The following is a 138,302-nucleotide window of genomic DNA, read 5'->3' as shown; positions in this document are numbered from 1 at the left end:
TTTTTTTTTTTTTTTTTGTCTTTGGGTGCATTTTTTTTTTAATTTCTTCGAGTACATACTTTTGCCTCTTTGTGTGCATAATTTCCTCCCTTTGAGTGCAAAATGTTTGCCTTCTAGTGCACATTTTTATGTCTTTGAGTGCACAATTTTGACTTTCGAGTACACATCTTTATGTCTTTGAGTGCACAATTTTGACCATCGAGTACACATTTTTGTATCTTCAAGTGCACAATTTTGGACCAATGAACAACTTTGGCCTTGGAGTGCACAATTTTGATCTTCGAGTTCACATTTTTAAGCCTTCAAGCGCACATTTTGTAGATTAGAAGTGTAGAATATTTTTTTAGGGTAGTTGATATGTACAAATTAACGGCTCAGATTTATCCACATATTTTACATGAGCGCCTCTTCGCACTTGATCCTAAGCCCGTGTGTGTGTGGATAACATCCATATTTACCCCGCGTTTGGTTCACGTAGTAATAGGCTTAGAATGGAATGACACTCCTTAAAATAGCCATATTCCTTTAGCAAACCAAACACTTTTTTTTTGGTAACAAATGGTTTCCATGGTCAAACACAGTAATAACATTCTTAAACTCTATTTTTTTAAAGAACCAAATAATATAATTCAGTTCATATTATATTCTATGTATATTCCATTTCCAATAAACTAACATTCCTATTTACTTAAAATTCATTCCGTGAGCCATCTTGATAATTATTTAATAATCAGTAAACTTTATACATGAAAAACATACAAACTCAATTATTGAACTTAATTAACATATCAAGCTCACTAGATTAAGCCTTAAAATCTTTTATCACATCTTCATCATCTCAATTATTATGTTGTCGTTTTTATTTACATCGTCTTCTTCTCAGTCCTGCTTGATGCGTCATAATACAAATTAAATGAAATTGAAAATGATATATCATAACTTTTCTCATCATCAATATCATGCAAGAAATCTGTTTCTCTCTCTATCAACTGGCCTAAATTAATTACGAAATATCTTTTAAAATGGCCATCCCGTTGCTTTCAGTATTCAACTAATTCGTTAGTTATTATAGATTAATAAAAGCAGAACTGATCAATTCCCCTACCCTATTGGAACTTAGCCATTTATGTACCAATAATGCAACATTTTAAAGGATTGCAACAATAATAATATTATACACTTTCTACCCTAAATACAATCATATACTAATATATTCACCAGTTTGGGCATTTTGTGGTGGTCATTCGCTTTAATTTATTAATTAGTATATAAGTGTTTCCCATATGTTTTGAATATGATATCACAGTCTTGGGTTTCACCACAGGGCGTTGTCGTCTTCCGTCGGCGGATATATGGTCCATGCATGGCGTACGGTTATTCATAAAAAGATAACAGGTAAAAGCGCTCATTGGCTGATCATCTTCTTCAATTCTTCTCCTATTTGCCCACCTATATATTCTTTAATTTCTTATTTCATTTTACTACACTCTTTCCTAGTTCAACCATGACTGACTAAAATCCCCCAAACATTTAATTTAATTTGGGGTTAGTATATGTTCAATGTTGCGTATGACACCACAAAATCACGCCGACCAACAAAAAAAACTAATATTATATTTACTATCCTTCACTGATGACTATAACAAGGCGTTTCACGTTTGGTTGAGAGTAGAAAATTAGGAAAAAAAAATTAATTGTAATTCATGTGGAAAAAGAATAAGGTGGAGTAAAGTGAATTCAAATAACATTATTTGCTATAGGTAGGAATAGAATTATTGGGAATGGATAAATACTCACTAGTTTCTCTCTCAAATTGCTTTTAGCACTATATCACAATATATCAATATTTCAGCATCTTGTTTTAAGAAAGGGTAGTCCTCCTTTATAGAAGAGGATTGGTGAATGCCAACTTGAAATTTGAATCTGACTGTGATCACTCAGCAAAAGGGTAGCCGTCCAAAAGCTACCACAATCTCTAAAACCCGTTAGGAAATCTCTTTCTTGAACAACTTAAGAACTATAGGATAAAGACTGTTTATCTATCAATGGATAAGTATGTACACTATTGATTCAAAAGGACTTTTATACTTATCACCAATTTTGTAGGCTTGTAAATTTAGACAAGTTGCATTGTGTCTAACAACTCTTTTTTCATTCCTCATAAAATGAAATTAACTTCTTTCAAAGTTTACACAAATGTCTTTGAAAGATTTTTTTTTTTTTCCGGCTACCACAAGTGCAATTGTTCTGGTTATGTTCTTAGAAAGGTACTACCGTGAATGAAGATAGAAATGACTGTTCGTAGCTACTTTCTCAACCTATTAGGCTCGAACCCACTCTCTTTCATGTAGGAGTGTAAATCGGGTGCCACTAGACCATAAAGTATTTGGCACTAAGACTTAGGTTTATGATCATATAGAACAAATATTATGAACATAGTATGTTGGTGGTGAATAAATCAATACACAAAATAGAATTTAATTTAGAAAATTAATTCCAACCAAAATTTTGGTACGAAACCAAAATAATTATTAATTTATCGAAAATTAATCCCACCAAACTTGGTACGAAATCAAGAATTTATTTATATAAAATAAATAAAAAGCGTTTTTAAATCTGATAATTTAACCCAACGAAATAAAGCAAGATCCAAGTCGTGTGTAATAACACACACTTTTCTTAAAATTGATTTACTACTTCCCGAGGGTGCTAGGAGAATTGTAGCGCTAGTCTTCCAAGATAAAATGGATCACGACTTTAAGTTTGAGCACTTAAACAAAAGGTCCGACGAACTAGAACAATAGCGAGCACTCCATATAGTTTATGGAAGTGTTTGGCAGAATTTTCTTTGAAGAAAACGATTTTGAGAGAGGAAGAGAGAAAACAAAGATTTTTAGAGTTTTTAAAAATAATTAATAGCGTTAATCATCTTAATTAAATCATATTTGTAACCCCTCATAACACTGGAATTCAACATGGCTGTTACGACTGCACTCGGACTCCGTGCTCGCAGGTGTCGGCAAGCTCTTTTTGGGACTTGATTTACACCCCCTGCGCGCGAGAGAACCTCTATACTATATAATTCAACATGCCTCTAAAAGGCTCTTGTATGCAAACCCACTTCTCAAATCAATGTGAGATAAGTTACAAAGCATTTCCACCTTCATTTCCAATTCAAATGAGTTTACTTTGAAAATCAATTTCACATTCACCCATTATCCATTTTGAGCATACAATATATCAATTTACTACGAATAACCCGAATCCACTTCAACCCGACCCAAATTGGAAGTATGACCTCACATACATATATTTGTACCACAAAATAGCCATTTCTATGTCATTTTATGCTAAAATTCCAACATAGTACAAGATGAATGTTATTAAACATGATGCACAAGTAATTCAACTTTATGTACATTAAGTTTTGTTTTTATCAACAAGACATATTATCAACCTACTACTACTATAGAGCAAATTGAAATAAATATGATGTACCTGTAGTTTAGCGTTGATATAATTAAGCGTTAGATTTATGATCATATAAAACAAATTAAACATTATGAACATAGTGTCTGATGAATGTTATTAAACACGATGCGTATGTAATGTTATTTTTATGAACATTAACCTTTACTTTTATAAACATATAAAATGAATATTATGAATTTACCATAGAGTGACTTGGAATTCATATACGATGTACATGCAATTTAGTGTTTAAATACATTAAGGTTTATGTTTATAAACATATAAAACAAATATTAAACATGATACAGCAATTGACACTTAATATAAAATAACATCGTTTCATATTAGAGTTTAGTATGCAAGATTGATTTTAATCCACAATATTATTTGCCCTAATCTTTTATAGCCATGGTCTATTCAACCGTAAATTTGTTGACAGATTTTTAGATAATTGAATACCGTAGTTATTAAACAATATAGTAATATATCTGGTGATAAATAAATTTAAAGCGATGTGCACGCTTAAGCCACTACAAACCAACATGGATCTAAATATATGTTTCATTGTCTGAATTCAACCTCGACACAGAAGGGATAGGACTAGGAAGTTTCCCTATGTCTGTGACGATGGTTAGTTGCCGTAGTATTTGTAAGTATGCGAATGTTTGAACGAAATTAAAGTCAACACTTTGAAGAAAGAAAGTGTGTGTTGCCAGGCCAGGTCTGAATTCATATATTTGATAGTTAAATGGCACATTTATGTTTATATATTATATGTTCAACACGTTCCTTTATCTGTGCGGACTAATTATATTTTTTATGGGCTCCAAGCAATACGTGGACTATAGCGACGTGACCAATTATATTTTGATGAGATTGATTTTAATACCAAATTAAAGCATGTGTTGCACCTCAACTAAAAATTTAAGCTGATAGTTGAATTATACATTTATATTTAAATGTTATATATGCTCAGGAAATTTCCACATGCTTTGATTTCTAATGATCCCAAAGAAAAATTTAAAAAAAATAAGGAGAAATTCATATCCGATTCATACATATATGGTGCACATATGTAACTAAATGTAGCGCATTTGCGTGGCACCTTTGTGGTTTTCCTTGAGAGAACGTCACAGCAGGGCCGGATTTTAGGGCGTGCGAGATGTGCGACCGCACAGGGCCCCAAAATTTTAGGGGCCCCTAGTCCAACCCTGACCTAATAGTTAGTATATGTATTTGTGATTACATTGGTCCAAAATTAGGTTTTTTGCATTTTTTTCATTGCAATTTTTCTTCAATTCGTAGTTTATTTATACTTTGATAGGGCCTCACTTAGTTACTAGCACAGGGCCCAGCAAATCATAAAGCCGGCTTGCGTCACAGGATCAGATTTCAGTGGTGGGGTATTGACTCTTTGAGCTGCAACAAATAGAGAAAGTATAGAACATATACTACCTTATAATAGAGTTTATAGTATTAAAAAAAAGAAGCCCATTTCTGATGGGCAGTGTTCACGCCACTTTCATCAAATATTCAAATGTGATATGATCGACCACCTAATTAAAAACAGAAAATGACACTACATGCAAGATAATGTCATTCTTAATTGTCTTTGGAACATTTCCAATAACGTTATAGGGGGGCATACAGCCATACATTAACTGTATAAATGAATTTATTTATCATTATATAATTAAATATAAGAACGTACAATCAAGGCCGGCGAGCCAGTCGTCTGACAAGAGGGAACTTAAATATATGAATGGTTTTGCATCATTGTTCTTGCTGCCTGCTGCGGGAGTTTTATGTTTGATCACTTGTGATATAATGGAGCTTAATTATGTTTTGCTACTTTGATATGGTAGTTTGAGGATAGCGTCTTTATAAAATTCTCTCTCTTTAATTTACAGGGAATGGGAGTATTTATCGTTATTCTAAGGTGTGTTTTGGTGAAGCAACTTTGTGATCCTAACTGGCGCACAATCACATTTAAAATTTCATATTTTACCTAGTATACCCAAAAATAAAATTCAAATATTATTTTCCAAAATCTAAATTTTCGTGACTATCTAAATAATAATAATAATAAATTCAAAACAAAAAACTCATTATTATCATGTTGTTTAAGCAGATACTATGTATAGGTTATATTGTTGTACTGAAAAAAAAAAAAAAACTCGTTATTATGAAACGAAAATGGCATATTCTGAAGAAAAATGTCATCCAAAATTTGCACTCAAATTTTTATTTTTTGAATTTCACTCTCACGCCGAATAGAATCCAATTGTTATACCGTGGATCAGGGTCCACAGTGCACTGTAAACCTAGGTCCTAAATGACGTAGTTTTGAATTTTATTTTGACAATAACAGTTTATCGTTAAATTCATGTTACAAGTTTTTCTTTTTTTTTTTTGTTTACTGTAAAGCATGTGTATGTGTCTTGTGTTATGCGTTTCGGTGTCTCATGTTATGCAATTCTTTACCTTAAGTGTATGGATTTTGTACCTGAAATTATAAAGTAAATATAACATGCGCCTTTTTTGTCTTGAGTTATGCATTTTTGTGTCTTGTGTTATGCGTTTTTTGTTTTATGTTATGTAATTTTATACCTTAAAATATTAATTCTGTACCTGAACTAAAGTAAATATACAACATGTATATGTGGCTTGTGTTATGCGTTTCTGTGTCTCATGTTATGCAATTTTGTACTTGAAATAGATTAGTGATGGGTAAATACCCCCAGGGACTACTGTAGAAATATAATGTATAGTCCGTGTATTGTTGTACCCTTAAAAGGTCGGGTGTCCCTTAGAAATTGTTAAAGGGCAAGTGACCTTTGGGGAATATTATATTCCTGAAGGGTCAGGTTCTATTTCTATATAAAGGACCTGACCCTCCACTGTAATGGCAGACCCTCTCATCCCTTGCCTCTCGGGATCCTGATTCCATTCATCACTCAACTCTCACTCTCTCTCTCTTATTCTTGGCTCATCTTCTCGAGAGGAAACCATAGCTTTCCTCCCCAAGCATACACATTTCATACACTACATCATACACAATCAAACAACACACGTGGTGTAAATCCGTACCTCCGTTTACATTTACACCATCAATTAGTAATTGTGAAACACTCAACATATTATGTGTCTTATTTTACGAATTTATGTCTTGTATTATGAAATTATGTGCCCATAGAACATATATTTACATGAATCATATTTGAGAATAAGTAAATATATAACATGTGTATATGTCTTGTGTTGTGAATTTTTGTGTCTCGTGTTAATTTTGTACCTTAAGAGTATTGATCTATACCTAGAATAAATTAAAATTTATATTGAAACATGAGAAACGACAAACTACAGCATCTGTTAAAGCTTAAATATCAAAATGATGTCATTTTGATCCATAGCTCACAATGCCAACGATATAAATTGCCAACAGACTCTTTCCCAATCTCTAAAAAGTGGTGTCAAATTCAACCCACTATATGCCAAAGACCTTGTGGTATAGTGGCATCCAGTTACACCCTCACCCCACATGAGAGGGGGTGAGACCGAGTTTCAGTGGAGGCGATATTAGCTCTTTGTGCTTTATTTGGTTGAGAAAGTAACTTTGAACAGGTATTACATTGTAACAGAGTCAATATTACTCAAAAAAAAAAAAAAAATCAACCCACCATATACTCTGTTAGTATTTAAATTGGACCAAGTTAGCCCAGATAAAATTCATGTTAGATTGAACCAAGTTAAATACTCTATTTAAATTTTTATATTTTAAAAAAAAAAAAAACAACAAAAAAATTTGTGTATCTGTGATTAATGAGGTCAAAGATCCGACCCATATCATTACAATGTAGTATCTGTAGACTAAAATCTATGACCTCTCATTTGGAATAGTCAATTCATACCACTTGCCCATTTAGTGTCACTTGTCTTCTTTGTTTACATAAAATTAAAAAAATTCCAAGTTCAGAGTTAAGCAATTAATTAAACAAGTCATCGGCTAAATTATTCTGGGAATTCGGGTCCACTTTATAAGATGGATCCAGATTCAAAAATACACAATTTATATACGGAATGTTCACAATTTTTATATACTTAATAATGTTTACAATTTTATAAACTAAATGTTCACAATTTACATACTGATTACAATTTAAATTGTGAACATTTAATATATAAATTGTGAACATTTAGTATATAAATGGTGTATTTTGACCCGAGTCCATGGCATAACTGTCGTAAATCCTCATACATATCATAATATTACTTATTACTTGCTGGATCCATTGCATATATATATTCTTTAATTATTTGTAATAGATTTTTATTCATATAAAAAATTAAACTATAAACAAAAAGAACTTTTTTTCAATTTTTATCAAACACCATGGGACAAAAATGGGTAGAAACAAAAAGGTGGACTAAAATATGTAAAGTACTAATCTCATTACCTTCTTCTCATTAGGGTTTTTGAGAAGAAGGTAATGAGATTACCTTCTTATCAAAAAAAAAAAAAAAAAAAGAGGAAAAGCAAAAAGCTGACACGCAGGAGAGAGAGATAAGAAGATACTCTTAGTACCTTTTTCTCTCCTCAAATATTATTAATGATACAAAGTTATTATTATTATTATTATTATTATTATTAGTAGTAGTAGTAGTAGAAGTATGCATTGTAGTGTAGTTATTATTATTATTATTTAGGTTAATAATAATAATTAGTGTTAAGGAGTTTATTCTATATTAATATTAATATTAAATTAATATTTCCGTCCGTTGGTGTGAATTGTCTAGATAATTTACGAAGTTTTCATTTCTGTCCCCCACATGCAATGTAGAATGTGTAGTTATTCATTTCATTTCAAATGACAATAAAATAAATAAATAAATAAATAAATACATAATAAAAATATTTAAAAATACGTTATTAATATCATGGAATCCATCGTACTGCAAATGACAATTTAAAATTTAAAAATCTTTCTTAATGTGATTTTTTTTTTCAAAATTTTATGATGTTAATTAATATTTAATAAAATAAAAATTTTGAAAAACAAATTCGAAGTAATAAAAATTGGAAGGATTGTATTCTAGTTAAATATAGAATTACGCAGGATGTTTATGAAAACATATCAATTCTTATAATTACAAATACTGAACGAATTAATGGAATTTACATCTCTAATTAATTAATATATAAAAGGGTATAGTAGTAAAATTTTACATTTCGTTAGAGTTGACGACCTTTTTAGCCGATCTGACTATTTAAAACTTTAAAATTTGTGTTTATATGATTATTTTTTTCTAAAAACTTTATGTTATTAATTAATATTTAATAAAATAAAAATTTTAAAACACAAATTTAAAGAAATAAAAATTTCCTATTAAAAATTGAGAGTGGAATGAAGGTAATAGTATTGCCTTCTTTTTAAAGTAGTGAAAAGAAGGCAATGCAATTACCTTCTTTGTGTGAAATTCTGGACAAACAAAAAAAAATAAAAGAAGGTAATACAATTACCTTCTTTTCAAATAGGATTTTGAAAAGAAGGTAATGGCATTGGTACTTTACATGTTTTTGTCTAGGGTTTTTAAATGACACATTTTTGTCCAAATGATGTCAAATCTACACAATTATTGCTATGTCTCTAATTTTTTACATCATCCCACGTGCTCTGCATGACCGAAGTGTGGAGATTCAACCTTTCGAGAGAATAATAATACTAACTAGAGCATTATTATTGAGTACAACATTATTCTTATCCTTAACAATACTTTCTACACTAATTAGCTAAAACATTATGATATTATATATATTATCATTTTCCTTTAATATAATATTCTAACAACAGCATGTGTACAAGTACCAAATTAAAGCAGCATCTGATCTCTGGTTGAACCCGGCCAGCAGAATAAATTAATTAAGCAGCGGCCATGGATGATGAAGTCAAGAGCTCCTCTAAAAGCTCAGCTCCCAAATCCTCAAAAACCAGAACCGAACCACTCTCATCATCAACGTTCATCACTTTCTTCTTCTTCTTCTTCTTCCTCTGAAGTTTTCTTCTCCTCATCGTCATTTTGTTCGTCGCCTTGAGTGTAGCCACCGGAGACGAACCCTCCTCGCACCAATACTTCATGTTGTCCAGCGATTCCTGCACTTTCTCCGTCGGAAAATTGAGCAACGCCGATTTCCCGCGCGTCGATAGCGCGGCTTGATCGTACGCCAACGCCGCCTCTTCCGCGGTGTCGAATGTCCCCAGCCAAACTCGGGTTCCGTTCCGGGTCGAATCCCTAATCTCCGCCGCGTATTTCCCCCACGGCCGCTTTCTCACCCCTCTGTAACGCTTTTCGGCTCTCAATTTATCGTCGGAGGATGTGAGACGTGGAGTGGATGATGAGAACTCCATTGCTGATCGAGCGAGGGGCTTCAATCGCATTTTGATCGAATAATTGATAATTGTTTGTTTGTTTGTTTATATCCCCTTGAGGCCGTGAATTAAGAATTTTGAAATTGTGGGACACTTGAAATGGAAGTAGCATGAGCTTTGAAATTTTCCATGTTTTGAGAGAGACAGATAGGGATTTGATTATGAAAGACGGGAAGATTGAAGGCTTGAACAAAGGAAGCTGTCAAGTCAAGTCTTGTACTCCGTATAAAGTAAGCTTTATAGTATGAGCTGTGAAAGCCTGAAAGGGACTACAAGATTATGAGAGGAAAAAGCTAGGAAGATCCTCAATAGTTTGAGGATTTTTGTGGGTTTTTGCAAGTGTATATTCCAATAAGAAAATAAACAACAAAGATGTTGATTAACATGCTTGGACTGCACTCGTTCGATTGGATGTTGAATGTGCCCCAAATGCCCGCAATAGCATCACCTTTCTCCTGCGAGACTTACAAAAACCTTGAGTCTTGCAGGAGAAAGATCTAGCCAAAAATCATGTTCTCCATTTGGGTAAAGACGCATATTATACCTTGATTTTTCTTTCTAAAAAATGAAGTACAAACCACTATTGTTGTTGCTCTAAGTGACTACAATAATTAAATAACAAATGCTAAGAAAATTTCATTCATCTAATAATAGTATGTATGTTTTCCTTCTAAATTTACTTTTTAGAATGATATTTGCCTTGTGTGGTAAATAAATCTTTAGAATATATCTTTCGGCTTCAAGTCAATAGCTTATATAGATATTCGGTAAAGATCTAGTTCTATTACATATACGCAAATTACACTGTGGACCATGATCATGACTGATAGTGCAGTTGTGAACTGACATATTTTTATGATCCCTTCCCCTCATTTTATGATTTTTTAAACTGCCATATTTTTATTTTACTTAAAATTTAATGTGTTTGTTTATGAAAATTAATAAATAATCTTTTTTATTAAATGTTATTTAATTTTAATTTTTATTGTTATAAAACATATAATTATAAAAAGATATTTTCATTTAAATGTAATAATTAATAAATTATTGTTATAAAATAAATTCATATCTTTAAAAAGTCATTTTACATGTTATTAGTAAAAGTTAACAACTAATTTTATCAAACACTTTTACTAGTTGGTCAAATTAGTTAACATAATAAAAAAAGGCTAAAGTGTCATCTAGCACCATGAACTATATCCAATTATTCATGACGCACCCTGAACTTTCATATCATATATATCGAGTCGCAAACCAAAATAAAAAATTCACCTATAACTTTTAACAGGTCTCCAGGTCTTCCTACTGACATGGGGCAGGTTTTCAAGTGATGTGGCATTTCTTTTAACCTTATGTTGTCCATGTAAGCATTTACATATTAAAAATAATTTTTTTTTTAAAAACACAAAAAATACAAACAAAAAAATTTAGCATTTCTATAAATTTGAAAAATTGAAAAAAATACTAAACAATAAATTAGCCAAAAAATATAAATTCTGAAAAAAAAATTGAAACATTGGAATTGTAAAATTGAAAAGTATACATTATGAAAATAAAGACAATAAAATTCTGGTTATTTTAATATAATAATTTTGTTTTTTTTTAATTTTAAATATATAAACGCTTACATGGACAACATAAGGTTAAGAGAAATGCCACATCACTTGAAAACCTGCGCCATGTCAGCAAGAAGACCTGGAAACCTGCTAAAAGTTTTAGGTGAATTTTTTATTTTGGTTTGCGGCTCGATATATACGATATGAAAGTTCAGGATGCGGCATGAATAATTGGATATAGTTCAAAAAAAATAGCTAACTGCTAAAACAATTGTTAATCACTAACCATTAATAGCTAATTGTCCCAATTACTTATTTTTATTTAATTATTAATTAGATTTAATCGTGATAAATTGATTAATTTATTAAGACGCTTACTTCCTCTTTATTCTATTTTTAAAATTTTTTTTTTTTCCTAACATGACAACCATTAACACTCACTACTTATACATGAAATGAAAAGGAGCGATCATAAGTTTTTTCTGATCTAATCCCTTTTTTTTCTAATAAAATTCGGGTGTGACAAAAGTACATCAACCATTTGATAAAACTCACGAAAGAGTTATGGTAGCTAGTAAAAAAATGTGAAATTCAAATAAAATGTTTTGCACCAACTAATTGACTTTCATGTTGCCAACATGTTTATAATGATTTAATTTTTGTTTAATAATGGTTTAGGCACACCTAAAATGCTAAAATACAATCATATGAATGAGATTGAGATAAGTTGATTTTGTGTGTCATTCGTGGTTGAAAATTTTGCTAGGAGCTCCTCGGATGCTTGGGAGCATCTAAGTGCCCATGTATTTTTATTTTTTTTTAAATTTGTTTAATTTTTTTAAGACTTGATAACTATAAACTATCTAATACTTTAATAGTTAATACTAAAATATTAAATATTAACCTAAATAACATCTAGGGTTTGAACGATTTAGGATTATTTCGCTCAAAACGACGTCGTTTAGAGTGAAATAACTCATTTAAAAAAAAACAACAACAACAAAACGAAACAATAGCTAATCAACCGACTAGTCGGCCTAAGCGGCCTAGTCAGCTGCCTAGTTGGCCGGCTGTCTAGACTGTCGATTATGGTGATGTGCTGACGGTCGGTCAACATCTAGTGCCTAGGTGTCGATTAGTGATTTTTGCAACACTGGTGTCATTTCACATCATATTAAATGTTCAATTAAAAAAGTATGAAATAATAAAGCCTCTTAGAAAATTTTGAAGTGAGAAAGTTTACATACAATCTCTCGACAGAAAACAAAAGACAAAAGACATTTTCGTGGCATAATTTTAGTTGGTGATAGAAATAGAATATTGGAAAATTTTTATCCTAAAAAAAAAAAAGAATATTGGAAAATTTTGAAGTGAGAAAGTTTACATACAATCTCACCTATAAGGCTATAAATTATGTGATAAAAAATAGTTGGGAACAAATTTAAGACGGCAAATCTGCTTCCCTATGAATTAACTTTAAAGAGACATTGAAAGGAAAAATAGCAAATTCATTATTGCATGATTATACCATTTATACTACAAATATTCCTATTTTACGCTTTATTATTATGTGATGATGTATTAATTAATTATTAATGTCAAGATCTTATGGTCTAAGTGGCAACAAGGTTGCACTCCTAAATGAAACGTTGTGAGTTCAATTCTCACGTAAACTCAAAAAGCCAACACTTGAACTCGAGCAAATACCAATTTTGATCCCACGACTATTAGCAAAATGACAATTTTGGTCTACATGTTTCATTTCTACCAATTTTGGTCCCACGACTATTGTTTAATACCAATTTTGGTCCCACGACTATTGTTATAGTGCCAAAATTCATCGCGCCGGTCACCCATGCTTTTAAAACGTGCCGAAATCAAAAATTTTTGAAGGTATTTTCGTCCTTTTCAACTCAATATCCCAATTTGAGCATGAATACAGAGATTTAAGCCCTAAGATCGATCACAATTCACAATTCTCCTTCTCAAATTAAGGTAAAATGAGGAGAAAACTGCGAATTTTGATCGATTTTAGGACTTAAATCCATTTATTCATACTCAAATTAAGATATTAAGTTGAAAATGATGAAAATACGCTTAACAATTTTAGATTTTTGAACGTTTTAAACGGATGAGTGACCGGCGCGATAAATTTTGGCACTACAACAATAGTCGTGGATGAAAATTGGTACTAAAACAATAGTCGTGGGACCAAAATTGGTAGAAATGAAACATGTGGACCAAAATTGTCATTTTGCTAATAGTCGTGGGACCAAAATTGGTATTTGCTCCTTGAACTCATTACAAATACATATGATTACTCATTTGAAATAATAACAGAAGTATTATCATATATTATATAGTAGTTAACAAATAAGCTTATATTTAAAAAAAAAAAAAAAAAAAAACCTCAATAATAAAACGTATCTCATATTTTATGTAGTGTAAGACTCAAATACGAAACTTTTGTTTATGATGAAAAAAGAAAATAGATATGAAAACAATTACATAAAGTTTGGATAAGAATAAGTTATTTTTGTTCAATCCTAAAACGTTAATTAATTCGATGAGGTGTCGCACGTGCTCAACATTCTGTCGATTAATTCATTCAATTGTCCGCATGCCTTGGACTTCTTTTCTTTTACGCTGATTTTGACCCATTTGCTACGGAGTGTGATTACTTCTTCTTTTTTTTTTTTTTTTTTTTTAATTACAATAATACAATCAGATAAAATTAAAGGAGAAATAGGTTAACTTGTTAAGGAAAATGCTTTTTTTCATTTCTAAATTTTCTCGATGACATATTTTATAATTATTGAGTGTCATGAATTAGCTGACCCTACTAACTTTTAATGAAAAGATAAATTAACTAATCAAATAATGTTATGTCATAAATGAAAATTATGAGGAATTTTTTTTTAGGAGTGAATAGCATTACTCAATTGTTAAAATTACCCATGTGATATGGATAAAATAGCGAGAGACTTTTTTAAAGACACATCTTGAAAAAGTAGAATTGAGCAGCGAATCACATGACTAAACTTTCATTATTCAAGTATAATTCGGACTTGAGAGTGTTTGATTGCCTTTCGAAAAGCATCTGGGATATTCTTGAAGAGGACAAGATGGGCATTTTGAGAACATGTGATGAGTGATGTCGCCCATATGGACTTAGTTCACTGTTCAATAAACAGTGACGGAGCTTCGGAGCCACCTTTACTTTCAAATTTTGATGTTTATTGCTAATACATTTATATATTTTAAGAAATTTTAAAATTGATCACTAGAATAAATATAATGGGGTCAACATTTATATAGAAAATTTTAATTTTTAAAATATATTAATAAAAAGAATTACTCCGCTTCTTTAAGTGGTGTGTTTCAATTCAACGAACTCATTTCAGGTTTTGATAATGAAAAGTTTATTCGTATGACTCAATTTTATCCCTTTGAATTTTTGCTCATGAATATTTTGACACTTGGTAATCAACTTTAGATTCATATATATCATTGATATATGCAATCTAACTCTACAATTTCTAATATCCAAGGAGTTTGGTTATCTTTTTGAAAAATTAGTTGAGACAAAGAAAAATAGTGTATATTCATTAGTCTTTTTTTACTTGTAAAATTAGCTTTAATGTTTTTTTGTAGCGACTGCAAGTGTTGAAAGAGTTTTTTCAACATTGATAATAGTGAAGAATATATAACGCAATTGAATGGGAGATAATTTAATGAATGGTTGTTTGATTATTTTTATTAAAGAGATGTGTTTGAAGGTGTTGATAAAGAGAAAATTATACAACATTTTCAAAATATGAAGACATGTTGTAAATGTAATTGTAAAAAGAAAATATTTATTTATAAATGTAACTTATACTTTATTCATATATCGTTGAGAGTAATATTAAATTTAATATATTTACATCACTTAATTGAATTCGGGTTCCGCGATTGTCAATAGACAGTGGGCTTGTTTAGTTATCAGCGATTAGCGATTAGCGGTAGCGAGTTGTGTTAGCGGTTATCAAATAGCGGATTGTATTAACGGGTTTGACCAGCAGAATATATAATAATGTTTTTAGTAGAAAAAATTTGCGTTTCTTTTATTTTAATGGCACAAATGTTATCACATCAATAAGTAATGAGTAGTTTGGATAACATCAAACAAGACTAAACTTACCGACACAAAAATTTAAAAGTCTTTTTCTTTTGGAAATAAAACCTTATAAGTCTAAGAATTCAAAACTTTTCAAATCACGAGTTTTACTTTTGACATTAATATCGTTATTGCTTAATGTTCTGCCAACCTAACTTAACAATAAAAAATTAAAAAAAAAAAAAAAAAGTACTTTCGCGACTTTCGATTTACCTTCGCAGTAATTTTAGAAGCGAGGTCTTGTAGGTAATTAGTCCGATAAAACTGTGATCACCTAAGTGTAAAAAAAAAAATTCGAAGATGTCGAATGGCTTAAAACTCTCTTCTTCAAGTAACTAAATCAAAACATCATATAAAAATAATAACCTAAGTGTCAACTACGCATCAGCGATGACAATTTCATCTTTACTTTGTCTTGTTTAGAAACTTTTTTTTTTTTTTTTTATAGTTTTCAACAAGTACAATTTTATTTGAAGGGTCTTCAGTTCAATCAGTTGCATACCAAAATATGAGACCGTTGTTATATCGTTGTCTAGTGCCCAGTGCCCACCTTGCAAGGTAAATCTTAATCCAACATTTTTTATGATATTTATATTAATATTTTTAAAATTTTTTTAAAATAAATATATAAGTATATAAAATCATTACTTTAGGTACATAAATTTAATTTATAAAAGTTAATAAGTCACAAATTTAATTTATAAAAGTTAATAAGTCACTCTATGAGTACAAAAATTCACAACTATAAATACATAAATTTAATATTATTGAATTGGTGCCATTTTATGTACATGCAATATTATTTTATGTACTTATGTAACATGACCACTGGTCCATGATATAATTTGCCAAGAAAAGAAAACTGGGCTTGAATTAAGTCCCCATGCCTTAATAGGCTTGAGAAAATGAAAGATTGAGTGGATAAGCCCACATCTATGGGGTAATTAAATAGCCTATTATAAGCATGGGCTATTATTATGATACGTCAAAAAAGAAAATGAAGGTAAACATTAACATTATCAGTCCCAATTTAAACAAAACTACCATTTCCCCGTTATCTACGATTGTTAATTTGTTATACTGAACTAGGATTCATATTGCATTGTGAATCTTGATACAAAAATTTCTGTACTTTTAATTAACACGTTATGTACTTACAATTAACAGTTTCTGTATATGTAACAAATAACTTGATAATTGCTGACACATAATATATGATATATATAGGTACAAAAATTATCAACTGCAAATACATAATGTGTCAACTACAGCTACAGAATCTAAAAGTTATTTTTGGATCAGGGTCTACAATGCAAGGTAGACCCTGGTCCATGGTATAATTTGCCTATTATCTAGGGGTGTTAGCGAACAGAGCTTTCGACAAACTACTCGGGTTCGTGTTCGGTAAGCATTCGTTTATTAAGGTAAACGAACATTAACAAACAAAATTTAGAGCTCGGTAATAAACGAAAAGAGTCTGAACAGTGGTAAGCTTGTTTGCTAAGAGATCATGAACAAGCTCAGCTCGTTTGTGTTCGTTTAGTAATGTTCGCGAACAAGCTCGTTAAGTGTTCGTTTAATAATGTTCACGAACATGTTCACAGACATATATAGTTGTGTTGTTTGTTTGGTTATTGTTCGTGAACGTAGATTACATCTTGTTCGCGAACGAATTGTGTTCATGAACATGCGCAGGTGTTTGGTAATTAAGTGTTCACGAACCTCTTCATGAACGTACACGAACATGTTCACGAACGTTAACAAACACTAATGAACGCTTAACAAACGAACACGAATAGGATTTTCAAAAACCTTAACAAACGAACATGAACACGAACACGAACAACACTCCAAAATCCTTAACAAACGAGCACGAACAACTTCCATTCGTTTATGTTCGGTTCGTTAAAAGCCCTACTATTATCCATACTTTATGTTATATGGCAAATTTTACTATTGACCATGGTCCATGTAGCAATGTGGACCATGAAGTATGTATCATTTTAATTACACTTCAATTTCACTCGACAATATTACTCTGTTTTTAATTTTATTTTCTACACACTAGTTTCATTATAGCAATAGCAAAGTATCAATTTAGTTCTACTACAGTTTCATTTGACAATATACATTATTGTATGAGCTCTATTTTTTAGTTTCATTTTTCCACACAGTACATATTAGTTTAATTAATTATAGTAATACTGAAGTATTATTTTAATTATACTTCTGGTTCATTTGACAATAGATGCTATTATATGGGTTCTAAATTTTAGTTTCATTTTCATCCACACTAGTTTCATTATAACAACATTAAAGTATCATTTTAATTATACTACTCCCTCCATCCCATTCTATGTGTCTGGTTCGGTTAACGAGGCTTGACTGAAGTTATTTTTAATTCAATTTTTTATAATATTAAATTTAGTATTAATATACAAAATTTATATACTTAGAAACTACACTAAAAGTACTATTAAACACCAAAAAATAAATTTAAAAATAAATAAAAATAATACAGAAAATAAACAAAGAAGAAATAGTTGGGTTGACCAATGAATAATAAATAGGACATATAAAATTGGACAGTGAGAGTACAATATAATTTCATTTGATAATATATATGTTAATTATTGAATGAGCTTTAGTTTTTAGTTTTATTTTTTCACATACATTAGTTTCATTATAATGACACTAACGTATCATTTTATTTCTACTACAATTTTATTTAACGATTATGGTCCATACAACATTGTGTGAACCATATGGTCCACTGTATAACAACTGTTAAAATATTCAATGGACTGAGCTCGACTAGGATTAGGATTGTTGGGTATATAAATTCGAGGTATTAGAGTTTAGTATGAGTAAATTAAGATAAAGAATTGTTTAAAGAAATAATAATATGATAAGGATAGATGAAAAAAGTATAATATTGGTAAAGACATTTTTATCAGTTATGTATTAACATCAATGAAAAGTTTGTATTTTATTCGAGTTATTGCTAAAAGTAAAACGATAAAGACATAAGTGTTAGTATGACTAGAAAATATTATTTGTACGTTCGTATTTTATGTGTTATAACCCTTTATTTATATGTATTATGACTCTATATGTGTTATAAAGATGTTAGTATAACAATAAGATATTTCATCTAAGTTAAGTTTATCCTTCGTATTTTTTCTTTTCTCTCCTAAGTTGTTAACATAGTTAAATAATTTTAAAATATAATAACATATATTGTGCTTACTTGTACATTTATAAAATGGTTCAATTTTATATTTTATTTGTTATTTACGCATAATGTATTAATTATTTAGGAAAATTATAAGGTACTGATCTGCATTGATCGATGCCTTTTGAATTAAATACAACGAAACTTAAAAAAAATTTTTGGGTCTATATGGAGTGTAATGGGGACCATGTTTCCCAAACCATTTATATTATCTTTTATATTTTTTTCTCATAAAATTTATAAGATTATATAGCGCTAGTTTTTTATACACATGATTTTATACCTTTATTTGCCCCACGATTCAGGAGTTTTGTTGCTTATTTCTTTTACCTTGATACATTTAAGGCTCGTTTGCGTGTTACATTTGATCAATCTTAATTTATTCACAAATGAGGAGCAAAGGAAGGATTTTCGATCATCTCGGACTAGTTTTCGAGACATAAGGAATCTACCCCGGGACAGAAAGGAGCAACGGAGCACGAAAGGAGTCAGAAGATGACCAGTGGGCCGCATCACGGCCAGCCTCACGTAGGGATGGCAATGGGTCGGGTGTGGGTCGGGGAGGGCTACATCCATCACCCGACCCACCTTACATTTTCTCCACCCACCCCCATCCCCAACCCGCATCGGGTGAACTTTTTCAAAACCCACACCCACCCCATCGGGTGCGGATGCCCACTGCGGGTACCCACCACTTATCAACTTATTATTATTTTTTCAAAACATAATATTTAAATTACTTACACATAATAAAATAATAAAATTCATTAGTTATACTAAAACATAAAATAATAGAAATATTTCAATATAATAACTAAATTGTTAATTTTTAAAAATAAACTAAGTAGTTTAGATGTAAAAATAGTAAAATGTTACCAAAAGTTATTGAAACTATTATAATTAACTGTATACTAGTATTACTAATTTTACTATAATATATATACACACACGTGGTGGGTCGGGTGGGATTCTAGGCGGGTTTTGTACGTAGAACCCGAATCCAACCCGACCCACCGCGGGTTTACGTTTTTAAGACCCACCCCCGACCCACCACCCACTACCACCCAAAAAAACTCGATCCATGCGGGATGGATTCGGGTGGATATCCACGGGGCGGATTGAAATTGCCATCCCTAGCCTCACGGCCGTGATCCCCACCGCGGACAGCAGTTTGCCACGCCACATCACGGCCCCGATCCTGGCCGTGACCCACCTGCTGTCCAGTATTTATTCCACTTTTTTTGATATTTGGGAGATTCCAAGCCCTAGTTTAGTTTAGTGCAATTTTTTCTCTCTTTAGAGTTTTCCATAGCATAGAATAGAGCATATTTACATCATTGAATTCGGTTTCGAGCTTGGAATCATTGTTTGGATTGGAATTGCTCTCAATAATTGTTAGTAAAGTTTTCCTTTTTTTATTCTTAATTTTGCAACTATGATTTCAGTCTTTAATTCTTGCCTTGATGTGTTTACTTCAATCATGCGTGAGTAATTTGCCTATGAGTTTGGATTAGGGGTCCATTGTTAATCTTGATGTTCAATTTGTGATTATTGCATAAAGGGATTGAATCTTTTACCTAGGGTTTATGTTGATTTGGGGATTGCTTTCTACTTGTTATTAATTGATGGCCACAATTAATTGCTAGTCTAGAAAATGGATTCATTACAACGAAAGTTGGATGGAGACCTCGAGCCTTACCAATTTCAACCTAATTTTCCTACTATGAGAATATGGGTAATTTTGGGGGCTTACAATGCTTAGGTGTTTAAGGTTATGATTGATGCATCACGACATTGGGGCAATTGTAACCGAATTCTGTTTATTGATTACGAAAGTAGCTGAATTGAATTCTTATGCGCATTGCCCATAAAGCCCTAGGTTAACTATTCTTTCCCAATTCTGAGATTGTTAGAACATCAAGATTACAATTCCCCTAATCTGACCCATTCTCTTATCATACAGTTAATTCCTTAGTCAATTTATTTCTTTTAATTTCCATCATTTAGTTATTAGTTGCTTGGGTTCTAGTTGATTCACATACTCTAGTGCCTAGTATTCTTAATTCATACAATTACGTGCCATAGCCCCAATACTCAGCGGAACGACAATTCACACCCATATTTTCACTCATCATTATACATCATCAGTCTTACATTTATTTTGATTATACGTTTATTTTTCTTTATTTTTGTTTATTAGACATTTTTATCACACATTAGGCAATATTTATGACTAATTATCTAAAAACATAATAAGTTTCACTCCAAGTTATATTCTTGATTTATGTCCAATTTTTTGTATGTTAATAAAGGTATACATTTTACTTTAGATGTTGTACACTTCAATTTTATTGAACAAAATTGTTCCTACTACATTATTGTTAGACAAAATTACCCTTACACCGTTATAACTCCATTACTATTTAATTCTAATATTATTACTCCATCATATCCCATAGAATGTTGATGCTTGTGAGTTTTGGCATAATATGTAGTTTAAAAAAAAAACTCTACGAAATAAACAATAATTCAATCAATGAATAATGTTAATGAGGTGTATAATTCTTTTGCATACTTGTGCTCAAATGGCATGTAGTGGCCTCCCTCAAATGAAAGGTCATGAGTTCGAGCCTCAGTGGAGGAGATATCGAAATTGACTCAATTGACTCTTTGTGCTTCAAAAAAAAAAATTCTTTTGCATACTTATCGTTTAGCATTTATTATTAGAGGCAATAATATAAAAGAGCTAAAGGGACAGCAGACAAAAACATAATTGTTTTGATTAAGCTTATTAGGTCATTACACTTGTAGACAAAGTAAGAACAACAATAATCTTAGAACAAGTACCCTACCCTGATCCAGACAGCAAAGGGTACTCATGTCAACACATGATGTTTTCCTTTCCAAACCTAATCCCTTTCTCCATAAGTTTTCTATTAATAACAAAATGGAAAGTCTTGCATAGGATTCCTTCACTAACAAACCCACATGCTAGTTCCATATAAGAAATTTTTTTTATAGATTATTGGAATCAATAAAGACATTGTCATTAGTTAGTATATTATTTGCTTAATTTACATAAATGGATCAAACTACATGATCAGAAAATTTTCACCCTTTGCCACTCAGGACTTAACGTAGTTGATTCGTCATCTGACTTAAAGATCATAATGGAGGTGTAAGAATCCGAATCTCATTGCGTGACTCGCTCCTGTGGGCTTAGGATTAGTGTGACGATGCTAAGATCACTTAAGTTTATATAAAAATAATGAGGTTGACCAATTCATGATAACTAATAATAAGAAGAGTTTTATTGTCATATTAATTGGTGATTTTTTTGTCCTTATAACTTTATTTATCCTTTCCAGAGTATTATGTAATGAAAATGATGTACATAATTAAGGTAATTTTTCATAAATGTTATGGATTAATATGGTGAAATTTTATTTAAATGCAATGAATATTAAAGATTCTTGGGATAAAGGGTCAAATAGACATTCCAACTATATACCAAAGTTCAATTAGACCCTCGAACTTAAAAAACCTTCAATTAGACCCTTAAACTAGTTAAATTTGTGCAATTAACCTATTTGACCTATAATAACAGGTTACTCCTAAGTCATATGCCACGTAGATACCACATAAGATGCCACTTAAATTAGCATTTTTTAAAAATTATATTTTTATAAATATTAAAATAATAATGTTTATTTATAAAAAAATAAAAAAAAAATACAAAAAAACATGGCAGCCAAGCTGCCATGGACGATTGCCAAGGCAGCTTGGCTGCAATGTGTTTTTTTTAATTAAAAAAAAAAAAAAATTTTTTTTTTTTTTTAATTAAAAAAAAAAAAAAATTTTTTTTTTTTTTTAATTAAAAAAAACACATTGCAGCCAAGCTGCCTTGGCAATCGTCCATGGCAGCTTGGCTGCCATAGCTTCATTGGTAGGTTAAAAATATATATAATTAGTTTTTTAACTAATTTTTTTAATTAGACCATATATAATTCGTAGGTTCATAACTATTTTTTTAATTAGTTTTATAAAAAATATATAATTTTTTAAATTTTTAAATAGAATTCCATTATTGCACCTAAGATGTCATGTATGCAAAGTTAATAGGTTACTTTTTGATAACCTCTTAAATATGTTAATTGCACAAGTTTAATAAGTTTAAGGGTTTAATTGAAAAATTTTTAAGTTCAAGGGTCTAATTGAACTTTGGTATATAATTGGAGGGTCTATTCCCTTATCCCAAGATTCTTTAAACTTGAAATTTATGATGTGATATAATACGCCCATTATATTGTCACTGCAATTAGTACCAACGGCCCTTTTTATTTGATATTTTTCCGTATAAAATTTGGAGTATTTTATAAATGTGGCTTATAATTTATTAAAACTTTTTATAATTTGCCAAGGACCTTGTAGTCCAGTGGCATCAAAGGTGGGTTCGAGCCTCAACGGATGCAATACTAACTCTTGTGCTTCAATAAGTTGAGAAAATAGTTATAAACAGATACTGCATTGTAATAGAGTTAGTAGTATTAAAAAAAAAACTTTTTATAATTTCAAAAATTTATAAAAATCTACAAAATCCTGATTGAAGAAAAGTAGACAAACAATTTTCAAAAAAGAAAAAAGAAAAAAAGAAAAGTAGACAAACACAGACAAGTTGGCATGGTGTGGCATGTTCCCAAGAATCATCCAGCCTTTTCGGTTACTCTCATCTCTCCCTCACGATACATACATGGATACATACAACTCCATTTTTCTTATTTCTTAAAGCTTTCCAGTTTTAAGTGGGTCCCTCTCCTCATGTGCTCTCTTTCTTCTCCCAAAGCTCTCTGCTCTTTTCTGTTCAATTCCCTTTCTTCTTCCTCCTTTGAGTTCTTTCCTTCAATGTACCTCTAAAATCTTGAATATCTGCTCTCTTTTCTGCCTAAAAAACCTCCCTTTTCCTAGATGAAGATGCGTTTTGGGGTAAAGATTTCAGCTTTACTGTTATTGTGGGTTTTTCCCAGTGTTTTTCTGTACGCAGAGTCTCAAGCGGNTTTTTTTTTTTTTTTTTTTTTTTTTTTTTTTTTTTTAATTAAAAAAAACACATTGCAGCCAAGCTGCCTTGGCAATCGTCCATGGCAGCTTGGCTGCCATAGCTTCATTGGTAGGTTAAAAATATATATAATTAGTTTTTTAACTAATTTTTTTAATTAGACCATATATAATTCGTAGGTTCATAACTATTTTTTTAATTAGTTTTATAAAAAATATATAATTTTTTAAATTTTTAAATAGAATTCCATTATTGCACCTAAGATGTCATGTATGCAAAGTTAATAGGTTACTTTTTGATAACCTCTTAAATATGTTAATTGCACAAGTTTAATAAGTTTAAGGGTTTAATTGAAAAATTTTTAAGTTCAAGGGTCTAATTGAACTTTGGTATATAATTGGAGGGTCTATTCCCTTATCCCAAGATTCTTTAAACTTGAAATTTATGATGTGATATAATACGCCCATTATATTGTCACTGCAATTAGTACCAACGGCCCTTTTTATTTGATATTTTTCCGTATAAAATTTGGAGTATTTTATAAATGTGGCTTATAATTTATTAAAACTTTTTATAATTTGCCAAGGACCTTGTAGTCCAGTGGCATCAAAGGTGGGTTCGAGCCTCAACGGATGCAATACTAACTCTTGTGCTTCAATAAGTTGAGAAAATAGTTATAAACAGATACTGCATTGTAATAGAGTTAGTAGTATTAAAAAAAAAACTTTTTATAATTTCAAAAATTTATAAAAATCTACAAAATCCTGATTGAAGAAAAGTAGACAAACAATTTTCAAAAAAGAAAAAAGAAAAAAAGAAAAGTAGACAAACACAGACAAGTTGGCATGGTGTGGCATGTTCCCAAGAATCATCCAGCCTTTTCGGTTACTCTCATCTCTCCCTCACGATACATACATGGATACATACAACTCCATTTTTCTTATTTCTTAAAGCTTTCCAGTTTTAAGTGGGTCCCTCTCCTCATGTGCTCTCTTTCTTCTCCCAAAGCTCTCTGCTCTTTTCTGTTCAATTCCCTTTCTTCTTCCTCCTTTGAGTTCTTTCCTTCAATGTACCTCTAAAATCTTGAATATCTGCTCTCTTTTCTGCCTAAAAAACCTCCCTTTTCCTAGATGAAGATGCGTTTTGGGGTAAAGATTTCAGCTTTACTGTTATTGTGGGTTTTTCCCAGTGTTTTTCTGTACGCAGAGTCTCAAGCGGATGATGATGATGCTTCTGTGATGCTGGCTCTCAAGAAGAGCTTGAACCCACCATCGGAGCTGGGGTGGTCCGACCCGGATCCATGCAAGTGGGACCATGTGGGTTGCCAGGACAAGCGGGTTATCCGGATCCAAATTGGGCACCAGGGCCTTCAAGGTACTCTTTCTTCAGAGCTCTCTAAACTCACTCAGCTTGAGCGATTAGAGCTCCAATGGAACAATATTTCTGGGCCATTGCCTAGCTTGAGTGGTTTGGGCTCATTGCAAGTGTTAATGCTTAGTAACAATCAGTTCACTTCAGTTCCTGCTGATTTCTTTGCTGGCATGTCTTCTTTACAATCTGTTGAGATTGATAATAACCCCTTTGCTGCCTGGGAAATCCCTGAGGATCTTAGAAATGCTTCAGCCCTGCAGAATTTCTCTGCAAATTCTGCAAATATAAAGGGGAAAATTCCAGGGTTTTTGGACTCTGATGGCTTTCCTGGGCTGATAAACTTACATTTAGCCCTCAATAGCTTGGAAGGTGAGTTGCCATTGGGGTTTTCTAGTTTGCCCATTGAGTCTTTGTGGTTGAATGGGCAGAAACTTAGTGGAACCATTGATGTTTTACAGAACATGACATTCTTGGAGGAGGTTTGGCTTCATTCCAATGGGTTTACTGGTCCATTGCCCAATCTTTCTGGGTTGAAGGCTTTGGAGGTATTGAGTCTTAGAGATAATTCTTTCGTAGGGCCGGTGCCATCGTCCTTGGTGAATCTCGAGTCCTTGAAAGTTGTTAATTTCAGCAATAATTTGCTTCAAGGACCAATGCCAAAGTTCAAAGACTCGGTTTCTGTTGATATGGTGAAGGATACAAACAGTTTTTGTTTGCCACAGCCCGGCGATTGTGACCCTAGAATAAATACATTGCTTTCGATTGCGGAATCAATGGATTATCCAGCAAAGTTTGCGGGGAATTGGAAGGGGAACAATCCCTGTGCAGATTGGTTTGGGATCACTTGCAACAATGGGAATATCACCATTATTAACTTTCAGAATATGATGCTTACCGGTTCAATTTCTCCAGAATTTGCTTCGCTTAAATCACTGCAAAGATTAGTCCTTGCTGATAATAATCTCACGGGGGTGATTCCGGAGGAGCTCACTACCATGACGAGTCTAACTGAATTGGATGTTTCCAACAACCAGCTTTATGGGAAAGTGCCCGTTTTTAAGAAGAATGTGATGTTAAAGACGAATGGGAACCCCGATATTGGGAAGGATAAGAGTGAGGTATCTTCCCCGGGGAAAACTTCTCCGGGCACTTCTGGTTCACCTAATTCTGATGAGGGTAAAAATTTACGAAATGGTAATAAGAAATCTAAGAGCTGGATTGGAATAGTGGTATTTTCTGTTATTGGTGGTGTCTTTGTGCTCTGTTTGATCGGATTAGTGGCTTTCTGTCTGTACAAGGGCAAACAAAAGCGTTTCAGCAGAGTGCAGAGTCCGAATGCGATGGTGATTCATCCTCGCCGTTCGGGGGGTTCTGATAACGACAGTGTGAAGATCACAGTTGCGGGGTCCAGTGTTAGTGTAGGTGCAGCGAGTGAAACCCACACTGTTTCCACCAGTGAAACGAGTGATATTCAAATGGTCGAGGCCGGGAATATGGTAATTTCGATTCAAGTCTTGAAGAGTGTCACAAACAACTTTAGTGAAGAGAACATATTAGGGCAAGGAGGATTCGGGACCGTCTACAAAGGAGAATTACACGATGGAACAAAGATTGCTGTGAAGAGAATGGAGTCTGGAGTTATCGCCGGGAAGGGGCTAGCCGAGTTCAAATCCGAGATTGCTGTTTTGACGAAAGTTAGGCATCGGCACCTTGTTGCTCTACTTGGTTACTGTCTCGACGGGAATGAGAAACTTCTCGTGTTCGAGTACATGCCCCAAGGGACATTAAGCAAACATGTTTTCAACTGGGCCGAGGAAGGCGTGAAGCCCCTCGGGTGGACCAGAAGATTGACAATTGCTTTAGATGTTGCACGAGGAGTAGAGTATCTCCATACTTTGGCACACCAAAGCTTCATTCATAGAGATCTAAAGCCCTCCAACATTCTTCTAGGAGATGATATGAGGGCTAAGGTAGCGGATTTTGGACTTGTTCGACTTGCCCCTGAAGGGAAAGGCTCAATCGAGACGAGGATTGCTGGAACATTTGGATATTTGGCACCCGAATATGCAGGTTTGCCTTAAGCCCTTAACTTCATTTATTCATGTCCTTTGTGTATATGCATGCCGTGCTCAATTAAATTTACTCTCAAACATGAATAAAATCTAACGGTAATGACTGACAAATAAAACTTTGGTAGCAAAGCAATTCTTTTACAACTAAACCAAGATAGCTAGTGGTGAAGTCTAACCCATTTTAGTAATTAATCATAGCAAGGTTGAATTGAAGCACGTGTTCCATCTCAACTAAAAGCCTAAGCTGGTAGTTGGATTGCACATTTATGTTTATATATTATATGCTCAACAGCTTAGACCTAAAAGCATTTGATAATCCTTGGCATGGCCTGGATTTAGTTACGTTTAGTCCTCAAACATGAACGAAATTCAATGGTAATGAAAACTTTTGGTAGCTAAGCAGTTATTTGACAAGTTAACCAAGATGACTAGTGGTGAAGTACACCACATTCCAGTAGTTTAACATTGGAAAGTTGAACCAGCCTTCGCACTGGTCTGCATTTAGGGGGCGCTTAGATTATCTAGGGAATGTTAGACTTTTGTGTTTGGTTAAAACTGGTAAACAAACTTGTTTGGTTGAGGGTTATCTTTTAGGTTATAATGGCCATTTTACTTTAATATTTTTAACATATCTTCATGTATTTCAGTAAACTTCAAAATTAAATTAAAAGAATAAGGCAATGGTAAAAAATATAACTAAATGATTTAAAATTAATTAACTAACACACATGAGCTAGCATTCCCTCCAAAAAGAGTTAATACCCAATTTTGTACTTGACTATAGTGGTTTTTTTCAATTTATTCCTAAACGTCTTTTTGTGCTTAATTGGATCCTCTACTTCGATGGTTTTTCCTAATTGAGTCCTTTGTAAATGTAGCTTGGTAATTTCTCCTTTATTAATACCCAATTTAGTCTTTGACTATAGTGATTTTTTCCAAATTAGTCCTTGACTATATTGGTTAGTATCCAATTTAGTCCTCGACTATAGTGGTTTTTTTCAATTTAATCCTTGATTCTAACTGCCGAGCACTCAATTAAGCAAAAAAAAAAAAACGTTTATGACTAAATCGAGAAAAACCACTATAGTCGAAGATTAAATTGGATATTAACCCCCTCCAAAAATATTAAATCAAGAATTCTAAGTGAAGGGTATCACATTCCCTCCAAAAATATTAAAAGATTATTTTCTTTCATGTGTGTATTTTTTCTTTTTTCTTTTTTTAGTTTGTGTAAATTGTATATTTTAGAATGAATTTGGCATTATATGCACACAGACATTTATGTAGTTTTGTAAATTTATACAATTAATGAAATATTTTTAATAGTTTAATTGTTTCTTTAAAAAACAAGTTTAATTGTATTTAATACGGAGTATTAGAATCTAACATTCCAATGCACATATTACCTTGGTTATTTTTCATACCTTGGCCCGAACACCTCCTTAGTTACAGTTGTTTTCCTTCTCCCAAAAGGTTAATTCCCAACCCCAAGGGCCCCACGCCCGGCTACAGTTGTTTTCCTCATCTAAACAATGATCTGTCATAGATAAATGCCTCATTTAAACAACAATCCTCTATGTAGAGAAACTGAACCGTAATTCCATAAATTGGAAAATGAGTGTATTCTGTAAAGTTTTATAAGCATTATACTGGCAAAAAAATTCATCTGGTACCTGACTGGTGCCACATAAAGTCTGCATTCTTGGAGATATATTTTTATGTTTCCTAAAAATCTTTAGTGAAATTTCATCCTGCCCTATAATTTTTTCTAGTTCTGTTGTTTTACTGGTTTAACGAGAGTAATTTTAAGTGTTTACTTATAGACTAAAGTTCCTTGTAGTGCTAGTCTCTAAATCCATTTTATTTCTATTCATTTTTTCCAGTAACTGGGAGAGTAACTACAAAGGTGGATGTATTTAGTTTCGGTGTCATCTTGATGGAACTGATCACGGGCAGAAAGGCTCTCGACGAGAGCCAACCCGAGGAGAGCATGCATCTCGTAACATGGTTCCGAAGAATGCACCTAAACAAGGACACCTTCCATAAGGCAATTGACCCGACCATTGACCTCAACGAGGAAACCCTAGCTAGCATCAGCACCGTAGCTGAGCTTGCTGGCCACTGCTGTGCGAGGGAGCCATATCAAAGGCCCGACATGGGACACGTGGTCAACGTCCTTTCTTCTTTGGTCGAGCTTTGGAGGCCCTCGGAGCAGAGCTCATCAGACGATATTTATGGCACTGACCTAGACATGTCTCTGCCACAGGCACTTAAGAAATGGCAGGCATATGAAGGTACAAGCCAGCTCGATTCCTCGTCTTCTTCTTCGTATCTTCCTAGCTTGGACAACACCCAAACGAGCATACCTACCCGACCATATGGATTCGCCGATTCATTCACATCTTCAGATGGCAGGTGAGGGAGAAATTAATAGTTACATTATGTGTTTCGCTGTTCATTCTATCGATCTCGCGTGATTATGTAATCTCATCTGTCTCTTGTATTTCCTTCCCTGTATACATTTTTGGTCACTTAACTTTAATGTTCCATTAGTGCAGCCTGGTATCTGGACATGATTAACTCATTCATGGAGTTTTGTTAATTAATGTTGTGCAAAAAATTTCTCTAGCTAGCATGAGTACTATATTGACTCCCAACACCCCTTCCCCCAAACTCTTCATTACTCTCATTTTTTAAGCAATATACCACCCAGTATTCCCCCTGTTTGGGGGAGGCCATTGGAGGGTTAAGTCCAGCACCAAGTGAATAGGGGGATTGTAAGGCCAAGTCTAAATGGTCAAGTGTAACATCCAATCTCTAGAAAATGTGGCGGTATATAAGGAAATAAAGTTGCGTCTTCGCTATTAGCTATAACTTTTGATTGACATAGTGCTAAACATTGTTAGATCTAAACATAATCTAACGTTACTGAATAATAATTTACGAGAAACCTAATCTTGTAGTAGCAGAGTAGTAGAATCGGAAGAAGTGTTGATCTCTTGTCATAGTTGACATCTTGCTATGTTGCCTCTTCGAACGGTAGACTGTTAGTCATTTTTGTCTCATACTTGATTCAAAACCACATGTGGTATATTGGTGTCTACTCAGCAACATGAGTACAGTAACTGAATGTGCTGTATAATGAATATTTGTACTCCATCCAGGTTTATATTAGGCACAACCACCATACAAAGTCTGTTTTAAATAACAACTTCTAGTTATTCAATCCAACTAAACTACTTAGTAAGTTTAGTCAACTTGCACAACTCAATTAAGGCCCTAATATATATTATTAGGGTAAATCTTACAAGCCTTTGATCTTAATTCATAACAAAAGGATAGCAACTCGTTTACCAACTATTTTAAATCTTTATGTATTATGATTCCACGCATTTTTAATGTGGCTGCACTATTATATTCTATGTGGAAAAAGATGAAGTAGGCAGTTGGGCATTATTTGCACAGGACCCACAAGTCCTCGATTAATTATGTGTTGTTATTTTCACAGTTTTGCACCTTTGCGCATGAAAACATCATGCGCCATTAACACTGCTCATATTATGGGCTGGGGAATATGTAATCTCACACGTTAATATACATTTGAGACAACATAAAGTAGTGGTACGATAATAGTGATTTCCAACTTTGCTTTCCATAAGGCCGGATTGGTATATTTTAGTCATAGATGTCGGGCTTCACGTGCGCAATTACATATCCGACAACGTTAACCATGGAACGAATTGAAGTCGATGGATGCCATTGTTGTGTTTCAGTCAGCAATTACGTAAGTGGTTATGGTTTCATCATCTCTTCCCGTTGTAACCTATGCATAAACTTAATTCACGTGTTGCTGACTGCTGACAGATATGGTTGATTTGATTTGGAGCCTTTAAATCAACCCGGAAAAAATACTCCATAGCTAAAAAAAATTATACCTGGTTGGGGCAACTCCCGACTTGACGGACTATTGAATTATAATTATAAGGTTACAAATTTAACTTCTAATAAGAACGTTTTTTAACTTTCTTGGTTTGAGTCGATCAGCTATGAGTAATTAGACTGGTTTACTTTCTTGCAATTCTTTAGTGATTAAGATCACAAAGCATGATTTATTTTTTATCGGGTGAGAACGAGTAAATAAGGATTAGGGTTTGAATCGATCATCTATGAGTTACCAGACTGGTGAGGGCCTCGTCATGCCTGGCTCTTGCATGCCATTGCCACATTCAAATCTATACCAAACCCTCAATTCTCTTTGGATACTTTTGGTCATTATTTACTAAAGGCAAGTAATCTTTGTGTGATATGTTAATAGGGGTATTGTGTCCTATTAGAGGATAATATCCCGACCTACGAAACTCATCAATAGGTTACCGGCCATCTCAGGTTCGGGTCAACCCGGCCTGCATATGGCGCAATGATTTCAAATTCATTTCTCACTCTAAGGCCTTCCTCAACAATGATCAATTTTGCTGTCATTTGAAAATAAAAATAGTGGGTTCAACCTACCGTGGCAATAAAAAAATATAAAAATAACTTTTTTTTGTTGCCACCTCACCTACCAAGTGATAAACTTGCTGGGTTGAGGGTAGGCCATCTGCATCCATAATTTTTTTCCAATTGCATAGCTGATGTGAACTTCTTTTATTTATTTTTTAGATAACGTGTAGTAATTTTGACCGACAGAATTGCATTTGTTGCGATTTGCAGGTAAGAATTGCATTACTTTTATATTTTTTTATTATTACTTTTATTTTTATTTTAATTATTATTAATATTTTATTGATAAAAATAATTTTTTTAATAAGCCGATCTGATAATGAATTATTTTTAAAAGAGGAGGGAGAGAATTACATGGATGCATGAATAGTGAATAGTGGATAATTACAAATTTTGTGGTGGGACCGGAGTTTGGATGGCCTTAGCCTTAGATTCTTCTTGACACTCTCAATCTCAAGGTAAATAGTCCAAAGCCAGGTGTAATCATCTTATTTGTTAATAGAATAACAATTTATGGCTAGCCAATATATAAATTATACATCCAAAAAAGGAGGTTCGGACTCAATTATCAAATTGACTAAAACTCTACTCTTTTTTTTTTTGAGGAAAATTAAAACTCTACTCTTATACCCTCAAGTTGCCAAGAACCTTTTTTATCTTAATCAATTCTCATGTAGCTCACTTATCACCAACAACTCCGCAAGGGCGAGGACGGCCTCTCTCTCTGATTCACCTCCGGGGGGACTGAAAAGATCCAATATAACCGCTAAAACCCCTATTCCCGGTTTGGAGCCACCGTCAAGTATAGCGTGCCAAGTGGGTCACCACTCCACAGAGGGAGCTAAGTCGGAACAGACGAACAGTAACTCAAAATTTACCCACCCCTAAAAAATTCTTCGAGCACGACTTAACAACCTATGGCGTCTTAAAATCTATTAATTATATATACTATATTTATACGTTTCTTGATATTGTAATTAAATTACTATATTCTATATTGTAGAATCATCGTTTTGGGGTATTTGGTCATACCATCCACCTTTAATCAAATACAATTAAAATTGAAGTTAGGTCATATTCTGATTACACGTGATATAGGGCTTTGAATTTTGATTTTTGAAGTAGCTAGACTAGTAGCTACGCTCCCTTGATCATGACTTGTATTTTTTTTTAATACTACTGACTCTATTACAATGCAGTATCTGTTCATAACTACGTTCTCAACCTATTGAAGCACAAGAGTCAATATTGCCTCCACTGAGGCTTGATCATGACTTGTATTTAATTAGTCTGAAAACTACTAAAAATTCAACTTGCAGGATTGATTTAATTATTACACCCATCCATTTACACTGTATCAAATTGATGGGTATACTCAAATAATTTAATTACCTTCCTCCATCTCATTTTATGTCTCTGATTAGATTAACGAAGTTTGATTGAATTTATTTTAAATTTAATTTTTCAAAATATTAAATTTAGTATTAATTTATAAAAGTTATATATTTAGAAACAACACTAAAAATACTATTAAACATAAAAATTAAATTTAAAAATAAGTAAAAGAAAAATACTAAAGAAAATAAACAAAGAAGAAAAAATGAATTGACCAATAAATAGTAGGGTCACACTTGTGTGAGACCGTCTCACGGATCCTTATTCGTGAGACGGGTCGGGTCGGGTCAAAGCACCATGCAAATTTCATACTTATATGCTCAAATATAACACTAATCAAAAATACAATTTTTGTTACTTATAAGAGAAAAAGTAATACATTTTTCATAATAAGTAATGTTGACAAGTGCCTCTCACTTATAAGGGCAAATATAATACTTTTGAGGAAAAATGTAATACTTTTAAATCGAAATATAAAAGTATTGTATTTTCTCTTAAAAATATTACATTTACCCTAATAAGTAACAAAAATGTTATTCCTGATTAGTATTACATTTGAGCATATAAGTATGACATTTGTGCATATAAGTGTTACATTTGCATCCCGACCCGACCCGTCTCATGGTGAGACGGTCTCACACAAGTTTTTGCCTAAATAGTAAGTATGAGAGATAAAATGAAACAGATGGAATAGAATATATTTTATGCATTAATAATAAACATTAATTATAAGACTTTTAAATTAAGCAGATCAAATATCATTAAGAAAAAAGAGATATATTCAACAACATAATTTTAGTGGGGCTTGATTCAAGATCCTCTTCCTATAATTATGGCAAATAATTATCGACACATTTAATAAGTCTATATATAAAGACGAGAGGAAGCTAAAGTTCAAATGAGAACTGCCGATCAGAGTTTATGAAGGTTTTAGTAAAAAATAGTATATCGATCAATTTTATAATTATTGCAAACTTTAAAATATGTATTACCTTTACAGTTGATCAAACTAATTAACATAATTAGTTAACAACTTTAACTTTCAAAAATCTTAATGTGGCCGCATGTCTTGTGAAAATAAGGCATATTTCATTTTTCAAACAATTCCTGTCCAGTGTTGACTCGTATAATTCATTAATTACAGTTCCTGTTGCTTAGGATTTACGTTAAATCAGAATATTTTAATCTACACAAGTCTTCAAAAGGACAGACTGTATTAACAATAGTCTCAATCAAAAGCAGTGTCTTTCATTCTCTTATTTTAATTTTTTTTTGTTAATTTTCATTAAGGGGTGTTGTAATAATAATAAATTGATAATAATAATAATAATAATAATAATAATAATAATAATAATAATAATAAATAAATAAATAAATAAATAAATAAATAAAAATTGGGAGGTGGTTAGAACATCGTACAAGACCATTTACTTGAGATCTTGAAATGTCCCTTTTAAGGATTTGTTGTAGGTGATGACTGAGCCAAAATTTATGTTAGGTGCAAGTTGGCGTTCTTGCTAGCATGATATCAGGTGACTTTAATTGACTTGAAGTACTTTCTTGAAGATGCAATATATACAAATATTTTGAAATTTTAGTTTAGACCAATTATCATATCCTAACATTGTAGTTCGGTTTCAGTTTGACAAAGTTCGGTTTCGATTCGATTTGGTTTGATTCATGAACCCAATTCCTAACATTTTATAATTTTTTTTAGTGCAAACATCCATTCAATCCTGACTGCAAAAGAACATGCCAAATAACTCTTAAGGGTTTTGTCAAAATATACAATATAAGCTGAAAACTGCACCATGTTCCATTCAAAACACAAATTTTTTTCATAATTGGCAGTCATTAATTTCATTGTCTAATTATATAGGTTCAAACCAAATCTCAGTATATGTTTCATCAAACCCAACAACAACAAAGCAACTGAACTTCTTATTCTAAAATTAATCAGAGAAGAAGAATATACATCATTCCCTGCCCAAAGCAAGATCTTATTGATCTTTATAGAAGCCAGCAAGGAGAAGTTCCCTATTGGCGTAATAAGTAAATAAATCAGAAAAATGTACATGATAATATAATAGTTTTCTGACAGAGAATCATTATATTACTGAATTGTGGAGTCATGAAAAGCAAACTAGCATAATGGCAAGACAAAATCACCAATCATAACTCTCATAAAGATACTAATAAAAATTAGAATTGAGTTATATTTAAATGCATACGAACAATATGTATGTATGTGTGTACACGCACACAAATTTATAAATAAATTTTTTATAAATGGCAGTGGGAACCACGTCTACATCCATTGCACATCCGCCTTTGTCTCTCTAAATTGGATGGTGAGCTTCAAATCCTTCCATTTGGAGAAAAGAAAGTGCATATTTACTAACAGAAAACTGTTTTCTGTTTTCTATTTTTTAATTTTTCAATTTTTTATTCTCTGTTTTCTGTTTAGAAAACTTGTTTACTAACATTTTTTTTCAAATTTATTTTTTAGATTAACGTTATAAAATTAACATAAATTTAATTTCAAGTGGTTTTTAGATCTTATATTTAAAATATTTTAAAATATATTTGGTTTAAATAGAATAAATATAATTTTTTATTTTTTAAGTCCAATATATATAAAAAAATTTACATTTTGATATCAAAACCAAATCTATACTATATATAAAAGTAATATCCTCCTCCCAAGTTTTCCCGCCCAAACTCAAGAGCATTTTAGTAAAATGAAATTAAGAATTATTTTATGGTTATTTTATTAATTAACTATATATATTTCCATAAAATTTATTGCCATAATCCCAAGAAAATTAACACATCTACTCCAGTAGCATTCTTCCTAATTTTATTCCATATATATATATATATATATATATATATATATATATATATATATATATATATATATGATTATTTTATTAATTAACCATTTATATATTTCTATAAAATTTATTGCCAATTACTCAAGAAAATTAAAACCTCTACTCCAGTATCTACTCCAGTATCATTCTTCCTAATTTTATTCCAACAGATTTAAGTTAACGTCAATTTCTCTCATATAAGTTCCGAGCATGAGAGTTTGTTCCCTCACAACATCTGAACTCGGCAAAGTCGGCATTCGTTTCGTACGTTTTCGATCACAACTCCGATTGACAAGCTCAAAACTCAAGAGTAAGTGAAAATCCTTTGATTTCTTTCTTTATTTTCATGGTTATGCTTTGTTATTCTTCCTTTATTTCATCATTTAGTTTCTGATTTCGTGTTAACAATTTATTTTGAAATTTTATGTAATTCAATTCGGTGATATATAGTTTCCTAGCGATAACGAAGCCCCATCTAACTCCTCTGAGAAAGCTACGGTGGTGCATGCACCAAGAATTGCACCGACCTACTTGAATCGGTTTAAAAAGATGGTTTCCAATGTGTCGTCGCCGGCACCGGTAAATCGCAAACATTCACCGGCGTCATCTAGGGTAAACGATAGGGGTTAGCCGAGGAAGAGGAGAAAGAGCATACCATATTCTCGCCCACAAGTGAAGCAGAAGAAAGATTTTGTTGAGTACAAGTGAGTGGATGGGAAAAAGGTAAACGTGGTTCAAGGTCGTGAATTACATATTGGGGTTTTCGACGCGGAAGAACTGATGAAGATTGTTGAGTGCTTTTACCAGTATCAAGCAATTGGGTCAGAAAGAGCAATGTATGAGGAGCAAATGGCGTGTAAGGGTTTAATTCAGTTGTTGTTACAATTATGTAGTGTGGTAAAATTACATATTTTTCTATTTCTAAAAGTTATTTTTTTGGAGAAGTTTCTGCGTATTTCTTTTTTAATTTGGTTTGGTTGTTGTTATAAACATGTTGTAGTAAAACTATTTGCTATTCCTATAATCCTATCCCTTAGCTGTGTTTCTTTTGAAAAGTTTATCTTATACTCTTGCATATTATTATGATTTTGTGATAGGATAAAAATAGTAATCTTCCTGGCATGGTATAATCAGAGATGAAGAAGTAGATCTATTGCATGAATAATAATAATATAAATTTTATACATTGATATAATCATGTGTTAAGATAATAATAATAATAATAATTCAGAATTCTTAATATAATTTTCTAATATAATTTCCTAATATTAATAATAATAATAATATAATACTAATTCAAAATGCTTAATATAAGTTCCTAATTAAATTTTTCTATTAAATCTGTTTATAACAGTAATTACAAATATAGTATTAAGAAAAATTAGTAGGATCGATAATCAATTTCCTAATATAATTTTTTATCTTACCTAAAAGGCTTCCTCCCAATTTGTTTTTTTAGTACTACCTATCATATTTTAATTAATTGATACTTTTCCTAATATATCTAACCTAAAAGGTTTCATCATTTTTTGATAATACTGATCCATATGTTAATCTGTTTATTATTTTGGTAATATATATAGGTAATAACCATACCATCTAAATAACCTCGCGGTAATTACCAACTGTATTTAACATCTAAATTTATTATGGTAATTAAACATTGAGAATTCCTTCTTATGACGATTATATTTTTTTTTACTGCAAATAATATCAATTACCTGTGCATTTCCTTTGATTACTTTTGAATAATATAAAATCTTAAAAATTATAGAAATAAATGAATTAATACTTTCCGTTATTTAAATTTTATATTTTTATATAATCAATTAAGCAAATTGATAATACACCTATTAAGTCTATCATAATTAAAGGATATTTAAAAAATTATGATAATTGTTCCAATTCACAGATTATTACGCTAATCCACAAATTATTACGTCCATATAATTATGCAAATTATTCAAATTCACAGATTATTACACATAAAATTATGCTAATAGTTACTTTTGAATAAAATCTTTAATTACAGTAATTAAGAAATTAATTCACACATTATACTTTTATTAAATTGTTTTTTATACTTTCCATAATATAGCTTGCCATACTACAGATTTTATCTAATCAATTAAGGAAATTAGTGGTACACATATTACGACATAATTAAAGGAGATTAAATGTACACATATTACATCAATAATTAAACAAAATTAAACTTACATGTATTATCTATACTATATATAAAAGTAAAATCCTCATATTTCATTTTTCGCCCAAACTTTTGTAGTCAATTAATTAAATATTTTATTGATCAAATAATTAATAAATCTTATTTGTTAAGAAAATGTAAAATGGAAATTAACTAATATCTATTAATTGGTAATGTTGTTGTTATATTCATGTATCAACACTATTAATTAAAGTAAAATCATTTATCGGAAAAGGAAAATGATATTACTAATTGACCGAAAATTATTTTAAAACTTTAATAAAAAAATAATTATACTTTCATTTTGAAAACTTTAAGTTATTTAAATGTTAACAAAAATTAATTAAACATGGGTTGTTAGATTTTTATAATAATCAAAATTAATTAATTCAAATATGGATTTGAATGAGGAAGATAAAAATAAATGTAATATGGTGAAAATGAATATGCTTAAAGTATAAAAGTATAATTACACATATATTAGTGTAATTGACTAATAATAATTGCCTAATAATTATTATGGTAATTAAGCTAAACATTGATCGTTGAATTTATTTTTATAATACTTATTATATATATAATTAAATTATTTCTCATTTTTCTCATATTTATTTTAGTAATAATATAATTACATAAGTCATATTACGTATAGATCTTTTTAAGATAATTGTAGATAAACAAGTCATATATTATTCAATTAATTGAGTAATACTTTTGCACTAATCTTATAATCAAATAAATGTACACGTTCAATATTAGAATTTTTTATAATTTCGTATTTATTTTTATTATCTCAATATATAATAAAAAAATTTATCCGTGCATCGTACGGGTAATTTGGCAATTATTTGTTCTAATTCAAGCAAGGAAAACATCATAAAACATAATCGATCCAACCAATTTCATCAATTGCGCTATATAATATTTGATGTTATAATTTATATAATTGTATATCGATCCAAATATTCTTAAAATATTATAACGAATTTATTCCGTGCAACGCACGGGCGAAAATACTAGTATATATAATGTGAATAACTCATATAATAAAAAATGGCAAAAACAACTTTGTGATATTAATATTGTCCAACAGAGAAAAATGGTACACACATTGTAACTAGCATGCATGCAAAAGTCTATTGGAACAACTTAAATTTCACATATCGTCTGACATCGTATGAAAAGAAAGTGCAACTGTATAAGCAGCATGCTTGAATATTTTAGTAGTAAACTCATTACCGTAAATTGCGTCATGATTTTTTAGGTAAGTTTTCCAGCTCAGTGACATCAAATTTTGTGTTAGTCGTATATAATTATTCAAAGTTTCAAACATCATAGTGAGAAACTGATGAAAAAGAGTTTAGTTAATTTTACTTTTGTTCCCCTTTAAGTATAGCATCGATCTTAGATATATGTACGTACTCATTTTATTCAAAACACTTCTTTGAAAATCGATACATTTTGTCTGAGTATATCGGTTTCAATACCTTTACACTTGATTCAAATCTGTAAATTTGTATTAAATGTATACTAATTTACAAGTAAAAGGCTATATATATATATATGTAGGCATGATAAATTTTTATAGAATTAATTCCCGTAGATCCATTGTCTTTGGTGAAAATTTCAAATTTAATCTCAGATTCATTTTTGTCATTAGTTAATTCCATTTTTATGTGCATTAGTCCTTTTTAATAGAACATTGACCTTTGAAATTTATATATTTGGAACATTAAAATCACATAATAGCTAAAATTTGTAAATTCATTACAAGGATGTAAAGTTGCAGAGTGATTTTCTTGGTAACCGTTTTAAAGATCAATCGGTCAAAAGAGGTGGGCAGAATTATTGTAAAAATAAGGATCTTTACTTTCACAATTTCACCTCCTACAAGTGTTATTAGAAGACTTTGACACCATGATAGCGGGTAATGTTCCGTTAAATATTAATAGAGAGGCTTTAATTTGCTAATTGAATTGTAACTCAATTTGATCACCCCCATTTTGTGTTGCATTACTTTGAAGATCCTAAGCTAGCCACTTGCCAATATTTGAAAACTTACTATGGTGGATGTCGTGAGGCGTTTAACTTAAAAGAAATGTATTGAGATAATGAAACGTTCTTGAAAAGTTCACATAATCTAAAATGTGATTTTCATGGATGTTAAATTGAAGGGTAAACTGAGTGTACACAACCAAAGTCGTAAATGTAACACCACTTTCATACCTTTGCTAACGGAAGACCACATGTGGTCTTTTTTTATACTCGGGGGACATTTGCTGGTCACTTTTAAATACTCGAAGGATGTTTGTTGGTCATTTTATACTCGGAGGACGTTTACTGGTAATAGTACAATACTCGAAAGACCATGGGAGGTATAACTCTTCTTAAAATTATGTGAGGTAATTTAAACCAAATGCTTAGTACGTGTTTTGTAACTATTGAGCAAAGGATTAAAGAGTTGAGTCCAAGTATCATGTCATCAAAACATGACATTGACTGCTATGTAAGTATAAGAAAATAAATGTATACATTCACTACGAGTTATAACTTTTAGAATAGTAGTAAACGCTTGATTTGATTATTTAGTATCCTGGCACTGAAACATATCATTGAAATAAAATTAAACGCTTGATTTGATTATTTAGTATCCTGGCACTGAAACATATCATTGAAATAAAATTGTGTTAACTGAGTAATATAATGAGGATCAATAACATGAGAAAAAAAAAAGAGGAAAATAAAAAATGTGAAGATCGTTTCCAAGATTGGTTGTTAACACAATCAATCGCAAGCTAAGCACGAAATAACTAACTAACAAAAGTGGTCTTCAAAAGCTGCTGTCTGGTTTGCACCTGCCTTTAACAATTTATTTATGGTTGATAGTCTTAAAAACAAGTCCATCTTTTGATTTTTGACAAATGTCACCAACTATATACAAAATAATTCTTATTTTGATTTATTTATATTAATAAATACAAATTTTATTTAGTAGCTATTATTGTACTTTTTAAAAATAATTGCATAAGAGGCTATAGTAACAAATTATTATTATTATTATTATTATTATTGTTATTATTATTATTATTATTATTATTATTATTATTATGAGAATACATACAGTCACTATTCGAATGTGTGTACTGAATAAACCTTGCTCATATGTAATAGCTTGCAAATTATGCAGGAGAAGTAAACCAAACACCACATATGGCATGATCGTTCAAGGTGTTGACAAGAATAGTTCTTGTGACATTTAGATGCAAGAAACATGCTACACTTACTTGGCTACCCATTTTGAGGCTCATCATCATCAATTATCATATCATCATCATCAATATGATTATGTGAAAGGTAATTTTATCTTTTGAATATTTATTATATTTCTCAAAAGTATTTTATTGTAAACATTACTCCGTACATTTTAATTTAAAAATATTACATTTTTCCTCAAACGTATTACACATTCCCTTATATATAATTAACAAAGGTCACACTTGCGTGAGACCGTCTCATAGATCTTTATCTGTGAGATGGGTCGGATCAAGATTAAATGTAATACTTATTCATGATTTAGTATTTCATTTGCTAGTATAAGTATTATATTTCATCTTGACCCGACTCGTCTCACGAATAAAAATCCGTGAGGCGATCTCATACAAATATTTGCCAATTAACAAACAATTTATTCTTGATTAATATATTTTCCAGCATAAGTATTACATTTTCATCTTAATTTAACCCATCTCGCAGAAGAGTCAAGACAACTTATTTTCATCCACAAACCTTAGTTTTTGGTCACTTTTGTGGTAAAAAATTGAACATACAGCAGTGAATGAATGATAAAAGTATATGTGTGGGACTCTAACCTGTGTGGTTTAATTTGACCAAATTATTTTAATTATTTTATAATTCTATGTCGATACCAACACTTGATAAGATATACGCAGATATTGAAAAACTCCATAAACGAACCACGAGTGAAGGCTGAAAACGAAATGATGATTTTTAAGTGTGGCTTAAATTTAAAAATTAAATAAGTCCTATAAGTGAAGCGAACACTACCATTAAGCCCTAAGCTCCTAACTTTAAAATAAAAATAAAAAATCTATTCAAACCCCTTCAACTTGTAAAAGAAATTACAATTGAGTCACAATGTTTCATATTCAACCGGTTACGACATATTTGATATTGACTAAATTTTTATATGTACACACTTTTATTCAAATGTAGTGGAAATTGTTCTAAGTTTTAATCTTATCTATTCTTCAAATCATCACGACATTTAAATAAATAAAAAACGTATAGAAAATATGACAATACCAAATCAACAATAACCTGGTAAATAAGGTTAAGATTATATTGCACCTACCTTTTTTTTTACCAGTTTAAGGAATATTGTTGTTAAAAAAAATAAAAAATAAAAAATAAAAATGATGAATGTAGTACTCTTGACCCGTTCTCATTCCCATAAAAATTAACGAAGACCCTACTAAAAGGACAAATATTTATACGCTTTTGTGGAAGTCTAGAGATGTTGTCCACGTACTCCACAGTGACATTACAAAAAAGAGTTAAATTCAATTTGACCCTTAAATTTTCCAATTTTAGCACTTAACTCCCTATAATTTTTTTTTCTTTCTTTACCCTCTCTCCACTTTTACTTTTTCTTTTTTTTTTTTTGTTTTTTACGAGAAAAATTCACAGTCTCTATCTGAGGGTGTACACGACCACAAGAAAATAAACGAGTTTAAGTTGCCAATAGCTGACCGGCTTAAACCAAGAGGGCTAAGATTCGAACTTGTGACCTTGTGGTTACAAGTTTGTATCCTTAGTCATCTTAGCTATGTTTACCCCTCCTACCCTTTTATTTGGGTGAAAAGAAGTTGGCATCATGACATTTTTGAGTTCTCCAAGGGTAGCCATAAAACAAGATTGATGTTAACAATTGCAGTATATTTCAATTTAAATAAGAGTTAATGACGGATTTGGTCTCTTGACTATAACGAAATTATTGATTTGATCATCGACTATCATTCTTACCAAATTAAGTCATCAACTTTGAAAATCTTACCAAGTTTTGTCATCCGTTATCATCCTATGGCTTAAATTACCTATCATCTTACGGCTCAAATTGATGGAAAGACGAAATTGGGTAAGGATGATAGTCGAGAACCAAATCGATCATTCACTCTTTAAATAATTTTAAAGCATATATTTTTTGAGTAGAATAATAAAATGCATGCCTAAGGGCTCAATTCCAAACAATAGTGAGAAAAGAAAAACATATGCGATAAAGAGATAGGGAAATTCGCGTATGTTAAGTGTTAAAGTTTTATAACTTTAATTAAGGGAATAATATACTTATTTCTTTTTAAAGTGTCAATATAAATAATTTATAGTTCACAAAATATGATATTGGCTCTGTTTTTTTTTTTTTTTTTTCCACCGTTTCATTCTCAATTCTTTATTTTTAAATTAGAGAAATATACAAATAAAAAATATATGAGAATAGGGAGTAAACAAATAATGAATAGAGAGTAAAAGAAAAAGATAAGAACCACAAAAAAGAATTAACGTACATCTTCAAAGCAGTGTGGTATAAATGTGTAGCAATTGACAAGTCGGGCACCGACTGGCTGACCCTGACTCGGTCATCCAGTCAAAACTCAGCCGACTCGGTTTTTTCTATTTAAAAAATAATATTAACTATAAAATAACATTTTTTTTAAAAAAAATTGAATTTATGAAATACTCGCCATGCCAGCTCTACGAACAATTGGACTGCCCTTTTTAAACGTTCAACGGTCAACGTTCAAATACTGCTACAACGTATACCCTCATTCCAACCTTAATATTTTGAACGTTTCCCCATTCCTACCTTTGACCCACGTTAAAGGGTATATATATAAACATTTACTCCCCCCATTCCATTCCATTCCATTCTCCCCCAAACAATTTCATCATTTATAACATACCTCATCTTAGCTAACATACATACCAATAATTCAAACTTTTTTCTAACTCGAAGATCATATCAGAGTTTAACAGCTTTAAAGTTCGAGTCTTGTGAACGGATCAGATCATATCAGAGCAGAAATGACTTTTTTGAAGAAGTTTCGCAAAGCGGGGCGTGGTGGCCGGAAAAACAAGATTTCCGGGCTAGATTCACTGGAAGAGCTCAGCATCCCCACGAATTTTATATGTCCAATTACGCTGGACTTGATGAAAGATCCGGTGACATTGTCCACCGGAATCACGTACGACCGGGAGAGCATCGAGCGGTGGCTGGAGGCGGGGAGCAAGACGTGCCCGGTGACGAATCAGGCGTTGACGACGGCGGCGCGTGATCTCATCATACCCAACCACGCCATCCGGAAAATGATCCAAGGGTGGTGCGTGGAGAACAAGTCTCACGGCGTGGAGAGGATCCCGACGCCGAGGATTCCGGTGAGCCCTTCCCAGGTCTCCGATATTTGCGCGAGGATGGAGGGCGCGGCCCAGCGCGGGGATGACGTCAAGTGCGCGGAATTTCTCGAGAGAATTAAGGTTTGGGGGAAAGAGAGTGAGAGAAACAAGAAATGCATTCGGGAGAACGGCGGCGGCGGCGCCTTGGCGGCGTGTTTCGAGATCTTCTCCGGATTTTCCGGCGCGAAACACGCGGATTTGTTGAAGGATTTGCTGTCCGTACTAACGTGGATGTTCCCGGTCGGGGAAGAAGGCCGGTCGAAGCTAGGGGCAAAAACGTCATTACGTTGCATGGCATGGTTTTTGAACGGCGAGGATTTATCCGCCATTCAAAACGCACTTATAGTCCTCAAAGAATTACTCCATTTAGACCAAAATTACGCCAACGCCCTACTCGAAACCAACCAAGACATCCCCCAAGCTTTATTCAACGCCGTGAAAGTACCAATCTGCCCTTCCGACAAAACCACCACCAAAGCCTCCCTCACCGTCATCTACCACATGATCACCTCCCAACCCAATGGCAAAACCGTCATTTCAAATCTCCTAGCCGCCGGTCTAATCTCCGTCCTCCTGGAAATCCTAGTCGACGCCGATAAAAACATCTGCCAAACGGCGTTAGCCGTATTAGACGGAATCTGTTCAACTCAAGAAGGGAGGGAGAAGGCTTGCAATCATCCGTTAACGATGCCGTTATTAGTGAAGAAGATCATGAGGGTTTCAGAAGTGGGCACGGAGCTATGCATCTCCACAATATGGAAGCTTTGCAAAGGTGAAGACGAAAGGGCCGCCATTGAAGCGCTGGAATTAGGAGCTTTCCAGAAGCTTCTGGTGGTGCTGCAAGTTGGGTGCGGAGAGAAAGCGAAGGAGAAAGCGACGGAGCTGTTGAAGCTGATGAATCTGTATAAGGATAGAGTTGAATGCTTGGACTCGTCCACCGGATTCAAGTATTTGAAACGGTCTTACTGATCGGAGACTGGCCGGAAAAGTAAACAATTTTGTTGTGTTTAGGTTAGGCAATTCCGTACATAGATGTATACAGTCATAACTTATTCACGCAGCGTTTAATCGCACAATGAAAATTATTATTGGAAAGATATTTGGTTTACTCCCAACTTTTACTCGTGTTCACATTTGATTGGATAAAAAAAAAAGAATGGATAAATATTTTGATCTCTCTATTAAATTTAGCAATAAGGCATGCCATGTCATAGAGAATAGAAAATAAGGGTAGGAATTAGGAGTACTTTTAAAATTACTTAATTTTTAGGTGCCTAGTAATATAGTGTCAATGGGTATTATGTTATCACTCATAATATGTCTAGTTGTATTAAGTACTGAGAATTTGTGATTAGACTTGTTTGTTTTATGACTACCGGGTAGTCGATGGAAGGGCAATACCACCGTCAATAAAAGTCTAGGGATAGCCTCAGTAGAGTCATCATGATTTACCCTTCCATTTCACAAATGGCCGGGGTTTGGGGGCGCTTGGGGTGAGCGATTTCACCTTTCGTCACAAGAGTATAGAAGATAATTTGGAGAGACTAGATATTTTATTAGGAAAAATTGAATCTATTTTACCTCAAGAGGGGATATTTATACAAGAAGGCTCTGCATTTGAGAGGAAAACTAGCTAATTCCTAAGATCTCTCTATTAGGAAACCTTATTACATTTGGAATAAAAAGTAGAATCCTATTAAGCAACTCATTACTACAAGATAATTGAACTGGTCTACGAGTCATGCATGGACCCCGCATAGCCAAGGCCCAAAGGTCCAACCAATCGCTAAGAACGAGGGTTGATCAACTAGTTCGTGGCCGACTGACTAGGTCTTAGTATTCTATCCATCAAAACTATTTGCACCAAGTGGTATGATTAGTTGATTACATTGTTCTCATACTATCTAATGTGTCTATGATAAGGTTAATATTCCGATCCGAACCTTTGACGTAAATTGGCAGCCCAAGGAGCCTCAATTATGCGGCAATTCTTATTTAAGTATCTAGAGAATTAGTTGATCAATGTATTCACTTGAAAAGAACTAACTGACCCTTGAATTTTGTTACAATTCCCTTATATTCTTGTTGACACTCACAATAACGAGACACAATCTTAAGAAGGGTTGATAATATGCTAAATGTAATGTACAAAATGCCCTAGTAGCTCAGAGCTACCAAGGACACTTGATACACAATCTGATTTATCCTTATTACACTTGAATTGTCTACTCCTATCTCTAAAACCAATGTTGGGTTATAAATGGTTTAATTTACATAACAGGCTCAAATAGCGTATAGGGTTATATTCAATAGTTATACCATGGACCGGGGTCCACCTTGCAAAGTGAACTCGTCACAATTTACATCCTGAATGTTCACAATTCAAATTATGAACATTCAGTATGTAAATTGTGTATTTTGAATTCGAGTCCACAGAATAATTTGTCGGTTATATTAGTACAAATTAGCAAAATACTAATTAGTACCAAGTGCAACCACCCCATAGTATGTCTCATTACGAAGTGTTGTGGTTATATTGTTCCAACAATATTTTTTTTTTTTGATCAAGGAAGGAGGGGGGACCCCGAGGCAAGACAAACTAATTTGTCTCCCTCACTCTACGGATAGTCGTGGCGTGCTCAAGGTCATTCATAAAGACCTCATCACACTCCGGAGGACAAGAAGTAAGCACCCTCCATTCGACCGTTTAATTTGCACCCAGCGTGGCGAGAACGTCTGCGCTCCTGTTCTGTTCGCGATAGATGGTCTGAACAGACATTTTCCAATTTCTATCGTGCCAGTGCACAGCCTCATTTACTAACTCACGAGCTAGGCCTCTAAGCTCAATTTTCTCCTGGATCCAGCGAATGGCTTCCCGCGCATCGGATTAGATTTCGATGTCTCGTAGGCCTCTGTCCCATGCCCACTTCATGGCCATGGTAATAGCTCGCAATTCTGTTATCGTTGGATCTGCATGATCCGATTTTGCCATGAAGCCTTCGACCCACTTGCCGTCGGCACGTCTAAGAAACCCTCCAATGCCCGCTACTCTCCTAGATGCCTTCACACTCCCATCCACATTCAACGTGAATCTATGGGTGGCAGATGGTTTCCAGCACAGTCTGAGTATCCGCTCCGTAGTAGGTCTGCTCCGCAAGCTTGCATCTCGCATGAAGGCCCGACTTACCTCTTTTTCTGCTTCATAAAGCCACGCCACCTTCTGGGTGGTATCCATTTGGGTGGTGTTAAAAACTCTATCATTTCGCCACTTCCAGATCCACCAGGCAGAGATGGCAAATTTTCTCACCCACTCGCTCTGACCCTCGTCGGAATCTGTGGCCATTATGTTATGTTCAATCCATCTCAGGGGGTTTAGCTGCTTCCATCTATTCCACCTTCTTCTACCAACCATGGTGATCCATACTTCCTCGGCTTGTCTACAATCCCGTAGAATGTGCGTGGTGGTTTCTTCCTTTCCTGAGCAAATGTCGCAATCGACTTCAGAGGTGAAACCTCTTCTCTTCCTTTCTGCATTGCCCATGATTCTATCATGCATCGCCTTCCATAAGAACATCTTCATCTTACTCGGCACTTTTATTGTCCATAGTTTGCTCCAGCAAAGCTCCTACACGTTACTAGAGGCATTCGTGAGAATACTATAGGCAGAGTTTATCGAGAACTTACCAGATGTCTCGCCTGTCCATGTTAATTCATCCTCGTTCGCACCCTCGTCAAGTGTAACCAGAGCCAAACGTTCTTTCGTCTCGTTAGGGAGGTTGTTAATTCTGCTCTAGTTCCACCCCTCGCCTGCAGTCCAGTAGTCTTGAACTAGTGTGCTCCTTCTACTATCCTGTGCATGTTCTGGTAGGTAATCAATAAGGGGTTGTTCTTGAACCCAAGCATCCTCCCAAAATCTTGTAGTACCTCCATTATTCACAACAAAACGTGTGCCTTCGTGAATGGTAGGAAAGGCCGCTACGATTCCTCTCCAAACATTGGAGCTCCCTTTCTTTGGTTCAAAGATGTTCATCCCCTGTCTTCCATGAGCGTACTTTGTTTTTAGGATCCTCACCCACATACTTTCGCATTCGGTAATAATTCTCCAGCCAAGCTTAGCCATAAAAGCGAGATTGACTTCTTTCGTTGATCTAAGACCAAGGCCTCCCGCCTTCTTGGCTTTCGTAACTTCTTCCCACCGTATTAGGTGACACTTGCGCTTCTCGCTAGTACTCCCCCACAAGAAGCGACGGACTCGTTTATCAATGGCTTCCCAAATACCTGCAGGCATAAAGATAGTTTGCATGGTATAGTAGGGGATAGAGTGAAGTACCGACTGGGCGAGGATATGCCTACCTGCCATTGTGAGGAACTTCATCTTCCATCCTTCGAGCCTTGCATCAATCTTCTCGAGAATAGGCTCAAACAGATTATTTGTAACTCTTCCATGTATTGACGGTACCCCTAGGTATTTCCCTAAGTTAGTAGTGTTTGGGATTCTAGCAAGGTCCGTGAGCGTCTTTGCCTCGTCTGCACTTATATTCTTAGAAAAGAATATCTGGGATTTGTTGAGGCTAACTCTTTGCCCTGATGCCTTGCTAAACCGTTCTAGACAATCCTTTATCACAAGAACTTGCTCTTGGGTTGCTTCTGCAAAAAGGACCAGGTCGTCAGCGAAAAACAGGTGAGTGAGTATAGGACTATACCTGGTAAGTTGTATGCCCTTCCACTTTCCTTTCTGCACTTCCTCTTTAATTAGATGGCTTAGGCGCTCCATACATAACACAAAAATATACGGCGAGATAGCATCCCCTTGTCTGATGCCTCGGGATGGGACTATTTGCTCAAGTTGTTTCCCGTTCCAGAGAATGTTCAATTTAGAGGACTCAACACAGGTCATGACATTTCGGACCCAATTCTCATTCATTCCGATGTCAATGAGAGTGTCCCTAATAAAAACCCAATCCAATCTGTCGTACGCTTTTTCCAAATCTATTTTGAGGATCATGTGACCTTTGGCGCTATTTCTTGTGCGCATCGAGTGAAGAACCTCCTGATAAACAAGGATGTTATCCGTGATTTGACGGCCTGGCACGAAACTGCTTTGCTCTGGGCCAATTAACTTCTTGAGAATAGGTTTAATCCTATTAGTCAAAGTCTTGGTAATGATTTTATAGATGACATTACACAGACTTATAGGCCGAAAATGGCTAGGACTAGTTGGGCAGTTAATCTTGGGAACTAGCGCAATCAACGCATCATTCATACCTCCCTCAAGGGTTCCTGACACCTTGAATTTTTCAAATTGCTCAAAAATGGAGATCCCAATTATTGGCCAGGCTTTTTGATAGAAACATGCGTGGAAGCCATCTGGGCCCGGGGCTTTAAAGGGTGCCATGTCAAAAAGGGCAGCTTTAACCTCTTCAATAGAGAAATCCTTATTAAACAAGGACCATTCTTCTTCCCCAAGATTAGGGAACTTTCCTATGGGAATGCAATCTCTCACCGTATCACAGTCTTTTGTGAAAATATCCTTAAAGAAGTGGAAAACAGTGTTCTCAGCATCTCTATCATTTAGAACCTCCTGACCCAAGTTGTCTTGAATTTGGTATCCCTTTTTTTTCGCTCTCTTAATCTTGGTGGCTGCGTGATAAAAACTCGTATTCCTATCCCCAGAGGCAATCCACTCTTCCCTAGCTTGTTGATACCATAAAATTTCTTCTTGGTGCAGAACCTCTTCTAGTTCACCCCTAAGCTTTCTTTCCAGCCTGAGTATCCCTGAATGGTGGACTGATTCCAACCGCGTCTGGACCCCTTCCAACCTCCTTACAAGTCGCCGTTTTTTCGTGTGAATATTGCCAAAAGTGTACCTATTCCACAACTTGAGGTTGGATACTAAGTTATCTTTATTTTCCCAGACAGAAACATTTTCGTTCCAAAAATCCTTGATTGCTTCCAAGAATTTAGGATGCCTTAACCATGCACCTTGAAATTTGAAAGGTTGTTCATGATTATCCTGGGTACGGTTAATATAGATCAAGACAGGACAGTGATCTGAATTCAGCATCGGTAGGTGGGTGACCTCTGTGTTATGGAAACTGTCGAGCCATTCCAAAGAAACTAGAGCTCTATCCAATCTAGCGCCCTTAAACGTTCCGTTCTCCAGGCCTCGTTTCCAAGTGAGCTTCTGACTAGAAAATCCTAGGTCGATTAGAGCTTCCTCGAAAATCCAAGTTTTGAAGTCGTTATTTCGATGAGCCCCTTGGCATACTGAGTTGGAGATCTCTTCGACACTTACTACTGCATTAAAGTCTCCTGCGACCATCCAGGGTCCATTAACGCCAATCTTGGTGCGTTGCAGGTTGTTCCATAATTTTCGACGGAGGTGTAGCGATGGACTCCCATAAACTGCCGACAGATTCCACGATCGACCATTGCGTTCCGTGATCTCCATATGAATGAACTGAGGATGCGAGCTCAGGACTTCGACAGTCACATTTTCCTTCCAAAGCACCCAGATACCACCGCTAAAACCCAAAGCTTCCACCCTTACCCAGTTTTCGAACCCTAGCTTAAGGCAGACATCGTCCGCAGAGGTTCCAGAAATCTTGGTCTCCATTAAGCAAAGAATGTCTGGATTATGGCTGTTGAAGAGCCATCTAGCAGCTCTAATAAAGCTCTTAGATGCTGCTCCTTGGAAATTCCATGTTATGACCTTCATAAAGAAACAAACAGGCAGAAAAAACAAACAAAACAAACACAAGCCAAAAGCAAGCGTGCACAAAAACAAAACAAAACGCAAGGAAAGAGACTAACCCAAAGGGCCACCACAGATAGCAGTAGCACCTCAGAGTTCCACCTCCATGTCACCTCCGCCTGTAGAATCCAGGCTCGTCTCAGGGTTGTCTTCATTCAAGGGAAGATGGGTTTCACCATTATGTTGATCAGGGGGGGTCTCCATGATGTTCCAAAGGATCCAAATCAGCATTAGTCAAGTCATAAAATAAGTCCTCAGGTTCATTACCCACCACCTGCGTAGTCTTGTCACCTTTTTTGTTTCCCCGAACAAGGGTGTGTTCGTTAGCTGCTCCTGCCCGGTTGGGCATCTTTCTTTGGTTTGTTTGCGCCCTGTTAGAATTACTATTTCCCTCAGCTCCTCCAGCTGTCACCTTGTGCTTCCCGTATTTATTATTACCTTCTATTTGTTTTTCTGAAACTTGGGCAGTGGGTCTTTTGCCTTTACCTCGGCCTGAGGTGCTTGGGCCATTTGGTCTCTTTTCGGGCTCACCCTAAATGTTGAGGTTCACATCAATGGTGTTATTCTCTATATCTTGATCACTCAGATTTTCTTCTGCAAGAGTAGTGAATCTCGAACCCATATCTACCCCAATTTTCTCTTTTCCTTTTCCTTCCTTGCACAAATCTTTCTTCCCATAATTACTCGCATTCTGATTTCTTTTCTCCTGATATCGCGCTCCCCTTCTTTCCGTTCGAGTGGCAATCATCCAAGATCCATAATCTTCCGTGACTTCAGGCCTAATTTGTGGCTTTTCCTTAATCAAGACTTTCTTACCTTTTCCCGTACCATGCACGTTACTGCCGGAGTCAGCCCTGGTCGCCGTCTGTCCACCTTCGTCCTCTCCATTCAGTTCGTCCCCGTCGGTATGCGCATGATTTTGTGGGCAGCTTTCAGCGTTATGCCCATACATTCCACATTTAAAGCATATTAAGTGGAGACCTTCATACGTGATACCCCTAACCTTCCTCCTAAGCGTGAACTTTGACAGTAGGGGTTTGGTAATGTCCACCTCCACGCAAATCCTTGCAAACATTGCCCGAGAGACCAAGCTCGTTGCCGTGTCAATGTTGATGGCTCTGCCAATTTTACCTCCAACCCTCATTAAGAACTTATGGTCATAGTACTCTGCTGACAGGCAAGGGAATCGTATCCAAACGATTACTGTCTCTGTTTTATCCGCAAGCGGGTCGAAGTTCGGCACCCACTCTTTGACGACGAGGTAGTGGTCAAGAACCATCCAAGGACCTCCATATTTTGCAAACTCATAATCCTCAAGTGATGCAAATTTAACCAAAAAGTACCCACCTTCAATGGTGACAAGCTCCATTCTTGCTCTTGGGTGCCATAGTGCTGTTAACCTTTTCAACAAATAAGCGTACCCTACGCTTCTTCCCAGGACTTTCACGATGAGAGTTTGCTTCCACTTGCTTCTCAACCGATACTTTTCCTCTTTAGTGAGCCGGGATGACTGGGCAACAACTATTAACCGGATCATCGGGATCCTCCTCTTCATCATCAGATATAAGATCCAACTCGGCTTGGCTTATAGAATCAGTGGTAGATTCATTCGCTACGATTTGCTTGAAAGACAAAGATCCAGGCCTACTCCCTGACGCTCCATCTTCCTTGGTTAGTGACGCTTCGCCCATCGGGGATTCCGTGGACATTTTTGTTTTCTTTGTGCTGCGCTCAAGAAGATCCTGCTCTTCGGTGTCCGGAGAGAGTTTTTCCTCCGGAGCGTTCATGACCGTTTCAAACATGATTTAGTGTTCCAACAATATTTAGTATAACTCAAATAGCATATAAGGTTGTAATTGTAAATTGGTACAATGTCGATTGATATTTTAGAATATACGTAGTATATTATAGTCAACTTTTTCTGCAATAGCTTCAAAAGAGGTGGGCCGGTCAAGGGCCATCATAGTATGCAATCATATTGGATATGGGCCATCTCATTGTGGCATAACAGGCTTCTATTTTAATACATGGAGTATAATAGAAGCATGCGGTTTTAGAATATGTGAAGGATTAAATGGAAAAAAAATAATTTATTTTCACATTTACAACTTATACAGAAGTTAATGTAATTTTATAACCATAGACTAATTGTAAATTTACACTCTGTACGATTGAATAATGTCCCATGAACACCAAATAGATAGTGAAATTAAATTATCAAAATAAATAAAGACAGAATATATAGTGAAATGAACTATATATGTTTGAATCAGTAAAATCCACTAATAGTTATTTAAACAAGACCAATTTAGTACGTGTAAAATTATGTATAAAATTCTCAAATTTGTATGCATTTTACTTTGAAAAAATCAACATTTTTATAGAGATACACATATTTACGTTCTTCAATAATTAGGCTAATTTTTATCCAAAACAAAAATAGACTAATTCGATTTACTACCTCTTTTGTATAGTTTACAAGCTATTAAACAATAGTAAAATTTACTAATACATATCCTTAAATAGTAAATACTAATTCCTTTGTCACTTTAAAAACAAAACCTTATTTAAACCGTCTAAATTAAGTGCAAAATAACAAATACACAATCATAAGACAAAAAATTTCCCAAATCCAATGCCCGTTCACTTATTTATACACTCAAATTTAAGAGATTAAGCTAAGGCAACTTTTATTCAAATCACATATTATTAAACTCATGCCAATGGCTTGTATCAATTTTACCTTGTAATGTGATAATATCCTGATCACAATTCTAAGTAAGTGGTCATAGGTTCGAACTTCGGTGGTGGAGACTTAGATTCTTTGGATAGTAAATGTTTGGATTCTTATGTTTGACTACTCAAGACTTATTTGGCATGAATGCTCACTGCATGTACCTACTGTGATTGAAGATGATTTTGTTGTGTGGTTTGAAAATGCCCTTACCGTGCTTAATAGTGAGGATATGTTTGTTGCTTTAGCAGTGATATATTATATTTGGAGGGCACGAAATCATGATGTGTGGGATGGCTAGCACGAAATCATGCTGTGTGGGATGGCTATCTTCCGGCTCCGGCTCGTGGAGGCATGTTCAATCCCTCCGAACTCTATTGCTCATTTGATTTAATCTACCTTTCAGGTTTGATTTCAAATATATATATATATATATATATATATATATATATATATATATATATATCAAAACTAAGGAGACTCGATTTATTGATTTACCTCCTTATGAGCATTCAATATATTCTGGCTTTTAAGTAAAAAGCATTAGGTATTAAAAAAAAAAAAAAAAAAGTTCGTGGGCTACATTGAATGCAGGGAATGGCAGAACGTGAATCCTAAGACTTGAGGGATCTATGCGAAGAAGCTGCATGCGACTTCAATTCCAAGAGCAAGAGCATAGAAAAGTGGGAATTCACATTCACATATCACATGGATCATTCCGCAAAATATGCAGCCTAAAATGCATTCATCATCACGCTTCAAGACAGCGTACCGAACATTTTGTCAACCTTGAATGTGAAGCAAAACACATACATACATACATACTAGATTACTAGATTTCTTAGAATAAAATTATATTATATTATTGAATTCCCATGCAGATCGATCAGATTTCATCGAGCTGAGCATCCCCCATTGTTGACATTTCAACCACGGCACAGATCACGATACTTCTTTTCTTCATATACCAACCTCAAAATCATCAAATTGCTCATTCTAAAAACCATTTGATTTAGAATATATATAATTGTAGGATTCCAAGATTTAAATTGGGTTTAATTTGTTTTCTTTTCAAGTAACAAGTCTAAACTCGAATTAATAACACATGTTAGGACTAAGATGGTATGGGTGGAGAAATTAAGGTAGCATCTAGTGGCAGTACGTTCATCACAAATATATAATCATTATTGAAATAACACTAGAGAATAGAGATAATATAGAATATGAGAATTATAACCTCTTATATTATATACATATGACTAATGATCTTGTGTTCTATTTGCACGAATGAGTTCTCATTTGAAAGGTCATGAAATTATAACAGAATCAAAAATATTATATATATAGAGGCCAACAACTTCAGCATGCCTGCATATCTGATCTTCTTCAGCTTTAAGCTAGCTATTGATCCAACTGGGATTTATGGATTCCCCTCATAAACCCAAGTCTTTTTCCTGCAATTTTTTCTATCTCATCCTTCTTCTCTCCTCCAATCTTCTCACCTTTTTCATTGCCACCACCTTTAATCCTTCTTGTTATCTATATAATCAAGAAAGCGCAGGCACAAACACCATTGCACCCAAATCTGCACTGAACTCAAACTCTGCAACAGCTGTTCAAGAATCCGATGACTCTCCGGCTACAGATTCCGACCACCTCCCACCGGAGTTCCTCGCTTTCACGTCTCCACAGGAGCTTCCATTTGGGTTCAACACAAACTTCGACTCCGAATACATCAACCCCCCAGTTGGCCGGCCCTGCACCGATTTCCCGGCCGAACTTCGCCGCTTCATGTCCTACAAAGTCAACGGCTCCTGCCCGGACGACGAGCTCCTAGCCCAGAAGCTTCTCCTCAAAGGCTGCGAGCCGCTCCCGCGCCGCCGATGCCGCCCAGCCGCGCCGAAGCAATACGCCGAGCCGTACCCTCTCCCGGAAAGCCTATGGACCACCCCCTCCGATTCCAGCGTCGTCTGGACCGCATATAAATGCAAAAGCTACGCATGTCTCATCAATCGCATGAAAACCCAGAAAGGCTTCGACGATTGTAAAGACTGCTTCGATCTCAACGGCCGCGAAAAAGCTCGCTGGGCCGGCACCGGCACCGGCGCCGGAGGCCTGGATTTTTCCATAGACGAAGTCCTGGCCGTGAAAAAGCCCGGAACGATAAGAATAGGGCTCGATATCGGAGGGGGAGTGGCGACATTTGCTGTGAGAATGAGAGACAGAAACATTACAATTGTGACAACTTCTATGAACCTTAATGGTCCTTTTAATACGTTTATAGCGTCAAGAGGGGTTATACCATTGTATCTAAGCATTTCCCAGAGGCTTCCCTTTTTCGACAACACGCTGGATATTGTGCACTCTATGCATGTTCTCAGTAACTGGATTCCAACGACGTTGCTGCACTTTATGTTTTTTGATATCTATAGAGTTCTTCGGCCCGGGGGGTTGTTTTGGCTTGACCATTTCTTCTGCGTGGGTGAGCAGTTGGAGAAGGTTTATACGCCGTTGATTGAAAGCGTTGGGTTCAGCAAGGTGAAATGGGTGGTGGGGCGGAAGATGGATAGAGGCCCAGAGCTCAATGAAATGTACCTTTCAGCTCTGTTGGAGAAGCCATTGAACAATTCTTGGTGACACTATAGTGTTAGCTCTTGGATGGTTTTTTTTCTTTTTCTTTTTTCTGTTTATCTATTGGATGTGTTCTTTAATTGTCCAGAAGATGTGTTTTTTGGATGAAAGTTTGGATTTGATTGTAGTTACTCAAGATTTACTTCATGATTTAGACTGTTTCAGGGAATCAATTGAGAAAGATACAATAAAATGGTAGCTAATTCACACTAACAAACACAAATATTGCAAAAAGTTTTTCTCTTTGGGTATAGGTACATTGAGTAAACCCCACTACGTGACCCTTGGCAAAGGATCATAAAGAAATAAACCAGCCTAGTTGTCTATAGTTGATCGGCTCAAACCAAGAAGATTAATAGGCCGCTTTGATTCGGGGTCGAATTTGTTGATATATGTGTGCCATCCAATAGAAAAGCTAACTGAGGCAAATTTTCAGACATGTCATTCTGGTAAATCCCCAGAAAAAGAACTTGGTTCATCATATATGCATGATTACAAACATCCTTGTTTTATTGAATTGAATCCTAGCTACTTTGATAGAGAAACAGTGAGCCTTTTTGCTTTACACAATTGTCCAGAACAGATGACCACAAAAAGACAGGAGGGACTAAGAATACTGTACTGGCAATAGCAGATTAAAAAGCTACAAGTAAAACACCATAGTTATTTAGCTGAACATTCAGAAGTAGAGTGCAGTATCAGCCTCAACTTGCCAAGGTATGAGGGCAGTCTCATGGCAACCAAGTTCAAACCCTCCAAGTGTTCTTGTTGGAGCAAGTCTACCACAACATACCTCGCACACGAACAATGGTGGCACAGCCTTATCGTCCTTAATCCCAACACAGCGAGTATGTTGCCATATCTCGCATACATCACACGAAATCATCCTCTCCCCATCATCATCTCGAGCCCCACACTTGCACTTGACTGTCCAGTTATGAGCTCTATCCTCAAACTTCAGGTCACCCCCAAAAGCCAACCCCAAACCCTTGGTGCAAAGTTCTGTACCAGACTCAACAATGCCAAAAATTACTTCGTCGTCCCCAACTCCCTCCAAGCCCTTGATGTCTGTCACTACGAATTCCTCCATGGCACAGTAAGTGTCCCTCATTGCAGCCTCTATAGCTAGTTTCAGATCGCCAATTGTTGAATGCAGAGGAACCACAATGTGCTCTTTGGGGATTATGCCCTTAGGCAGTACTGTTTCCATGTCAATTGAGCTTGGCACTACTATGCAAATGAATCTCAGCAAGTCGTCGAGCTCATCTCTGAAAGGCCATTCCTTCACAAAATGCTTGGTATCGAGAATGGTTTGAGCAGCAAGGCTTACAACGTCAGATTCTTTATAGCCCAAGAGTACATTAGAGTACAGACAATAAACATCTCCAAAAACATCAACCGGAGGCACTGCAGTAAGTGAAGCTGGTTTATCCGGCTCAGGAACTAGAACTCTTTCCTGATCAGTCTGATCGCGATTCTTGATCTCTTGCAGCGTGTACTCCAGCACCCTCGTTGCTCTATTCACAGCACGGTGCACAACATAGCTACCAACAATCACATTATTCATTGACTTCAGAACATGATCAATCAGCCCGGTATCCCCAATGTGGACACGTGCAGCATCTCGTACCTCTTGCCTAGTCATCCCATAACTGCCTGATTTATTCTCTTGTTTCTTCTCTTTCAATGCATCAACAATCACATTAGCTGTGAATTCCAGCCTTCTCAACGGCCATCTGCTATCCATACATGCCGCGAGATTCACAAACTTTCTGCACCTACCTGATCTGTCCTTCCCCAAAGGTTTACTCGGAATAGTAGTCCTGATCAAGCGCTTTGAAGAACACGGTCTTACTGTTGGAAGGGCTGGACCTTTTGACTTGAGAGAGAGCATGAATCTGAATAGATCCCGAAGAGTGAACAGCTGAGTTTGACTGAGATTTCTGTAAGAGAAAATTATTTGCCTAATCTCAACACCATTTCTGGAGAGATTGAAATCATCAACAACATGATCAAGCTCTAAGGAGCTCAGGATTTGTATTGCTCTTTCATAATCATGCTCCATTACTCCGAAACATCCACGCCCAAATCTGTATCCCCATCTCCCGAACCACGAGTGACCGTATGCAACACCATAGAGTAGCCTCAGATCCATCGAGTGTTTCTTAGACAGATCCTCAACAGAAATGTTCCTGGAACCCAATAACAATTCAATAAATCAAATATAATTCAATTCCATCATATAAACTGTGAATAACCCAATAACAGAAGTTTTTTCATACCGAGCTTGAAGATTAGTACAGATACGATCCCATAAGTCCATTATTTCTCTACCACACAGGAATTTTGACCCGCCTTCTATTCCATTCACGCAGAGCAAATGGCCAAACCCATTACAGTGGATCATCCCGTGAAGGAGATGGGTTTGAAGATCAAGCACACCTTCAGTCAACGGCTGATTCCATTCATCATCGATAGGAATTATAAAATGATACTTCCTTTTCGACACTAAATGTTGGCTCCAACCTGAAATAGAGTTCCCAGATCCCAAATTAACCCTAGAACAAACAAAATACAATAAAGCTAAAATCTCAACTCTCCAAAACCAATTTCAGCAATCAACAAAAAAATAAAATAAAAATCGACGAGTATACGATTTGGTCCTTACCGGCATATCGGCAGTGGTTGCAGACTTGGTGGGACGAGCGATTGACAGTCTCTTCAATGGTGTACAGAGGAGCTGCAAAACCCCTGCTTTCATGGACCAGAAATGTAATCCAGATGGGCATTCTTTCAACTTCGTAGTCCTCAAGGTCGGCGCATTCTTGAAGGAAGAATCGGATGTTTTCGACGAAGGGGCCGGTGGGGAAAATGGGGTACCCCGCCTCTGCAAAACTGTGGAGGCCGAAGAACTTGGGAGTTTTCTTCCTCTTCTTGAAAGCTTCAAGAATCGGTGGCGACATTTTTCCGGCTTCCGATTAAGTGATTCGAGAAAGATTTTACAGTTCTTAAAATCTTTGGATGCGGAGAGAAGAAGACGATCGTAATTCGTAAATGGGTTCAGTTTCAGAGTTCGTTATGTTGTGTTGAGTTTCAAATGGTGGCTCTGCTGCTATTTGGCGCTCGAGCTGGAGGTTTTGGGTTCGTTTTGACGGAAATAACCCTTTGCGTCATAATAATCGGAAATTTGAACTAGGGGCATAATGGGCAGGTACGGTTTGACTGTTGAATCATTGACTGCACCATTGACTGCCTTTTGAGATTCTCCGAGATGTGGCGACTTGGAACCGAATGACATGAACAAGTTTGGATTTGGCATATTATCAATTTTTTTTTTTTTTTTTTTTTCTCTTTTCTTTTTTTTTTTTCTTCTTTTTTTTCTTTTCAATTTTTTTTTCTTTTTCTTTTTTTTTTTTCTTCTTTTTTTTCTTTTCAATTTTTTTTTCTTTTTCTTTTTTTTTTTTCTTCTTTTTTTTCTTTTCAATTTTTTTTTCTTTTTCTTTTTTTTTTTTCTTCTTTTTTTTCTTTTCAATTTTTTTTTCTTTTTCTTTTTTTTTTTTCTTCTTTTTTTTCTTTTCAATTTTTTTTTCTTTTTCTTTTTTTTTTTTCTTCTTTTTTTTCTTTTCAATTTTTTTTTCTTTTTCTTTTTTTTTTTTCTTCTTTTTTTTCTTTTCAATTTTTTTTTCTTTTTCTTTTTTTTTTTTCTTCTTTTTTTTCTTTTCAATTTTTTTTTCTTTTTCTTTTTTTTTTTTCTTCTTTTTTTTCTTTTCAATTTTTTTTTCTTTTTCTTTTTTTTTTTTCTTCTTTTTTTTCTTTTCAATTTTTTTTTCTTTTTCTTTTTTTTTTTTCTTCTTTTTTTTCTTTTCAATTTTTTTTTCTTTTTCTTTTTTTTTTTTCTTCTTTTTTTTCTTTTCAATTTTTTTTTCTTTTTCTTTTTTTTTTTTCTTCTTTTTTTTCTTTTCAATTTTTTTTTCTTTTTCTTTTTTTTTTTTCTTCTTTTTTTTCTTTTCAATTTTTTTTTCTTTTTCTTTTTTTTTTTTCTTCTTTTTTTTCTTTTCAATTTTTTTTTCTTTTTCTTTTTTTTTTTTCTTCTTTTTTTTCTTTTCAATTTTTTTTTCTTTTTCTTTTTTTTTTTTCTTCTTTTTTTTCTTTTCAATTTTTTTTTCTTTTTCTTTTTTTTTTTTCTTCTTTTTTTTCTTTTCAATTTTTTTTTCTTTTTCTTTTTTTTTTTTCTTCTTTTTTTTCTTTTCAATTTTTTTTTCTTTTTCTTTTTTTTTTTTCTTCTTTTTTTTCTTTTCAATTTTTTTTTCTTTTTCTTTTTTTTTTTTCTTCTTTTTTTTCTTTTCAATTTTTTTTTCTTTTTCTTTTTTTTTTTTCTTCTTTTTTTTCTTTTCAATTTTTTTTTCTTTTTCTTTTTTTTTTTTCTTCTTTTTTTTCTTTTCAATTTTTTTTTCTTTTTCTTTTTTTTTTTTCTTCTTTTTTTTCTTTTCAATTTTTTTTTCTTTTTCTTTTTTTTTTTTCTTCTTTTTTTTCTTTTCAATTTTTTTTTCTTTTTCTTTTTTTTTTTTCTTCTTTTTTTTCTTTTCAATTTTTTTTTCTTTTTCTTTTTTTTTTTTCTTCTTTTTTTTCTTTTCAATTTTTTTTTCTTTTTCTTTTTTTTTTTTCTTCTTTTTTTTCTTTTCAATTTTTTTTTCTTTTTCTTTTTTTTTTTTCTTCTTTTTTTTCTTTTCAATTTTTTTTTCTTTTTCTTTTTTTTTTTTCTTCTTTTTTTTCTTTTCAATTTTTTTTTTTTTTTTTTTTTACTCCTTTCTTTCATTTCAACTTACTTTTCTCTTTTCTCTTTTCTTTTTCTATTTTATTTTTCGTATTTCTCTTCTTTGCCTATGTACCGATTAATCGGTGCTTAAGCAGCTAGACGCTGACCGCCTAGGCCTCTTAGGCATTGACTACTTGACTAGTTCGTTATTGTTCATTTTTTTTAAATGTGTTATTCCATTCAAAACAATATTATTTTGAGTGAAATAATCTTAAATTGTTCAAACTCGAGATGTTTTTATGTTAATATTTAATATTTTAGTATAAAAGTATTAAATAGTTTATAATTATCAAGTCTTAAAATATTTTAAACAATTTTTAAAAAAATAAAAAATACGCAGTTGCCTAGGCGTCGATTAATGGCAGCCTGATGAAAAGTTTAGGGGGCTAATTGATTTTTTGTTAGAGTGTGGCTAGAACCGTAATGACCTGTAATAGAAGGTCATTAATCAGTTTTGGAACCTCATTGTATCAAAATGAATTGTTGATAGGCATAATTAACCCTAATTAGGTGACTAATTGACTTTTGAGCTAAAATTTAAGAGTTTGACCATTTTTCTATTTTTCTTTTTATTAGTGTTTTATAATAGATTTCCTTATCACTAGTTTTATTGGGGAATGAAATAATCTACATTTCAATTGGTTCTAAGATCATTACTTTATTGAGCAACCAAACTTGTCAGTATTAACAAAAAAAGAATAAGTTTCCAGAGGTCTAACCATTTTTCTTTATTTGCACTCAATGTGTACAACAGAGAAGCTTACATGCTAAGGATAACCTATTTACAGGGGAATGAAATTTCATTGTGTTTCACTGATGATCAAATACAGTTTTTGTCCATCAGAAATCATATCTGTATCTATAATTTTTCCTCCATCTTCTGTTAGTATACAGGAGCCAGAAGTAAGTTCAAGCTGCCTTGATGCTATTTCTACCAGCTCTTTAATACTCTGCGGAACCCAAAGTACAACTCCATGCTTTCTCGCATGCTTATCCTTGGGCTCCCATGGGTGAAAAGGAAATACTGTGCATTTTCTTCGATGTGTTTTTTCTATCACAAGTGTAAATGAAAAAGAATTTGACCGTCATTAATCTTGTTAAGTAAGAACCTTTTAAAATAATATTTTGAATTTAATCTTGACTTTTTTTTCTTTTAACAATTAACTTATAATGTGGAGTAATAGATATTTGATACTTGTATAATTTGAGTAATTATATTATTTGGGTAATATTTGTGTTAGACCGTTTCACAGGTCTCAATCCATGAGACAGATCGAATACTTAATTAATAAGTAAAATTTTTAATTAATAGGTCAGGTCTTTGACATCTTTAATCAAATATCTGACCCGTCTCTTAATCCGTGAGACAGTCTCACACAAGTTTTTGCTATATTATTTTTAAGGGCATCCCGAATTGGAGGGACTGGGAGGATACTTCTGTTCCAACTCAGCTTTCTTATCCTACTTGGCACTCCAAAAGGCAAAAGCTACCATAAGTTGAAAGAAATTCATTTGCTGCATGCATGCATTCATTCACCCAGTAGGAGCTGTGCATTGCACAAGCCCACTATGTGCATGAAAATTGGTAGGTAGTTTCCCTCTCCTTTTATATATTTTTGTTTAATATATAATATCAAATATAAATTATATTTGATGATGGTGTGAAAATAAATGAATACTAAATTGATGATGTGGAGAGAAATATCTCTAATCATTGCAGATGCTCTAAAGTAGAAGAAAAAATAAATTCATTTTAGTATGTAAATATTTGAATTTGTTGCTTTGAGTTTAAGAAATACCTGGACTATCTTCTTCATAGTATCCAGGAAATTCAGAGAGTTTAGCATATTTTGCTTCTTCCAGAAGTTGAATCAGCTGCTTGTTCCCGCTTGCTCTTGCTCCATCAACTGGAGTATTTCCCCATCTGCAAAGTAACCACCAAATAATACATTTTACATATATATAATATTTGAACTGTACTCAAGGCAAAGCCAAGCATATATTATCCTAGCTAACTATGGCAAAATTTTCAAAGTAAAGAATATAATACTCATGCGGAGAGGAGATGTAATTTGAGAGTGGAATTGAAGAATGAATGGCACTGCACCTGTCCTTTGAGAAAACAGAAGCACCAGCTCCTAGAAGCAGCTTTGCCATTGAATATAAACCCTGAGAAGCAGCTATATGAAGAGGCGTCCGGTGATCATAGTCTTTGGAGTTTGGATCAACACCATAGGATAATAGCCTTCGTAAAATATCAGAATCCCCCCTAACAACGATCTCACATAAGAAGCTACCGGCATTCTCAATCTTCAAACTCGCACCTTCTTTAACCAGCAATGAAGCAACACGGTCATGTCCATTCTTGATGGCTTCAAGTAAAGGTGTATTCCCAAAGTTATCTGTTCATCAAATATTACGTACATCAGCTACATACTGTAAATTCTTCGGTACTGTGTAATACAAAACCTTCATTCATTCATCCAATTGAACCACAGAACAGTTAACACTCAAGAAATGTATGTACCTGGTGCATTAAGATCAACACCTGATTGGTTAAGGTAAAGAGCAATAGCTTCATACCCTCTAGATGCAGCAAGATGCTGGATGCGAAAACCATCTTATTAAGTGAAATAAATAGCTCATTTCAATAATCTGATCTATTTAGGAAAAACTTCAATCTTATTCTTTTGTTGGCTAAACTCATACCAGGGGGGATCTTCCATCATAATCTTTTTTGTTGGGGTCAGCTCCAGCTCTAATCAGACTTTTAAGCTGATGCAGATCACCATGAAAAGCTGCGTTATTGACTTTCAAAGCAAGTTCCGCCTCTTGCTTCCCAATATGAAATGAGACATCAGATTCCAATTGTTTAATGCGAGTATTAGACTCCTTTCCCTGAGATCCAATTAGTGTCTTTTAGGTACATACTGGATGCATATATTTAATATGTTTGCAGCATAAGTTCATAAGTGAAAAATAGTGAACGTACAGATACTTAGAACTAATTTAAGTTGCACAAATATTTGTAAGCTAAGCACTGCTAGCTGGTTGTGCAACTGAACAAAAGATCAAAAGCAGGTAACAACATTACCTCTAACAAGTTATCCAAGATTCTTCTGCCATCATGAAAAAAAATGTCAAGAATATTGGAGAATGTCTGTTTATCAATCCGTAGGAGTCTGCATAGTTCACAAACACGAACTGTATATGGTTGGGGGATATTGCAAAGAATGGAAACTTCTCCAAATGAGCTATTGGGCTCTAGTCTGGCCACTGTCTCTTCTGATCCATCTTTCCCAATGCCAACTTCCTCCTGTACGTATTAAAAATTACAATTTTATTCTATTACCTAACCACTCTAAGAAGCTAAGTTTGAATCGTGAGTCATATAGAGCAACAAAAGATGACAAGTTTAACCAGTACCCAAAGCATTTTAGTCAAATAGAGACACACAAATTTTTATGTTATCCCCTGTAACTCTGTAAGGACTTTTTCAACACAAAGAAAAAACCTCAAAGCCACTATCAATATCCAAACACTAAAAACTGTGTACTATTACAGGATAAACAGTTATGGTACAAGTAAAAAGAATCATAATACACAGTACACTAGAAAGAAGAAGATAATAATGTAGAGTGGGTGTTAAGAGACATAGAGGGTGAAGCATTTTACCACCACACCGTGGCAGACGAAATAAAGTTGGTCTATTATGTTCCCCTGTTCCATAATCACTTCTCCTGGAAGCAAAAATTCTTCATGGACTTTAATTGCCTATGTAACAAAAATAACAATTTCAATGTAAATCTTTGTCTTAAAAGTACGTACTGTAACAATTTCATTATGCACGTAATAATTATATAGTTCATGCCAAACACAACTGCACAAGTAACATCTCATTCTTCTTGTTCTGTTTGGTTCATGCAATTTAGAGTTTATACTAGCTAAGGAAATAGAGAAGACAACAAAAGAATGAATAGAAAATGCTTATGCTGTAGCAAGTAAAACAAGAGCCCAAGATTTATAAATATATAAGAAAACAATACTTTTAAAAATAATAATAGTAAACAGTTATTTTAATTCAATAGTAAAGTAGTAAACTGAATGTCTGAATTAAAAATGGAATTAAAAAAATTTAATAAAGAATAAATAACTTACAATCTGATTGATTAACTCTGAGGAGCACCCTTTCAAAAGAGGAATATTTTCAATATAAGACTTGTATAGAGACTGTGAAATCTGCAAAAGTGATAAATATCCATTATACAATACTGATGGTACGTGGATGTGAGCATAATCTGTGAAAGAATGACATATTGACTAGGAACTTCCATGCCAATAAGAGCAAAGAAATAACAAACAAGTTACGTGAAGATAGTTTCTATCTCATTACCTTGGCACATATGGAGATAGGGATATCCTGGAGAACAGCTGCATCGGTGTAACTACTTTCATACTGTAAACGCAAGTGACTTTTAATTTGACTACGGATATCCCTTCCAATTTTATTTCTGTTCACAAACTTTATTAGATCTGTCATCTTATCCCTGTATCTTACAGTCTTTGATCCTTTTACAATTAGTGCCGTCATATTACCAATAAGATAGGCACCAAGAACCATGTCAAAGGAGACATAAATCATGACAAATATCATTTCTCTAAGATTGACTGCATGTATGTCTCCATATCCTGCAAACACCCCCAAAAAGTGGTATCATCAATTACATGTAACTAGATAATTAAAGCATGACTGATATCTTACATTATAATATATAGTAAGATTGAGCACATCTTCCTTCCCCCTTCCCCAACCCGAAGGATGTGGAGGGTTATTTATAGAGTTCAACCTTCTCTATTATACACATCAAACTATGAGAGAGAAACAAAGTTATGCTTATGCACTTTTCCCTTGTTTTTTTAATGACAAACAACCTAATTCCACCACTTGGAACTGTTTGGTGTTGAGTTGAACCAACCAGTAAAAAAAGTGTTGTGACTCAATGGACCTCAGCCCAAAGAATCTTACTTTGAGGGAAAATCACTGTGATGAAGGAAAGAGGGAAAATGGAAGGGGAGAGTAGAGGTTGACATGGAAACACACAAGAGAAAAACCATGAGCTTTGACTCTTTGAGGAATGCCAACCACAGTTCATGAGTTACAAGTCCATGTCAGTGCTCAACTTCCTACAGAGCGGAGAGTTCGCTTATCCATAGAATACAAGTTCTCATCCAAATGTGGAATGAAAATAACAATATAAAGTCTAAAGATCCTTAAAATGGGCATGTGTTCCAAGACACATACTAATCCACCAACTAATAGCCATGTGCCTGTTGATACATAATGTGATTTCTGAGGTATATGGTTAAAGCCTTTACACAGGACACATCAAGTGATGATAAAAAAAAATCCTCTTATTAACAGTTTGCATTATATTAAGAAAGAGCATTTGCAAAGAAATTGAAGTATGTTAAGGTTTTGAGATAAATGGATTACCAACTGTTGCCATGGTGACAATGGCAAAGTACATAGAAGTTGTGTAGCGTTTCCAGATGTCAATCTCTCTGAAGTTTGAGTAGCTAAAGTCACCCAATTTCAAACTCCCAATCCATGTGTAGGCTTCTCTGTCTTCCGGCAGAGTAGTGGCCAGGTAGTAAAAGATGCAGGCTGCTGTATGGGTGCAATAGATTTCCACTGCAATGAGTTTTATTATCCTTGTAAACAGATAATTGATCCGAATATCTTTTTCTAGCTTCTTGAAGAAACCATCGACTATGCGCACCCGGCTCAACCGAATCCAAAGAAGATACCTCAATTCCTCTTTCCTTCCTGAAGCCTGATAATTAATATAATTCAAATGTCATGAACATTTTAATGTTACAGTTTAAACAGAAAAATATAATGTGGCTAGAGAGGTATGTATATGTGGAACTAGCTAAGGGATAATACCTTATAGATGATATCCCAAGGCATGCAACTGAGAAGATCAATGATAAAATAAGACTTCAGATACCTACAACACTCAAAAACATAGAAATGCTTAGCTTGATCTTGGTTGGTTTAATTAGTTTAGCTTGTGCAATATTGCAGGAGGGAAATTGCATAAAAATGAGGACTGACGTACCGGAGGGCGATAGGTGTACGCTTGAAGACCATCCGATACGTTTGACTATCTCTATATGCAACAAAAAAATGCAAGATAATGTCAACGAGGAAAGCTATCTGACCGCAAATGTCCAAGAATAAGAGCTTCCTCGGCAATCCTCTGAAGAACCCAAACTCCATCGGTGTAAAGAATGACGAGTACATTGCCCACACTAGGATGAACTTTTCCCATGCTCGATGAAACCTATTACAATTTATTTCAAGTTTGTCATCTCTTGCACTTCACTACATCTTCCATTTTGCGGGAGAGGTAAGACTTAGGAGTTAATAAATACTTGAGTAAATAATTAAAATATCATTCCCAGACTATAAAATTTGATAGTTAAATTAAGAAGGGGAAATTGCATTTTTCGTATGGTAATGGTAGGATTGGTTCCTTCTTGTTAGTCAGGCTCATTTCTTATTTCTTCTAACAAAATATTATGGAAGAAATTTGCAACATCAATTATAACTTAGGTAGGGGGTTAGAAAAAAAGACGAAATTTGCAACGTCAATTATAATTCAAGGACGATAAGTGAGCACAATACAATTCCCTTATAACTTATGAACAAAAAGTGCATTTTTCCTTTAAGGAAATTATTAGATAAAATTAAAAGTTGAGAATTAAAAAAAATCACTATAATGAATAGCCAATAAATAATTCTTATCTGGAGTCAAACTTAAAATTGTGTGATTATCAAATTAATTGTCAATCAACTTGGCTAGTTCACTCCTACAGTTCAAAAATATCATTATTTATACCTACGGTTCTATGCAGATATAAAGAAGAAATTAAAAACTTATGAAATGTTATCTCCTCATACATAGGGTTGGCCGGACTTGTAGTTATTGTCATTTACTCATTTAATGCATGCAACTAAAAGAAAATAAATGGTTTATATTTTTTAGTACAAGTATTATGTTTTCATATTGACCTGATATAATCCAACTTGACTCGTCTCACGAATCTGACCGTCTCCGTCTCACATAAGTGCGACCCTAATTTGTTAACTACATACACATAATATATTATACGTTAACAGCATATTATGTATTTGCAATTAATATATTATATGCTTTCAATTTATTTACATATACATAATTTATTAATTGCAACCGCATAACATGTTAACTATATACACATATAATTTAAATGTCATTTTGTACCAAAATTCATAATGCAAGATAGACCTTAGTACATAGTATAATGGTAGTGACCCTTAGTCATTTTTACAGTTTCTTCTTCATAAAAAAAAATAGTAATATGTAATGTTGATTGTTGAATAGGTTTACTTATTTAAATCCATTAATTAAATGCATAGTAAATGAACAACATTTATCTAATTAAATATGTAGACGGGAATCACCGGAGTCTATTTATATAGTTTCAGTTAGGATGAATTCATTGATCTGATTTGGTTTGTTAATTAGCAACTTATAATTGTAAATAAAAATTGATATTTCCTTTTTAGGGTAGGGTTTTTATTTTTGGGTTCTATTAACTAAATTAATTTTAATTTAGTGATCGATTTCAAATTTTAAAAAATTATATTTATTGATTAATTTGCAAAATTCATTTTTCACCCTATTCTTATTGATAATTTGAAGCAATGTCCCAATGATACCGAGACAAGCATTCGAGGAGCCGCTCGAAGCTAGGGCTGTTAGCGAACAGAGCTTTCGACGAACTACTCGTGTTCGAGCTCGGTAAGTGTTCGTTTATATTCGTTTATTAAGGTAAACGAACATTAACAAACAAAATTTAGAGCTCGGTTAATAAACGAACAGAGTCTGAACAGTGGTAAGCTCGTTTAATTTGTTAAGTGTTCGCGAACAAGCTCGTTTGTGTTTGTTTAGTAGTGTTCGTGAACAAGCTCGTTTGTGTTCGTTTAGTAGTGTTCACGAACAAGCTCGTTTAGTGTTCGTTTAATAATGTTCGCGAACGTAAATTATTTCTTGTTCACGAACAAATTGTGTTCACGAACATGTGCAGGTGTTTGGTTATTAAGTGTTCACGAACGAGTTCATGAACGTAAATGAACATGTTTGTTAACGTTAACGAACACTAACGAACGCTTAACAAACGAACACGAACAGGATTTTCAAAAACCTTAACAAACGAACACGAACACTCCAAAATCCTTAACAAATGAACACGAACAGCCTCCGTTCGTTTATGTTCGGTTAGTTAACATCGAAGCCCAAACGGTGACGCCGTCACCTTCTCTTAAATCATTAAAGTTAAAATGATCATGAAATTGCCAAATTTTTGGAAGCCCTATGGACCCAGCTGTTACCTGCCTACGAAGACGTTGGCGGGAATCACGCTCAACATCAGTCCTGACTTATGGCTCAGAAATGATTTCAGTTATCTAAGAAAATTGCTGGATACAACAAATCTTCACGTGTCAAGCAGCTAGTGATTAATCATTTTCCATCTAATAAAAAAAGGAAAAATGCTGAATAACTCATTTCACGATAACTTGTTTTAGACTCCAAAACAAAACATTGTATTACCTAACAATATAATTTTATAATTTTTCACTGTATTATCTAACGATATAATTTTATAATTTTTCATCATTTTTAATATTGTATTTAGTATTGGATTGGTTGCGAAGCAATTTGATGATAAGATCAAAGATGATCTAGTTGAGATTACAATACAAATAATCATATATGGGGGGAGAAATGTGTGCATGTACACTGACCTGTTATCGGGATGAATGACGAGACCACGCGAGAGGTCTCTCAAGCCGTCGATGAGTGTCTGTCGGCTAGACGTCCGGCGAGTCGACGCCAGTCCTATCGCGCTCTGGATCAACGTGAATCGGCTCCCTCTCGACGACGACTCATCCCCATTATCTCTCAACTCATCCGCCGCATACTCCTCGATTCCATTATTCTCCGGCGCCTGCCCTACACCTGATCTCTTAGTCATCCTCCGCCGCTCCGCACCTCCCGCCGACGATCGAAAAGGAATCAATTTAAACCTCGCCTGCGAAACCGACGGAAACGGTACTGCTGCTTCAGTGCATTGATGAGCATTCGGAATGTAAAGAGTGTGTGTATATATATAATATATGTTTGATAAATTAATTAAAGCTGGAAAGTTGCAGTGAAGTTTGAATTTGTGAAGGCAGATTTGGAAACTAGCTGAAGATCTAGGAAATCTGTTGGCTAGGATCTAGAGAGAGAAGGAGAAGGAAGGTGGAAAATGGACATTGTTCAACTCTTTGTGGAAAGTTAACTATTTATACCCCAAGGTTAAGGGACAATGGGTAACTCATGATTTTGAGCTCTCCCCCAGTGCTCACATATTACATGAGCACAAATTGGTCCGACTCCGTGTGCGCCACGTTATTATCATGGATAATGATAAGTAGACTTTTAAAATAATTTTTTAGGTAAAATTTTAGTCAAGTTTGTTAACTTGATAACTATTGATCTTCTTAATTAGCTAGAGTCAGTCAATCACAATTCATTTTCTAGTCATTTAAAAATAAAATAAAATAAAATTTTTGTTACATATTTTAATTTTATTATAAAAAGAAGAAAAGAAAAATATAAGATATAGCCCTGGAAGAATCAAAATGTGTAAAAAGTAAAAGTTGGTAGTACTACTACCTTTTGTTGTTGTTATGTGTTCTTTTTCTTTTAGATACTTATATTAATTTTTTTTTTAATTTCGCTGATATTTTTAATCTAAAAAATTATAGTAAAAATATTCTTTATTTATGAAACTTTTGATATTTATACTTTCCGACACTATCCGATTTGTGTGCTTGGGTACTCAAAAATAACAAATTGATTAGCTTAATTGTAACTTTTAAAAAAATGAAGAGCTTAATTAACTTCTCATATAAAATTTAGGGGCTTATTTTACATTTTTTACTATTTATAAATGGTGAAGTGTTATCTTTCTTCAAATAAGTAAAGCGTTTGCAAGTACAACGAGATACACAAATAAGAGATATATATATACACACACACACACACACACAATGTATATAAAAAAAAAGATCGAAATATCCTTATATTTAATGACATTTCAACAATTTTGTTGACGGATGACCGAAAATGGTCATGCAACAATAATATTAGGACCAAAGGGTATGTTCTGAAAAAAATGATTAAAAATGGACTGTCACTTATAAATCAAAGACAAAAAATTAAATTAACTCATATTATAATATTTATATGTGAAAATGTTTGACTTTATTTAGACTAAAAAATGATTGTTCCTAATGATAAATATTATAATATTTATAACTGAAACTGTGATATTTATAAAGTATAATTCTAATATAAATATTGTACTCCATAATATAATAACTATATGTGAAATGTTACTTATGAAATAAATTGTACGAAGTACTACTTATTGTAGAAAAATTTAATATTAGTTTGAATTAAAAATAAATTGCTACTTATGATAGATATTGTAGTACTTATATGTGAAATTGTTATACTATTTAGGATAAAATTAATTATTACTAATGATATATATTGTAATGCTTATAACTGAAATCCACACAAGTTTTTGCGAGGATATATAAAATAATTTAATATATAATTGAATAAGTTTCATACTTTTCCAATTATCTTAAAACCAATCTGATGGAATAATTAGGACCGGGTGCGGAGCAAGAGCCGGGCAAGAAGGAACCGGGGCAAGTACGACCCGGAGGCGGCCACGTGGCGGGCTAGCCACGGTCAGCCGCGGCCGAGCGTGGCTCGCGGCACGCTCAGCCCGGCTGAGCGTCCGCGGCACGCTCAGCCCAGCTGAGCATCCTCGGCACGCTCAGCCATGCTGAGCGTGATCTGCGGCACGCTCAGCCAGGCTGAGCGTGTTCCGCAACGCGCTCAGCCCGGCTGAGCGCGGTCCGCAGCACGCTCAGCCCGGCTGAGCGTCCGGGCTCGGCGGTCCGCACGTTGCCCGAGTCTCGCGGGGGCGGTTACGACCCGGGCGTTAGGCGCGCTTCCCTGCGTCTTTTCCGGATCAGTTACGCCTAGGGCTGATATAAAAGCTCGTTGGTTGTCTGATCAGGACATACTCACTTACTTTTCAACACACTTGTCTTGTTATTACATTGCTTACCTTTGTAATAGCGATATACAATTCAATATATATTTTACCCCCGCGGTATACTTACGATTCACTAGCTTGTCATACCCCCATTTATTTAATCGGGTTTTGTAATTCGGACCACCCGGGTTATTAAAATACATCATTGGTGCTTTCATTGAGATGCGATCATACCAGCACTAATGCCAGCACTAATGCACCGGATCCCATCAAAAGCCAAGGTCGACCCCGTACCTTACCTCTCCTCCCATTTGAACGCTTTCCTCAACGGTCAACGGGGGGTTTGCTCGGAGCCTCTGGTCACTCCCGAGGCCCTGCACGATATAGTACCGCGACGTGGTGCTCCGAGTCTTGGGGCAGATCGCCCAACACGAAATTTTGCAAATACCAAGAGAGCAAAACGCAGAAGCTGATACGCTCTCCAAGCTCAGCCAAGCCACCCCAGAATACATCTCGAAAATTGCAAGGATAGAGGACCTCCATAAGTCCAGCTTGGAGGCATATCCGGTCATGCCATTAAGGACCAAAATGGCAAAAATCCCATGACGATAACAACCAAGTTGCTATTAACAAGCAAATTCAAAACTTAACAAAGTTTTTAATTACTGTCATGATAAGATAATCAAACCATGCGATCAAATAAGCACCGGGAATTAAGATAAGCTAAGCATGCGCTTCAATAACGTGAGTCTTAAGACAGCTAATCAACATAGAACAACGAGGTAATTACTAATTAGACGTCGTAGTCGATCTTGACGACGTCATGCTGCTGGCATTTTCATATTGTTTTTAGGCTGGATATTTTACAGTTGTCACCAAGAGAAATTGCTATTTTTATGGGGCTCGTTGACCTTAATCTTCCATTTGCATCTATGATAATGATTGTTTAGTGAGTTAATTAATAGACAGTGCGTACGTTTAACGTGCTGCAAATATTTTAACAAGTTGCGGTTTACGTAGCGGGACAGGTTTGAACTAGGACGGTGTTTAACGTTGGCAGATTTCTCTCGCCGCACTGCTTATGCGGCTGAAAGGTAAAGGGACGATCAGAAATGAAAGGTTGACTTTTCGACTCGGAATGGTTAGCGATTTACTTCTTCTTTTTTTTTTTTTTTGGGAAAAGTTAGCGATTTACATTAATACGTCTCTAATCCTATTTACTTGGGTGCTACTACAAATATTAAAATCTTAATATAATATTTAAAAAAAAAAAAAAGAACAAAAAAGGTACGAGCCCAGGATATGGATCAAGTTTCAACTAGTTTAAAATTAGTTATTGAAGCTCTTCAAACTCTTATTTCTCGATTCAAAACCCGAGCATCTTTCATAACATAGAATACTGAATACACACAAATTCTAAAACTTTTGGCTCTGTTTGTTAGGGAGAGCACAATGACTAAGGAGAAATTGCATTGATTTCATTATTTTGCCCACCTCGCTCCAAAGACTCTCACACTGGCATGACAAGTTAAAATTGTGAAAGGATAAATTATGGTGATTCAATGATCTCATTAGATGGGAGGACTGTATTTGGTGCTCACAAAGAGTCACCATACAAGATAGTGAAATTCTCACAATGCGGCTAACATGACTCAATCATGCGTTTTTAAATGTATTATATAATGTATGTTGTATATATATAATTCAATAAATATAATGTATTATATAAATGTATATATTTAATTAATATATACACACACAATATTTTTATATTATAACTAATAGGGATAAATCCTCATCCCGCTCTTCATCACCTCCCAGTCTATATTATTGACTGGTCTATCCAACCTATATTACCCGACCTGTAGCCGCAGGGTAGCCCAGTCAGGTTGTTGCGGGCAAGACTCAGGTCGACCGAACCGAACATAGAACCTTGGCATGTTCCTCCTAAGGCCTGAGCTAATGATTTCGCAACACCTGGCCTTCATTTACAGGACCCGCCTGTAGACCGGTGCATGCCCGCCACGCAACCGCCATGCCGCAGGGCCGGACCCGAGAACCTCTGACCCACTGTCACGGAACCGAGCTACCCCAAGGTATAGCCTTGTTGTAAGTATTCATTTGCTAATAGGAGAATATTGACCGTATTTCCTTGGTATTATCATTACATATCCACGTATTTACTCTATTAATAACATTAAAGCTATTCCCTATAGCTTGGGAATAGCTAATACCAACGACCTCTAGAGATGACTATTCTCCTGTATTCCTACGAACAATGGAATAGGTCTATGGTTAAAGTCTCACCAAATGAATCTGGATGCTTTTTAAGAGTTTGCTTATTAAATACTTGTCTACATGACCCGCATTAACTCAATGCATCTGGTGTTCAATGATTATAAATATTTTCATAATTTCAAGCAGCAGCACACAACAACAATAATAATGAGATTCCCATTTCCCATTATGGCTGCTAACAGTTTTACCCAAATTTTAAAATACATCTCCAGCTAACCACAACTTTGATCAATTGGTGAATTCAAACGACGATAGAGTTTGAAGAAGCTTGAAGCATCTTACTGGCAAAAGAAACATATACAAGGCAATGACTCATTTTTGTTCCTCGTTTCAAAAGACATCATGGAAATAATAAACAATAAACATCTGCATGACTGCATCACTTAAGAATGGGTAAAACAAAATAAAGTATTCAACACAAAAAATAAACAATACTCGATGGCCAGCATGTTTGTTTTTAAGTAATTGTTTTTACAGTAAATTAAGAGCGGAGCAGCCTTACCTTAAGACCGGTTGGAGAATAACAGATAGCAGAAAAGAAGCTTTGATTGTACAAACATATATGTATCAGCTAAATATCCCAAAATTGCCATATTGATAGATGAGCATGTGTTATGTCTCTCGTATTTGATTCTTTGAGGCTTACAGAGGTTCAACTTTGCCATTTTCACAATAAAACAGCTTCTGCATGTGTTAGAATTTGCATTATGTAACAACAAAGCAATGAGAATTCGCAGTTCATGTTTGGAGACACAAGCATCTAAACTTCCTAGTTCCTACCAATAATGGTTCCGTCAACTTTCAGATCTGCAACACGAAGACAATGATTCAGCTTAAAACAATGTGTCGGATCTTACAAACAAACTATTACTACTACAGCAAGAAAGAACCAGGGAGGCAGAGCATTACCCAAAAAAAAACCATGAGAATTTCACAGATGTTTAGCTCTCCAATCAACTGTTAAATTTTCATCACTGTCGACATCACTTGATGACTCTTCATCGCTAGACTCCTTGTTAGTGATCTGAGTGTCTTTGCCACGAATGGTAGACTTGGCAGCCTTAAGTTCCATCTTTCTCTTCCTCAACCTCTCCACCCTTTCCCTATAGGCCCTGAAGTCGTGAGATGCAAAATGTTAGGTAAAATGCCATATAGAAATTAACAGAAGCTAAACATAACAAAGCATTAACTTATTATTACCACACCGAAAGCTTACCTTTGTTCCACGGTCTCAGCCTCTTCAATCATATCAGCTGCATCATACTGCAAGATAGAGCACCATAAAGGTTAATAAATCAAGTTTGATGGATTACAGAAATCATATGAAACAGGAATGATAATTCAGCAAAAATGTTTAAAAATTTGACCTCCTCTTCCTCTAAACGTTTGTCAACCTCCTGTAAGTCCTCCTGGATCAACTTCTCAAATTCCTTGTACTCATCCCTGTCCACAATTTTACATACAGTCAACATCATAGTTTCTTGCATCTGGATGACTATGATTGCAGTCACCAACAATTGCACCAATAGAAATAGTGAGAACATAGAAGACCATATGGCTAGACAATCTATTTGCCAGTCAATTGACTTGACAGTATATCAAGTTGATCAAAATAGCAGTATGGCACAATCTACTGCAGAAATAGCATGTCCAAGAACCCTTTATACAATGGCTGCTAGGCAGACCTTGTTCAGGAAGTTTATAACAGATGAATAGAAGACTACAAAAATATAGAATTGCCAATTCCATACAAGATAGCACTATAGTTTCATTTGAGGTTTGAGGGGGTGGCGGGTGCCACTCCCCTCCTCCCCACCTTTCCCCCTCCCCCTCACCCCCACCCAAAAAGAAAAGCTTAATGAACTTCTGGCTTTCTGAAGTAGGCATTCCCACATTTTATGAGGTATTACAGTATCTCATTCTATCAGTAATCCATATCCAAGTGTATGTACTCTAGAGGGAGAGTAAGAACACAATCAAGATACAAGGACAAACAACCTAAAACTTACTTGACATCAGGTTTGACTGGTGCAATACCACGTGCACGCAAATCAGCATCTTTATTATCGTAAAATCCTTCAGGAAGAACTCCTTTGGCTTTCCTAGCTTCTGAACCAAGACTCTGTTTTGCTAGTTGTTCCCTGGATGGCCCCAATTCAGAAATTTTTGAGTCAACATTTTCATTTGCTATGTCCACTTTGCTCCTTGATATAGGTGGCTGCAATTCTTCAGTTTGAGCAGTGACTGCAGTATGTTTGCAAGAGTCATGATCTCTCAACTCAATCAGATGAGATGCTCCAACAATATATTAGTCCTTAGTGTGCAGTAAAAAGAATGCTCAGAAATAAGATATACCAGAAACTTGATGTATGCATAAAGCATGTCACTAAATGGAGTAAAAGTTGTCAGAGGTAAATTTACGCATTCCTTTGACTCTCTTGGCTGCTAAAAAATGGCATGTCCTACAGATTTAAAATCCTAAGATACCTAAACCTTGTAAATCAGTACAATTTGCAAAAGGAACAATTTATTCTTTTTCTTCATTGTATACATCCTAATGAAGGGTCTAAATCTGTTTTAGGCCAGATTCCAGCAATAAAAGTCTTACCACTTTTCTGTTTCTTTGTTTCTTTACTATCAAAGAAGTTGGGAGGAAGAGAAGATGATTGTCGACGTTTAGACAATCCTGCAGGTTCAGCTTCTTTATTATGCAACTCTTCATGATTCTCAGGCTCAGGCTTAGGTAAATCTTTAGAAAGCCCAGGCTTCAGATTCTTGGTTTGCTTTAGTGCAGCAGCATTGGCTTTGAGATTATTGATTGCCTGTGCAAGCATAAGCATGGAAATCAAAATAAAAAGCAAACAGCATGACATAAAAAATAAAAGCAATGCATTAAAACTATTTCTAGAAGACAGGAACAATAAAGGGATGCATGTCAAGCTCAGTGAATAAAAGGATGCATGTCTAGCTCATTAAGTAACCGATTATGATAAATTGGGTTTTGCTTATTTTTCCTTTTTTTTATTCCTGAAATATCATTTATTGAAGCAGCAAACCTACAACAGTATCCTGCTGAGTAGAGTACATTTTCATCCCATATAGAAAAGTCAGCCTAGCACTTCAAATAAATACAATAAAATCCTACCGCATTGTGTTTACGAGAAGCTTGGTGAACAGTCCAGTCTGTCTCAGATTTCAGGATAACATCACAAACTCTACAGACAGGTTGCTCAAGCTCATTATACCTGTATCAAAAAGAGAAATACTTTTATTTTTTTATTTTTTATTTAAAATAAGTAGAAACTTCAGTCATATTTTTGAAAAATGAAATATTGCACATCTCAATAAAGAGCTAGAATAAGGTGCACCCGAAAAAAAACACACACACACACGCACACAAATACATAAAGAAAAAGGAAGATACCCCCAAAAGAAGAAGGAAGAATTAGTGATTGCAGTCAGCAGCAACATAGGAGTTTGTATACCCAGCGGAATATAAAGTCTTTAGTGGGTACACAAACTAATGACTAAAATTGGAACATATAGTCAACAACAATCGAGATAACAATCAACTGTTTGATACATGTAATCCAAATTTAGGTGTGCCTACTTTTACATGTTCAGATCATCAACTTAGTTAAACTAGCATTAAAAAGTACTTCATAGCTAGTTATTCTAGCAGATTTCTAATTATATATGACAACGACCCACAGCATTAGTTCCTCTAAGCTATAATCTCATATTACTGTTTATGCATTCTTGCTGACGCAAAACAACACAGACAAAATATTGAACAACTTATTTGAGAATGACTTTTTCCTAAGCCTTTTGAATTTTCCAGGATTCTATTCCCAGCCAAATTTGAATTTTCCATGATTCTAGCAACTGTCATTGCTCTACCAGGAGGTTTTGGTTACCCCTTACCTTGGCCAACTGGATTCCTTCACATATTCCCCAAAATTCCACGATGCAGGTATGCATTACCACACCAATATTAACCACACAGCCTGCAACCCACGTTCCATTCAAGTTCCAAATCAAGCACCGGTACTTGCTCTTCCATCCACTGCTTGTACAGTATTCAACTCGAAATACCCAAGGGGTGATGGATCACAGTCAATATGTGTGGACCATAGTTTGTTTATAGCTAAAATCCATATCCAGTCCCATAAGGAATCCTTCCCACTATTCATAATTTTATGTTCCAGCATGCCATTGCAAAGGTGCATTCCCTAAATAAATGATTTAGGATCCATTGTCCCTCCAGCCCCAGCTATCATTTCATTATACCAAAGGCAAGATACTCCCTACAACTTATTATTATTCCACAACTACCTACATGAATCCCCACTCACATAGTTCATTAAAGTTCACTTTTTTCCTTCACTAATTTTGTTGCACAAAGCAATTTGTTTAGTTACCTTACAAGAGGACTCTCAATTCGCTTCTCTTTCCTCTGTGCTAGTTTTGCCCGAAAAAGTGCCTTCTTATCAGCCATAGCAATAGTTTTTGAAATACAGCAACTTCGTTCTGAAACAATAGTTAGATGTTATTGATATAGACAAAAAGACAAGCAAAACAGAGAAACTAACCTGCTTCGTAAATCATAATTCATATTCATATTCTCTAGTAAAATAATCTTACTTGGCGCTGTGAATCTTTCAATTGATATTAGGGTTCAGCTGAGCAGATTTCAGGTTATGCTATGGAATTGAGAGCTCGCCGCGAGCCGCGAGCCGCGACAATGTTTCTGTGGAGCTCTGCTACTAATACGAATTCTTCTTTCACCAGCTTCACAATTGATCTTCTAAGAATGAGAGGAAAAATTCCCCCGAATCATGGTGCTTCGCTGCTTCAAAAATTTCTCGGGGTTTTGGGCTGTACGATTGAGTGGCCCCTTGATTTAGGCCGTGGTCATTTTGCAGGCCCAACTAAAAATAAGTGAAAGGGGAGAGTAAAGGGTTGTTATGCCATGTGAACCCAAATCCATGTTCATAATTTTAAAACTCTATGTTCATAATTATAGAATTTTATATTTATAAATTTTGAATTTTATATTCAATAGTATAATACAATTTTTGAATCTATATAACAAATTATGAATATAGAGTTCAAAAATTGTGAATATTGAGTAATGTAATTTTGTATATTGAAATCTAAAATTGTAAATATAGAGTTCTAAAATTTTGAACCTAGAGTTTTAAAATTGTAAACATAGAGTTTTAAAATTGTGAACATGTACTTGGATCCACCTTGCATGGTGGATCCGGGTCCATAACATAATTCGGACCTAGCAAGTACTGGTCTTAGTTATTTTTAAAATAAAGATTGAGTTTTTCTGTACATTGGAGATATATAAAGATATGTTTTACTCCACTCCAATGTCTTTTCGTTGCAGAGGCACTAAACCTAGCAAGTAAATTTCCCGAGAAAGCAATATCAGGTATAGTGCAATTAGCCAGGTAAAGCAATGCGCCAATGGTACTTAGGTAAGGAACTTAAGTCCTAGTAGATCCCCATCATCCTCCTTAGGTTTAAATGGATCTTTGTCCACTTCAAGTGACCGGACTACCATCGGAGTGCTAAGGGGATGGGATTTATCCATATAAAATCTCTCAAATAATTTATTTGTATGGTTAAACTGATGAATAAAAACTCTATCAGTGAGATGCTCGATTTGTATATCGAGACAAAACTTGGTTTTATTCAAGTCTTTTATTTCAAATTTTGCCTTTAAGCACAAACATGCTTCTACAAGGTCCTTGTTTGTCCCACTAATGTTTATGTCATCGACAGATAGGGGTGAACACCGGTCGGTTTCGGTCGGTTTTTAGTTAATAACCGAAATAACCGAAATTTTAACCGAACATTCATAACCGACCGACCAATCTCTATAACCGATATAACCGAAACCGACGGTTTTCGGTGGGTTTCGATCGGTTAAATATAACCGAATTTTTTTAGTAAAATTGCTAAATTTATTTTACTAATGTTAAAAGAATAAATTATTAAAGGAGAAAATAATATCATAATATTTATAACCAATTAAAATTAATGTAGTCAAGTAAAATTAACCTTGTCCACAAATATGTCCCTGTGCCACATGAATTTATGATTGAAGATCATTTAGGGGAGCAGTGGATTACATTGAGGAGTAAATTTCAGCAGAATGAAGAAATTAAAATTGAAGCTACAATGTTTGAATATTAAGGATTCGAACAATAAGCTCCATGATGCTCTTTACAAATTCTTGAAGAGGAGGAGGATAAATGAACTTTATGTATTCTTACACAATTATATGATGAACAAGGATAGAATTGAAAATTTGAAATTATTCAGTGACTAAGAAAAATAAAATCTTTTATTGAGGAATAAAGGCATGTCCTCTACTTGTATGCCCATTAAATTTGGTATTTTTGTAGAAAAAATAAAGGGATGAAGTTAGATTATTATTTTTTCTATAGATTAATCTTCAATTTTTCGGTCGGTTTTCGGTTTTGACATGAAAAACCGATAACCGACCGAAAAACCGAAATAACCGAAATTTTTTGACCTTAATAACCAAAACCGAACCGAAAACCGAAATATTCGGGCGGTTCGGTTTTCAGTCGTCGGTTTTTCGATCGGTCCGGTTTTTTTGCTCACCCCTATCGACAGAGATAGATATAATACAAAACCATCAAATGACTTGTTAATAAAGATACAAGAACAAATGTCATTTTAACATATCCTTTCTTAAGGATGAATTCACTCAAATGGTTATACCACATTCTTCCTAATTGTTCCAAATCATACAATGACTTTTGAAGTTTGATGTTGTACATGTTTCGATCTATCTTCTCCACCTCGTATTGGAGTTTTGAATGCCCTCAGATATTTTCATGTATATATCAACATCTAGTAACTCATAAAGATAGGTTGTCACTAAATCAATATTTTATTTTCATGTGCATTGTTTTCTAATTCAATATTTTATTTTCATGAGAATGAGTATTAAATCTCATAATAGGATACAAAAACTCCAACTAAACACAACCTTAATCTTAATTATGCAAGGCCAAGGCTCATCAAATGACCTATAACCACATTGAGTACTATAATGACACCAATATTAAGACAAATTGTAATACAAAGAAAATCATTGGCAAGTTTGCAAGAAAGAAAACATAATTTACCAGAATATGGTTGCAAGATATCATTTATGAACCTTCTTTCACTTTTGAGCATGATGCAATGCCGGTTTCTTTATACGAGTTCTCCCAATTATTTCCATTAAAATATTTGATCTCGACATGGGATAGGGTGCCGGGATCTACACACCTGAATGTAACCGCTGTTCCATCTGGATTTGATCGCGGAATGTAGAAGGATGTAATGCCACAAACTTTGCAGAAAGTATGTTTTGCGGTATGAGTACCAAACGTATAAGTTGTGAGGAACTGCTCAGAATCTCCAAGAAGCTCGAACTTTTCAGAAGGGACAATGAAGTGAGTGTTCCCTCTCATGGAGCAGTCGGAACAGTTACACACCCAGGCAACAACGCTCGATGGTGCTCGCACTCGCCATCTTACTCTTTTGCAATGGCACCCACCATTGTGTACTACCAACTCAGAATCCATTTCTCAAGATTGTCGTCTCCAAATTAGCACACCGGCACTACAACGTTTCCACCAAAATACATTACCGCTTCTTAAGTACTTAAAGTTCGATTAAGATCAAGATACAAGCTCTACTGCAGGGTACAATCATTGTTTAATGAATGCACAACAAGCCTCCCAAATGAGGCTCGATCGAGGCACAGCTAGATTAGTCTAATCCCACGGGGTGCAGATACAAGTGCAGTATGAAAGAAAAAAAAAAAAAGTACAATTAGAAGGGGAACCCATTTAATTGCTTAACTTTCTTAGCCCTCCACATTGATTTCAATTTAAATACCCATTTAATTGCTTAACTTTCTTAACCCTCCACATTGATTTCAATTTGAATAACTTCGAAAGGTTCTTCTACCTCTTTCAACAGTCCTATATATGAGATTATCCACATAAAGTAAAGAAATACAAATGATAAATAGAAAAACAAATGAATAAGCTCGTTTAATGTTGATTAGAGATTATATATCCTGAAAGAAAGCAAAGAAAGTACAGCAGCGAGTATTTACACACACGGGATCACAAAAACAGTATAAACCCTAGCTTAAGCAACTTGGGAAGAATAGATGGCGCTATCTGTGTCCCCCCAATGCTTGAAGGTATCATGTGTGCATTTTCCATCCTTTTGATATAAAGAGCAAAGACAAGTAGTCATCACAGTTTTAGACACAAAGTGACACTCCATCTTCAATTAGTTTCTGGAAAATGGATCTCCGCACTTAGTTAGGCCAAAACAAATATGGATGTATACCTACTCATCACAAGCAATGTATTACACAACACAGATTGATGTGACACCAAGAGTGAAAGATTCAACTCCCCAAGGGAACATAAAGCCTCCACCTTATAAAATCTTTCCAAATGCAGAAATTGGAGACCACACTATATCACTGGAGTGAATTTGAGCAAAGCTTCACCCCACATGTTCACAATCTTTCAATCATTCACCTTCATAAACTTGTTTACTCCAGCCAAGTACTATTAACTTGGTAATCACAATGTTACAAGTTCAACTCCTAACAGGAGCAGCCTATTGGCCTTTTTGGTTAAAGCCGGTCAACTATAGTCAACCTAGACTGATTTACCTCCTTATAGTCCTTTGCCCACTAAGGTCATAAGGCAGAATTTACTCAATGCATACCTTTTGGCCTTTGGTAGTGGTTGAGGTTTCCCTCGTCACTCAAAAAAATACTTGCTTACTACTATGACAATATATGGGATTCAATTTGTATTCAGGAAAAAAGCAGTAAAGGATTGATAGAAACCTGAAGCAAAAAATATTACAAGAGTATCATTTTAGTCAAGAAAAAGGCACTGGGATTGGAATTCATGAGCGCAATTATCAGCAAAAAAGGGATTTTTCAAGCAATTAAGAATAGCCTTACTAAGCATGCCTAGAATTGAGAATGCCCACAAGATTTCCAAGACTAATCATGGCCTCCACAAGATATATCATACAAAATCAGATGTGAAAATTCAATACTGGAAAGAACAAAAGGATAGAGAGAGTTTGATTTTACCTTCGTAGGAGTCAAACAAAAGCAACGACACTGATTCACTGAAGACTTAAGAGTGAAAGGTTGAAGAACTATCTTTTCTTTCCACAAAAGCAATTGAGTTCAACAAGACTAAAAGATAAAGGCCCTGTTTGGTAAATGGTTGTTAGCTAATTGGGTTAGAAGGTATAATTTGTTGATAACATTAGCTGATTGTAAAAAGTTGTTTGATAGATTAGATGTTAGCTGATAGCTGTTTGGTATAATTTCTTTTCTCAAAAAGCTAATTGAAAAGGCTGCTTTGAGTAGCCTTTTGAATTTTAGCATTTTGGAGTTACAAAAAGCTTATTAACCAAACAACTAATAGAGGTCAAATTAGCGAAAATTGGCTGATAGGCTGATTATTTACCAAACAGGGCCAAAAGGGGAAAAAAATGTCCAGAAATTTGGCCCGTTCAGATGAGTAGTCGCATTGGGCTTAATAGTTAGTGTCAATAGTTACAGTAGCTTATAAGTGTAAGCTATTAAAAGTTTACCTTTTTTATTTACGAAAAAAGTTTGCAATCACTATCCAAATGTACGTTTTAGGTGAAGTTTGCCTAATGTATTTCTAATGCATTTGAACATTAATAATGCTAATGTTGTTCTTGGCAAATTATTAGAAATGAAAAAAGAAAAAAATGTAAAATATACACATAATTAGTGCTTGGTAATGGAGTTTTTTTTTTTTTTTTACAATTCAAAATTTTAAAAACAAAAAAATCAGAAACATAATAAAATTTTTAAAAGCGTTAATTTTCAAATTGATCCTTCAACTATCGAAATAATACACAAAATAACCCCTTATCTATTAAAATTTAAACTTTGTCCTCAAATTTAACAATCACTTAACCATTTTTTTTCAAAATAACCCCTTATGTGATTGTTAATGTTTAGTCAATTAATAATATATACGGAGTCATAATCATATTTGAAGATCAATAATTACAATAAGTTTAAGTTGTTAACAATTTATTTTAAACTGTGAGCTGTTTAATTGACTCCGTACAAATAAAAGTATTGTGACTTGTAGGGGTGAGCAAACGGTTGGTCAGTTACATAACCGACCGAATAACCAACCGAGATTTTTGTCGAACGTAACCGACCGAATAACCGAATAACCAACCGAGATTTTTGTCGACCGTAACCAACCGAATGTAAAGCTATGACCGACCGAAAACCGACCATTTATCGGTCAGTTACCAAATAACCAAAAAAAAGTCAAAATCACAAAGTCAAACAAAAAAATTACATAAGCATCCTGTTTAGTCACTTCACTGCCAAGATTGGCATCCTAATAGCCAAATTAATAAACCACAATGGCATACTGCCCACTGCCTAACACAAGAAGCCACTGCCAAAGACCAAAGTCCAAACTCACAACTCACAACTCACAACTCACAAACATATTACAGAAATAGTCCAAACACCAACATTCAACACACATTAATTTAAAACAAAATTACAAACAAACTACATAAAACAATTGATGAACATTCTGCCAAATCCTTTGAACTTTTGAAGATTGAAAAACAGTCCATAATATTAATAATAGAATGACTTATTCATTAAAAAAAAAACACTTTATAAAATATTAACAGAAAAAAATAATAAAAAACTGAGCACTGGTCACTGGAAATAAAAATAATAATAATAATAAAAAGAATTTATAAATTTATCTACTCAATCAAACATTTAAACATGTAATAACATATGTACTATTAACAATAGAATGAGTTATTCATTAAAAAAATACACTTAATACACATAATTAGAAATTAACAGAAAAAAATTAAAAAATTTACCTGGACTGGACACTGTCGGACGACGGACACTCGGAGACTCGGAGAATAGTCGGAGTCTCGGGCTCTCGACCGACTGGGTAGAAGCCGGAAAGTGGTGGTGTGGTGCTGTGGAAGTCGAATGCCAAACACCCAGACCGGCAGACCGTGGAACAGCGTGGTCGCGTGGAGACGGGAGATTACAGATTATGGGAACGGAGAAAATGAGTGGAGAGTGGAGACGATGAGACCGTGAGGGCGTGAGATGTGGTGTGGAGTCGTGGAGTGAAGTCTGAAAATCTGAAATCTAATTCTGAAATCTGAATTGCAATTGAGAATTTGATATTAGGTTTTAGGGTTGGGCTAATGGAGTAATGGGCTAGTGGGCTACTGGACTAAGGAGTAAGGATCAGGGATGAATCATGAATGGCAGAATGGGCTAACATATATAATAATATAAAATATATATATATATTATATACCGGTCGGTTATCGGTCACCGACCGATAACCGACCCCCAATAACCGTATAATGACCGAAAAACCGAAAAATCGAAATTTTTTTGAACTTAATAACCGTAACCGACCGATAACCAATTTTTTCAGTCGGTTTGGTTATCGGTTAGCAATTAGCGGTCGGTTAACTGATATTTTGCTCACCCCTAGTGACTTGTGTATAACGGGTTGTCCATATTTTATATACGAAAGTTAATACAATAAATGCAAAAAATTAATTGTGCATTTATATTCAATGTACTGAATTGAACTTGAAAATGAAGTTTTGGTACTAGTATAATAATAATATAATATTTTATTTTTATTTGGTTTTTTGGAATTAAAAATATTAGACAGTGCAACAAACATCCTGCAAATTGCAGAACAAAGTCATACTAGGCAACAATATATTGATATTCACGGGTTTATAAGTTTGTTGGTATCAGACAAGGTACAATGCATATGTATGCTGTTCATTGTTAAACAAAATCTATTTAAGGTTTAGTACATTTTTGTCACATGACATGGTTTGCAACTTAAATTAGCCACAATAAGCCAAAGTTTACCCTAAAAAAAAGTAAAGGATTAGGGCATTAGAGAAATTAAGTATACAATATGGAATAAATCTTTGTTGTTTTTTGTTTCCTGGAGTGTTTAATTTGGTAAATAATAAAACTGTCAATTAGGAAATGTTTCTCATCCTTATAAAAACCAGACAATTGACTCCTAATCAAATGGAGTTGCATAGTTGTACAGTTGGCGAAATTTATGCCATTGATCTCAATGATCCAAATCTGTCCATACGAACTTATGGAAAATAGTGGGCTCATCTAAATAATTTAATAATTTATACACTCCTTGATGTGATTATTTTTGTCTGAGATTCAAGTTAAGAAAGTCAATAAATTGCTACCGCTAAAAATCAAATTTATAACTTTATGATTATCCAATTAACAAATTAATTAATTTGGTTGAGGTTAACCAAACCCTTTTTTTCAAAAAAGGTTAACCAAACCCTTAATCTTTAACTTTATGACATTTTGTAATTTATCTTTATCCGTTAAGCCTTAGCCCTTAGGGATCCCAAATTGGGTTTTGATTTATTTATTATTTTTAATAGACAAGGATATTATATTGGTTGAAGCATTATCTAGTGATGAAAATTTTATTTAGACCGGTGTCCAATCATGACACATAGCCAAGTGAGTGGTATATATTAAAAGAGAAATTTATTTATACTTATTATTATTTTATGGTTAAAATCGAAAGTGGATTGATAAATAATCAAAACCTAGTAATAATATTATAATCGGATGAGTACATATATTCAATCATGTCCCCTCTAAAGCAGGCATACTTTGAGCATATAAAAATCGGGCTGTAAATATAATAATATTGTCAAAAACTTGTGTGAGATCGTCTCACCGTGAGACGGGTCGAGTTGGGTCATGTCAAAATGTAAATGTAACACTTATACACACAAATGTCATACTTATATGCTCAAATGTAATACTAATCAGGAATAAAAATTTTGTTAATTATAAGGGTAAATGTAATACTTTTAAGGGAAAATACAATACTTTTACATTTCGATTTAAAAGTATTACATTTTTCCTCAAAAATATTATATTTTCCCTTATAAGTAAGGAAAACTTGCAAACATTACTTATTATGGAAAATGTAATATTTTTTCTCTTATAAGTAATAAAAATTTTATTCCTAATTAGTATTATATTTGAGCATATAAGTATGACATTTGCACATATAAGTGTGACATTTACATGATGATTTAACCCGACCTGACCCGTCTCACGAACAAATATTCGTAAGACGGTCTCACATAAGTGTGACCCAATAATATATATATTTGTATTCATTTCTCATACACACTTCTACAGTTCTACCTGCCGACTGCCAAATCTGGGTGTAATGCCACTTCACCACCTGACGCAACCATCAACACTACAGTTAGGTGGACTAGACAATGATTTTTCTTCTCTCGGGCTTGAGACAAATTTATGAGATTCATTAAAGAATTTTTATCTAATTAATCAGATGAAATTTTAATAACCACAAGATTTCAAATTTTAACATGTCGAATATTATAATTTTTTTGTTATATAAATTTATTAGTGATGGATAAATATTATATGAGCTTACCACTGGTCAACCCAGAGCAGGGATACGGAGCCGACTCAGGCCCAATCGAGGACGAGCCCACCCAGCTGGGCCGCCTTGGGCCCAAGCCGACCCCATGAGGTCGTTTGGCCGACCTCATGGGCCGACCCCGGAGGTCGTCTTAGCCAAGCTCCGTGCTCGGCCAAGGGCTTGGGTCCCGATTTGACGCGGTTTTCCCGGCGGGGGATGCGGTCTAAGGCCGTTAGATAGTTTCTCTCCGAGTGGTTGGGCCAAATATTAGTATAAAAACGTGTGATCTTGTCTCATTAAGACATCTTCATCTACTTTTGTCCTAACAACATTTTTGTCTTGTTATTACACAATCATCATCTTGTAATAGCGGTACCCGTTATTCAATATATAATTACCTTCGAGGTATACTTTGATTCAATACTTTTCATACCCCCTATAAATTCTATGGGGTTTATTGATTCACGCTATCCGATTTAATTAAATCCATCAGTTAGGATTGGATATTCTGAGATAGTGAGCTTGGCCATAGACTAACCTACAAATTATACCATGGACCAGGGTCTATCTTGCATTGTAGATCTTGATCCAAAAATAACATTCAAATTCTGTAGTTTAGAGAACGGAAATTTTTTTTTGAACAGTTTACAGATGTAGCTATTATATTAGCTATTTTATGTACAGAAATTGTTGTTTTTTTTTGAACAACTATTGATCCTGTTACATGTAGTATCTGTTCATATACTTTCTCAACATATTGAAGCCCAACAAATCAATATCGCTTTCCCTGAAGCTTGAACCCATGATCCTCCCATTTGGGAGAATCACTTCATGCCGCTTGACCACAAGGTCTTTGGCCTGGTATAATAATTGATTAATTGAAGAGTAACCTAGAATATGGATACTAGACCAAGAATTATTCTGTGAACTCAAATTCAAAATACACAATTTACATATTAAATGTCCACAATTTGAATTGTGAACATTCAATATGTAAATTATGATAAGTTCATCTTACAAGTGGAATCGGGTCTATGGTATAACTATTGAAGAACACATTAATAACGTTTGATGGACTAACAACTTAGCCCAATGGCGTGTGATCTAAATCTAAGCTTGGAAGCATCTCAATTGGTTTGAGAGAAAATAAAGAGATTCAATTATTAAAAATCTACACCTCCTGAGAACTCAGAACCATAAACCACTGGCCATAAGGTTCTTCAATTCAATCTTCATTATGATGAGGAGACATTATTAATGAAGAAAACATATGCATGCATTTTCACTGGACTCCAGATACTATACAAGACATGTGTCCACCATAGTGTATTTGGGAAGGACCGCATAAAAAGAAGAATTTTGCTTTATTCTCAACAACCTCATAAATATCTAGATCAGATCTATTCTCCCTCCCTCCATCTTTTCTGTCATGAGAGGGGTGTGAAATAAGATAAATCACACTTTTATCTGTCTCAACTCTCCATTATGATTGGTCTAAATTTAACTTTTTAATTGTTGATGATATACCCAAGTATCTTATATATGGTTTGATAGCATTATTGTTACCATTTATAATATAGGGTATGATCACAGATTCACATATTCAAATCTCCACACTACAGATAGATTAGATTGTAGTCATAAAAAAAAAAATTAACAATGCAATTAACAATCTAAACAAAGCCTAGCTATAACAATTTTGAGAATTATTATACGGAGTATATTATAGCAATTTTGAGAATTACTCCGTATTATATATGAATAAGGGTCAAATAGGTCATCGGACTGCACATGAAAATGCAATTAGGCCACCGAACCTAAAAAACCTACAATTGAATCCCTAACCTAACCAATTTCATACAATTCCTCCAATTTGCAGGTTTCCAACACATAACCCTAAATTTATTTATTTTTTTAAAATAATTATTTTAAAAAAAAAGGACTTTTGTTCTTCTTTAATTTTTTTAATTTTAATTTTATTTTATATAAATAATTATTTAAAAAATTTAAATTTATGTTGACATGTTAGAAACTTACAAATTGAGAGAATTGCATGAAATTAGTTAGTTCAGAGATTTAATTGTTGATTTTTTAAGTTCAGTGACCTAATTATATTATCGTGTTGATGACATATTTGATCTTTATTCCTATTATATATTATAATTAGCCTAGCTAACCAATAATTAACAATGCAAGCTAAGCACAAGTAATTTTCAAAGACAACGACGGGATGATCATTAACAATGTATCTAGCAGGCATCAAACTGTCAATGTGTTATATTCATCCTTATCTCATGTTGTGCCTGTGCCTAATCATAACCCTTGATTGATTTAAATTTCAGTCCGACAGTGACAATTGCGAAAAACAGGATCATTTAATTTATTTATTATTTTAAAAATTAAGATTGTAACACAATAAAGCCAAAAAAGATGGGTACTTCATTGTGCCATTTGGTTCAAGCTTATCCATAATTCATACTTTGTTTTACGAAAATGATAAAAGGTCACTATCTAAGTATACACATTGAGTGATAATTATCAAGACCTAAAAAGATAAATCAATTTAGTTAAGTATTGACGGACCTGCTCAACTTAGAGTCAATAGGCAATCCAACTTGTGATCAAAGATCACGTGCAAACTTATTGTCTGACCAGCTCAATAATTCATACTTATGATTGAAGCTTATGTGGAAGAATGGTTCGGTTGTCAAATCTTAACATCATGCTAATTTGGCTATGATATGATTTATAAACATGTTGAATCCGTATGTTATTTTCAGCAAAAATTTCTTATGTAGTTATGATTGATCGGGTCATTTGAGGTAGACAAAGTTCATTAACTTGTTGAAATTTGATGATTATTTTATTTATTTATTTATTTTTGTTGTTAACCAACTTAAAACCAATTTTACTTGGTAGAGAAGAAACCATATTTTACATTATTTGTAAAAAAAAAAAATACAAAACAACTTTTCTATTTTAGTATTTTAGATCAAAGCGTTAAAGAAAAAAAAAAACTAAATGTTAAACATTCTGTTTAGTTGTTTGACTAGTAGCTAATTCAAAAAATTATTTACCAATATCTAAAATTATGATTTACTGAAGCCATATTTGCACAAGATTTATTGAGTTTTAACTCAATATCTACATAATTATTATGTCACTGTCTTATAATATTTTTTTGGGTGGAAAATAAACTCTAAAAACAAACATATAAAATATTTCCTTGGCCAACTAATTAATTTAGGTAGCTTTTTCTTTAATTTAAAGTTTGAATTCCCTGCCCCAATTGGTCTTATTTAGCTTTGTGCCAAACTTAAATAATATAAAATACTTATATTTCTCATCATTTTAAAATTTATAAGGTTTGTGCTGTCATCCACACCCAAATATGAATACACGATGTAGTAGGTAAGCTCGCAAATCTTTGTTGGTTCTTGATTTTATCGAGCTCTTAAAATACTAAAGGGAAAGAATATTAAAAAAAAAAATTAGTTTTGAAATCTACTCGGTATACACTATGGGAAATAATATTTAAATTTGTACAATGTGAATAGATTGTTAATACAACTATAAAGTTATATAGTTGACTATTATATGTGCACACTAAGATAAAAGATTTTAGGTTAGTCGAATTAGTCGAATTCATATCAATCTCATAATAGAAAGAATATAATAAGATATTATACGCTCAAAAATTTTATGATGTTGAAGCAATATTTGGTACAACATGCAGACATATAAGTATGAATATATCCCGCATAAAAGGTATGGATACTTATTGACATCTTAAGAAAAATCAAATACGGAGTAATATATATAGTAGAGTTTCAAAAAGAGTGGTTGAATTGAGTGGATGCATGATTTTTAAATTAGAACGTTAGAAGTTTAATTATTGTCAACACCTTCTCAATCGAGTTTGTCATATAGGGTCTTTCTAGTGGGATTTATCTCTTTTGTATAGTTTGCAAACTGTTACACGAGAATGAAATTTACTCAACGTACATTCTTAAATAATGACTACAGATTTCTCTCGTGTAGAGTTCTACTATATAAACTTTCAAATTATACTCTCACTTTAACTCAATGTGTCAAACAAGGATAGACAATTTACATCATATTGGTCCAAAAAATGTATACATTAAAAATTTAAAAGTAAGAATAGAAGTTAAGAGTAAAAAATAACAGTCTATATAGTATTTTCTCCTAAATAATATATATGGTAAAAGTAGGTTACTAGATGTTGTGAAAATGTCATATAGTTGTACCACGTACCACTAGAAACCACTGGTAGTTTTTGGACACCAAGACACGATTGCAGTTGGAAAAAATTATTGCTACTTATCAAATTCAACATAATTAATTCACCTACAAGGTTTTCTTGTGAAATTATGGGTATGAGCTAGCACAAACCATTAATGCACATAGCTTCTTCTTCAAGTTTGAATGCACCAAAAAATTCAAATACAATTAATTCCAATATGACCCTAATTTCATTGTGAAACCAACGCATTATTTGCCCACAAAATATAAATTTTCTCAGCGATTCTTACATCTTGACCCAATAAAATAGTGGATGAATAAATCATGACGACTTAGTAGCATATTAGGTGGGAAAACTAATGTCTAGTGTCCATGCATTACTTATTAGGTTAACACAGTGCACCCACGTAGTGCACTGAACATAAACACACACACACACACACATATACACATATAGATTTCTAATCAGGTAAGATAACCAACTTTAATTTGTGAACTGCAAAATTGTGAAGAATTGCACCACAACTACTACATGATTACATTGCTACACTCCCAGACATGCTTGGAGGGCTTTATGGTGCAATCGTATCTAGGTGTAGTGCAATCATGTAGTAAGTGTTGTGCAATCTTCACAAGTTATATATATTATATAAAAAGGATATGTAGAATATTAAATTAATTAATATAGGAAATCGTTTTTTTGTTCTTTGTTCATCCAAATCAAATATTTGATTAGATTTGGAGGCATTTAAATGGGATGGGAAGAGATTGTGGGTGTCTGCAAAAGACCAAGCTAACGAGAATGGACCATGTGGGAGCTTTGTTTTAATTTTATTTTCCTTAACTAATTAGGAAATGGACTTATGAAATTTAGTGCCATATTATGTGCACCAACATCTCCTATAAAATTATTAACATATTGTATGATTTAGGCGCAGGGGGACCCACCACATTTTCTGGTCCCACAACTAGGATTACCGCCGATCAAAGTATTGAACATAGAGATATGGCCTGGTCTATGTGCGTGTTGCCGTGTTAAAGCATCCATGTGGAGTTTTTTCGCATTGAAGAATTTTTGTAAGTGTGATTAGGAAAGAGAAAATGGGAGAAAGGTAAAAAACAAATATAATTTATAAAAAAAATAATTTGAAAAGACTCTGTCAGGAGTGTCTGACGCGCCCACCTTGCGCACTGCACGCGCCAGAGTGGGCCATGCTGTGCGCTCAACGCGCACAGAAGTTTTCTTTTTCTTTTTTCTGCACTGTTCTATGCTCCCCTAATTTGCAGAAGCTCCCCATCTCCTCTCTCTCCTCTCCTATGACATGGCATAATCTCTGACATAAACCCCAAATAAATCACAGATAATGATGCTCTTCCCTAAGTACCCAAAACCTCTCACCAATCAAAATTTGAGTTAATTAACTTTTTTTTTCTTCTAAATAGAGTGTACACCCCAGTACCCCACACCTATTAACAATTTGATTATGAAATTCTCAACTTTAAATAAAAAAATTAATTAGATTTTTAAACTTGTAAATGTAATAATTCAGCATACCAACTATTTACCTATAATAGTTCGTTATTAAGATTTAAACACACAAAATTCACAACTAGCAACGAGTGCTGGTCTATAGGTCATTGAAGAAGATAACCATAAATATATGCATTTTTTTTTGGGTGTGCAAGAGTGGCCAAAGCCACAAAATTAGTAGACTCTTCTAGTAGTAACACTTCTCGCATCCCTAGCAAGGATGTCCCTCACGTCATTGGGGGGGGGGGGGATCCAGGATCGTGGTCTCCCACCCACTGTTTTGACCCAGATTAGCCAGATAATCTGTGCACGGATTCCCTTCTCGGAGAACATGCATAATGTCATACCCTCGAATAATTCTCATGATGGCTTTACAGTCATCAATCAATATTTTAGCTTCAGGACGAGAGTCCATCTCTCCTTTAATTGCGAGAATCATCACTTTCGAGTCTGTTTCCACCACGACCCTCGATATATATATGCATGTTTTGACATATAGTAATTGTGTTTTATTAATTTTGTTAATTAATAGGAAAGTAAAAGCTAGAGCCAGCTAAAAGGGCAAGTTTGAAGGGAATGGATCCCCCTTTGTTGAACAATCATCACTCCATTTGATACATTTGTGTATAGAAGATTCCAGTGCTCGAGTAGGTGAGCGTACCAGAACCATAGCTTTTCTTGCATCATTTCTTTAGAATTGTAAAGCAATGACTAAAGTTCAAATAAATCATTTCAATTATTTTAAATAATCCATATATGTTTTCAAAAAAAAAAAATAATCCATATATAATTTATTACCAAAAAAAAATAAAGAAAAAGAAATGAAGAAAGCTTCAAGGATAGGTATAAAAATGGCATGCCAAGCATCTAGCTTTTCTTACCTTGTGATCCAGGAAAGTAATTAACGTGTTTTTTGTGCTTAGCAGCTTCAAAACCTACCTCCTTTAAGGAAATCAATCATAGCAATTCTCATGCCCCGTCAGTTCAGTTGGTTACATGAATATTTACATTCTCCCAGAGAAAATTCAAATGAGTCAGTTTAAATTTAAATTTTATGAAAATGAATAAATGCATATTTTATGAGGGTTGTATTATTTGGCTGGCAGAAAAGAAATCACTTAGATGAGTACTATAAAAGCTTAAAAGTCCCAACATAATTATTCGTACAAAGATATACGAAGATTGTATTATCCCAGCATATTTTAAAATAATTTGAAACGCCAAAGATATTGTGTGAAATTCCAAATCTTTAAAATTTAAAATTTGAAACCCAAGAAACAAAATTTATCTTACCAATCAAACACGAGAATTCGCAACTTGATTCTGGTCACACCAAAACTAAGGGTAGCAAAACATGGTAACTGCATTATCAAAATTTGAACATAAAACCTCTAGTTAAACTGAAAGACATCCACGTCTTTTTCATTAGACAAAAAATTATAATTTGAATTAAGTAAACAAGTTGTAATTGTTGGGGTTGACAAGTATTGTAGGGAAAGATGGAGATTGAGATTGCAATAAAGGGCATTAAGAAAGGGACAATTTAAGGAAAAATGTACACGCCGCGCCTTCCTTTGTCTCATTTCTTGGATTCATCAAATTAGCTACTCCGTAGTGTCAATTACTAACAGCTAATTTATTGTACTACCATTTTTAACCAGGAAAATAAAATAATATATATGTAGTGGAGAAGATTAATGAAGCCATCAAGGACAGAGTACTAACAAATTTGGTATAAGTTGAAAAAGTAAAAGAAATTCAAATTTGGATCGGAGGACCACACGCAAAACAAATCTTATAAGTACACAAAACTTTGGTGGCTTAATTAAAGCTTTGCCCACAATAATTGGGGGCGCAAAACTAAAAATATCTATGAAACTGGTCATATTATAAATATCAGCACTTTAGAGAAACGGTAAATAATTGAAATAAACTTGACAATTCACCTCCACTAACGTATCAAGATTAAAGTGATTTTGTGTGCACGGGTTTAACTCACTGGTTCCGTAGACAATATTTGTAAGAAGAGATTAAGGTTTGAAACTCGATAGCGACAGTGTGAGGATTATGTTCAAAATGAGCAGATCACTTATACGCACCATATCTACTAAGCCACAGACTTATCGTGATTTACCTCTTCTCACATACTCTGTCGTCCCGGAGTGTTGGGGTTCTTAAGGTTGGGGATTCAATCTTTTGGGAGAAAATTAAAGTGATTCTTAATTAAGTGATGACAATAATAAATTTGGTTTACTAATAGTTGAAGGTGAAAAGTTGGAATCATATGAGATAATGTATGAAATTGTTCGTTTTGAAGAATATGCATATTTTTTTTTGAAAGGAGAAGAATATGTATATAATTAGAAATAAATTTAAGAGATAGTTTTAATTTTAGCACCACGACTATTGAGGTATTTTCACATTTAGTTTTGGACTATTAATTTGATCACATTTAGTCCAACAATTTTACTAACACGGTAACATTTAGTCATATATTACAATTATCATTAAATTAATGTTAATTTCTAAGACAATTACATATTTTACAATCTTAATTTATTCTTTTTGTTGAAAAAATGCTTACAAACAGTCATTTGATAAAAAAAAAATTAATAAAAACATTGTTTGTTTCTATACTATATTTCTTATTACGTCATTTATGAGTTTTTTTTTTTTGTTGTGATACAAAATAGAATATTAAAATTATCAAATTGTCATAGAAATTAAGTCAATTGAACATGAATTGTAAAAGACCACATGTAATAATATCAACAAAATCAAGAGACTAAATATGATCAAACTAAATGTTATACATTAAACATAACAATGTCACAACTCACCATAATCGTAAAATTAAAAGTAAATTTTATTTATCCATTTAAAATTTATCTCTTTAAATAAATTTAAGAAATTCAAAACTACAATCCCAGGAGACTTAGCGTAGTAGTTAGAATGCAATTCTTAGTATCCTCAAATTCTACTTCATTACTTTTATCCGCATGAAATATTTTATTATGTAAGTTCCAAAAAAATATCTATTTCAAAAATTTATGAGAAACTGAGGGGTAAAAATTAAGAGTAAGAAATAAGAGTATGTATAGTATTTTCCATTGTTAATAAACTGCATGACAGTAAGTAGGTAACTGTGATCATTACATACATACATACATACATCCCCATTACAACGAAACCGCGTTGCTTTATTTTCTTCTCTTTCTTCCATTCAAACTCATATAAATACTAACCTTATATCTTCTCAGTTCTCGCCTCCCCTACCTCACTCTCCATTCAACTCTCCTTCTTCTTAGATTCGCCCTAATATTGGCTGTGATAAAACCCTACCTACTTTCTCTATCTCTCTCTGCATCTATCTCCCATGGCTTCCTTTGCCTCTTTCTTGCTCCTATCTCTCTTCTTCTTGAATTTCGTTTCAAGTTTTGCGTCTTTTTCTGCTTCGTTCCCTCTCACTTCCGTTCCTATAGCGCGCGGATCTTCCGCGCGGAACGTTTTTCTGTCGTCGATGAGAGCGAGGGGTAAAATGGTCCGCCGCGGCTCGACGGCGGCGAAAGCGGCGATGCCTTCTTTGGATTATAAGTCGAGTTTTAAGTATTCGATGGCGCTGGTTGTTACGCTCCCCATCGGGACGCCGCCGCAGAATCAACAGATGGTGTTGGACACGGGGAGCCAGCTGTCGTGGATTCAGTGCCACAAAAAAGTTCCCCGGAAACCGCCGCCCACGGCGGCGTTTGACCCGTCTCTGTCGTCGTCGTTCTCTGTTCTTCCTTGTAGCCACCCGATGTGTAAGCCGAGAATTCCCGATTTTACCCTTCCCACTACTTGTGACCAGAACCGCCTCTGCCATTACTCGTATTTCTACGCGGATGGGACTTTAGCGGAGGGTAATTTGGTCAGGGAGAAATTCTCGTTCTCCAATTCCCAAACTACCCCTCCTCTGGTTCTCGGATGCGCCGCGGAATCCGCGGAGGCGCAGGGTATTTTGGGTATGAATACTGGGAGGTTATCCTTTGCCTCCCAGGCTAAGATACAAAAATTCTCTTACTGCGTCCCCGTCCGGCAAGGCGCCGGCGCCGGCGCCGGCCGGGGAATAATCCCCACCGGAGCTTTCTATCTCGGCCGGAACCCCAATTCCCCGGCCTTCCAATACATCAACCTCCTCACTTTCTCCCAAACCCAACGCCGCTCCCCCAACCTCGACCCCCTAGCCTACACCGTCGGATTCACCGGAATCAAAATTGGCGGGAAAAAACTAAACATCTCGGCCGCCGTTTTCCGGCCGGACGCCGGCGGCTCCGGCCAGACAATCATCGATTCCGGCACGCAATACACGTTTCTCGTGGACGAGGCGTACAACAAGGTCCGGGAAGAGGTCGTCCGCCTCGCCGGCCCCAAATTGAAGAAAAACTACGTCTTCGCCGGAGCCCTGGACATGTGCTTCGACGTCAGCCCGACGGAGATCGGACGGCTGATAGGCGACATGACCTTCGAATTCGAAAACAGGGTTGACCTCTTGGTCAACAGAGACAGGATATCCGACAACGTCGAAGGTGGGGTCCATTGTCTGGGCATCGGACGATCCGAATCGCTCGGAGTGGCCAGCAACATCATCGGAAACTTCCATCAGCAAAATCTCTGGGTGGAGTTTGACTTGATCAGACGCAGAGTGGGCTTCGGAAAAGCCGATTGTAGCAAGGCTGTGTAGAGTTAAAATTAAGCTTTATTTATTTTTTATTTTTATTTCTTCTTTGAGAAAAAATAGGATGTTCTGTTGCGGTACATATGTTGTGATTGTATAAATATGTTGTACTCGTGATATATGTATATGTAGAGGGTCTGGCATTATAATGTGCCCTGCCAAAATTTTTTTATTCATCATTAAATCTTATACTAGATAGATGAGTCGCAAAAATCATTATAGATTTTTTTTTTTTATCATTTACAATTTATTTTGAATTTTCAAATTAGTAAAGGATATATTGGTCATTTCGTAAATTTTTTTCAAATATAGAAATTTTATAAAAGGACCAATTTATCCTTTAGTAATTTGAAAATTCAAAATAAATTGTTAATTTTAATAAAATCTATAAATAATGGATTGAAACGGCTATTTTCAACAAAATTAAATGGGAAAATTTGTATAGAGTAATAATTCGTGGACTGAGTCTATAATTTAGGTATAATTAATGGATTAAAACGACAATTTTCCTTTAATTCATTCCTTTATAAAATTATAAATCAAATTCAAGTTAAATTGGATCAAATTTTATTTTAAAAGTTTACCATAATTATCACAATTAATAAAGTTTGAATTTTTTTCCTCAACCTATGAGCCTAATTAATTGATCAATTAACAAATAAATGAATTAATAACAGTTGAAATGTGACAGCACTAAGCTAGTAGAAATGCCGTGGTCGGTCCATTCAATGATACAAATTACAATTATGTTTAGTGGATGGCACTTCTAGACTCCTAGCAGACTAGTCGTATCCTCCTAGTCATAGTCATTGAAACGCTTCTTAATTTTTTGTGTTGAAATATTCATGTTGGCTTTAATTTGATTGGTCCAATCTAATTATTATGTGTCTTATTAAATAAAGCGGTCTCAAATTTATAATTTTTTTAAAAATACATATTTCAAACATAATCAGAAATACATACGTGTTGTTGATACGATATATGTAGCAAAATATCATATTGGTTATACCAACCGTTTTAATTTGTTTGTTAATTTACCTCTTACAAGGCAAATTAAGATAATCAAGAGATTTTCTGACCACCAAGCTAGCTTAGTATTGTAAGTACATATTGGCTAACTCTTGTAAACCAAGTTAAGCTGACTAAGAAATTTATTGACCAACAATAGTCAAGCTAAACCTCTATAAAATTGATCGTTGGAACTATGAGATTGGGCCTACCACTCATGTTATTGGACTAGTTGAATTGCCTTATAAGTTATAACCCATCAATAAGTTAGGTTAAATATCATTTTGATTTTCTTTTTTTTTTTTTACATAAAAATTAGAATAAAAATGCTGAAAATATAAATCACATTATATTCAAGTTTTATATAATGCTTAAAACACTTTATTTTAAATAGATTCTAGAATGAAAATTATATTCAAGAGAATTATCATTTGTTAATCTATACGGAGTACATCACAAGTTCTAGTTGAACTTGAAATCAAAATAATACGATTGGAAGTAGAACAAGACCAATATCAATGATATATAAATGACAATTACATGTTGATATTGAATGTTAAATAATAACACTTGTTAAATTGCTAATTATATATAAACCAAGGAGTACTAATTAAATACATATAAGAATTTTCAAGCGTGTTTGATCTTATTCAAAAAACTAAAATATATATAATTTTAAGTTATAGAATTAAAGATAAAATGAGATACATACAATATTGTGGTCCACCATGGCGGGGCAATTGCATGCTATCCGGAAGACAACTCCTTTCTCCCGCCTCACTATAAAGTGTGTCTCCATTTTCATTTGTTTCACCGACATTCACGTGACTATTTAACTTACTAATATCCAAGTAATATCCCACTTTTTTTCTCCATGGATACAACGAATATATAATATATTCCAATTATTCGACCAAAATTATTCTTCATTATAGTTCAATTATCAATTCAGCTTTTAGTTGAAACGAAATACATGCCATATATACATTTGAACTATCACGAATAAAGAAATCATATACTTACACGTGTGAGAATGAAAGCGTGTTGAGTATAATATTTCTAACTAATTTATAAGAGACAATGCAAATTATATTCTTGAATTATGTCTGTATTTTTTATACTTGCCAAGTTGTACATTATATTAAAGATGTTGTACTTTAATCTTTTAGGACCAAATTGTCTTTACACCGTTAAGTATTTTGTTAATTAAATATTAATTACTAAATCAATCATCTAAATATATTTACCTTGAATACATTACTTAACAAAATAATTATTCCCTAATTTTGAATACTATATTAATCCAAATATATGTTAATATAAAGCTCATTTATATATTTACCAATAATAATATATATAACTAATCAACAAAAATAAACTTGATCAAACTTATCAAATTTATCACAAATGAATAAATTATATACAATATTTTACCTAGATTATTATAAATACTTGTAGATAAATATATTATAGATTCAATGACTTGTGTCATTTATTTTTATTTTTATTTTTTTGAATTTTTTAATATAACCATTTTTTTTACATTGAATATTTACTTTTGAGCATGGAGAATATGATGACTAATATAAATACAAACTATAAATTGAGATGGAATATTTTTTTAATTTTTTTCTCCAATATCTTTTTTTTACACATCTCCCTTTTCTCTTTACTTGGTCACTTTGACGACAAATATATACTCCTATGGTTTATCCCTATTTCATTTTCCCGACTGGAGTGAAACGTGACTGAAAACAACACAACAAGCTAAGGCACAAAGCTTAATAAAAGCAAAATGTCAAATCCATAGCATAAGATAAATATTCGAATTTACGTAATATATCAATTACAATTTTTTGACCAAGCATCTTGTGCTCAGATGACATGACTATCTCATATGGGAGGTCATGAGATCCTCTTTGTGCTTCAATAGATTGAGAAAGCAATTTCCTAGCCACCCATTGTTGGACTTGACCCGTTATTTCCTTATAGACGGCCACACAATCCCCTAACCACCGATTACTGGATTTGGTCTTTGACCGACCTCCGCCCAACAATTCTCCATCCGCCTGGCATTCTTAACCTACAATTCCCCACTTACAGCTAAGGCGCAACTTTATTTTCTTATAGATCGCCACATTTTTTAGAGGCATGATGTTGAACTTAGCCCTTCACAGGTCTCCTCTCAACAAAATGTTTAATCAATTAGAAAGACTAAACATCTCTATAAACAAAAATTCTATTCCTATCTCAATAGGGGTGATTGAATGGGTGAAGTATAATTCTTGTACAAAAAAATCACGGATTTGATTCTTATAAACACCCTCTCGATCGAACCCATTGCATGTAATCTTTTATCATGCATGCATGTGTAGTCTGCAAGTATTAAACATAAGTGGAGTGTATTACTAGTTAAACAGTACCACATTTGTTATTTACATATTATATTATTCTCAACAAGGCAACTTGGAATTTAAAAAGGTGATTAAGTTAATAATTATTACATGTAGCAAAAAAAATGAAAATCCAAAGTGAAAAAGATACAAGGCGGCCCTTGGGTGGAAGGCAATATGTAGTAGAAATTTGGCTTATATATAAACCTCGTGGTGTGTGTCTTGTCTTTCCTTGCAAGTGTTTGGGTTGATTGTAGCTCACTTCAAACCAGTTGCCATAACTTTAAACTTTAATTTTTTGTTTATTATATGTGCCAACAAAACCTTAGCTTGAAAAAAGGTATCATGAAATGACTATTCATTCATCACTAGGTGGACTATGAGAAACTTCTTAGCTGTAAAATAACATATATTCACATTATTTGCATGCATGCTTTCACCCACCCCCAACCTCGACTTGTTGCTATCCGTCTACCTTTTACACTGTTGACTATTGCCTACTATAATTAACATGCATTCACATCACATAAATATGCTATCTTACTTTGTATAGTATGTAGTGTGCTTCAATCCTTATCTCTAACTCACACACTCTACATGGGATGACAAAATTTTGGTCCGACCAAAATATATAAAAGAAAGAAAGAAAGGAAAAAAAGAGAGAATGGGACAATCCTAATTAAATTGATTAAGTTGTTATCTTAATTATAATCATAAGTGATGACTCTTAAAGGGACACTCAACCTGGAAGGCTCTCGGTATCTGGAGCCCGCCGACTGACTGCCTTACCAGTGGATGGACCGAGTTCGGTTGCCCACCCGCCTACCTGATGTAGGCAGTCTGGTCGCCGTGCCAGACCGGGTACGGCACCTAGAAGCCGCAAGGTGAGATTCCTGAAGATCTCTTCCGGATTTGACGGGATACTTTCCTATTCCATATTAGGTAGCAATTATGACGGTTTTAGCTGTTTATGGAACCTTCCTAAGGTCAAATTTGTTAAGATCTTTTTGCTTTCATTCTAGAGGTTCAATATTCTTGTATAAATACCCCTTGGGGTCGCATTGTAAATGGTTCAATTTTAATGAGAGAGCAATTACTCTATCTCATTGTGTTCATCATTTTTATTCCTTTATTTCCATTGTTCTACGGTAGTGCTGGCTCACTGTCTAGTTACCTTGTGACTGTAAAACTAACAATAAGGTTATAAGTTTGAATCTCGGTGTGAGTGACATATTTGCCTTGTTGGTGATCGTAGACAATCTAGATTCGTTTACCTTTTTGTAGTTCTTTGCTAGTTAATATATTTACAAAATAGGATTTGCTCAGTGCATGTACACTCTCGACTTCTAAGTAATAGTCTACAAATCAAAACCATACTAGCTGTGCACATACTTGTTCAGTCCTTTTAAAATTTTGAATGCATATTTCTGACTTGAGTTAAACTTGAACAAACTCATATTTTGTTAGACGCTAGACATTTGAAATTTTGAACACATGTATGCATATATGTATATGGACACACACTCCGATCCATGACAAATAAAGTAAATGTCTGTTTGGAAAGGAATATATTGCGCACAAAGAAACGAGCTTCTTTTAACAAGAACAAAGTGCAAAAAGCAAAATGATTGTTTAGTGAATTGGGTCTAGGTTGGCGCCAGACCACTATAGACAAAGATACATATGACTTCTAAGATCATCCACACCATTTACATACACGACGTTGACGTATAGTAAATTGTTAGCTGTAGCAGATACTAAATGTAGCTATCCATGGACCTCTTGTGGGATCTGGAACTTATCAATCTTGTACTCATAGATCTAGCTACTTTACCAATTAAGAAAAACAGTAAAATAATTGTTATGATATGGCATGTTTTACTGTTAAAAAATTTGTATTCAAAATCTTTTAGTACTCAAAACTCTAAAGTAATCAAAATCTTGAAATTTTTAGTGGGAAATAGTCTTTTTAATTAACTTTGCAATCACTTCTGCAAGAATTCTTATTGTTATTATTGACTACCGTTTAAAAGTGATTGGTGTTACATTGACTACTAATGCGAATTGAAGAAAATTTTAGTCAACTAAAGTTGTCGGGGGTATTTACAATTTTCTACCAACAATGATTGGGAAAGCAGAAATAGGGTTGAGAAAATCATACTGTTTGTCCCTTAAATATTCCTTGTTATACAATTTGGTCACTCATTTTCAATTTTTAAAAATTCAATCCCTCAATTGTTTGAAATATTGTCAATATAATTTCTCTATTACCTTATTATATTGTTAAACATTCGTTCATTTTATAGTTTTTTCTTGAATTCTTTTTTTTTTTAATCACAGTAACTCTTAATTTTCTTCTTCTTTTTATTTCGCACTACTGACTCTATTACATATATCTAATTAGTATAATAGTATCGATTACTTCACTAATTTCATCTGAACTTTACTCTCGTGTGGTGAAACTAAAATGACATTAGCAGGAAATTGATTATAATGACATACTTGTTGGCATATGAAGAAAAACTGGGCGTTGCATGTGAAATTCTAACAAACCTAAACAAAATCTTAATTAAATTAAACGAAAATTTAATGAAAAGGTAACCGAAGGACCAAATTAATAACATTTAGAATAATTCAGCGACTAAATTTTAAAAATTTAACAATAATGAATTAAATTGCATCACAATAAAAAAAAATTACGGGACTAGAAGTATGATTTTTTCATTAAAATTACCACCGGTGATCAAAACTTTTGTTCCTAAGGCAAGAATGTTCTTCAACCATCAATGGATAGAAATTAAGGTTACATCTTCAAAAAAAAGAAATTAAGGTTACTTGGCTTAAGTTAACCCATCAATTCTTTCAAGTTTTATTACTAAACCAATCTTGAATTGTTCATGAAATTAACATGGGAAATACTATGTATGCTCAAAGAGATAATAAAAACATGTCAAAATTATTGTTTAATTAAGTAGATACTTGCTAGCTATCATCAATCTGACCTATTCTTCACTGTTTTAATTCTTGCCACTTGACACGACACGACAAACAGTATAGACAAAACGCAATTATACATGCCGTACGTTGCCTTGATGTGAATACAAGAAACATCTGTCAACAACCTAAATTTAATTTCTTCAAGTTTCAAATTCAAAAACTCAGTTCCGTATTACAAATGGAACAATACAGTTTAATGCATGCTTATATCTACAATCCGTAATCTCACTTTCAAGGAAGATGACAAAACTACAAAAGTCATATACACAAGGAAAAAAATTAGGGTATGGATCGGAGGTGCTTGGATAAGCGATTCCTTATACACAGTAAAGGAAAGTTTAGCTTCTGTTGATTAATTGAATCACTATGATTTATTGATTTTATTCATCTACAATCCTATCAGGTTGGGTGTGGAGGCGCATGGGGTGAGCGATTCCACATTTTTGCCACAATGAGAAAAATGGTGAATTGCCCCTAGGTAGTAGCCTAGTAGATGAATAGCTAGGCGACTGGGTGGGGGTTCGAACTCCCCCACAGATAGTTTGGTGTGAGGCTCAACTCAATTCTAAGGAGACTCAATCTATGTCCTCATGAGTTTGGATGACAGGTTCTTGAGGTTCAAAACTTAATTAAAAAAAATTGAATTAGAAAAATTTCAAAGTGATCTCATTTGTTGAAATTTTTTGTTGGTTTTTCTAAGCCAAATAGGAAAGAGGAGAGATGAAAAAGTGAGAAAAAAAAAAAGAAGTCCGCAACGTCTAACAAAGAAAAAACAAAAAGGGCTTTTCACGCGCTCAGCGCATGCACTAGGCTGGGCGCATGAATGCACAGAACGTGCGTTTTGCGCATAAAAATTTATATTTTAGAGTCCATAAAAAATTCATATTTACAAGAGAAAAAATTATGCTTTTCATGAGCAAAAAATCAACCATAAATTTTTACCACCTAAAAAAATCACTAATAAAATTACTCCTATAATCCATAATATTGACAAGCAGCAGCAGCCAATTGGCAAGCAGCCCCACATCAATTAAGAAAAAGAAGAAAAAATATGAATGGGAAACACACTGAAGTTTCTTTATTGTGGTGGATCCAATGCAAAACTTCCAAAAAGTACACATTTTTCAAACACAACGCCTTTGTTCTTTACTGCTTTTCTACTTCCAAACTCCAAGCTGATAAGGAATTAATGGATTTTTAAATGTAATTTAATAATAATAAGTTGTATTTAAATAGTTGACTTTATCTTTTATCTCATTTATCTTTATATGTAATAATATTTTTACAATGTACTCCATGAAGGTATCAAATATTAAAGCAATTTTATTGGAGGATTTTTTTTTTTTTTTGGGTAAATGAGAAAATATATTCCAAAAAGGAAACAAGAATGTACAAACTACACTAGGGCATACCCTAGTAAAAAACAATGATGGTTGTAATCTGAATACAACCCTTGAGTAAATCTGAAAAGCAACTACTTAGGCAAAGGAGCCTAAAATACAAATCTGCTCCCATCCAAATAGGAATTTTCAAAACACAAAGACCACAAACAAGAGATACAATACAATACTGGCAGAAAAATATCACCCCAAGATCCCTTCTGCTAACAGAAACATTCAAGAGTGATCTCAGGATCATGGAGCAAGATTATGAAAAATCTTGAACACCTGAAGAAGAATAATGGATATGGTTTTTGTCACCACAGCTTGGCTTCCCTCAAAAATCATTGCATTCCTGGCTTGCCAAATATAATAAACAGAGCATAAAATAGCCAATAGACCAATTTTTGAATGCATTCGAGATCCACGTGCATCTCTATATGCCCACTTGATAGCCCCTTTGATTGAGCATGTCTTTCTAGTGATCCCAAGTCTTGCTCTAATCTCTTCCCAAACCTGTTTTGAGAAATCACAAGAGAAGAAGAGGTGGTTAACATTCTCCGGTTCCTTCCCACATAAGGTGCATTTATCCTCAATATCCTCCGGTTCCTTCCCACATAAGGTGCATTTATCCTCAATATCCAAGAATTTGAGGTTGTCTTTAGTTGGAAGACGATTCCTAAGACAAAGCCAAGGGTTGTCTTTAGTTGGAAGACGATTCCTAAGACAAAGCCAAGAAGTAAAGGCAAATTTCGGTGGAATAAAGCGACAAAGCCAAGAAGTAAAGGCAAATTTCGGTGGAATAAAGCATCTCCAAATAGTTTTGAATACAAAGCTTTTATGAGCTCTAGGTCGGATGATCTCAAACACCTCAGACGAAGACAAACCACCTGGGCCTACGCATTTAGATAAAGATAGAATACATTCTGACTGTCCGCCACACTTCCGGACCAACAAGTCCCTAATACGAGTAAGACTTCTCATAAGGGCTGAATCGTTTCTTGTTGGTGTCCAACTCCAAAAATCTTTATCCTGCAAATAAAAGTTATGAATCCATTTTATCCACATAGAGTTTTTGTTTTTGTGGATGTCCCAGATAACTTTAGTCAAGAATGCTGCATTCCACATTTGTAAGCTTCTAATTCCAAGACCCCCTTCCTCCTTAGGCAAGCAGATTTTATCCCAAGCTACATACGCTTTTTTACCATTCCAAAGGAAATTCCTACACAGTGAGTTGATATGGTCAATCACTGTTGTTGGAATATGGAAATTCTGTATCCAGTAGGCCACCACACCTTGAATCACTGATCTAATCAGCTCCAGTCTCCCTGCATAAGACATGGAGGATCCTTTCCAAGCAGATAAGAAATTATTAATTGAATCAATAAGTGGAGCAAACTTATCCACTTTAAGTTTTTGTGAATCCAGAGGAATTCCCAGATATTTTACAGGTAAAGATACAACTGGAATGCGAGAGAAACTTAGATCCTCCACAACACCTGCACAAAACATCTTTGATTTATTAGGGCTAATAGCTAACCCAGCGGTCTTCTCAAATTCATTAAGAGCCTTCATAATAATGTTAACAGACTTGGCATCTCCCCTGCAGAACAGCATTAAGTCATCTGCAAAAGCCAAATGACTTAATTTTGTACCTTTACACCTCGGGTGGAAAGAGAAATTTACATCCGCTGTCTTAACCATAAGCATCCTAGCCAGATATTCCATACAGAGGGTAAAAAGCATAGGAGACATTGGGTCTCCTTGTCTCAGACCCCTCTTACCCTGGAAGTAACCATGTAAAGCACCATTAATTGACAGCGAAAAAGAGGGAGTCCGAACACATTCCATGATCCACTCTACAAATTTTCCCGGAAATCCTAGTCCTATCAAAACTTCTTTCAGAAAACCCCAATCAACTGTGTCGTAGGCTTTACATATATCGACCATAATGGTGCATCTTGGGGAAATTCTTTTTCGAGAATACCCACGGATGATTTCTTGAGCAAGCATGATGTTGTCAGAAATGCTTCTTCCTACAACAAAGGCACCTTGTGACAAGCTTACGATTTTCGGGAGAATACAACTCATCCTAGTCGCAATGATTTTTGTGATGATCTTGTAGAACACCGTACAACAAGCAATTGGCCGAAAATCCTCCACTCTCAGATCATGTGTTTTCTTCGGAATGAGAGCCAGACACGTGCTATTCCATTCTTTAAGTAGCATCCCTGATGAGAAGAATTCCTTCACTGCCCCTGATACAATTGAACCAGTAATATCCCAATTAGCTTTGAAGAAAGCTGCATTGAATCCATCCGGTCCCGGAGCTTTTTCATCTCCCATTGAAAAAAGAGCTTGTATAATTTCCTCCTGAGAGATAGGTTTTAAAAGATCATCTGCTTGTTGTGAAGAAACACAGGGACCTTGGCTGAAATACGAGTCCACGGTTTGAACTCGTTCCTTAGCCTTACCAATCATATTAGAGTAGTATTTCACCAATAACTCCCCTACTTGCTCCAAAGAAGTAGTAGGCACTCCATTATTATCCAAAATAGATGGTATAACCTTTGCTGAATTTCTTTTATTCACTAGGTTATGAAAATAACGAGAACTCCTATCCGACTCCAAGAGGTGTTTTGTATTCAGCTTTTGGGAGAAATACATTCTTTCAGCTTCCATAAGGAATAGAGCTTTTTCCCTTAATATTCTCACCTGCTCACGCTCAAACTCAGTAGCAGAGATCACATCCAAAGATTCATGAGCTATTGTGAACTCCTCATTTGCTCTCTTAACCCTCTCAGAGATATATCCATACTCCATTTTATTCAGAGATTTCAGCGGTGCCTTTAAAGCTTTAAGATAGGAAGCAAGGATGAACTGCTTAGTACCTTCCACCGGATTAGACCAAGTATCTTCAACCACTTTCTTGAAATTAGGATGCTTGAGCCACATATTCATGAATTTGAACGGCCTGTTGCCAGACTTATGTTGACCAAAAACTTTAATGATGATCTGGGAATGATCCGACGTGCTAACCATGTTCTTAAATTCTGCATGACAAGCTAGATTGTTTAGTAACCAATATTCATTGATCAGGCATCTGTCCAGTTTAGCTTCTTTAGACCCATTACTCCACGTGAAGTGATTTCCAGTTGAAAAAGCATCCCTAAGACCCAAGTTCATGCAGCAGTACTCAAAGTCCCCAATATCATATCTAGAAGGCTCCACACTACCCCTCCTTTCCAAAGAAGAAAGCACAGTGTTAAAGTCGCCTGTAATCAACCATGGCTCCATAGCTTGAGTACCATAATCCTCCAATTTGCTCCATAGAGGTCTTCTAGTCGGCACATTGAAAAAACCATAAACAAAGGTACAAAGAATTCTCTTTTGAGAGACTTTACAGGTAATGGAACAATGGATGCATTGCGGGGTTGTGTCCAAAATAATGCAGTCAACCAGATTACTGTCCCAAACAACAAAAATCCTACCTCCTCTTGTTTCAAGAAAATTAGTAGAGAAACTCCAACCATTCAATCTATTGTTCATAAATCTTCTAGCTCTGTCAAGATTTAATTTTGTTTCTAACAGAGCACAAACAGCAAATTTATTAAGCTTGATGAAGTCAGCCACTCCCCCTGCTTTGTGAGGGGCATTCATACCCCTCACATTCCAGCATCCAATAATCATTGGTCAACCGAGGTGGGTACTCGCCTACCACCGCCGCCAGCCACCAAATTGTCCCTTGGTGGCACGGGAGTATCTTCCAGGTCAGCAAAGAAATCCTTAAGAGAATTAAGCTGGTCCTTTTCTTTCTTCTTTCTCTTTTGCTTCACATTCCCACCAGTGGCTAAATCTTTCGAATATTTTGAGGATTTATAATTTGGACCATCTGGGGGCAAATTAAGATGGTCCGAGTCACAAAGCACTCCAAAAGGATCAGCCACCTCATTGCAAATGTTAGAGTCTTTATCACAAAGGCCTTGCTGATTCACGTGGTCCTCACCACTATTTCCCACTAAACAATGTTCACCTTCATTAGACAAGCTTTCCTTATCCCCAAAAACACCCTTAAGATTAGCATGTGATGTCTCTCCTTTTTCAAAGGTAAGAGGGATTGAGTCAGACTTTTCAGGTCTCATCTCTAGAGCATCAGTTCCACTTGGAATATTCAAACTATTTTGAATTTCATATGGTATCACATCATCTTCCAGATTTTGGGCGTCTTTTACCGGACTATGCAAGGCTTTATCTTTCTCTCTGTGAAGCAAATTTCTTTCCACTCGACTCAAAGGACAGCTAGCATTAACATGTTTTTCCCCTCCACATCTAGAACAGAATAGAGGTAGGTATTCATAAAAGACTTTTTGAGTCCATAAAGATCCATCTGGCATTCTGAAAGTGATGGAGTCACAAGGCTTGAACGAGCAATCCACATCAACAAGGATTCTAGCAAAATCAGATTTCTTCATTTCTTTCGTGTGTCTGTCCATAAAAATAGGTTTACCAATTCTGGTTGCAATTTTACTTAAAGCTTTGACATGCCAACACTTTTTAGGTAATCCAGGCAGACGAATCCATATTGGTAACACACAAAAATCCTCATTTTTAAGCACAAAACCATCCGGAAGGAAATCAAGAAATAATCTTTTACCATAAACAAAGTAGGGGCCTTCTCCTGCTACTTTATCTCTATCTGCTTCATTCTTAAACCAGAAGATAACATGACCATTCGCTACTTTCTCCAACTTACAATTAACTTTCCAGTAATTAATAAGTTGATAGATAGCAAAAGCTCCTGGAAACCTTCCTGCAAACCTTCCTAACAAGCAAAAGAATTTTTCCTCTTCAATGTTGAAGACTTCATCCTCCCCCAGATCAATAATATCACTATCCGACTCTAACATTTCCAATAAACAATCATCTCCTTCAGGCTCTCGGATAGAGAAGGAAGACCTACTATTATTCTGGTTGGAGAAAAGATTCTTGGTCACTTTCATATTTCTCTTATCAACCACCTCATTCCCCTCACTTTCTCCATTTTCTCCATTATCAGACAGAGAATCTCTTGACTCATGAGTTCTAGATAAAGCAGGTACTAGACTTCCAAACTGAATTTCTTGTGATAAAATAAGACCCACATCTTTGGCAGCAATATTTAGGTCAATAGAACCTTGAGAAGAGGGGAGGCCATACGTTCCCATACTTACTAAGGTTCTAAGAAGAGAAAGATAACTGCCGGAAACCACTGACAAGATATACGTCGTAGAGGCAGAGACGATTTCCACAAACAAATTCAACGGAAAAAAACCAAAGCATAGATGCCCATAGGCTTCACACTAACAAGGTCAGATAAGAGTAGAGCATACCTGACCCGGCTCTCGGCATCCAAAAACAAGTAGCCAACATCCACACCAAAGCCAGAAGTTAAAATCAATGTAGAGAAAAACACAAGTACGTAATACCAAAACCCAGAATGAACCAAGGATTAATACAGAAGACGAAGACCCATTTTGGGTGGAGCTCTCTAGAGAGAAATGGAAGAATATCTTTCTAGAGAGAGAAACATCTTACCACCAGTAATTAATGCAATTTGGAGGATTTTGTTCCATTCTTTAGAGTGCCAAACTTAGAGACGAAATGAGAGAAAGAAAAACTATATCTTATTACTATTAAAGGTTTTCACATAGTTTTTAAGAGGAAAATTGGTCGGTGGTTGCTAGTTTTGTTTTTGTTTTTTAATTTTTAAGTTTTTTTTTTACCTAGTTGTTGCCACTTGTTAAATTATTATCTTTTTAAAAAAAAAATCCCAAAAGTCCAACCACTATTGTTGCTCTTAGCTACCCTAATTTACAAAACTAAAATAATAATGATTAGGTTTTTTTTTTTTTTGAAAAATTTGTCAAATAAGTCATCAACTTCAAAAAAAATGCAATAAACCTTTGAACAATTAAAATCTTATACTTATAGTCTTATACCCAAATGGCATATGTTTCCCGGTTAAATTGCAAGTAACATAATAAATGACTTTTTTTTAAAAAAAAACCATTTTTATATTATTTTTAACAAATTAATGATCAATGTCAGTACTTTAACATTTTTTTCCCTTTTTAACTGAATGAAAATCAAATGAAAACTTCAAAAAAAAATAAAAAAATCACATAAGCAGGTGACTTGCAATGAGAATAAGGCATTGAATATAATTGAGGGTTAATTTGGCTATTTTTATTTTTTGCTTTTAAAATAACTGTGTTGTGAAACGTTGAATATTACTCCTTAGATAATATACACTGCATCAATATTTGCATAATTTGAGTTTATAATTCAGACATAATTAATACTCCGTAATTCATAGCGTGCAGTGGAGAAAGTTTTGATAGGATACCCTATAGAAAAAGAAAAATATAATCCTAAGAAGTAATAATTACATATTCTCCTAAGCAGTAGACATGATGATGTAATTTTATAGTATTAAAGAAGATAATGATTTAATTATGAAAGCTAGCAATTATTCGTAATCTTAAAACCCGTGCCAACCTCCAAAGTGACTTTCATTTTCAAGATTGGAATGGTTCCATTATTCAATCTTGTAGACATGTACCACCCATTTTCAGCTTTACAACTTGGACCACCATTAATATTATTTGCGGAGTAAGTAAAAATTAAAATGATTATATGAGCTGAAGCCTGAAGGCCATGAGGCTATGTACTTGCGGTACCCTACAAAATAACATTTGTTTACAGTTAACATATTACGTGTCTACAACTACCACATAATATGTTAACTATAGATATTATTGTCAACTGCAAGCATATATAATATGCATTTAACATATTATGGGTATGTAGTTAACATATTATGTGTCTTTGATTTATTTACAGACATATAATTTATTAACTGTAGACACATACGGAGTAATATATTAACTGTAGACATAATTTTTGGAGCATGATCCACAATATAAGGTGGACTCATGTCCATGATATAGCCATTGATCAACTTTTGCAAATTATACTATGGACCATGATCTACGTTGCCATATAAACCACGGATAAATATGTTCATTTTAGTATATTGAATGTTCATTTTTCATAATATACCTCAAATTCTAAAAATGAACATTCAGTACACAAAGTAAACCTTTAGAAAATAAAAATTCAATGTACTAAAACTGAATATTCACCATATTAATAATGAACCTTATGTCAATGATACATCTTATAAGGTAGATGGTCCATGGTAAAATGATTGTTGAACTTTGCTGCAGCCAGCCTGCAGGTATATCAACTAATAGCCTCTTTTCCTATCTGCAGATTCTGAAATGATATTGAGAAAGTTGCTCTTCTATAATATAGGCAAAACTTTCTCATATCATCATTCTAAGTCTCATATCACACATAATGTAGCTTCTGTTTTGGAGTTTGAACATGCATTGCCAGATTACCCAGTTCCTTACAATGCAAGGATGCAGCCATGCAGGCCTGGGTATGGCATCGTTACACTGATCCTCATCCCGAATTCAATGATTTAGCTAGCAAACTCGAAACTACTTGTGAGGACTGAAAATAGCAACTTTATATATATGCAGCTGCCTTTAACACCATCTAATAGATCCTCGATAAAACGGGAAGTTAACTTTAAAACCTTGCAGTTTTCTGTTCCACTCACCACGCTCTGGGGCAGGGTGGGGCAGGGCGTGAGGATTTTCTGGAGCTGCAAATCTGAAGTATAACCCATCTTAACATCGCCATTCTTGCAGATGGCATCAATGACCATGGTATATGTTGCATCGTCGGGTTTTATACCAGAACCCGACATTTCTCTTAGCATCCTCTCTGCAATGGATACTCTCCCTTGCAGACATAAACCTGTAATAAAGGAGGTGTATGTCACACCATCAAGAACTATTCCATTTTCAACCATTCCTTTTTCTGACCTCAAATGCAGCATCCAAATCTCCCTCCTTGCAATACCCATGGATAAGTGCAGTGTATGTAATTTTATCAGGCCTTAAACCCTTTTCATTCATTTGAGTGACAAGTTTATGTGCTCGATCAAGTCCCCGTTCTTATATAGCCCATCGACGACTAGTGTATCATACGTAATCAAATCAGGTTTGACACCCTTTCTGAGCACTAAACCTCTCTCACACATTTCTTCAAACAGGTCATCTGCAACACCCATTGAGCACTAAACCTCTCTCACACATTTCTTCAAACAGGTCATCTGCAACACCCATTGAGCACTTCTTGCAGAGCCCATTGATCAGAGCACTGTAAGTATAAGCATCAGGAACAACCCCATTGTCCTCCATTACACTCTTTAATCTAACCCTGCATCTAAATCACCCAACCTGCAATATTCAAAGTATTGAAGCTAACAGCACTAGGCTTTAGACCCCATTTCCCAATGTCATCAAAAACCAAATGAGCATAGTTTATGCATCAATATATTAAAACATACAGACAAGGAGGATACCCGGATTCCAAAATCTCCTTATAAACACCCCAAGCTATCAATGGTGGATTCATTTTCATCACATGATCAATAACTCGATAAAAACCTTCAAACGGAATACGTAATCTATGCTTCTTAATAATCCGAAAACAATGAATCACATCGGGAATAAAACCGGAATCAAGATAAACAATGATAAGGAAATTGGCAAGCCGAACAGTGGAATCTAGGGTACCTTTAGAATCAAGAATGGAGGCAAAATTTTAGCTACCACGAAAAACTACTGGGGTGAGAGTGTAAATAACAAAACGTAAAGGAGTTTCGTGCAATTAAAAGAACTCCACATATTAGCAATTCCATTATTTCATGGATTATTACTATGCAAGCCCAATTATGTGATAGGAGATGTATTAGTTTTTAGGCCTTCAGCCCAAGTATTACTATTAAGTATTACTTAGAAAGCTAGGCAAATTATAATATGGATCATAATCTATATTGTAATGCACATCATTGATAAATGTTTATTTTTTAATATATTAAAATTTTATTTTTAAGTAGTATATTAAAAAATAAATCTTCGGCAAACTAAATTTTCAGTATAGTAAAAATGAACATTATTCGTCCATCTTATAAGGTAGATCATGGTTTATGGTATAATGATTGGTGTTGGCCATTATAAGATGTAGACCATAATAAAAAAATACATTTTTAATATAATAAAAGTACAATATTGTGTATTGAATATACATTATATAAAATAATATACTTTCAGTACTCAAATAATGTACTTTTCTTTGAATATAATGTACACTTTTAATATACTAAAAATACATTATTTGTGTAATAAATATACATTATATTAATAATATAATTCACACAATAATAATTGTGTTGTGTCACTACCATGCACGTGCTTTTCACCCTAACCTTGTCAAATGATTTTGCCTCACTTGAATATCGTAGCGTACAGTCTTAATCATATTTACAATATCAAAAATAATTTCTATTACAACACTAAAATTTTAATTCTAATTTTAATTTAGTGAGTATTAAAGTAATAATTATTCTATTCATTCATAGCAAAAAAAAAAAAAAAAAGAAGAAGAAGATTTATTTAAATACTGAATGTAATTAACATGCATGCATCCAGTTGTTATACCACGAACCAGGGCTCATATTGTTTTGTAAACCCTAATATAAATATTATATACATTCAGTTAACACGTTCGGTACCTACGGGCTACAGTTAACAATTTCTGTACATGTAAACAAATAACTTGATAATTGCTGACACATAATATATATGATACCTACAAGTACATAGCCTGTAAACTACAGATACATAATGTGTCAACTATAGATACAGAATTTGAAAGTTATTTTTAGATCAGAATTTATAATATGAGGTAGAGCATGGTGCATGGTATAATTTGCCGCATGCATCCTTCCAGAGCATACCTATATATCTAGGTAAACTGGACAGTTGCATTATCTTCATTGAGAAATATGTTAGTTGTATAACTACGTGTATAAACAATTTTCACATAAATTGAGTGTGCAGAAATTAAAAATCGTGGTTATTAATAATAATGTGTAGCATCTTAGCATCTATCGCCATTAATACGGAGTAATTAAATGCCTTTAGTCAAACAATAATTAATTACCGTAGCTAGTGATTAAGTTTATGGCTTTAGTCCTTCCAAGTGTTTATAGTGCTTTGTTTGGACTTTTATAGTACCACACTAATTTGTTTAGGCCGGAAATTTACTTAGACTTTTCAGCATATCATCAAATCTCAATTATATTAGGCTAACGGAATAATAATAATAATAATAATAATAATAATAATAATGTACTTAGACTTTGGTGAAGGCGTGTTTCCACACGCCTTTTTTTTTTCTCCTGCAAAAACCATGTTTTTCGGGAGAAAAGTTCCTCCGAAAGCCTTCATTAGCCAAAACCAATCATCAGCGCGCTTTTTCTTGTATGCAAAAACTCACAAAGTGTATAAATGGTGATGCTCTAAGAATGCCTTTCAATCTAAAATCCAGTTTAAATTATGTGATTTAAATTTATATATATAATTCTTCATATTTATTAATTAAAAATTGAGAGAATTTCATCAATGCTTTAACACTAATCTGATGGAGGCAAAAATGCAATTAAAATTTGAATATAAGCATCATTTATCATTTATTTTAATTATTACAGAAAATGTTTGAATAAATCCTAACATGTGCCTCAAACTTACAATAAAAAAAAAACAACCTCATCTACACCTAGTTACTGCAAACTTGGGTTTTCCCCTCCATCATAATAATAAAGAAACAACCTCAAACTTAGAGAGTGATATATGAAAATTAATATATTCACTCTCATTCTTTATTCCCAATTTCTACTTCTTTTCACACATTTTATGAGGCTCAAGTGATAAAATATCTAATTTTTATTGAATTTGAAAATACAAGTAGTAGAATTAAAATATATTTACCGTACGATAAAGAAACAACGTGACACTTTTTGCGCGCTTACAAAGGCTAGGCAACAAGTTTCGCTAGATGCAAGACGCCCGTGGGCCACACCCGACGGTCTTAACCGCCGGAAAAATACGCTTCCCCCGCGGCGGCCACCGTGATGAACGCCCAATAATGCTTCCAGTTTCCACCACATCAGCACTGCTGGACCCACACACCGCTGCATGCCTCAGCCAAAACCCCTTAAACGACGCCGGCGCCGGCGCCGGCGTCTTCTTGGTCGTCTTCTTTTCGCTGGTCCCACTCTCCGACAACGACGCAACTCTCCGGCGATCATTAGTGTTGCCGAGAACGCCGTAACAGTAGTCGTCGTGGCCGTTCTCTATGTAGCGGTCCAGCTGGAGCGAGATTCGCTGAATCTCGTACTTGTCGAGAAGGCTAGAAAGGCTAGGGGACGATGACATCGGAATCGTCGAACTTGAGCGTTGATGATGAGCTGGCTTTCTTTTCCCTTCTTCTACTTCCCGTATAGCTTCCAGCTTATACCTCGATGGTTTCTGAACCTTTTCGGTCCTTTCGAGCCGTAACAATTCACCCAACGGCCGTTCTGACCCTGAGCCATGTTGATACCACGCCCACGCCGCGGCTTTCACCATAGCCGCGTCATCAGCGCTAGCTCTTCTCCTGCTAGCTTTTCTTGTGTCCGCCATGTTTCAAGAGTGCCCAGGAGGGTCAAAGAAACCACCTTAGCTTGGGTTTAATTTGTTTGAGAGAAAAAATATGGAAATGAAAGAGGTTGGGTTGGTAGTGTACTAGTGTTATATATTCCCTACATTTTAGTGATCATGTCAGACTTGAATGCCCATTTATTTCACTGGGCCATTGGAAAGGTTTGTGTTTGGTGGCACAATATGGGGTCATACAAATTTGGTCTGCTTGCCGCTCTCTCCATCACAAACAGGAGCCCCTAAGTCCCTAACATTATATTATTATTATTATTATAGTATAGGATGATAATTCTAAAATATTCTGGCCTCAATAGTTGAAAAACTCAGCTTTAAATAGACTCAACTATAACGATAATTGAATGGCATTTTTCCGTCTTTAAAAGTCTAAAATGATAGATGAAGATAGATGGACGACTATATATTATATATTCAACACGTCTTTTGCGTGTGCAGGTTGATTACTTCACCTCTATATAGTAGGCTCAAATATCAAATTAGATGAATCGTACATTTGTATTTCCATGAAAGAAATGATGATGCATCTACATTTGTATATACTAAACGATGATGCATCTACATGAAGACTCAAAAATTTCCATATTAGCCTTATATAGGAATTTCTCTTATGGGAGGAGGTGGATTCGAGTCTCAGTAGAGATGATATTGGCTCTTTGTGTTTCATTTGGCTGAGAAAGTAACTATAGACAGATACTACATTATAACAGAGTCAATAGGACTAAGTAGCTAATATCTTTTGGATTAGTTTTAATATAAACACGGCATGAAAGGGTGATTCTCTAACTGAGAAAAGGGCTAATGGTATGCTCAGTTGGTAAAAGACAGTAGTACAATACTCGTATACTAAACCGTGTGCTGGTGATGATAACTGACCTAACAAAAAAATAAATAAAACATACACAGTACAAGTGTGTTATTATACTAATTATTAGTATATGGAGTTGGAATCTTGAAATGGGCCATTGCACAAGAGTTCTGATCCGAAATTGATTTCACCTATTTGAATTTTTGTCCTTTCTAACATCATGATATAAAAAATAAAAATAATTTAATAAGACCGAAAGGGAAGGGCTCGAAGGAGGCGTTAAATAATCCCGCGAGTCTTTTGCACGGCACGTAGCCGATGTCCGAATTGCTTAATCGTACAGTCGCATGTTGTCTTTAATGAGAAGAATGTGATCAAACAATTCAACATCAAGACTATAAGGACAAATATGGAGAAATAATAATAATAATAATTCCACAAATAAAAACTATTTATTTAGAGTGTCGGCTCGTTAATGAAGGCATTAGTCATTTTCAGAAATATATTTATTCGAATGGTCTAAAAAATAAAATTAAATATTGTAAAGACTTAACTTCTGGGTCTTCCTTTGGCTGAGAGTTCCACTTCCATGCGGTTAATTTCGGCTTTCAGTTGCTGTAAATCGGACTGATCAGCGGTCAGGATTTTGCCACCGATGTTTATTAGGCCAAACAGATACTTCAGGCATGAAAGATATTCCGCTTTTACTTCAGGGATATCAGCCAACGGTTTCTCTGTCTCAAACTGCAAAACCCAAATCGGTTCACATTTATATGGTTTCCTGGTGATATTATTTCACCACTATATAGAACTAGATGAGTACAAGTTTAAGTCATGTGAAGGGATATCCGAAAACACTTCTATCGTTAACATTGCTATCATGAAATAGTATCTGTCCATTATGTATTGCGTAACTAAATTGTATACCATGTTCATCAAACAGTTCTACAAATTAAAGCATTACAATCGTATACCATGTTCATCAAACAGTTCTACAAATTAAAGCATTACAATCATAAGAGTTTCGTATCTACAATCAAGTTTCATTCAATATAACTTGCAAGATTGGGCATTAGGAATGACTTGGAGCAAATGGAAAAGGAAATTTCTATTTTCTACCTCTAATTCAAGCAATAAATCCAATAATACTGAAGGTATAAATTAAATCCAAAGTTAACAAGGATTTTGGAAAATGAATTATGATTTATGCATACCTCCCTGAAAGCAGAAATGCATTGATGAAGAGCATTCTCAGCCTCACCAACAAGACCATCCACCTGTTTCAGATGACAAAGAAAGAAAAATACATCGGAATATTAACTATGACAGCTAAAATATAATGGTGGTCCTATTTCTCATTTTATGAACACCAAGCATCTTGTTTCTAGAATTTTGAAAACAATAATGCGCCTAATAAAAAAACGCCCATCAGAATACATACAAAGACAAGCTTGGATTTCAAGAAAATGAATTGAAATACAAACTAAGGGTCTATCATAAGTCTTGTCCTTGTTGTAACGTTGCATAAAGGACTGATATTCATCTGTATTGGAGACAAAATGAAAGGAACCACAGAAGAAAAACCTAATTCCATCAGAGTGATTCAATGAACAGCTTCAACATAATTGATAACATAATCACAAGAGCATCCAATTAACATTCCAAAGGAAGAAAATGGATATCTATAAGCTAGAGATCACAGAAAGTACACTGACCTTTGATTCCTGAAGTTCCACCTTTGTCACCTCCAACAATGCAAGGGTGTTAAGTGATTTCAACTGCAGGAACATCCAAGCAGAAACTAGAATTACACCAGAACAGTAACCAAGGTATAACCCAACACAGAAACAACAGCATGCACATACAAAATAATTTTATAGCTGACAAGAAGAAAAGGAGAAAATTATATACAGATTTGCTTTCTTCACCACTGCTGGTTAATAAATGAGTCCTGTGGAAGCAGTAGTGAAGCAAGCAGCTTGGTACATACTACATAGTGTATCAGCACCTTATAGAAGGTAAGCATAATAAACAAGAAAACGAATGTCATACAGCAATAAATTGCTAGGTACTGTAGAATAAACAAGAGAAATAGTAGGGTGTCAACATGTTCATGAAATTTTTAGCACAACTTCATAGAGAAAGAGAAATGTTGATGAAAAACTTGAAGAAAAGGGATATCCAAAAGAATTTTTTTTTTTTTCCATTTTACAACAGATAAAAATACTTAAACAGGTAAGCTGACCAGGATAATTAGTGCTAACTGCCTGTATCTTCCAGTTTGCCTGGATACTCCAAAGGATTTCGGCTGTCCTCTCTCTTTTACTGTTTGAGCTAGAACTTTTTGGGCTACCCTATGACCAAAAATTATTAAGGATCAAAAACTGGTGGCAAACAAGAAGAAAGTTGATGAATTTTTAGCTCTTTGTATCAAGCACTTTTCTGGATATAGTTAATCATAAAGAAATAATTGCATTGTCCCTTAAAAATTCACGAAAAGTTATGCAAAGGCAGCATTTAAATATCATCTGTGAGTTATGCAAAGTTAGGGATGGCAATTTCAATCCGTCTGTGGATATCCACCAACGTGGATACGGTTTCTTTGGATGATAGCGAGTCATGGGTCTTAAAAAATTATATACAAAATCCACATATAACCCAACCCGACCCACCATAATAATATATACTCCGTATATTAATAGTAAAATAAATACTAGTATGTAGTTAATTCTAAAAAAAAAATTATAATTGTCATTAAGTTTTTTACTATTTTTAATTCTAAACTAATAAGTTTATTTGAAAAAAAAATTAACAATTTAGTTATTATATTTGAATATTTTTATAATTTTATGTTTTAATATAACTAGTGAATTTTATTATCTGTAAATAACTTAAATATTATTATTATTATTTAAAATTTGTTAATAAGATAATAAGTGATAGGTACCTGTAGTGGGTACTCACATCTGGTGGGCCGGGGATGGGTTTTTAAAAAGTCCACCTGCTGCGGGTCGGGGATAGGGGTGGGCGGAGAAAGTGTAAGGGTGGGTCTAGTGGTGGATGTAGCCATCCTTGAGGCCTTGACCAATTGCCATCAGTAAGAATTTTCCTTGACATTCGGTGCATTTGAGAAACATATTCATTCCAAAAAGTGGAAGTTCTATCTTTAGAACTCAGAAAGCAGTTATGTTGTACCATTGCATTATATAGAGAGAATGAAAAGTAAATTTAGTTAAGCCTTAATCTCAATCTAAATGAGGCCAGCTACAAAGAGTCATAGATAGATAAACCCATGTTCGAATAAACACAGATTTAGGAAATTGTATTTGATGCACTGTTAATAATTAATTAGCTGCATTGTTCAATACTTATCCCCCATATAAATTCAGTACTCTCTTTCATCCAGTGCTTGTATCAATTTGAGAAAAAGGGTTGTTGGAAATCAACCTAGAAAACCATTCAATGTATTATAGATGACAAGGGTTGTTAGGATTTGGGAAGGACCGAAGGAAGGCAGTTTTTAGAGATAGTGACCCACATAGCAACATGAAAGAAGCATAAGCAAGATGTTGTAAAGTGTAAACACATAGGTTATGAATTTGACTTTAACAACCAAGTGTTCAAGAGACTAAAATACAAGCAAAAGAAAGAAAACTATGTAAACACATAGGTTACTCATGAATTTGACTTCAGTAATTGAGTGTTCAAGAGAATAGTAGAATACAATACAAGCAAAAGAAATTGAAGGTAATACCCCATTTACCTAATTGATTGGCTTAAAAGATCCTTTGCCATATCAAGCTCAGTGATTGCTTGAGAAGCATCCGTCTTCCTTAGTTTATTGGAGCTAAGCATTTTCAGTCTAGCTATATGAAGCATATTGCCTGCAACCTACTAAAAAAGAACTAAATAAGATAAATCTATTAAAAATTACAATGCAAAGTGGGCATGTTTAACATGGAAATTATTATAAACAATGAATTTACATCATAAAGTAAATAAAATTTCTTGCATTTCAAGATATGCAAACATTACTTGGGAATTAAGACAATGATGTGAAGATAAAAAATTCCAGTTGCTCCCACATTGATAATTTAGATAAGTTCCATAATTGACTATAAAAAAAATTATTAAAAAAAACAAAAACAAAACTTAAGAGTATGTGAACTATTTGTTGCTATTCATTTAAAGAGCAAATTCCACTTTTAGTCATCAACTATTGTGGCATTGCCACATTGAATCCTACTCTTTTAATTTTGTTTCATTACATTCCTTGACTTTCTTTGCTTGCCACAATTAGTCATCCATTTAAATTTCTATCATTCCACCGTTTAATAAAGATAGCTAACGTGTAATTTTTTATCATTTAATTAAAAGAGTTTACAAGAGAGGGAGAGAAAATTACATGTTGGAGCAAAAGGCCTGAATGATAAAATTACATGTCAGCCCTCTTTATTAATGGTGGAATGACAAAAATTTAAATAGATGACTAATTGTAGCAAGCAAATGAAAGTTAATGATGTAATAAGGCAAATTAAAAGAGTAGCATTAAATGTGGCAACGCCACAATAGTCAAGAACTAAAAGTGGAATTTGCTCTCATTTAAATTACTCCGTTAGTTTTTGAAACAAAAATGATTTCTCTATTATTTAAAAATATAAAAATAATTTTGAGTAGAATTATTTCTCCAATAAAAAGGATATCATATGTTTGAATTATTGTTCTTAAAACAATATACTTATTTTGGAAAAATACTTTTGAATTGAATTACTGAGTATTTTTTTAATAAAATAAATGTCATATATTGCTGTTGTTGTTGTATAGAAGGCAGGGATGCTCTCATAGTCTCATCCTGTCCATATTTTAAAATGTCATATATGTTACTCATTATCATCACCATGCACCACACCTTCGATCATATATATATTTAAGGAGGGGGCATGGGATGGCAAGATATTCCACTAGTTTCCATAGCAGTTTTATGCAACCACAGCATATAAATTAACAGATTTTGGGCCATTGTACAAGTTTGAGATTTCACAAACCTCAATGTGATTTTCAGGAAGTAGAATTTTCCGGGCATCAAGACATCTGCACCAGAAATTCATACCAAATTATACACACCAGGAAGTACACCAGACTCTAAAGTCTAACCTCTCAACAATTAGTTAAAATACTGAAATTTACCTTTCTAAAAGCTGTTGAGCATCTGTTAAGCTCCCTTGAGTCAGAAGGGTTAGGGCAAGGCGTTCTGCTGCAAGTACTGTGTCCAGAGAACCCCATCCCTAAAAATCAGAAAAAGAAAATGCATGGATATAGAGGATTACTATAAGGGAGATAAACCATTTCGTAAAAACATGAAAAGCAAAAAGAAACAATCAGTTGAAACTCCATTGTATTAATCCAACCTCAAAGACAACAGTGCAAATTTAATGAGTAAGAAAAGTTATCAGCAAACTTTAAAAGCACTGAATGTCAGTTTGGTGCGACAGCGCATACTTCATAAACAACCTCAAATATTACAGGCTTACAGCAGAGCCAAGTCTTTTGAACATTTACTCAAGTAACACTACAAGTTCATGTATTAAAATAAAATAAAAAATAAAAAAATAATAATAATAATAAAACATAGCTCTGGTATGCCTGTCAATCCTTTATTGGGGAAAACAATTTTAAGTTGATTAAGTTGCAGGTCTGATAAAATCTCAACAACTCTCATCAAAAGTTATCTTATGTTCTCTTGTAGGTAAATTAGAATGAACAAAAGTAGTTGAAACAACATGAGGAAAAAAGTTGCATAAACTAATTTAATAGGAAACAATGTTGAAGATTAAAGAAGATGACCAAAAAGTTGATAACCTTAGACAGTTCCATTTTATGCAAGATCTTTCTCTGCAGGTTCACTGCCTCTGCAATTCGGTTGGACTTCAAATACATCTGTATAAAGGAGTAAACCCTAAGATAAGTCATACAAGTATTTGAGGATTCAGTGACAGAGAATACAAGCTATGCATCAAATGGATGAAGCAAAATTCACATGAATTGTTCAAAATAAATTGAATAGTCATATAAAGCATGTCTCATCAAAGAAACACACATTAAAGTAAATATTCTTCTAATCAGTACCAGAGTCAGTTGATGTTCTAAAATTTGCTAGAGAACTTAATTGTTCTTTTAAATTTCTTTAAACTGCATTTTCTCGTTATTTGGAGAGTTGCAAGTTTCAGAAAATAAGTGAATATAATACTGAGTTAGAATTCACATTTATAGAATTGAGAAAGTATTATTTATTTATTTTAATCAACAAGTAGCAAATCCTATCTATGTAGCACGGAAATGGGAAACAGGGAAACAACAATTTCAAAAAATTTAAGAAACAAAACGAGGGGAAAATGCAAATATAACAAATATAAGGGTATATTTGCAAATAGTTTTTTCTTAATTTGCATTAATATTAAATATTTCATAACAAAAAATATTACACTAATAAATAAAAGTAATGAACCAAATCACTAATAAATAGGTCAATATTAAATATCAATTACCACAAAGCCAATTTAAAATAAAAATACAATGTCTACACTCCAAAATAATTTTAAATTGGGAAAATGACACTTTTTCCCCCTATGTTATGTGTATATAGCACTTTTCCCCCCTGAGTTATTAAAGTGGCAGTTTTTTCCCCTCAATTATTTTTAAAGTGGTAGTTTTCTCCTCTGTAATGTTCAATTGACATTTTTGCCCTTAAAAATAACTATTTCATTTATTTTTATTCTCCAACCAATTATTACTAACATGTATGGAAGATCACGGTTCAATACGAACATAATCGAACACTGTAGCAATTGAACCTAAATAGTATGGACGGTTACGGTTACGATTCATAACCGAAAAAAATAAAATAAAATAATTGTTGAATTTAGACTATTTTTAAATAAGAAATAAAATTATAAAAATAAATAAATAAATAAGTTTTGATTGGCGGTTCAAAATCAAAATTGGAACCGAACTGTACCGATTTATCAAAGTAAGTGTTTGATCATTTTCACTATATATGACTATTGTTCAGTTCCGATTCACGGTTCAACAATTATTTAATTTTATTTTTCGGTTCTGAATCGTAACCAGAACCGTCCATACTATTTCGGTATGATTGCTACAGTGTTTGGTTAGGTTCGAACCGAATCGTGATCATCCATACATATAAGTAATAATTTGTTGGAGACTTGGAGAATGAAAAATAAATGAAATAGTTATTTTAAGGACAAAAATGTCAATTTAACATTTCAGGGGGAAAAACTGTCACTTTAATAACACAGGGGGGAAAAGTGCTATATGCACATAACATAGGGAGAAAAAGTGTCATTTTCCCTTTTAAATTTAAATAATTAAACATTTTTAATTGTTTGTGTTTTCATTAACATCTTTATAAAAGAAAATACAAACTATCAGGCTTATCTAAAGATAAGTTGACAAATTGAAAGATGTCAATGTCTTCTATGTTCATGAATTCATATTTACCAATATCTCACATTGTTTCCGAGGAAGTGAATTTCCATTTTTTTTAATATCTAGGTCGGAATAAAAGCAAACAAACAAGCAAACAAAACAAAACAAAATAAAACAAAAAAGGTTGGAAATGCATTTCCAATTTTTTGATTTGTCAGAATTTTTTTCTAAATTGGGGGCTGGAAATGGGTTTTTGAAATTTTGACTAATTAGGAAATAGCCCAAAACTTTCTAAAAACTTTTGATTAATTAGGAAATGGCACGGAAACGTTTCCAAAATGAGTTTCGGAGACAAAAAGTTACCCTCACAGAGTTTCTGTGCAACATATACTTAAAAAGCTTTTTTTGAAAGTTAAAACAGTAGCTGTTAAGTTTAAAAAATAGTTTGTTATCTTGCATAATGAAAGTTTCACAGAAGCATCCTATGGACACAACAAGTGGAAGCATAACCTCGGCAAGATGTCGCATCCTCTTGGTGCATATGATAGATTCACCTTGACCAACATCCTACCTTGCCAAACATAAGATTAAGAAAAGTAGCATAAATTATTTAACAATAGGTTACTCACAATCTGTCATTCTAAGAAACTTAAACCAAACCTCTAAAATCCGAATAGAATCCCAAATAAGGGTCTCAGAATCCTTCTCTTTCCCTTGGAAGTGCAGAACCTGGAATTTTATTTGTATTTTTGGTCAGTAAAAGAAATTTGAGGATTTAACCACTACTGCAGTTTTCTGCAAAAGAAAATCACATTTGACAGCCAAATACATCAAGAATGGTCACTGAAAATTAAAAAGCGTTCAAGCCAATTGAGTATCAACTAATTAAGGGTGCATTTGGGAGAGAAGGAGATTGGAGTGGTATACTGCTCTAACTACAGTTCATCCAAACAGCCTTTTGGAGAGCAGTTGCAACACTTCAATCTCTCCCAAGTGCACCCTAAGTGAATGAATAGCAGTTGAATCTGGAAGGCGATTAAACATTTTGAGTGTCTCCTAAAACTGATAAGGAAACACAGTGTTTTAAATATTAATGGAGGAAAAAACTGCATGAAATAAAGATAGGATACACTTGACCAGAGTTTAACCGAGTAATCTACTAATCTTATTTGTAGGCATGATCTAGAAACAAAGGCTTCAATTAAATCTTATGATACATGCTGATGCCATGATTATTGTTGAGACATAATGGAGCATTATCAGCAGTGGAGCATTATAATATTAGCTAGATAATGTAGTATTAGCTGTGTAGTGGAGTAGTGGAGTATTATTAGGAATAATGGGCAGATTTTCAGGCCCCTTGTCTGATTTCTCCTTAGTATATATATATGTGTACCAATGTATGTATGAAGACACACTGAAATGGAGGAAACAAGAGAGTTTCAGCTACTGTATTTAGTTTATTAACATGGTATCAGAGCACTCATAGAGTGGAAAGTGAGGGAGAGGGCAAGCTGGTCGGGTGGCAGCGCAACTGCAAGGAGGGAGACGACTGGGTCGTGGTGTCGCGAAGCCAGAACACGACACGCTCCAGAGGGAGGTTGTCGCCGTCGGAGGGCGACCCCAGTCGAGAAGCCGCGCCGTCGCCGAAGCTGTCACGCGCCACCGCCGGAAGCTGCTCGCCAACTCACGCGCCGGCGCGTGAGTCACTTTCCGGCCACTTTTTCCGGTCGCCGATCACACCAGTGCGCTCGGATTGACGAGGAGGATGAACCTGGACTATCATATAGGCAGTGTGCGTGAGAAGTTTTGTTGAGGTACTCTCCCAGATTTATATCAGGCAGTGTGCGTAACTGTGGCAGTGTTGGGCTGTTCCAAGTCTGTCTCTTTTCTTATTTATTATGGCTGAAGCAAGGAATATTACGGTTATATCTATGCCATCTAAATTAATTGACGTGATACTAGCTGCTGATGGGTCTAATTTTGTTGAATGGAAATTTTTGGTTAAAATTAATTTAGATGGAATGGGTAAAAGTGACCATTTAGATAAAGATTGTCCTTCTGGAAATGAAGCTAAAAAGGCATGGGATGCAGATGATAAAGCTTTGTTGTCACGGATAATTAATTGTATTGATAGGAAAGTAGTATTATCAATGCAACATTGTACTATTGTTAAAGAAGTATGGGAGTTAGTGTCAGAATGGTTTAGTGGGTCAAGTAACTTGAGGAAATTGTATCAGCTATCTCAAGATGTCTATCGACCTAATCAAAAAGATAGAAATCTGAGGGATTACTATTATGATTTCAAATGTTTGAGTGAAGCCTTGTGTACTGCAATACCCATCACAACTGATGTGAAGCAAATGAAAGCACAACGTGATCAATTGATTACCTTTAGTTGGATTTCTGGGCTTAACAAAGAATATGATATTCTTAGGTCCCAATTACTGGGAAATAAGGAGTTAGGGTCATTGGACCAAGTATTCTCTCAGATACAGAATGCAGCAATAAACATTGACAATAATGAACTTTCCGAGAAGAGTGTTTTTGTATCACAGGAAAACAATGGTGGAAGAGGTACATTTGTGTCGCAAGGGAGTTATACTTATGAAGGTTATAACAGTCGAGGTGGAGGTAGTCGCCATCGGGGACATGGTGGCTTTGGAAGAGGTCGTGGAGGAGGTCGTGGAGGACCAAAAGTATGTTTTAATTGTGGGGAACCAGGCCACTTCCGAAACCAATGTCCTAAACCACTCAGGTATCAAAGATTTGCTAACACAACTTCTGGATCTGAAGGACATACGGTAGTTATGACAGATGAAGAATTAGCAGCATTCAATCAATTGAGGGTGACCACTTCTATGCAGTCTCCATCCCAGTTTCCATCCAATCAACCATCTTCTTCCGCAACCTTTGTGCAAACAGGTAACCCTGTTGCATGTGTGTTTTCTTCATCTACACAGTGGGTTATTGACTCAGGGGCTAGTAACCATATGACAGGTAATCCTAACGTTTTCTCCACATATTTTCCTTCTAAACCTGGAAATACAGTTACTCTAGCAGATGGGTCATTTGTTTCCAGTTTTGGGTAGGGGTAGTGCTGTTGCAACCTCATCATTACCCCTATCATCTATATTATACCTTCCAAAGTTTCCGTTTAATTTACTTTCCATTAGCCAAATCACACGGACTTTGAATTGTTTTGTCTCTTTCTTCCCGGGCTATTGTCTATTTCAGGATCTTTTGACAAAGAAGATTATTGGTAAGGGGAAGGAAGTCGGAGGCCTGTACGTATTGGAGCAGTCTATATCTCCGTCCAAGGCCATGTTGAGTGATACCTCTCCTTTCCAGTTACACTGTCGGTATGGTCATCCACCACTATCAACCCTAAAGAAGCTCTTTCCTGGTTTAGAGTCATTGTCTACTTTGCAGTGTGAGTCGTGTGAGTTTGCTAAGCATTGTAGGGTTTCCTACCCTCCTCGTGTCAATAACAGGGTACGATCTTTATTTGAACTTGTTCATTCTGATGTTTGGGGTCCTTGTCATGTTACAGGGAAGAATGGGTTTAGATATTTCGTAACATTTGTGGATGATTTCTCTAGATGTACATGGTTATATCTTATGAAGTCTAGAGATGAGTTGTTTACCATCTTTTGTAATTTTTGTGCTGAGATCAAAACCCAGTTTAATAAAGTTATTAAGTGTGTGCGAAGTGACAATGCTCAAGAGTATTTCTCTAAACCATTTTCCACTTACATGAGTCAAAATGGGATAGTTCATCAGTCATCGTGTGTGTATACCCCTTAGCAGAATGGAGTGGCAGAAAGAAAAAATCGTCACTTGTTAGAAGTAGCTCGGGCTATTTTATTTCAAATGAGAGTGTCTAAGGTTTTTTGGTCTGATGCGGTTCATACTGCATGTTTTCTTATCAATCGGATGCCTTCGTCTGTCCTTCAAGGTCAAATCCCTTATTCTCTTGTATATCCGACAGAACCCCTTTTTCATCTCCCTCCAAAAATATTTGGGTGTACTTGTTTTGTCCAGGATGTTCGTCCTCAGGTTGGGAAGCTTGATACGAAATCACTTAAGTGTATATTCCTGGGGTACTCACGTACTCAAAAGGGATATAGATGTTATTCACCTGACTTAGGGCGGTATGTAGTGTCAGCTGATGTTACTTTCTTTGAAAACATGGTGTTTTCTAGGGGTGTTGGGTCATATGAATGTGAGTCTAATCTAGAAAATGACTTCCTTACATACACGATTACCATACCAACCGAGTCTGTTTCTAGGCCCCCTGTCACACATGTTTATACTCGACGGCCGAGAACTGAAGTGGCATCGCTCGAACCACAAGAGACTACTTCTTCCTTACCAGATCTTCGTCAAATGATCAGAGTCTTCCCATTGCCCTTCGTAAAGGTAAACGTAGTTGTCAACACCCTATTTCCTCTTTTGTGTCTTATAATCATTTGCCAATGTCATCCCGCACATTTGTATCACGTTTAGATTCTGTGTCAGTTCCAAACACTTTGAGTCAAGCTATAGCTCATGATGGGTGGAGACATGCAATGGAGGAGGAGATGGCTGCTCTTGAGGAAAATCAGACTTGGGATTTGGTACCCCTCCCAGCTGGTAAGACTGCAATTGGTTGCAAGTGGGTTTATGTTGTGAAAATGAACCCTGATGGGTCGGTGGCTAGACTTAAAGCACGTCTAGTAGCAAAGGGGTATGCACAGACGTATGGTGTTGATTATACAGAAACTTTATCTCCTGTAGCTAAGCTAGCTTCTATTCGCATTTTTATTTCCTTAGCTGCCTCTAATCATTGGCCCATGTATCAGTTAGATGTCAAAAATGCCTTTTTGCATGGTGATCTGGTTGAGGAAGTTTACATGGAGCAACCTCCTGGGTTTGTTGCTCAGGGGGAGTCTGGGAAGGTTTGTAAATTGAAGAAATCTCTATATGGCTTGAAACAATCTCCACGAGTTTGGTTTGGGAGGTTTAGTAATGTGATTTCTGAGTTTGGCATGCAAAGGAGTATGTGTGATCACACTGTTTTTTTTAAGCATACTAATGTTGGGTGCATTCTCTTGGTTATTTATGTTGATGATATAGTGATCACAAGTAGTGATGCAGGAGGAATTGAAGCTCTTAAATCTTTCCTCAAGGAAAAGTTTCACACGAAAGATTTGGGAGTGTTGAAGTATTTTCTAGGGATTGAAGTTGCTCGTTCTCGAAAAGGAATATTTCTGTCCCAAAGGAAGTATGTGCTGGATTTGCTTAAAGATACTGGATTGATAGGATCAAAACCATGTGAGACACCTATGGAACAAGGTGTTAGACTTGCAGATGGTGAGGGAGAAACCCTTGATTCTCCTGAGAGATATAGGAGGTTGGTGGGGAAATTGAACTATCTCACCATTACGCGCCCAGATATTGCTTTCCCAGTAAGTGTGGTAAGTCAATTCATGCAAGCACCAACCCAAACTCATTGGGAGGCAGCAGTTCGAATTGTAAAATATCTCAAGAATGCGCCCGGGAAAGGTATTCTATATGCTGATCATGGACACAAGAGTGTTGAGGCTTTTTCTGATGCAGATTGGGCAGGTTCTTTGAATGACAGGAGATCAACGACAGGATATTGTGTGTTTGTAGGAGGTAATTTGGTCTCCTGGAAGAGCAAGAAACAAACTGTTGTGGCTCGGTCCAGTGCAGAATCTGAATATAGGACGATGGCTCACGTGACATGTGAGATAATTTGGGTACACAATATTTTGAAGGAGATTGGTGTGGAGGTAATCAAACCCATACGTCTATGGTGTGATAACCAAGCAGCTATACACATTTCAAATAATCCGGTGTTTCATGAACGGACCAAACATATTGAGGTGGATTGTCATTTTGTGCGTGAAAAAGTTCAACAAAGATTACTTTTTATGGCTCATGTTCGTAGTGGCGATCAACTAGTTGATTTGTTCACCAAAGGACTCAACAGGGACAGGATTGAATATATATGTAACAAGCTGGGCATGATTGATATCTATGCTCCAGCTTGAGGGGGAGTGTTGAGACATAATGGAGCATTATCTGGAGCATTATCAGCAGTGGAGCATTATAATATTAGCTAGATAATGTAGTATTAGCTGTGTAGTGGAATAGTGGAGTATTATTAGGAATAATGGGCAGATTTTCAGGCCCCTTGTCTGATTTCTCCTTAGTATATATATATGTGTACCAATGTATGTATGAAGACACACTGTAATGAAGGAAATAAGAGAGTTTCAGCTACTGTATTTAGTTTATTAACAATTATTTAGGAAGTATTATTTTATTACTATTGCATTACATAGTTTAGATATTTAGAAACTATTAAATAGTTATTTTAACTTATTACTGTTGGTCTTCGAATTAGTTTAGGTAGTTTAATTATTTAGAAACTACCAAATAATTAATCATTCTTAGTTTAGGAATCTTTGTAATCAACCCTATAAAAGGGAGTATTATTTAGAATAATGGCAAGCAAAAATTCAATCCCAAAAAGGGTCTAAGGGAGTTTTGGGTCTCAAGCAAAGCCAATGTTTCTTCTTTTCCTTTTCCAACTATTATTCATTTTTCAATTTTCCTTATGATTTCTTGCCCGTGACAGGAGAACATAACATCTTGCATGCATATAAGTCCTAGCCTTGATATAATTAGCAGTACTTCATATAAAAGGAGAAGATATATGCATTGGGAAGATATAAAGAACATGACATTACAGTTCCAAGATGATACATTGTATCAGCATAGTCAGGGTGGGCTTCCCCCAACACACGCCTCTTTATCTGAACAATCAAAAGGTGAAGGTATGACAATATTAGAAACATTAATTACAATAAATGACAAATTTAAAGTTAAACCATTAACCACATACCTTTAAAGCACGCTGTCAAGCATATTGGACAAAGAAAATAAAATAGCATCAGTAGTGGGGAAATGCATTTCAATTTTCATGCAATGCTCTCTATGACAAAAGAATATCTATCTACAAAGTAAAAGGGGCGACCTGTTTCAAAACCATCAATGTGATAACCAACCAGATCAAATGTTCTCAGACAAGAAATGCAAGACATAATTTTTAGTAGCATATCCAACTTGATATAAACTTCCTATTTATTTTTAGAAAGACAAGGTTAAAGTCTAGGAGTTGACTCCTTGGGGCCATGCCATCCAGTTACACAACCTGGAGATTTGCCTAATGTATACAGAGGAGGCACTTGGCATAAACCATGGGGCTTAGTCCAGCCTAAAGTCCAGGTAATGTAAATGAATAAATAAGAGTCTACTTATCTACAGATTGCTTCAAGCCATGCTATATACATGCCTCTGAGTTGAAGCCACATTCTAAATAAGCCTTATATTTGACTGCAAAAGATAATACGAAGTAACTAAGTTGGAAACAAATTAATCTTTCTGTCAACACTCTTTTTTTAATTTGTTTTTACTACTAAATAAACCTTAAGAGTGTAATATAGGTTTTAATCAGAGTCATTTTATATATAAGTCTATGTACTGACCATTTTTAGCACTGTGATCAATATAATAATATGTACTGTTAACAACACAAAAGCATTTTCATTCTTCAGTTAAACAGCACAAGCTGTGCTTTTAACATATTATGCCATTTCTTCTGGTTATGAAAGCTGATAAACCAACCTAAAGCCAATGAGTGTCTGCAGATGAGAGCCATATTCTAAGGAGTAGCCAATATATTTTGAATATCTAACCAATTATGTTCAGTGGTAAGTTTACGACAAGGAAAATAGGCTACACTTGAAAACATTCATAAAAAGATTTGAACATTTTATTATGCATTAATAAAACAGTATTCTTAGTTTCTTACTCACTGATTGATAGTATTTATTATCCATATCTTTCAAGGGTTAAAATGAGTCAGGAGTGTGCCACTATCTTTATGGTGAAAATTTTTATTCTATAGAGACTTAAGACATACTTTCATGATTTTAAAACACCAGAATGTGTCTTTAGAGAAAAACTCAATCAAGGATGAGCACATCTGATGTAAAAGAAAATGAAGCAAAAGGTATCTGCCATTTCTTTTGTGGCTTTACCTCATAGCAAACACGAGCTTGTTCTAAATTTTGTTGCACAAGATAGAATTGACCTAAATTGTGAAGCGCTGCCCCAACCCTAGATCAAGAACAAGTACAAATTATGAGGATCTGATGACAGACCACCCAACATCAAACAAGATGTCATGTCGTGTAGAGAACAAGAAAAAACAACTGATCAATATGCAGGTTACATTTGCAATTGCTGAACAAGAAGCATGCCAAAAAAAAAAAAAAAAGATTTATGATTGTTATGGAATGTACAAGTAATATGGAACGTATATATATTAGGCAGCCTAAAGATTTATAGGGATTTAAGTAGTCATATGGAAACTTGTTTCCTTATTAGAAATCTTCTAGCATGTATTTATAGGATTGTGTATTCTCTTTTCTAATATACAACTTATTCAGAAACTCTCTACTTGCTTCCGTAACAATGACCTAGCAGTCTGTCCAAGTACCAGAAAAGCAACTTTATACAGAGTAAATGAGTAATATATATGTATAACACAAGTTTTATAACTTTCAAGTCTCAAAATTCACATTAGCAGTGGTAAGAAGATGGAATTAAGCAGCACATTAATAAAGAAAAGGCACTCATAACCTTTGAAAATAAGCATCTACCGTATATCATCATGTCCAAATGATTCCTCGAGGATACTGATTGCCTCCAAATATAAAGGTTTTGCTTTGTCTAATTCCTTTTTAACTCTATACAACTCTGCCTGTCACAGATACAAACTCATAGATAGAGATTTCCCAAAGAGATAGTAGATAATACATTAATACTCCAGAAGAAAATAGAGAACATAATGACCAGTTGCAGAATGGAAGTTCAGTAATGGTCTTCTCCACATACCCAAGCATATCCCTCAGGAAAGGCAGCAGAAGAGAATTTATTAAAGAAAGGAAAAGAGGGAAAGAAAAAGGAAAATGCAGCAAAAAAAAAAGGACCTTATAGGACACAGCTAAGCAATGGGCACAGTGTAAATCAAAGATCCAATGAGCCTTGACAAACATTAGAGAATGCAGAAAGCACATATACCCACCAGATTGTTGCATGCAGATGCTACATGCGAATCTCTGTCCCCAAAACCTTCTTTAGCTTCCTGGATGGCAGCAAGGAAAAGCTTCTCAGCATCCTCCAACTTTCCCTGGTTAAAATAGGATCAGAACTGCATATCAGATGTGAGCCACATAACACATTAATAATAGAAATTAGTAAATGAGAACAAAAATAGCTTACACTATAGAATCAGCAAAACAGTCAGGTAAGACATACCTCTAAGAATAAATCCCTTCCACTGTCTGTAAAGACTCTCCATTTTTGAGTGTGTATATTTGATGTGATAGAGCCATCCTCAATTTTTTGCAATCCAGCTATTTCAGCCTCATTTGCATCATTAGAACTCACAGGAGTCGAAACATCTTCAGCCATCACAACAGTAGCTTGTCCTCCAAGGATTACTGTTATAATAAGAATTATGTTGCATATGTTTAATGAAATATGTTTCTAACACTGTAAGCCAAAAGATCAAGGTGTGCTGGGATGTACACCAAAATCTATGTAGAGAACACTGAGAAAAAAAAAATTGTACCAGCTTGTCCAAATAGAAATATCCATTTGAATGGGTGCCTACTAAAACTATCACCTCCAAAGCCATGTTGATTAGAACACTCAAGTTTTCCTGAAACTGAATCAGTGTAGGATGATGAGGAATTAGCATACAACTATACAAGGAAACTGGAAAACTGCAAATGCACAAAGTGTTAAACTATGTGTCAAAAAAAATTTAAAAAAAAAAAAAAAATCTATAATGCAAGAAAATATGAATCATCTTGTTAATTTATATTTTATACACTATTCAGGAGTATGCCAAAAATTACACTAAGAAGCAATATAAATCAAATGCGATTCCTGAAATGTAAACAGTGAGGCATTAAAGAATTCATTTAGATTAGATAAACTAACTTCAATTTGAAATTTTTTCTTCTTCCTTATACGCGATCACAGAACAGAGTTAACAATGACCTGCATTGGACAGAAAAATGGAAGATCCTTTCTGAAGTGACGTGGCAGAGGAAGATAGCCGGAGTCCTCCGAGTAGTTTAGCAGCTGCTCGCCGGAAAATCATTGGAATTTGTAGACAGTAGAAATTTAACTAGATAATCAAATCGTAAATTTCTTTTCTTCGAATTTTTTTTTTTGGAATTTGAAATTTTCTTGATTAAACCCTAAACCCTGTGTCCAGAAGTAAAAAATTTTGTTCGGCGTCTCTCTGGCCACATCGCGAAATTTGAACCATAGTCTTTTAGGGTGTGTTTGGTAATCCGTAAAATGGCTTTCGAAAAATATTTTTCAGATTTTTGGTGTTTGTCAACGTTCGGAAAATGTGATCAACGGAACAAGTTTTCCGTTGACGAAAGAATTTGAAACCAGTTCATTTTTCTGTAAAATGATTTACGGAAAAAATCCTCATAAGTCATTTTTCAGAATCGTCAAAATGATCGTTTCGCATTTTTTCGGCCAAAATCAAGCCATATAACTCATGACCATAGACTTCCTAAAGAAATCGCTGGAAACCTGTGCTACGTTTTTTTTAATTCTATTTGTTAATAAATAATATTATTTTAACATTATTATAACTTTTTATATTTTAAATAAAACAATTACAATGTTTAATTATACAATTTTACCTATTTTCCAAAAAAAATGAACCAAACATATAAAGATAGTTTTCCATAATACATCCAAATACTATAAATAAAATTGTTTTCCGGAAAATGACTCATTTTCCATAAAACATTTTCCAGAAGTCAATTTACTGCTTTCCAAACGGACTCTTGATTTAGTCCTTGTATTTCTGTTTTGTTCAATTTAATCATTATACTTTACAAAATGATATAATTAAATACAATAATTGTGATACATTTAAAGACAATATTTAACAGTATAAATATTATCTTTAACTTAGCTTACGTGCCACTACATCATTATTATTATATGATAATATTTATATTTCAACTCATATATTCATTTATGAATACTTAAAATTAATTGTTTTTACAACAAATATGTCAAATTTAGTACAAAATTCAATCATTAAATGAAGTAATGAGTTTTAAAAGTGAATTACCAAATTTGATATACTTTAACGTAAATAAT

At 34.3% G+C, this 138,302-nt stretch overlaps 11 protein-coding genes across 14 annotated transcripts; 4 read left to right on the top strand and 7 right to left on the bottom strand.

The window, feature by feature from the left end:
* Positions 1 to 9,147: 9,147 nt before the first annotated feature.
* LOC116014081 (ethylene-responsive transcription factor 1B-like) lies at positions 9,148 to 10,075 on the bottom strand. The gene has a single exon (XM_031254074.1). It carries the CDS (start codon positions 9,906 to 9,908, stop codon positions 9,393 to 9,395), a length of 516 nt encoding a protein of 171 aa, XP_031109934.1. The 5' UTR covers positions 9,909 to 10,075; the 3' UTR covers positions 9,148 to 9,392.
* Positions 10,076 to 23,527: 13,452 nt separating this feature from the next.
* Positions 23,528 to 29,973, top strand: LOC116013401 (receptor protein kinase TMK1-like). Its single transcript, XM_031253131.1, has 3 exons — positions 23,528 to 23,840; positions 25,059 to 27,343; positions 29,229 to 29,973. Exons 1-3 carry the CDS (start codon positions 23,815 to 23,817, stop codon positions 29,762 to 29,764), a joined length of 2,847 nt encoding a protein of 948 aa, XP_031108991.1. The 5' UTR covers positions 23,528 to 23,814; the 3' UTR covers positions 29,765 to 29,973.
* A 14,296-nt stretch (positions 29,974 to 44,269) lies between these two features.
* LOC116011895 (U-box domain-containing protein 21-like) lies at positions 44,270 to 45,908 on the top strand. The gene has a single exon (XM_031251322.1). It carries the CDS (start codon positions 44,425 to 44,427, stop codon positions 45,760 to 45,762), a length of 1,338 nt encoding a protein of 445 aa, XP_031107182.1. The 5' UTR covers positions 44,270 to 44,424; the 3' UTR covers positions 45,763 to 45,908.
* A 9,795-nt stretch (positions 45,909 to 55,703) lies between these two features.
* Positions 55,704 to 56,951, top strand: LOC116012112. The gene has a single exon (XM_031251582.1). It carries the CDS (start codon positions 55,704 to 55,706, stop codon positions 56,916 to 56,918), a length of 1,215 nt encoding a protein of 404 aa, XP_031107442.1. The 3' UTR covers positions 56,919 to 56,951.
* Positions 56,952 to 57,341: 390 nt separating this feature from the next.
* LOC116012581 (PHD finger protein MALE MEIOCYTE DEATH 1) lies at positions 57,342 to 60,237 on the bottom strand. The gene is made up of 3 exons (XM_031252152.1): positions 59,581 to 60,237; positions 59,195 to 59,438; positions 57,342 to 59,104 (listed from the first exon to the last, which is right to left on the bottom strand). The coding sequence occupies exons 1-3, from the start codon at positions 59,873 to 59,875 to the stop codon at positions 57,592 to 57,594; spliced, it is 2,052 nt and encodes a 683-aa protein (XP_031108012.1). The 5' UTR covers positions 59,876 to 60,237; the 3' UTR covers positions 57,342 to 57,591.
* Positions 60,238 to 62,251: 2,014 nt separating this feature from the next.
* LOC116014449 (potassium channel SKOR-like) lies at positions 62,252 to 71,100 on the bottom strand. Its single transcript, XM_031254509.1, has 13 exons — positions 70,583 to 71,100; positions 67,851 to 68,075; positions 67,676 to 67,739; positions 67,223 to 67,562; positions 66,122 to 66,417; positions 65,887 to 65,967; positions 65,404 to 65,502; positions 64,823 to 65,044; positions 64,438 to 64,626; positions 64,256 to 64,331; positions 63,836 to 64,130; positions 63,528 to 63,652; positions 62,252 to 62,779 (listed from the first exon to the last, which is right to left on the bottom strand). The coding sequence occupies exons 1-13, from the start codon at positions 70,810 to 70,812 to the stop codon at positions 62,529 to 62,531; spliced, it is 2,493 nt and encodes an 830-aa protein (XP_031110369.1). The 5' UTR covers positions 70,813 to 71,100; the 3' UTR covers positions 62,252 to 62,528.
* Positions 71,101 to 75,587: 4,487 nt separating this feature from the next.
* LOC116012053 (zinc finger protein 830-like) lies at positions 75,588 to 86,500 on the bottom strand. 2 transcript variants are annotated; one of them, XM_031251524.1, is made up of 11 exons: positions 86,188 to 86,500; positions 79,843 to 80,129; positions 79,620 to 79,728; positions 78,344 to 78,443; positions 77,807 to 78,020; positions 77,208 to 77,442; positions 76,566 to 76,641; positions 76,415 to 76,461; positions 76,108 to 76,310; positions 75,979 to 76,005; positions 75,588 to 75,882 (listed from the first exon to the last, which is right to left on the bottom strand). In XM_031251524.1, exons 3-9 carry the CDS (start codon positions 79,694 to 79,696, stop codon positions 76,130 to 76,132), a joined length of 930 nt encoding a protein of 309 aa, XP_031107384.1. In that variant the 5' UTR covers positions 79,697 to 79,728; positions 79,843 to 80,129; positions 86,188 to 86,500; the 3' UTR covers positions 75,588 to 75,882; positions 75,979 to 76,005; positions 76,108 to 76,129. The 2 variants fall into 2 exon arrangements, with proteins under 2 accessions (XP_031107384.1, XP_031107383.1); XM_031251523.1 differs by having other exon boundaries at positions 75,588 to 76,005; positions 86,188 to 86,498.
* On the bottom strand, positions 82,398 to 82,817 carry LOC116012183 (centromere protein V). Its single transcript, XM_031251663.1, has one exon. The coding sequence runs from the start codon at positions 82,815 to 82,817 to the stop codon at positions 82,398 to 82,400; it is 420 nt and encodes a 139-aa protein (XP_031107523.1).
* An 11,346-nt stretch (positions 86,501 to 97,846) lies between the features above and the next one.
* Positions 97,847 to 99,507, top strand: LOC116013839 (aspartic proteinase PCS1-like). The gene has a single exon (XM_031253786.1). The coding sequence runs from the start codon at positions 97,976 to 97,978 to the stop codon at positions 99,317 to 99,319; it is 1,344 nt and encodes a 447-aa protein (XP_031109646.1). The 5' UTR covers positions 97,847 to 97,975; the 3' UTR covers positions 99,320 to 99,507.
* A 14,625-nt stretch (positions 99,508 to 114,132) lies between these two features.
* Positions 114,133 to 115,757, bottom strand: LOC116014046 (pentatricopeptide repeat-containing protein At5g41170, mitochondrial-like). The gene is made up of 2 exons (XM_031254033.1): positions 115,570 to 115,757; positions 114,133 to 115,444 (listed from the first exon to the last, which is right to left on the bottom strand). The coding sequence occupies exon 2, from the start codon at positions 115,066 to 115,068 to the stop codon at positions 114,619 to 114,621; it is 450 nt and encodes a 149-aa protein (XP_031109893.1). The 5' UTR covers positions 115,069 to 115,444; positions 115,570 to 115,757; the 3' UTR covers positions 114,133 to 114,618.
* A 2,219-nt stretch (positions 115,758 to 117,976) lies between these two features.
* Positions 117,977 to 137,401, bottom strand: LOC116013505 (kinesin light chain 3). 3 transcript variants are annotated; one of them, XM_031253303.1, is made up of 18 exons: positions 137,169 to 137,401; positions 136,735 to 136,830; positions 136,419 to 136,603; positions 136,186 to 136,290; positions 135,761 to 135,861; positions 135,137 to 135,215; positions 133,939 to 133,950; positions 133,784 to 133,849; positions 127,683 to 127,751; positions 127,533 to 127,589; positions 125,433 to 125,510; positions 124,761 to 124,858; positions 124,619 to 124,664; positions 123,337 to 123,464; positions 121,819 to 121,927; positions 121,289 to 121,351; positions 120,788 to 120,850; positions 117,977 to 120,317 (listed from the first exon to the last, which is right to left on the bottom strand). In XM_031253303.1, exons 1-18 carry the CDS (start codon positions 137,269 to 137,271, stop codon positions 120,123 to 120,125), a joined length of 1,653 nt encoding a protein of 550 aa, XP_031109163.1. In that variant the 5' UTR covers positions 137,272 to 137,401; the 3' UTR covers positions 117,977 to 120,122. The 3 variants fall into 3 exon arrangements, 2 of the variants coding, with proteins under 2 accessions (XP_031109163.1, XP_031109164.1); XM_031253304.1 differs by having other exon boundaries at positions 137,109 to 137,187; XR_004097260.1 differs by having other exon boundaries at positions 120,239 to 120,317; positions 121,819 to 121,922.
* Positions 137,402 to 138,302: the final 901 nt, after the last annotated feature.

This window comes from Ipomoea triloba, chromosome 3 (assembly GCF_003576645.1).
Source record: "Ipomoea triloba cultivar NCNSP0323 chromosome 3, ASM357664v1".
Lineage (NCBI taxonomy): Eukaryota > Viridiplantae > Streptophyta > Magnoliopsida > Solanales > Convolvulaceae > Ipomoea > Ipomoea triloba.
Note: the sequence above shows the minus strand (reverse complement) of the source record. Positions and strands in the feature narration are given on the sequence as shown.

What these genes read in the sequence shown, in the direction of transcription:
- LOC116013505 (XM_031253303.1), bottom strand. Translation starts at nt 137,271, where the DNA reads ATGATTTTCCGGCGAGCAGCTGCTAAACTACTCGGAGGACTCCGGCTA. An exon ending in ATAAAATGGAACTGTCTAAG is followed by an intron (nt 124,859 to 125,432) that starts GTTATCAACTTT and finishes TCTGATTTTTAG; the next exon opens with GGATGGGGTTCTCTGGACAC. An exon ending in TGGAACTTCAGGAATCAAAG is followed by an intron (nt 120,851 to 121,288) that starts GTCAGTGTACTT and finishes CATCTGAAACAG; the next exon opens with GTGGATGGTCTTGTTGGTGA.
- LOC116013401 (XM_031253131.1), top strand. Translation starts at nt 23,815, where the DNA reads ATGAAGATGCGTTTTGGGGTAAAGAT. An exon ending in ATGCGTTTTGGGGTAAAGAT is followed by an intron (nt 23,841 to 25,058) that starts TTCAGCTTTACT and finishes TGGGGTAAAGAT; the next exon opens with TTCAGCTTTACTGTTATTGT. An exon ending in TTTGGCACCCGAATATGCAG is followed by an intron (nt 27,344 to 29,228) that starts GTTTGCCTTAAG and finishes CATTTTTTCCAG; the next exon opens with TAACTGGGAGAGTAACTACA.
- LOC116014081 (XM_031254074.1), bottom strand. Translation starts at nt 9,908, where the DNA reads ATGCGATTGAAGCCCCTCGCTCGATCAGCAATGGAGTTCTCATCATCC.
- LOC116013839 (XM_031253786.1), top strand. Translation starts at nt 97,976, where the DNA reads ATGGCTTCCTTTGCCTCTTTCTTGCTCCTATCTCTCTTCTTCTTGAAT.
- LOC116012581 (XM_031252152.1), bottom strand. Translation starts at nt 59,875, where the DNA reads ATGTCGCCACCGATTCTTGAAGCTTTCAAGAAGAGGAAGAAAACTCCC. An exon ending in CAACCACTGCCGATATGCCG is followed by an intron (nt 59,439 to 59,580) that starts GTAAGGACCAAA and finishes ACTCTATTTCAG; the next exon opens with GTTGGAGCCAACATTTAGTG. An exon ending in TGTACTAATCTTCAAGCTCG is followed by an intron (nt 59,105 to 59,194) that starts GTATGAAAAAAC and finishes ATTGGGTTCCAG; the next exon opens with GAACATTTCTGTTGAGGATC.
- LOC116012112 (XM_031251582.1), top strand. Translation starts at nt 55,704, where the DNA reads ATGGATTCCCCTCATAAACCCAAGTCTTTTTCCTGCAATTTTTTCTAT.
- LOC116012183 (XM_031251663.1), bottom strand. Translation starts at nt 82,817, where the DNA reads ATGGATTCTGAGTTGGTAGTACACAATGGTGGGTGCCATTGCAAAAGA.
- LOC116014449 (XM_031254509.1), bottom strand. Translation starts at nt 70,812, where the DNA reads ATGACTAAGAGATCAGGTGTAGGGCAGGCGCCGGAGAATAATGGAATC. An exon ending in TGTCACCATGGCAACAGTTG is followed by an intron (nt 66,418 to 67,222) that starts GTAATCCATTTA and finishes GGGTGTTTGCAG; the next exon opens with GATATGGAGACATACATGCA. An exon ending in TCTGTTTTCTCAAAGGACAG is followed by an intron (nt 63,653 to 63,835) that starts GTGCAGTGCCAT and finishes GTTACTTTGCAG; the next exon opens with ATGGGGAAATACTCCAGTTG.
- LOC116011895 (XM_031251322.1), top strand. Translation starts at nt 44,425, where the DNA reads ATGACTTTTTTGAAGAAGTTTCGCAAAGCGGGGCGTGGTGGCCGGAAA.
- LOC116014046 (XM_031254033.1), bottom strand. Translation starts at nt 115,068, where the DNA reads ATGGGTATTGCAAGGAGGGAGATTTGGATGCTGCATTTGAGGTCAGAA.
- LOC116012053 (XM_031251524.1), bottom strand. Translation starts at nt 79,696, where the DNA reads ATGGCTGATAAGAAGGCACTTTTTCGGGCAAAACTAGCACAGAGGAAA. An exon ending in CCAGTCAAACCTGATGTCAA is followed by an intron (nt 76,642 to 77,207) that starts GTAAGTTTTAGG and finishes AATTGTGGACAG; the next exon opens with GGATGAGTACAAGGAATTTG. An exon ending in GCTGAGACCGTGGAACAAAG is followed by an intron (nt 76,311 to 76,414) that starts GTAAGCTTTCGG and finishes TCACGACTTCAG; the next exon opens with GGCCTATAGGGAAAGGGTGG.